This window comes from Chenopodium album, chromosome 3 (assembly GCF_948465745.1).
Source record: "Chenopodium album chromosome 3, dcCheAlbu1.1, whole genome shotgun sequence".
NCBI classification, from domain to species: Eukaryota; Viridiplantae; Streptophyta; class Magnoliopsida; order Caryophyllales; family Amaranthaceae; genus Chenopodium; species Chenopodium album.
Window position 1 is genome coordinate 75,932,851 of NC_137836.1, and position 144,179 is coordinate 76,077,029.

The window sequence follows — 144,179 nt, forward strand, 5'->3', positions numbered from 1 at the left end:
ATATGTATAGTAATAAATAATCAATAAATAATCAAAGATCACTAATCCGTAGTTAGAAATCACTAATTAATAAGTTCAGTTCAGTTCAGCTGAGTTCAGTCAATCGGAACAGACCCTTAATGTATACTTTCAATCATTTACTCCTTTAATTATCAATATGTAAAATTTATAAACATTTGATATTAGAATTGTGTAAATTGATATAAATCTAACAAGATCTCACGTGACTATATAAAGCTAGTCAAAGTGAAACACATAAACGTTATAAAAGTCAAACGGTTGCAACTATAATTTTACTTTTTTTTTAAAAAAAAAGAAGAACATGAGGAAGTAACTAATATGGATTATGTGGGTTAAACTTTATAAAAAATGATAAAAAAATTCCCGTGAATCTTAAGGGACAATTATGTGAGATTTTTTTGAATTCATTTCATAGTATATATTAGTCATATTAAGTTTTTATAATTTTTACTAATATAATGGAATTATATATATATATATATATATATATATATATATACACACACACGTTTTAAGAAGCGTCTCGGAGATCATTAAAAGGCAAATAGAAAAAATGAACTGAACAAAAATGAAATGAATTGTTTATGAGAGAAAGAAATTAGGATGTGAACTGAAATTATTAAAACTAACTGAATTGAAATTAAACTGAACAGAACAGGTCCTAACTAGTAAGCATATTATGAACAAAATGTTTTTTTTAATTGTACAGCTAGGGGCCTTGCCACACCCCCTAGAACTTTATTCTCTTTATCTTATTTTAAAAATATAAATTCTGACACATTTAATAAGATTTTCATATGATTATATATTTCAAAGCTTATCAATATGGTAAAATTAGGATAAGTAACCCTTATTAACACTACACATTTGAGCTTATATATGAACTTATAATCCATCATTACAACTTTATTAAATAAATTTATTCCTAAAGTGAGTGAAATTAAGGTGAATATAATAATGATAAATTCATTTCCATTGTTCAAACAAATACCCCCAAGAACATCTTTACTCTAGTTACATATTGACTAAACTAGCTGCATAGAATGATAAAAAATTAAAAATGCATGATTCCGTTACTAGGCAACTTTAATTCACGTAGTTTGTTTAGCTACTTAACTACCAAGTACTACATAATATTTACTCTAGCCAATTATTTCTTATCTAAGCAAGCCCTCTACAAAAGTGCAAATGCTATATATAATAATATATGCTATACAAGTGTATTGGAGAAAGGAATATAATTTACAATTACTCTTTAGTCTTTACCATATACTTGTAGGAGTTGTAAGTTGTAGTAAGTTTGCTATTTAGGGAAGTATTCGTTATGTTGTGTAACAAGTTATAAAGTGAGATTTGACTTTAGAATGTGTAAAGAACAAAATAAAGACTAAAAATAAAAAGGTTTGAGGGTTAGGTGTTAGGATTTAGGAAGGGGAGAGGAAGTTGCACTTGCACATACACAATGTGTGAAGCAAGCTTTTTGAAATCAAGGACAACGGTGGGTTTAGGATTCCATCATGTGGACTCCTTTAATGACCTCCTTTTTATTAGCTCAACAATTATTTGGTGTATTGTCAATATTCCTAAACCTTTAAAGCTAAGAGTTTTAGATTTGCATTGCTTTCATACATTGTAGCTTCATCCACACATGTTGGGACTTTCAATTGATAGAATTAGAAGGACTAGAGACCGGGTAGTTCGACCTAAAAGTCACATGTTACAAAAATTTCAATTTTTGGGATTGAAGTTGCTTTTTGTGAGATCCGTAAATATATGTTTGTTTTGTTATTAAAAGGTGGATATTCCTTATGAGCTATGAGAATCACTACTTATTATTAGGAATTACAAGATTTACAACTCTTATTAAAGAAAACCAAATCAATCAATTTATTACTTTTAAAGGATTGAAATGTTTCATAGTTATGTAGTTTTATGATAGAATATAAAATATATTCCTGAGACTCAACCATCAGTTTAAGCTTTTGGTTGAGTTGGTCCTCTAACATGGTATCAAGAGCCAGCATGACACAAAGGTCACGGGTTCGAATCTCATCTCATCCACCCCTCCTTTAAAGTAGAATTAATTCGCACTAGATTAATTTTTAAATTTTATTGTTTGTATCATCTATCATATCATTAAAAATCTATTAAGATCATGTTGTGGACACCGTAGAGTTTCAAACTCTCAATCCAATTTTAGCAACTTAATGGGCTAATCCAAAACAAATTAATGGGCCAATCCAAAAAAAATTAATGGGCCACACATCTCTTTCAAAACTTATCTTTCATTTAAAAAAAGACAAAATTCGCAACAAAAAAACTCCAAAAATTCTACAATTATCGATTCAATTACATTCCTTAATCGCGGGAGTTCGATTCCTCAGTATATACTTTTTCTCATTCCCCCTTTTCATATCTAATCCACAAAATTTTCTCACAACAAATTATATCTTCTTCAAATTACCAATTCAATTTCAAACTGAAAATTAGGGTTAGGGATTTCTACCAAACAATCGAAATTTTTCAATGATCAGCGATGAATGTAGAAGGATTACAACGCAAATTAGAGGGTTGGATCAAAGATCAAACTTCAAAGTTCCCGAAGCTTCAACTTCCGCCATTGCCGCAGTTTCGAGGTTGGGTTGGAGTGAAGTGGCCGCCATGGTCGACTGATCGAGAACAACGTAGGAAGCTTCAAGAAGAGTATGAGAGAAGGAAGAAGCAACTTCAAGATCTTTGTCGTGCTGTTAAGGCTGAATCTGTTTCTGATTTGCAGGATATTCTTTGTTGCATGGTTCTTTCTGAGTGTGTTTACAAGGTTAATTCTGAATTTTGAAGTTTTTGATTGTTTTTGTTTTGTGTTTAATTGATTGGTTTGTGTTTGAATTCGGAAAATTGCTGGAATTTCTGGAAATTTGTTTGTTTTCTGATGATTGAACTCATTAGTGCAATTGTTATTAAGAAGGATGAGATTCTTATATAAAATTGAATGCTGTGTAATTTCAATGAGTTTGTTAATACCATGAGCTGAATTTGTTAATAATGCGGGTGATTTTTATTTTATTTTATTTTATTTTTTTTTTTTTAATAATGTATGATATGATGATTGCGGAGAGGTATAAAAGGCACTTATAGCTTTATGTTGTGTTGTACGAATGTCGTCGTGTATATTATGTATTTTGAATCAGGAGATTTCGGTGTGGTATTGCTATAATTCGTGCTGAGTTGAGATGAGAGATTTAGGCTTTTAAGTACACTTAGCTAGTACAATCAAATAGTGTGTATCAGTAGTGTATGTGCTTATTTTTTTGCATTTAGCTCAGATATTAAATGCTTGTTGCTATTTTTGATCATATAGAGGCCTGCAACGGAGCTAATTCGAGCAGTAAACAAGTTCAAAGCTGACTTTGGAGGGGAAGTCATTTGTTTGGAGCGTGTTCAACCGTCTCTTGATCATGTTCCTCATAGGTATCTTTTGTATGGCTGAAGTTTTTAACGTGTCTTCGTTATTCAATTATGGAATTTATTGGTACATGAATGCAAAACTTACTTGCTTATGTTACTTTTGATTTTTGCATTACTTTTTCCTAAATTATTTAAGCTTCAGGCAATAGCAGCTTGTTAGTCTCTTTGTCTTAATTAACCTCTGGTTTCTGGACTAACAATAGAGAACATTTCTTCAAAAATAAATGTGATTTTACTTGATGAACGTAGATGGTCTGTCATGCTTTATATGCCTTGACATCCCACCATTGACATCTGAATTGGTTTTGCATTCATTTGCTTCTTTTAAAGGTAACAATTACTCCCTCTATTTTTCTGACCGACACATTCGCTTCCACGCTGAGTTTGAGGAGAAATATATAGGGTGTACAATAGGGTGGTTTTTTTGGAGAATTAAATCCTAGAATGTGGGATGAGTGAAATAATAATGTAATAGCGGGACCATGAGGAAAGAAAAATTAATTTGAACTTTCTCCGTGCTTTTTACTTGCAAGACTTTACACATTCACATATCTCACTTTGACTAGTTTTGGTGATTTATAGGTTAGAAAAGATCAAAAGATATTGTCATGTAGAATATTGTCTCGATTTATTCTTTCATAATATTAAACTTTTATAATTTTTACACATTGGTAATTTAAGATATTAACGATTTAAAAAGATAATTGGCAAGCGTGAAAAAAGAATTGTTGCAAGTATTAAAAAAAAGAGAAGTATGTAATATGGAGACCAAAAGAGAGAGTAATAATTAAAAATAGTTGTATTTCGACTGTTTCTAAAAAGGGAAAGTTTGCTACTTACAGAAATGGAGGTTTAAGAAAAATGTGTCACTTAAAAAAAGCGAAGGGATTATTATGTCAAGGCTTCTCTGCAATCTGCAAGTCTGGTTTTTTAGTACCTAATTTTTGTCATTTGATTTTGTGGAGAAGCAATCATTCTAATTTGCCTACAAAGGTGTAGGGCATGTCATTGTACATAATATTTCACTTCTTGATTGACCATTGTAGCATGTCAAATTTGTTTCCTTGGCATCACATTGTGAAGTTATACGGCAAATAGTTACGCTAGCTAAGATCATTAGTCAGCATATCCAGTATATAAGGCATGCCTAGGCACTAGGCGATTAGGGTAGAGCGCCTTTTTCGCTCTAGGCAAGGCACATCAATGAGCCGCGCCTAAGGCGCTTGAGGAGCACATAATCAAGGTTTATATTGTGCACCTCACTCCAAAGAGGCGCACCAAAGCGCACCTAGGCGCAGCAGGACCTTCATCGCATCAGCGCCTTGGGCTGTTTTATACATTGATCACAACTGGGTTAAGCTATTCTTATCTGCTCAGCTCTAAATTTTTTAAATTTCCTGGATAGTATGTCCTTGAAGTCTTATCTGCTGGACTCATCTGCGTGCTGGCTAGAATTGGGAATGATCATATCTTAAATTTAGGAGTTCAAATTTACTGTCTTATCTTGTTAGTGTCTGTTACGGATCCTTATTAGTTTAAATTATCTGTTCTGGACTTGAATTACCACATAACGGCTTATCTTACCTGTTTAGTTTTTGTTATGTTGGAAAAGCATATAGTAATTTTTTATTTTTTTAAATCAAACTATAACATGGATAATGTTGTAAAGTACGAAGTATTTATGTCTTTTGATACTTTTTTTTATCTCTAGCGATGCTTATACTCTCTATTTTTCAATAGTTTCAATGAAGTAAAGTTTGAATTTTGGCTTATCTCACCTACACTCTGTTCATCATGAAAGTTCTGATCAAGTTCCGATGTATTTGGCTGTATAGAAATGAATTGAGGTTGTGGTTGCGGTTACTATTGTGACATCATAATAGCTTTGTTTTAATTTTATGTTCAATGGGCATGAAAGTTTTCATCCTTTACATGTTAAGATTGTTTGCCAAAGGAACATAGTCCTCATTTTTAGTTGTGCATTTTTTTTTTTTTTTTTTTTTTTTATATTAAGGTTCCTTGGTACACGCAAATTATTCATTATGTTCCTAAATAATGGGGACCGTTATTTTCCTAATACTGTAGAATAGGACTTGTTTAAGGATATGTGTAATCCAGTGAGCTATTTGTTTTCTCATGGGTTCTTTTTTATTTGATTTGATTTGATTTTTTTTTTTTTTAATAAAAAATACAGATACCTGTTGGCAGAAGCAGGTGACACTTTATTTGCTTCTTTCGTTGGGACAAGGGAGTACAAGTATGTCATGTAGACTCTTTATTTAAATTTATTTTGCATGCTTCTTCCACAATTTTCTGATTCACATGATGTCCTTGAACAATAGAGATGTGATGGCCGATGCTAATATATTTCAAGGAGCTTTATTTCACGAGAATGACATGGAGGTTATGGAAGAAACTGATATTGCTGAGTCAGATATGTCCAATGGACGAAAAGGAAATGTAGATTCTCATGCAAAGACGGAAACTAAACCTAAGCAATTGAAACACAAGCTGAGACCTGCCGCTCATAGAGTACGACGACAGTGTATAGCTTTGTTGTTTGATTAGAGTTCATAGTCTTGAATGCCTAAATCTTGTTATAGTGCATGTGAAATTGTTTTTTATGCTTTCATTATCAATTATCTTTTGAAATAATTTAATTACAGGGTTTCATGTCTCGGGCTAAAGGGATACCGGCCTTTGAGTTGTACAGGCTCGCTCAGAAGAAGAAGCGCAAACTTGTCTTGTGTGGGCATTCTCTTGGTGGAGCTGTGAGTGTACTCGGAAATTTTGCTTCATCTTGTTTGTTTTCCTTGCCGAGTGCAAATCATTGCATTTATCAATTGTGCTGTCTTGCTTTGATCATAGGTTGCAGCACTGGCCACACTAGCCATTTTGAGAGCTATTGCCGTGTCTTCTCCATTGAAAGACAATGAAAAGTTTCAAGTCAGATGTATTACATTCTCCCAGCCCCCTGTTGGGAATGCAGCTCTCAGAGAGTTAGTCTTGCTATTTAGTTGATCACTCATCATTATTTACATATTAAAATGGATTTTCTATGACACGATTTTACGTGACAATATGCTTTTTTTTTTTTTTTGGTTCATTATCCAGTTTTGTTGATCGAAAAGGATGGCACCATTATTTTAAGACTTATTGTATTCCAGAAGACTTGATACCTCGATTTTTATCCCCAGCGTATTTTGATCATTATAATAATGTGCAGACTCCATCAGTTGATGGTGGTGGTGCTGCTGCTTCATCGTCAACTGGTGATCAAGGGAATGGTGGGGTGATATTAGAATTTGGAAAGATGAGAGAGAAGCAAGGCGAAAAACAAAAAGAGAATGAAGGAGAGCAGTTGGTTCTTGGTGTTGGTCCTGTTCAGACCCCATTTTGGAGATTGTCTCGCCTTGTTCCTTTAGAGGGTATTAGAAGACATTTAACTGGAAAAAAAGGTGCAGAAGCTTCTGATAAAGCACCCACTGTGGCTAATTATGATCCTACAACATCTGATAATGTAGCTACACCACAATCATTAGAGATTGAAGAAGGTTGTGATGGTGTTTCTCTTAAGCCAATATCTGAAAATGATTTGAAGGTGACAGCTTCAGATGCTGTCAGAAAGGTACCTGAGAAAAGTGGCAACAATGAAGGAGATGGAAGAGCATGGGGCAGAATGCCTTCTTTACCATCATATGTGCCTTTCGGCGAGGTAACTGCTTAAGTTTATCTGGTTTATTCTTCATTTGAATGCGAGAAGAAAGTGTTCAACACTTCGACATGTCTTTTTTGAAACAGCTGTACTTGTTGGGGGCATCATCAGCGGAATCTCTATCAGATGCAGAGTACTCAAAGTTGACATCGGTATGGTTTAGTTTTATTATTTTAAATATATGATATCATCTGAAGATTTTGTTGAAAAAATTGTTTCAAAGTTCTATAAATTATATTAAATTATCCACTTTGTGCTACTATCCTGGGCTTCGAGTATAGTATTTTTTAAGTATGATTGTAGGCGTAAGTGGGTGAGCACCAATTCTGGATACCCAGAATTGGAACCAAAACCAGAATTGAATCCGGTGGTTCCGATTCCGGGAAATCAATTAACGAACTGGTTGCCACAAGTTCTATTTTTATTTCTATTTCTCAATTCTTTGGAGCCAAAAGCGGTTGGGTTCCCTGTTGCCTAACATAAACCATTAAAAACAAAAAATTGAAATAGCCTAATGCATATAAAAGTGTAAGTATTAGTCGCTAAAAAATGAAAATAAACCGGAATAATATTAATTTTAGGGAAATTCTACATTATAACCCTGAAGATTTCGAAATTCTACACTGTGTCCATGATTTTTGAAAAGTCTGCACTATAACCCCAAGGTCCACTTAATGACTTTGGTGTACCCTTGACACTAAATCTCCGTTAGTATGTTCTGTTATTTTTAACGAAGCAACGTATGATTGGCTTACAGAAATAAAAAAAATAATATAAAATAAATAAAATTAAATAATAAAAAAAAAACACCAAAACCACCCAGCCCGCTGCCACCATGCCCAGCCTGCTGCCACCACCAGCCCATCCCCATTCCCCCCGGAGCGTCGGCCACCGCCCAGACTCCTTCCCCTCCCCCGATGTCAGTGCTGCCTCGACCACCTCCTCTTACCCCTTCGAACACCATGAAATCCAGCGAATTCCAATTCCTAAATCCTAGGAGCCGGTTCAACTAGTTTCAATTCTGGTTTCGAATTTTGGGATCTAGTCCCTAACCAATTTTGGGTCCGGTTTCTAAAATTTTGACTGGATACCCAGTTTGCTCACCCCTTGCGTACTGTGAGTATAAGCCATAAGCCAACCTGGTTCCATACACTTGATTACGTGGTCTATATTACATGAGAAAATCTTTGGAAGTTATGGTCTAGATTTGTAAATCTTTTGTCATCATTTTCTATGCACAAAATTACTGTACGGGCATATGCTATGATATTGCAATGGCGTGATGATGTGTTTTATTTGATGGGGCAATAATGTGAATTTTTTTTTTTTATAATTTGTGGAAGGTGTTGATTATTATAAATAATGGCACTTTTGTCTGTATTTCAAAACTTCTCAGTTTCTTGCTTTTTTCTGGCAAAGACATTTTCAGGTCAAATCTATGATTGCTGAATTGAAGGATCTTTTACAATCGCATTCAATGAGATCTTATAGATCAAGATTTCAGAGGTATGTTGTGCATTCTTTGTTGGTGCCCTTTACTGCTATCATAGCTTTGCTATAGGCTCATTTCTGGTCTCATCCGTGCTCTGTATTTTATTGTACTAACCTTGTGTTCCCTTTCTCTAGTGCTCTTTGTTCCCCTCTCTTTATTTTGAATGAAAGTCTTAGAGAAGAGAGGGGGGGGGGGGGGTCTCTTTCTTCCATGCACTTTTCAATTAGCTTTTAGCCTCCCAAAGGTGTAACCCTTTGCCAAGAATTCATTTGTTTTATACTTCTCTTTCCCTTCTTTGTTTCAACCAGTGCAGATGGATATGCATTTTATTTTCCATATCTTGCATTACTGGTTGTTACTTGATAAACTTTTAAAAAGTGATGATGGACAGTTTCTTACTTTCAATTACTTGAGATCTCATTGGAGATGCTTACTTGGAATTTTTTTTTTCATAAACTAATGATTAATGACATTAAATACATGGTATATTACATTAGTTTGGAAACCCAAAAGGAAACTTACCACTCATGTAATCACTCTTCTACTGTAATACGAGTACTGTTTTAGTGTTTTCTCTTAAACAGTTATCTCCCTTATTCACTTCATGTTCTTCATTTGAAATCTTCTTCAAAATTGGGATCTAATATGTTACCGCCTCTTATTATGAGCTCTAATTTAATCACAATGTTTTCTCATTTCAAGCTAAGTTGAACCTTTTCCTGTCATGCACTTCTCTCTTTTGTTATCGCCTCTTATTATGAGCTCTAATTTAATCACAATGTTTTCTTATTTCAAGCTAAGTTGAACCTTTTCCTGTCATGCACTTCTCTCTTTTGTTTTAGGCTTGCAATATATGGGCTTGCATTTTTCCTAGCTTGCCTAGTTACTCTTATTCATCGGTAAGGGGTTGAATATCAAGTAGGAGGGGCTTGAGGAGACTGAGGTGGCATTTATGTTGGAAAGTGGAGAAGTTGTAGGAATTCTTGGAGCGTCTCATGTGTAATTTTAGGCCCATGGCCATCATTGGACTGTTAGAAATAGAATTAGAAGTATCAAGTTTAATGATTGCAAAATGCAAAGAGCTCAAAGCTTGTACTATTCAAGGCAAATTTCAAAATTGCTGGTCCTTGTGCGAATTGCTAGATGAATTCTTTTGTGGTGGTATTTTAAATAAATACTACTTACCTCCGTGTTTTATTAATTGACACATGTTCCTTTTTAGGAAGTTTTTTTTTAGTTGACACGTTTCCTTTTTGGGTAAGTTTTATGCCTTGCTTTTTAAGTGTACCTCATTTGCTTTATCATTCTCTCTCACTCTCTCTCCTCTCCTTAATATGTGTGCCTAAATTGAATGTGTCAACTAAATAGAAACGGAGGAAGTGTTTCATAGTTTTGAATGAACTATTGGAAATCTTAATCTAGAAGAAAGTGCTCATTGAATTGTTTGAATGTGAAATATGTTGAGGTAAATGCTGAAGCATTTTTTTTAATTTTTTTTTTTAATTTTTTTTTGCTAAAGAAGGTGCTGAAGCATTTTCTTACTCTTATTTATTTATTACTATTCCTAAGCTTTTGCTTGATTACATTTTTTTAATACTTATTTTCTAACTATTTCTACACTACCTCCGTTTTTTTTAGTTGATACCTTTTAACTTTAACACTATCCACACTCTTTCGCATGACTGTGTTTTGTGATTTATATGTAATGAAATATAGTCATGTAGGATTTTATTAGATTCGTTACGATATAAATTTTCAAAATATAATTTTTTTATAATTATTGCTTATCGGTAATTAAATACAATAATGGTTGTTTGTGCATTGACAAACGTGACTAAAGAAACGTGTCAACTAAATAGAAGTAGAGGAAGTATTTTCCAAGCTTTTGCTTACTTATCACTCAGCTTTCATGTAATGACATTTTTTTAAAAAAAAAAAAATTTATTTTTTTATAAATTGACGTCATTGCTACTTGTTCTAAAGTCAAGCTGGATTTTCTTTTCTAGAATCTTGCATTTATTTTAGGTGTTTGGGCACCCTTCACTCCTCACCATCACTTTCCTTCCCTTCCTCACTGCCCATATCACCATCATTCCTCTTTGGCTGTCACTGCCTTTTTTTTTTTTTTCGATTCTTCTTTGTCCTTTTTTTCCTCCTCTGCTACACCTCACTCATTCTCTTTAATATGAGTGAAAATTGAACCTATATTCCATGTTACGCTATAACCTCTCCTTTTGCACAAGAAAGAACAAATATGTAAACTTAGATATTTATATATTATCAACTGTGTTTGATCTCTGGCAGTAGTGTATAATTTTAATCATTAAAATTTTAGATCTTAAGTTGTTTTATTGTCAAAACATCCTCCAAAGGTTGTCGTCCTGACGTGCAAAATGTATGAGGGAGAGGAAGAGTGATGGAGGGAGGTGGAGCTCAGAGAGTGGCAGGGCTTGTGTAAGGGAGGCTGGTAGGGAGGGTGGATGAGGTCAGAGAGAGGATTTTAGGAGGGAAGGAAAACAGGGGAATGGGATAGGAAACAGAGGAGTTTTTGGGTTTTATTTTTTGAGGTTGGGTTTCTTGTATCAGTTATTCTAATTCGTATACATGAACTAAATATGAATCAAACATCTTTTTAGTGCTGTTGCAATCTTTATATCTCCATTTTCTGTGTTACTTCTGTGAAATAAGGACGGACCACATGTCTCTGGCAGTGGCAGGATGATGAGTCAATGAATGCAAACCATTGGCTCTACCAAACTATTTATGATGCTTCTTAATTAGGAAGTTGCTAAACATGTTCATCATGGATTCTCAGTAATCTGTATCTCCCCTAACAGGATCTATGATTTGTGCATGAGTGACGGTCCTGCATCTTTTCTGGGGATTGAGCAGCTTCAGCAGTTTCCTCATCTACACCAATGGCTTGGGCTATCAATTGCTGGAACAGTTGAGCTTGGGCATATTGTTGAGTCTCCATCAATTCGTACTGCTACTTCAATTGTTCCACTTGGATGGACTGGCACTCCTGGAGAAAAAAATTCAGATCCCTTAAAAGTTGACATCTCGGGTTCTGGGCTCCATTTGTGTAAAGTTCAGGCACAAATAAATGGTAACTGGTATATTCTCTTCTTTGCTTTGCTTGCCTTCTGATTAGTGTTTGATTTACCACTATTTGGAGGCTTTTTAATCATCACAAGATGGATCCTTTAGTTGAAAATATTTATCAACTGCATAAGGTGGTGTACATTTTATCTGAGGAATTGAGATTTATCATATTAAATTTTTTTATGTATGCTGGAAAGTGAACAAATGGTGCTGCTGGTACCTTAACAACAGTTGCTGTGTATCATGTTTGTGCTGGTTTTTATATTTCTGTTTCATTTTCTAGGTGTTTTACAACAGTTGATACTCATCCTCCTTCACCAACTTACTCAGATGAAACACAGCCTGAATTGGATAAGATGAGAGTGCTTGTTGGAGCTCCATTAAAAAGTCCTCCAAAGCATCAGATTGTTCCAGATGCGTTCACAGTTTTCCCTTCCATTGATTCCGAATCCATTAATCTAAAGGCACAACAAATGTTAGGAGCATTATCTAAAAGTAAATCTTCCCATTCTCCTGGGTTAAATAATTTTTATATATACTGTACCACCGACTTCACCACTGTTTCCAAAGAGGTTGATGTTAGGACTCGCAGAGTGCGATTAGTTGGTCTTGAGGTACTTGGTGAAATATTCCTTAATTAACATAGCTTGATATTTTGAAATTAGGTTGTTTCCTTACATGTAGCATGATTTGTGATGTCAGGGTGCTGGTAAAACATCTCTTTTCAAGGCTATTTTGAATAAAGGTAGACAATCAACTTCAACTGATGGTGAGAGTATGCAGCCCGAAGCAGATATTCAAGAAGGAATTGCTGGTGGTTTGTATTACATGGACTCAGCCGGAATAAATTTACAGGTGCGCTTCTCTAGGAAGTCAGTTTCACAATCTCATAATGCAAATTTCTGAAATTAGTTTGTTTGAGACTTTTAAGTGTGTACCTAGGGACTTATTAGCTTGCTTTTTAGAAGTTTTTGATTTTTTTTTTTTTAAATAATTTGTAACTTTGTTGTTGGTTACGATTAATACGAAGTATATTGTTAAAATATACTACAGTATTTGTTCTTATATATATGATTGTATTCGGGCTGTTTTCAATCTCTTCAATATTTCTACCTTTACTTTTATCTGCTTACCTCTCTCTCTCATAATTTTTTTGGGTGAAATTTAATCTAGCCTGTGTTTCCCAGTAGGAGCTGTTTTATAATAAAATTTTCTTTCCTTCTTTAGGAGTTGAGTACTGAGGCTTCTCGTTTTAGAGATGAATTATGGACGGGTATTCGAGATCTTAGCAGGAAGATTGATTTGCTTGTGCTTGTTCATAACCTTGCTCATCAAATACCTAGATACAGTGATTCCAATGTGTTGCAACGACGACCTGCCCTCTGTTTTTTACTGGATGAGGCTAAAGCCCTTGGTATACCTTGGGTTCTTGCGATAACTAATAAATTTTCTGTGAGTGCACACCAGCAAAGAGAGGCAATTGATGCTGTGTTGAAGGCATATCAGGCATCTCCTGGCAACACAGAGATATTAAACTCTTGCCCCTATGTTATTCACACAGCAGGCAGTTCTTATGCCTCTTTGTCCAGTGTTGTTGCTAGAGAAGACACTAATAGAGGAATGGTTCCACAAGGTCTTGTTCTTGGCCCATTAAATTTTGTGCGGAAACCTTTCCAGCGGAAAGCCACTATTCTTCCTGTGGAGGGTGTGGATTCCTTTTGTCAGCTTGTTCATCGTGAGCTCCGAAGAAAAGAGGAGTTATCCTTTGAGGTACGAATTTAAAAGTCATTTTGTGATCATCCATTTTCTAAAAACTCAATAAATATACAAGAGTTGGAATTTATATATGTCATAATGTTTTGTTGAGTATAGATTCAAACACTGATTAACAAACAAAACAAAATGAAATAAAATTTCATTCTCATGGAAATCTTTCTCCTGTGAAATTTGTCTTCTGTTGGGGGCACAATAATTTATATTTGTCGTAGCAGACGTGACTGAAATTATAAATACCAGCTTGTAAAAGTCAGATTTTCTTATCTGTCATACGAAGTATGTTATTGAGGTCTAATCCTATTATTTATGCCTTTATGGTTGAAGGAATTTGCTAAGGATAAACTCTTAGAAGAGCTCTCACAAGATAAGGGGATTGCTGGGAAGAAAGATATGCAGGACAAGGCCAACTCAATGTCTGCAGCAACCGTTGGTGCATCTCTGGGTGCTGGTCTTGGGGTCGTAATGGCTGTTGTGATGGGCGCTGCATCTGCTTTGAGAAAACCATGACATCTTTCTGAGCAATACCCAACCTAATAAATATTGATATATGTATGTAACATTATTGTACATAGTTGATTTATTGCTAAATTAGTAAGTCTGTATTAGTGTGGTTCCGTATATACATTGCCTCCCATTTATTCATTGGTTTTAGCGTTTAATGCCTTAAATCAGATAGGTCTTACATAATCTACCGCAAAAACTCACCAGCTCCTTTGTAGGCACCATTTGTGTGACTATGAAGCTAAAGAGCAGAGCTTGGTGCCTCTCACGTCTAATGTTTGGGGACCAACATGTCCTGGCCTCAGCTCAAAATCATGACTATAACTTGTATTATTGTAAAATGAAAATCATGACTATAACTTGTATTATTGTAAAATGAAAGACCCAAACGAGCTTACTCAAAACAGGCTGACTAACCCAAAACCAAATCAAATGATTCATCATCCATTCATCCTTATACTGACTCACCCAAGCCAAATGCAATCTGAACTATCTATCATATTCCTCAAGTCTTTTTAACATCCATGCACGTAATGTGAATTGTAAAACCTGTCAGGTGCAAACTAGTGGAAGTGGAAGTGGAACTACCATTCTAAATCTTTTTCTTCCATGGTCTAGTTGTGTAGGGGTCTGGTTTGATCTTGTTCCCTTATTCATTCGGATTCTACTCACTCGGCCAGTTCTCAAAGATGCACCGGTTCTCCTAATTTTCACAGTCTACTTGCACCAGAGTTGCAGAGATATCCACTTTCAGAAAATTAGGTCACTTTTTTTATGTTAAGATTAATTGTAATACTAGTACTTTTCTAGCAGGTAAAAGAATTTTGAACAGTGACATAATTATACCAAATAATCTCAACAAACAATAATGGTGAATAGATTTATGTTTAATGCAGCTGAAAGTTCATAACCTAAAGGTAACAGATTTCGATAGTTTTAAATAGCTCTAAGCAGAGGGTTTCTGTGCAATTGTATTAAATCTCATAATTCTTAGATAGTCAATAGGCTTGTTGATGCCCTTTGACACAACTTGAAAATCCAACCAGACAATTAAAAATTCATTGAACATCACCGCAAAATTTGGCAAATCTCAACTAGAACAGCAAGAGCCCAGACGACTTCGGTTTGAATCTGCACCATCTTTGGTTAGGCTTACTCGATTGACCGACAACTCAGCCTTGTATGAATCTGAATTTAATAGTTTCCTGCTGATATTGTTGTAGATTTCTTTGATTGCTATCTCAAAAGCCGTTCTGACATTAGTTGAATCCAGAGCTGACGTCTCTATAAAAAATAATCCTTCAGACTCAGCAACACTTTTGGCTTCATCCACACTCACTTCTCGAATATTTTCTAAATCACACTTGTTACCAACCAATAATCTTGCCACTGCAGTATCACAATGAGCTGCAAGAAAAGTAAACCAATAATAATTCAGTTAAACATCACGTAAAAGCATAAGATCCATTTCCTCTTACTACAGAAAATGCTTGATGTCTCATCTTTGGATAGTCGTGTCCATACTCATATCTCAATCAAATCTTCTAAAACTCAAGTGAGTGTACTATAAAAGACTTAAGTCCCACAATCCAACACAAAGGAAAGGGGCACCAGCAAATCAGTTTTACAGGAAGCTAAGCATATGTCAACTCAAAGAAACTAAGTCACAAAGTGACTATCTCATACAAAGAAACAAGGCATAAAGACAAGAATTTCAAAAGGGTTAGCATAAGCAATAGGCAAAGGAAGTGAAATCTCCTGGTTCTATTGTTTCAACAAGCCAAGTGAAGAAGATTACATGACAAAATCCATTTTCTATGCATGGCGAATTTCCTTTCAAAAGTTTCTTAAAAAAACTTAATTATCCCAACCTTCAAAATATATAGTATAGGTAAGCAGAGAGTGAAATATACATCTATATGTGAGGATTTCCAAACAAGATACCGAGTTTGTAAAATTCTAACTACAACTAGTTGAATTATAGAGGTACAAATTGCAACTTCTTGATTTGTTACTGTCAATTGCTCTTCTGTTGCTTAGCACCTTGTCGTCAGAATGTCATAATACAATCCACTCGTCTCTAAAATAGAGGGAAGAGAGTAGCCATGTAGCATGGTGGTTGTACAATAGAAATTGTAACTCAACGTCATGGCAGACAGACTAATTCAGGAGGTTGGAGACTCAGAGTTGAAAATGATTTCACTGTTGTAAATGTTCGTGAGGAAGTGAGGACTGTACTTATACTTAGACAATTTGGCATAGTGTATTAGTCAAGAAAAAAAAAATCTTCTTCCTTCGTTAAATACTAATTGCAACAAAGGGGTATTATCTATGAGATATAAAATATTCCTTTGTTGCAACTAATATTTACCGAAGTATAATTATTGTAACTTCATAAGCAACATCACCCCAAAAGACAATAATACCAATTTCTGACCAAGACACCTTTTTTGCTGTTTTAAGACACCTAATACTTCATATTTTTGAACAGTGTTAGTATAGAGGTCATAACAAACTTACCTAGAAATCACATATGACACTCAAACACCTAAATTCAGAATAACTCCAATGTAGCACACTATGCTACATAAAGTCAAATAAGCTTTTACTAAGAATCAAATTCTTAACTTCCAAGGACACAAAATCCGGTACAATAACCGCAGCATCTTACAGCATTATACATGCACAAATTACACTAACAACATTGAATCAAGGAAGACCATAAAGATCCAAAATTTCCATTTTTAGCAACTTTTAACATCCAATTCTGAAAAGGAAAAGCATAATTCCATCACTCCAAAATTCAATTATTAACGAAAGCGTGAAATGAACAAGAAATGAACAAACCTAAGACTCAATGCCTAATTCATCAAATGAGTCTCGGGCACTAGGCTACACCCATCAATGTAGGAGAGTCGGACCACATACAAGCACCACACACAAGGTCCGTCCTAAAACCAATTGGTAATACTAGGAGTAACTCGAATACGAACAATAAAATTAATCAAAACAAAACAACTTAAAAGATAAACATTAAACAAAACCCAATTGACAAAAAGAAGCAAAACAAGTAACAAGCTTAAAAAAAATTAAAAGGAAGCAAGATAAGTGGGGCATACTATTGAGTTCATCAAGCCAACGACTAACACTCTCAAAAGTAGTTTTGCGGCTGATATCATACACAACAAGAGCACCAACAGCACCTCTATAATAAGCAGAAGTAACAGCTCTAAATCTTTCTTGACCAGCAGTATCCCAGATCTGAGCTTTTACTTCTTTCCCATTAATTTCAACACAAACTGTCTGAAATTCAACCCCAATTGTTGCTTTTGTGTTATGATCAAATTCATTTCTTGCAAATCTTGATAATAAATTAGATTTTCCAACTGCTGAATCCCCAATTACTACTATTTTGAATAGGTATTCTTCCCCTGTTCCTTCTTCTTCTTCCCCCATTTGATTGATTGAGAGAGATTGGAGAAAAGGGTGTGTTGGGATTTGAGGGAATTGAAGGAGAAGAAAAGGGGGGAAAAGGGAGGAGGGTTTTAGCTTTGGAGTGAGGCAAAGTGGTGGCAGAGAAGACTGCGCAATTAGCGGGTGGAAGTAGTGAATGTTAGAGTGTAAGGCTTAGACAATAATCAAAGGGGATAGGTATGGTCATATGGCCACAACTTTGTGTCCTAATTCTTGCATTAGACTAGGGAGCAAAGGGGGACATTGGGACGTGGGGGTGGCTCTTATGATTAGGTTGTAGTCGAATACGACAGTGCTAAATGGTTGACTAATGTGGTTGATTAAATTATAGCTAAAGATGTTACAGAATATAAAGCTAGTTGGTGGCAGCCGTGTCACAATATGAACAATTGTGTAAAAAAAAACATGACATGTCACATTGTCACGACACGAGCACGGCATAATGTGGCTAGATGTGATCAGGCTAAACTAAGTTAAAATTGACTTAGGTAAAGCAAGCACGACATGACATGACACATCATGTCATGGGCTTAGGTCATGTTTGGATAGTACTTTTGAAGATTTTGGCATGACATGTAGCTTCCATGAGATCAATCATGAATTAGGCCTACTCAGGCGAAGGCATACAAGCTCAACACGAAGACGCATCTCACATAACCCACAACTATTTTTGTGTGTGGATTGGAAAGTAACGAAAGGGATGGAAATAGGTGAATTTCAATTCGATTTTGAACCAACCGATATTTCCTTCAATAATGAAGTATGTATGTATATGCTCTTTTTTTTCTTTTGTTTTTTTTTTTCTCTTTCCAGTCAAAGAGGATTTCTCAAGTAGATGGTGGAAGAGCCAAAATCATTTTTTTTTTTCTCTCTTTCCAATCAAAGAGGATTTCTGAAGTAGATGGTGGAAGAGCCAAAACAAATAACGCCTACCCCTATTATGTTAAATCTCTAACCCTACAAAGAGTGGCTTAAAGTCAAAAACCATTAAATTTGGGATGACACTCTTATTCAAGCCTTCAAGGTGTTTACTTGATTGTGTCTTTTTCTTATTTATTTATTATATATTTTTATATTTTATATTTTATATTTTATATTTTATTTTTTATATGAATAAAGATCTCTTTTATTTTACCTAAGCTAAAACTCGAGATCAAAGATTAGCTGGGTAGCCATTACAAATCAAGAATCATGATTATACATTAAACACTATCATATATTTATATACTTGTACAGAGTAGGTATTATTGTACAATAGTAGTATCCATCTTTAGAATCAACTAGAACATTTTTTTTTTTTTTTTTTAACTTCAGTCCATGTACAATAGACAAAAAAAAAAAAAAAAAAAAAAAAAAAAAAAAAAAAAACACTTATAACTTATTCAAAAACGTATATTTACTAGTGCTGTCAAATTTCAAACCGAAATCGTTTAACTATCCGAAACATACCGACCCAAATGAGAACCAAACCGATTAAAAACCGTTTTTTTGAAACCAAAAACCGACCCGAACCGTGTGTGAATGAACCCGAAACCGAACCGATCCGAATAACGTTACACCGTATAAGAACCGAACCCGTTAATAAGCCAAATCAGTTCTAAACCGAACTGAAATCAAACCGAACCGAAAAAGAACCGAACTGTTTCTAACCCGAAACCGCTTTCAACCCGACACCGTTTAAACCGAGATAAAAACCGTTTACACCGAACCGTTAACAAACCGCGATCCATTTGCACCAAACTGTATATAAACCGAGCTGTTTATTAAGCGAACCGCTTGTAAACCGAATCGCTTTATGAACCGGACAGCTTATAAACGAATCGGCTACAAACTAGTAAGATTGGTATGGCTAAACTTGAAACAGAACATGATATGTATTTATAAAATCAATGAGAATTTGTATATAATTTGATGCCTATTTATGAAATGATGAAGTCTTGACTTGATATAAAACTTGTTAACCAACAAAAGGTTAGCAAGTACTACCAAATTTCAAACCAAAAGCATTTAACTACCTGAATCCAAACGACTCGATAAACAATCGATTTTTTGAAACCGAAAACCGACTCGAACTGTAAATTAGTAAACTCGAAATGGAACCGATTCGAATAACATTAAACCGTAGAAGAACCGAACCAGTTATAAACTGAACCGAAAAAGAACCGAACTAGTTATAAACTGAACCGAAAAAAAACCGAACTGTTTCTAACCCGAAACCGTTTCCAACCCGAAACTGTTTGAACCGGGATAAAAACCGTTTACACCGAACCGTTCACTTACCGCGACCCGTCTGCACCGAACCGTTTATTACCCGGATTGTTTACAACCCGAACCAAATTAAAACCGCTCAAGAATAAACCGAAACCGAATCGAACCGATAACTATTTAAATCGAACTGAAACCGACCCGCGAGACACTTAAACCGATTTCAAACCGACTTGATTTAATACCGAACCGAACCCGAACTGTCAAAAGTACTAATATTTACAATGTTTATACATTGTATTTTTTTTAATTATTACTTTGACTTCACTTTTAGATGTATATGTATAAAATGATTAACATCTTCGTCCAAACCCTTATATACATATCCATTTGACCATTTCAAAACAATCTAGATTTTCGGCTACCTTAATCTTCTAGACTATATATTGAATAATAAATACTTCAGGACATAGAAAAAATCATAATTGTCTTAGTCGTTGTGGTAATGTGGTCAACTTAAATATAAAATCAATAGCCAACACTTTTTAAAGATATCCTAATATGTTGATTGTTAGCTTGTAAGTTATCATATGTATTGTAATGTTAATTTAAGCTTCCATTTTCAACAAATTTAGAATATTCTTTCAATCACAATAAAATAGATCAAAATTTGCGTCTGAATTGATGTGACTAATTACGTAACCCTTCTTATTATCTAGTTAGGCTGCAATCAATTAATGCATGTATTATAAACTTAAAATGTATATGGTTCTATATTTATCCGTAATTAATTAAATTGGTTTATTAATCAAGTATAGGTCTAATGGACAAATGGTAAAGAGCGGGGTTTGTAATGTCTTTGTCGAGCCAAAAGGAGGGGTGAAAATCGATCCCAAGATCTCTTTGGAATCGGGAGGGAAGCTTGCCAAAAGGCGGGGTGAGAATCGATCCCAACATCTATTTGGAATTGGGAGGGAAGCTTTAACCACTTGATCTATTCTCCACTTTCTGTGTAATGCCTTTGTGACTAAATAAATGAAATTGGTTTCACAGCTATTGTTTTCTGATACATAAATACATTGATGCAATATTAGCAATTCAATAACATTATTAGTCAACCTTTTGATTTGGTTAAAATTTTAATTGGTCAGCTACATGCTTTATATAGTACGTACTAGCATTTGATTATTTAGGCACCATTAATAAGTGGGCAATATGTACCAGAATTGCATCCAATGTGGACTGCATTACTTACATTTTTTAATAGTACTTCGCACATTATTATATTAGGAAGCTAAGGTGTGTGTTTTGACGTTAGACAACATTAATTTTTGCTAAAATATGAAATATAACGATCATTATAGGTTTGAATAGTTAATATGAGGTTACATCTATAAGCTTAAGTTAAAAAAAAAAAACTCGTTAAAGGAATTAAAATACGAATTTGTACAAATGTACAAAAATTTACAAAGTCACAAAGGACTGCAAATTAAAGTGGTTAATATTTGTTTACGTATTACTACATTACGATTTGTCTTTGTCTCTTTGAGGAATATAACATTATAACTAATTAAGAATCAAATCACATATAAATTGAAACGTCCTAAACTCGTAATATTGCTAAATTTTTTTTTTTTTTATTTTTTTTTTTCGACTTTAGTGTAAGATAAAGATTTTTGAATCCAAAATCCAGTTGCCTTAAAGTTGGGGGGTTTCCCCTAAAATTATAGGATATTCTAGTTCAATGTCAAGAATGTCTGCTGCAATTTACCCCCACATACATCATCAATAAGCTAGCTACCCTCTACTCCTCTACTATATAAACACACCAATTTTGCAAGAAACTATCCAAATTACTTAACATTATTATAACATGGCTTCATTTTTCCATATAGTTGTGTTACTTTTATTGTCAATCACATATTCTTCAGCTGATAATCCCACAGAATACTGCAATCCAAACACTGTCATAAGCAGTAGTAGCCAAACATCAGCTAACATAGACCACTTATTAGCTGATATAGTCACCAAATTCCTGCAAGGTGCCACCTTTGTCGAGGCCTCGTATGGCAACAACAAGGACACAATCTATGGCCTAGCTCAATGCAGGGGTGATTTAAGTTCAAAGGACTGTTTGGACTGCATCCAAGACGCAGCCAAACAGGTTCGAAAACTCTGTCCTACCCAATCTGATGCCCGAATTTGGTATGACTATTGCTTCCTAAGGCATAGTCAGGATAAATTCTTTGGTAATGTAGATACCTTTCCAGGCATATTATATAAAAACACAGAAAATGTAACAAATCCTGTTATGTTCAACAAAGAGTTAGGGAACATATTCGATAAGATTGATTCAAAGGCGGTCAAGCCTTCGAGTGAAGGGCTAGGGAAAGATCAGAAGAAGTTGACAAATTTTGAGACCTTATATGCTTTGGTTCAGTGCACAAGGGACTTATCTCCTCTGTCTTGTGGACAATGTTTGGCTCAAGCAATTCAGAATTTTGAGGGATTCTGCAGTAATAGTATTGGTTGCAGAGTTTTGTATAGTAGTTGTTATGTTAGATATGAACTCTACCCCTTTTTCTTTCCTTTAGAAGGTCAAAATTCTAAAAATAAGGGTCATTATACAAGGAAATTAGTCCCTAATCATCATTAAGGTGCCCCTAATTGTTACAGTAGTACTGTGGAATTACAGAAGGAAATAAGCAGACAATAAAAATGGTTTTTTTTTTTTTTTTTTTTTTTTTTTAAATAAATTGTGATTGAATTGAAAGTAATTAAGGGTTTTTCAGGGTATACAAGATGTGTTATGTATAATGTATTGATTATTGAATTATAATAATAAAATTTCCTTCGGTTGAATTTTTGTGTATCGAATTATGATAGAAGATTAAGATATGCTTTCATCAAACATTGTCACGTGGAATCTTCTTACATTTGTATTATTGTGAATTTAAAATTTATGGCATTATATATCATTATTTTGTAATATACTTCGATTTCATAATATTATTGTAACATGAAGAGAGTGCACAATTTATTTTAAGAAAATAGGTATTAGATGGGAGATCGAGGACCACAAACATATGTAATTCATCCTCAAAGAAAATCAGTTAGGGTATATTGATTTGCACCATGCATGTAGATGCGAAATTTCTCTTTTGATTTAATTTGTTAGATTAAAGTTGTCTCATTTCCTTTGTACTTATTTATATATGGTTAAGTTATGTAATATATATATTTCGATTTACGTTCTTTATTTCCTACCTTACATACTAGAAGAGTAAAAGACAAAACTACTCATCAATTCAATACAAGTCTTACAAAAACTAAGAGTTAAATTTAATTATATATAGTGTAAATATTAAATTAAAGGATACAATAATGCAGGGAGGATGTGTTAGCATTTAGCAATTCATTCAAAATTTGGGATGGCAATCTATTTGAAGTTGTGGATCATCGACTAAATAATGTATCTATTCAAAATTAAAATATTTTTCACCATATTAACGATCTTGCCGAAATTCGGTGCTCGGTCACATGTTGCAGAGGCGTAGCCACATATTTGAAGCACATGAGTTCAATAAAACACATCCACTTATTATGAATATAATATTTTAAAACATATTCAACTCTGACTAATTTAAATTTGAGCCGAGTCTTCAATTACTATTCAATCACTTGTCTATCTTCTAGACCATTTGATTAAAACAATTGAGAATCATTGGACATTGAAAGGGAGATGCATGTTGTATCTTAATCGGTGTGGTCAACCTTTAGACTTAACAAACACTTTAATTATAATATTCTTAAGTCTAAACTATTGATTTGTTAGACTGTCACTCCGTATGATATTGTAATGTATAACCTCCATTTTCAACAAAAAGTAAATCTTCTTCCGATCACAAAACTACATTAAAATAAATCAACATTTGGGTACAATTTGAAGTGGCGTATACGTAGCTCTTTTAAATAGATGGCTGCTAATTTCATGGTTATTGTTTCTAGATGTTACACCATAATACAATGGTGCAAAATCATTCGTGAACATCTTAAATTTGGTAAAAATTCAATTGGCCAACTCCATGTTTTATATTATACCAGCATTATTTGTAATGTAGGCGCCGTTAATAAGTGGGCAATTAGGCCATTTACCCATATTGATCGCATCCGATGTGGACTGCATCACTTATTTTTTTTATTCTTTTCTTTTTTAATTACATCATCTCCTCTTGTATTACCTCCAATTTTTAATTTTAGTTGCAAGTTTGAAATATTTTATATCTCACAAATAATAATCCAAAGTTGCAACTAAAAAAAATCGAAGGTAGTAAATTTTTTATTTTTATGAATAATCAACTTCAGTTGACTAATTTTATGTTTTGAATAATCATTTTTCGAATAATCAACTCCTTGCACTTTTTTTTTTTTTTTTTTTTTTTGAATAATCATCTCCTTGTACTTAGCTTCTAAACATTCCTATCAATATTAGTATTCAAACAATGTTTGGTTAATTATGAAAATTAATAGATCTAGTGAAAATCGGGAATAAAAAGGCCGAATTCTAGAGTCACGCCCAACTAGTTCTAGGTGAACATATATAATATAAGAGTAAAAGAGACTATGAAACTGAATAAAAAAAAAAGATTGTACATCTAGTATTATACGTATTATAATTGAACAATTAGTTGTAAATAAAAATGAACATATAATATTATTGCTTATTCATCAACATATTTTTAAACTTCAAGTGAAATACTTGATTTTCCTCTTGATTGGATATCTCGCAATTCGCTGAACTATATAATACCAATTAAAAAAAAAACAATTTTTTTTTTTAATAATGAACAAATTAAAATGCTATTGTCTATCATTATTAATACTAATGTTAAATTAATTGAACATCCTTTACTATAAAAACGAACATTTTATACAACTGAACAAACACAAAAATTTGTATTAATTAAAAAAGAAAATGAACATTTATTCTATTAGAATGAATGTTATACGACATGAACATTTAACTTATAAGAATGAACATTATACGACATGAAAATGATTTTTTTTTTATAAGAATAAACATCATACGACATGAAAATAATCGTTGGATTATTGTAAAATACAATATTATTGTAAAACATGTTCAATTAAAAAATATTCATATTTATTATAGGTAATTAAATGTTCATTTTGATAGCGACTTCATAAATACGTAGCTGGGCTCGACCTCAGCTATTAACGATTATTTATATAACGAGACAAATACGAGTATACAGGTATGTGTACATTATATAAGAGTATGTACATATTGGAATTGTAACTAATAACTTGTACGTCAAGAATGTCTGCTACCATATACCCCACATCCAACACCAATATCTTACTAACCTTTACTATATAAACCCACCAATGTTTCAAGAAATTAACCAAATTAATTACTTCAATTCAATTCATACAAATCATTAGAGAATTATCATCATATGGCTTCTTTTTTCCATATAGTTGTGTTACTATTATTGTCCCTTACATATTCCTTAGCTGAAAATTCTCAACTAGGAGAATACTGCAACAAAAAAACCATCATAAGCAGTAGCAGCCAAGTATCAGCCAACATAGACCATTTGTTAGCTGATATAGTCACCAAATCTCTTCAAGGTGCCACCTTTGTCGAGGCCTCGTATGGCAATGGCAAGGACACTGTCTACGGCCTGGCTCAATGCCGAGGTGATGTAGACTCAAAAGACTGTATGGAGTGCATCCATGATGCAGCCAAACAAGTCCGAAAACTCTGCCCTAACCAATCTGATGCCCGAATTTGGTATGACTATTGCTTCTTAAGGCATAGCCAAAATAAATTTTTTGGTAATGTGGATTTATCATATGGAATATTATATAAAAACATAGCTAATGTCACAAATCCTGATGTTTTCAACCAAGAGTTGGGAAATATGTTCGATAGGATTGATTCAAAGGCGGTTAAGCCTTCGAGTGGAGGGCTTGGGAAAGATAAGGAAAAAGTGACTGATTTTGAGACCTTATACGCCTTGGTCCAGTGCACAAGGGACTTGTCTCCTATGTCTTGTGCTCAATGTTTGGCTCAAGCCATTCGAAATTTCGAAGGTTATTGCAGTAATAGTAAGGGATGCAGGGTGTTGTATAGCAATTGTTATGTTAGATATGAGCTCTACCCCTTTTTCTTTCCTTTAGAGGGTCAGTTTCCAAATAACAAGGGTCATTCTCTAGGAAAATCTGTCACTATACATCATTAAGGTGCCCTAAAAGACTAGTAATAAGGCATTAAAGTTTGCTAAGTTGTTATTTGAAAGTTATTAGTTAAAGTTACATAAGATGTGCTACGAATCTACGATGCAGCAAAAGTTGTAACTATTGTAATGTGTGCATGGATTATGCATGTGCTATTGTGCTTACTCCTTTCTAATTAAAGTTTAATACAAGTGCATTTTATATGGTAGAACAATGATGCAAAAGTGCAAATGGAAAGATTCAATTTTATGTCTTAGATTCCATTGCATAATTATTTCATCGCATATTAAGTAATCACTCTGTCCCTTATTTTTTAGTCCATAGAGGTAATGTTACTTCATTAATTTTTTATGGGAAAAAATGATGAGATCAGATAAAAATGGTGGGGTTAATGGAATGGTTTAAGAGTAAAGGTGTGGTTGCATTACTTGCATATGCCAAAAATAGAATGAGGTAAGATTAAAAGAACAGACTAAAAATTTGGCAACATTAAAGGATTACTTGTTACTCTGATATCCTAAATTAGTGTACTAGGATACTAGCACCCTTTAATTGTGAACTAGTGTTTAGCCCGGGCAATGCCCCGGATCTATACGCTAAATATTTTTTAGTTCAAATTGTAGTTTTCTTGTATTATAATAATCTTAAATACTTTTATTATAGATTTAGATTAAGAAAATAATTTGTATAAAACAAAAATCTCATGCCATACATTAACTATATTCAAGAAGAATAAATAAACAAAGTATTAGATAGCAAAGATGGTATGACTTCCATTTTCTAATGAACTCGAGTTCAATTCTTGACATAAACACTTTTTAAGTTGATATGTTCCAATTTCTCCTTAGTGACATGGCACGTTCTTAGTATAAGAGACGTGTGCCACGTGGTGTGTGTCCTTGATTAAGAACGTCTTTTAATATATAGTATAGATAGATTATAGGTCAGCTCTCTCCACCTAGATTGAACATGTATCACATGGCACTGTATTATTGGCTTCTAAAATGAGAAGTTAAATGTTTAATGAGAAATATAACAAATCATGGCTTGAATCCTCAACTATTTGGGAAGAAAAATAAAAAATATAATGCCATCTATTATCGAAAAATTAGCTCTAAATATTCTCAACTATTGCTCATGTGCACAAAATAATACGACTTAAGGGTATAGATTCTCAACATCACCACTACCTATTCAAGTATTTGTGCAAAATATTATGCCGATGATCAGAATGGGCATCTTAGGGAATATTCTGCTCAAAATAGTGCGGCGATTTGTGTTCTTCATTTCCGACTCGCAAAATTTGCATGCTCCGTTAAAGTTTGCGTGCAAGAAAATGCCTTGGTTACATGCTTGAAAACCGAGGCATTTTTATGCCAATTTCAAACTCAAGTTTGTTTCTTAAGGGTCAAAATAACCTCTTAAATCCTTAATCGAGCGATTTATGCGGTTAAAAATAAAGCACACAACACAAGGCGTTTTCTTATAAAGAGTTGTCAATTCGGGTAAACAGTGAAGGATTTATATCTTCGTCGTGTGCAATTACTAAATATATAAATTGATCAAATTATGGAGATAATTAAGTTCGTACATTTGGGTCGTCGTTTTATCATAGCTAGAGGTACTAATGATCTTTGGGCTAGTAAAATAGCCCAAAACCCAATTGGACGGATCCTATAAGGTCACACAAAGGGGCTAGATCGAGCATTAGAGGACGAGGCCCATCATGGGCCTCATCTCTCTAGATGGCCGGCCATGTAAGGGAATTAAGAGGGTTTTGGGCCTCGTGCCCTAGTCTAATTATAATGAGATTATATATAGACTAGGTTCCTAGGTTTGCAAGTAAGCAATTGACTCCAAACCCTAATTAACAAACACGAAGCCTAACCCTCTCATACTCCTCTCTCTCTCTCACGGCTCTGTCCTCCTCCTCGGCGCCGGTGGTGTTTCGTGGTGGTGGTGGCTCGTGCAGTGGTCGGTTGTCCATAAAGGTGGTGATCGCGGTTTTCCTCGATCACTCGACCAATCTAGTATTGGTGGACGGCTCGTTCAAATCTCGTCGACTAAGTAGAGGAGAAACATTTGGGGCTCTATTCTCTCCCTGATTTGCCTGTCAAATAGCTACATGGAATTCACGCTTCAAAGGTATGATTATGTGTCTTGTGTGTTATGCATGTGATTCTTGGGATTAGGTGCTTAATTGAATATGATTTATATTATTTCCACTGCTTAGTAACTATATACTCCTACAAATAGGTCAGGTTTGGGTCGGGTAAGAGTGGATCGGGTCAACTCGGGTCGGGTCAATTTGGATTAATTCCATAACCTATGCGGGTCGGGTTTGGGTTAGGTCATGCTTTAGTCAAGTCACATCGGTCATACTTCTTATCGGGTTTAGGTCGGGTTAATAACATGTCAGGTTACATTCGGGTCGGATGAACAATAGGTCGGGTTTAATTCGAGTTTTCACGGGTTAGGTAATTCTCAGGTTCGAGTCGGGTTCAGTTCAAGTCAATAATTTACGGGTTAGAATCAGGTCTGGTCATTCTCGGGTTTGAGTCAGGTTCGGTTCAAGTCAATAATTTGTGGATTATAATCAGGTCGGGTCATTTTCAAGTCAAGTCATTCTCGGGTTCAAGTTGGGTTCGGTTCAAGTCAATAATTTGCGGATTGTAATCAGGTTGGCTCATTTTCAAGTCGGGTCATTCTCTTATTCAAGTCGGGTTATGTTTAAGTCAATAATTAACAGGTTACAATCAGGTCGGGTCAATCATTTAAAAATCAGTTCATATTCGGGTTCAACTAACTATAAATAGATAATTATCATATTTATCAAGCTAATTATTTCCTTTAACTATAAATAGGTTTTGACGGGTTAAAATAGGTTAGGGTCAATTTCAATTCAAGTCGGGTTCGGTGCAAGTTAATTAAATTGGCCGTTGTAAATCGGTAAATCGGTGCAAGTTGTAAACCGGTAAATTGGCCGTTTGACAACAAATTGGATGGTTCCACACACCCAATTGGACTCCCGTAGGGTATTAAGGACCATGGTAAACATTCGGAAATTTTTATTTCCGGGCAAAAAAGAGTAAAAAAATTCCAAAATTGAAGGCTTGTATCCACGTTTTTTGAGTAATTTTGGAGGTTTCGAGGTCCGGTGTCGAAAAGTCTTGAAGTTCTATGGGATACATCTTGGGGTCATATAATGCCGTCCGGAACCATATATGATCATTATTTGTTGTCATAAATATTCATGGTAGATCTGAATTAATGAAATCGGTGCAAGTTGTAAACCGGTAAATTGGACGTTTAACAGCAAATTGGATGGTTCTACACACCCAATTGGACTCCCGGAGTGTATTAGGGACCATGGTAAACATTTTGGCAATTTTTATTTCCGGGCGAAAAAAAGTTGAAAAATTCCAAAATTGAAGGCTAATATCCACGCTTTTTTTAGAAATTTTTGGGGTTTCGGGGCCCGGTGTCGAAAAGTCTTAAAATTCTAGAGGATACATTCCAGGGTCATATAATTCCTTTTGGAGCCATTTATAATCATTAAATGTTGTCATAAATGTTTGTGGTGGGCTTGATCTAATGAAATCGATGCAAGTTGTAAACCGGTAAATTGGTCGTTTAAAGGCAAATTGGATAGTTCAACCCACCCAATTGGACTCCCGGAGGGTAATATGTACCATGGTAAAAATTTCGGCAATTTTTAATTATGGGCGAAAAAAATTCAAAATATTCCAAAATTGAAGGCTAATATCCACACTTTTTGAGAAAATTTGGAGGTTTCGGGTCATGGTTTCTCAAAGCCTTGAGATTTTAGGGAATACATCTCGGGGTCATATAATGATGTTTGGAACCATATATGATCATTATATGTTGTCATAAATGTTCGTGGTAGGCTTGAGTTAATGAAATCGGTGTAAGTTGTAAATTTGTAAATTGGTCGTTTAAAGGCAAATTGGATGGTTCCACCCACCAAATTGGAATCACGGAGGTATTTCTAGGGAATATTTCAAGAATTACCCCAAACTTGAACCCCACTGTGATCGTACACTAAAGCATGGTGGCGTCCAAAGGGAAGGAAGCTAGAGCAAAAGAGTCGCCAACAAGTTTTAGGAACTTGTAAACCGTTCACGAGGTGAAGGTTACACCCCTTAACGATCCCGCAGATCGTCAATTACTATAGGTCTGGAACCAGGACTGATAGTTCGGGGATGAAGGTACAAATCCAACCTAAAAGAGATTGAACCTTCCCTAATAATAAGCCTCTACTTTATTCTGATCGTATTCATGTGCGCTTTCTGACTAACATGCAATCAATAGGATTAACTTTAAACCTGTTTATCTATGTTGGTTGAATATTAATGTATAAACAAAACTATTATTGGCGATCACTTAAATTATAATCAAATTAACCCTAAACAAGATTATTAATTATCTTATTAAGCGTGATTACAAGTACAAATTCACTTTAAACATGCATAAAAGGCCTGATCAAGCAATAACAATCTAATATATATATATATAAAGGGGAGTTTTTTCCCGAGTTTTTAGAGAGCTACATAGGATCTAATTTTCTTAGTGTTCCGTGTAGGATTATAAATTTTAGTAGTAACCAATTAAATAGTTGATTATTAAAATCTTTTATAATTAAATAATTCAAATGCCACGTAAGCAAAATTGGCGAATGAGATTTTCCAATTTAAATTAATTAAATATAAAATATTATCTTTTGATATTAGGAATTTTATCTAAATATATAACAAATTTTAGCACATAAATATATGTATAAAAATAATTATTTTTGAAAATTCAAACAAACCGTGCATCGCACGGGTTTCATCTAGTAATATAATATCAAGCAACATAATAATAATCATAAAAATAATGATAATTATGACAATTATAAAAATAATCATGAATCATCATCATAACAATTTATAATCATAATATTCATGTTAAAGCATAATAATAGCAAGATCCTAGGCATGATACTAACAAGATTAATAACAAGCCCTAGCATTTCACTAAACAATAAAAATAAAAGCTTTAACCCTAACATGATACTAACATAATATTAGGAAAGAAAATAGGAAGCATCGCAGGAATCATAATAAGCATATTTGATATAATAACTTTTTCCCTAAATATAATACTAGGAATCATTATTGTCATTCAAAACATCAAGCATCCTAACATGATACTAGGAATCATAATAACAACCTAAACATGATTTCTATATCATAATATCAATGCAAACAATTAAAACACTTACTTGAATGCCTCGTATTTCTTTCTAATAACAAAATACACGCGTTAGTAAATTCAAGGAAAATAATAAAATCAAACAATCAAATTAAATAATTGAAAGAGAGATTTGGGACCAAACCCTCAGAAATCAAAACCTTTAACGTCTAGGGCGAAGGCAAATTCAAACTTGGCTAGGTGTTTCTAGATCTTGTAAATGCGGAATTTTGTATGCAAAGACTAGTTTAGAAAAGAGAGAGAGAGAGAATAAGCTTTAGCTTAGAGAGAGAAGAGAATTAGAGAGTTGTTGATTATTGATGAGAATTAATGATTGAAAAACAGAATTTTAGGAGGCTATTTATAGAGAAAATCAGCCGGATATGATAAAAAAAATAATCAGAGTTTCGAAGAGAATAAAACACTATTGGCGCCAGACGCCAGACATTAACGCCAGACGTCGGGCATTAGCGCCAGACGTTAAGGTTAGCGCCAGACGCCAAGCCTTAGCGCCAGATGCTAATCCTGTCGTCAGGCGCTAAAAATCAGTTTCACGCGTTTTCTTAATTTAGATAAAATTTAGCCGTACAGAAGGGCAAAATCATATTTTCCTTGAAAACACTTCTTTTATTCTGATTAAAACTCTAAAAAGTCAACCAAAGTCAATTTATCAATGCTAATTAAATTAGGAATGAAAAGAACCTTCTAGAAGAATCTAGAAGACTAAAATCAATTTTAATTGAATTAGGAATGATAAACCAATATTAGGCCCTCCTCTATATCATTGGGCCGCACATAAAAATCAAACCGGGCCCAATTTAGTAATTTGGCCATAATTTCCTCATTATTCATCGGAATTGAACTTATAATATATCGTTGGAAAGATCTTTTCACTACTACAAAAAACCCCTATCGAGTCGCCTATAAATGACCGAACGAGTCGCTTTAAAGGCGACTCCACAGCCACCGACACAATAGCTTCCAACTTTAGAAGTCGCCTCTGAGGCGACTTGATAGCTTTTATATAAGTCGCCTATTAGTTGTTAGGCGACTCTATTTGTTAAGTTATTGTGTTGCATGTGTTGAAAGATGCGACTCCATAGGTTAATCTATTGTGTCGCTTGTGTTGAAAGAGGCGACACGTAAAAAAAATCAAAATTTTTTTCCAACTTTTTTAATTAGCTCATATAATGTCAACTTTTATGACACTTAGCATGCTTGATCTCTGGTTCTTTGCCTAGAAGGTTGAAGTTCTTGCCAATATACCAAAGTTACTTTTCATATATATATATATTGTAACTATTTTATATACATTTTTAGAATTAACCTATCGAGTCGCGTCTTACGTATTAGGCGACTTATTAGATAGTTCTCATATAATAAAGCACCTAATGAGTTGGACTTTTAGAGTCACCTATATATAAGGTGCGACTTGTAAACATATCGAGTCGCCTCATACTTATTAGGCGACTTGTTATGTTGGGGTTAAAATCAACAAAGCACCTAATGAGTCGCCTAATATACATGAGGTGACTTGATAGGTTTACAAGTCGCACAATATATGCATGTGACTCTATAACCCGACTTATTAGGTGGCTGAAATTAGATTTTTAAAGTCACCTGTATATAAGGTGCGACTTTTTAACCTATCGAGCCGCCTTATAAATATCAAACGACTCATTAGGTAAGAGTCATAGATAAGAAAACTAACCTATTGAGTCGCCTAATATGTATAAGGCGACTCGACAAGCTTTTGAGTCGCATCTTATGTACATGTGACTTTGAAAATCTAATTTAAACCACCAAAAAAAGTCGGGTTATAGAGTCGCATGCATATATGGGGCGACTTGTTAACTTATCAAGTCACCTCATATCTATTAGGCGACTCGTTAGGTGTTTTGTTGATTTTAACCCCAACTTAACAAGTCGCCTAATAAATATGAGGCGACTCGATAGGTTTATAAGTCGCACCTTATGTACAGGTGACTCTAAAAGTCCGACTTATTAGGGGTTTTTTGTAGTAGTGTTTCAAACCCCATCCAACTACACCATTATTAGACCCTTGCCATGGACCAAACCAAACTAGATTGGCTGTTTTCTTAAAATAGGTTTTCAAAAACAGAGAGAAAGAAAAGAATTAAAAACTAACCGCAACACTAGACTTTCCACACTTTCACTTCATTCGATTATGATTCGACGAGAAAGGTACTCATCACCGGGTTTGGTTTTGGGGAGACACAAATGGGTGTCTACAGTATTAGTCACCATGGTAAACATTTTGGCAATTTTTATTTCTGGGCGAAAAAAGTCGAAAAATTCCAAAATTGCAGGCTAATATCCACGTTTTTTGAGAAATTTTGGAGATTTTAAGGCCTGAATTCAAAAAGCCTCGAAAATTAAAGGGATACATCTCAGGGTCATATAATGCCGTTTGAAATCATATATAATCATTATATTATTATCATAAATGTTCGTGGTAGACTTGAGTTAATGAAATTGGTACAATTCAAGTCGTATATCGGTAAATTGGTCTTTAATTTTAAAGGCAAATTGGATGGTTTCATCCACCCAATTGGACTCCAAGAGGGTATTAGGGATCATGGTAAACAATTTGGCAATTTTTATTTTCGGGCGAAAAAAAGTCAAAAAAGAATCCAAAATTGAAGGCTAATATCCACATTTTTTTGAGAAATTTTGGAGGTTTCGGGGCCCGGTGTCGAAAAGTCTTGAAATTCTAGGGGATATATCTCATGGTCATATAATGCCGTTTGGATCCATATATGATCATTATTTGTTGTCATAAATGTTCGTGCTAGGCTTGAGTTAATTAATGAATTGGTGCAAGTTGTAAACCATTAAATTGGACGTTTAAAGGCAAATTGGATGGTTCCATCCAACCAATTGGACTTTCGGAGGGTATTAGAGACTATGGTAAACATTTCGTCAAATTTTATTTCCGGGCGAAATAAAGTCAAATAATTCCAAAATTGAAGTCTAATATCTACGCTTTTTGAGAAATTTTGAAAATATTTATTTCTGGGTTTGGGTCGGGTTAATAACAAGTAGGGTTACATTCGGTTCAGGTGAACAATAGGTCGGGTTTAATTCGGGTTTTCACGGGTTAAAACGGGTTAGGGTAATTCTCGGGTTTGAGTCGAGTTCGGTTCAAGTCAATAAAGTGCGGGTTATATTCAGGTCAGGTCATTCTTGGGTTTGGGTCGGGTTCGGTTCAAGTTAATAATTTGCGGATTATAATCAGGTCGGGTCATTTTCAAGTCGAGTCATTCTTGGGTTCAATTCGGGTTCAGTTCAAGTCAATAATTTGGGGTTATATCAGGTTGGGTCATTTTCAATCGGGTCATTCTTAGATTCAAGTCGGATTATGTTCAAGTCAATAATTTGCAGGTTATAATCAGGTCGAGTCATTTCGCAATGAGGTCATATTCGGGTTCAATTAACTATAAATAGATATTTATCATTTTTATCAAGCTAATTATTTTCTTTGACTATAATATATATGACAATATACTAGGGAACTATAGTGTATAATTTAGGAAGATAATTAACTCCTTTAACCATACAACAAATATATACTATATTTAACTCTTAAATTTGAGGATGATGCTCCTTTATTTTGCTAGCCTGGACCGACTTGGTCTCCCTAGACAAAATGCTTTGATCAACAATAATAAGCTGGTCTAAATTGCATTTAAGGTGATTTGATCTGAAATCGGGTCAAGAACAGTTTGGGTTGAATTTAGGTCGGTTCAATAACAAGTCGTGTTGATTTCGAGTCGGATTAGTAACAGATCATGTTGAACTTTTGGGTCGGGTTAGTAATAGGTCTGGTAAACTCAAGTCGGGTCAATAACAAGTCGGGTTGAATTTGGGTCAGGTCATTAACAAGTCGGGTTGATTTCGGGTCAGGTTTGTAACAGGTTATTGGGTTAAATTCGGGTCGAGTTAGGAACGGGTAGGGTTGAATTCAGGTCAGGTTAGTAACAAGTCGAGTTAAATTTGGATTTTGACGGGTTAAAACAGGTTTGGATCAATTTTGGTTCCAGTCGGTTCGATTCAGGTCAATAATTTACGGGTTACATTCGGGTCGGGTCATCTCCATGTCAGTTCATGTTTGGGTTCGAGTCTCACATATATACTCGGGTCTAGGGTTGGTTACAGGTTGGGTCTGGTCGGGTTTGGGTCACCATTTTTTCGGGTTCAGATGGGTCGGTTTATAATCGGGTTTGAGTCGGTATTTCGGATCGAATTAACTTTTAACAGCTCTATTCTTACATGTAAAACAAGGCGTTTACAATTTTTTGGTGGTAAAAAAAAAATAAAAAAAAAGTTTGTTGGTGGTATTGTAAAAAATGGCTACAACAGGTGGTATTTTACAAATTTTCTTTACTTTTCTTCTATATTGGAAGATTTTTTTTTTCAAACAAAGTCTATTAACTCAACTAAATAATATGAAAAATTAATATAAATAAATCTAGAAACAAAAATATAAAATTTGAATATAGCATATCATATAAACAAGATTGAACATTTAATAGTACAAAATTGAACATTTAAGGAATTTACCTATATAAAAGTGAGCATTTTATTTATGATTCGAAACTGAAAAAATATAGAATGAGGCCATTAAGAAGGATAGAGGGTGTAGGTAGTGCTACCTATACAAGGATGTAGGCAAAATTTGTAAGCATGAGCTAATTATTTGAAATTGAGTAGAGTATAATTTGGGCTTAGTTCAACCAGCACCCTATTACAGACATATTCACTTCAACTTATTTTATGTAGTTATTACTTAGGCTCGATTTTTTTTTTAACCTTAAAAAGTAATATTCATAATTTCATGTTCTTAAAGTAATTTTTAATCAATAAAACTAAAGAGCATTTATTAGAGAATCGGCAAAAATAATTTTTGCTAAGTAAAAGTCAATTCAGTTCAGAAAAAAAATAAGGTGAAAAGAAAGGGTACTCTTAATATAATCAGACCTTATTTGTAACTTTAAATTATTGTTTATTTATTTTTTAATATTTATAATACTAATGAGACCCATCTTTTCAAATCCAATTTGATGATATTTTTAGTTATATACTACCTTCGTTTTTTTCTTTATTGATAACATTTAATTTTAACATCATTCCCAAACTACTGTGTTTGTGATTTATAGCTATGATAAAACAAAATCAAGTGGAGTGTTGTTTAGATCGACTCAATATATTTTATTAATATCTAATTTTTATAATTTTAGAATGTTGGGAACTAGTGATATTAACCATTAAAATAAAAACGGAGGTAATATTACTCAGTAGTATAAAGATACGGTAAAGCTTTAATAAAATCAATAATCGTATTAGGCAGCCCGTTCACTTCACCTTATTTTTGCTGAACTTAAATTTTTTTATTGAAACAAAATTATATTTGCTGAACTTAATTTTTTTTTTTTTTACTTAACTTAAATTAATTTTACTGAACTGAAATTATTTTTGCTGAACTGAAATTATTTTTACTGATTTTCTATTATGATTCTTCTTTAAGATAACTGAATTTTACTAAACTGGACTTATTTTTAATGAACTGGAATTATTTTTACTTAATAATTTTTTTTTAAGGTGACGTGAATAGGGTCATACTACTATAAGGCCTTGTTGTATGCGTGAAATAAAAAAAAGACCTTGGAATAAAATGATATGAGGTCACTTAAACAGTAGAGGCGTGGAGAGTAAGTATAAAAGCACTAGTTCACTGATACTAAGGTCGTGTTTGGTTCACCTTATTTGTGTTTATCTGACCTAATCTGATCAGGTCTGATCTAATCTGATTAGGTTTGATTTGATCTGATCTAATCTAATCCGAATGTCAAATTTGACCAAACTTTGACCTTAAATTTACAATAATTTATACAAAAAAAGTATATCAAATGCGGTCTTGTTAGATTCGTAATAATGTGTATTTTATTAATATTTAATGTTAATAATTTTTTTCATAACGAAAATAAAAATATTTAGCGATAAAAAATTGCACATAAAATGATGATCTGATCTGAAATTATTTTTTCTGATCTGATATGAACTTATTTTTTCTAATCTGATATGACCTAAACTTATTTTTTTCTGAATAAGTAAAAATAAGGTGAACTAAACAAGCCTAAGGGCCTATTCTGATTGATTAAAGTGAGCTCAACAAAACTGAACTGAACTGAAATGAACTTATTATTGGAGCTGAATAGAACTTAACTGAACTGAACTGAACTGAACATTTTATGAGAGAAAGAAATTAAGAACTGAGCTGTACTTATTGGAGCTAAACTGAACTGAAAATAAGGTGAAGAGAATAGGCCCTGAACCTAAATGATTTGACTACTCATGCTCGGAAATTTTACGCCGTCAATTTGAAAAATGGCTGAACATTTTGTTTTGAATAGGCAAATGCATGAACATAAACCTATGCATAAAGTGGTAATTGTGGGTGAACCAAGGACGGGTAAAACCTCTTTACTGAACTGGGTAGTTAATAATGAATGCAATATGGAGTACATCTATAAGTAACTTACTCTCTTTTCATATTTGATTTCATTTTCACATTTTTAATACTCCCGTTTTATTTATGGATTTTGTGGATTTTATTTATGGTAATAGGAGAGAGAATATGTTATTCAATATTCTTTTTTTTTGTTTAATGATTCATTTATGGTTATTTATTTGATAGGAGAGTGAATCTATCTAATAATGGGATAAATTTAAAAAAACAAATCCCATGGTGGGGTCAGGTTTGATGTGATGGATTTTAGAGGTTTAGGGTTTTGAATTGTGGTAATGGGAAAAGGAAGCATGACAAATTAGAGAGGAAATAAAGTAGAATAAAATGACTTTTATTATTGATTAATAGGTAGAGTATTTATACAAAAATTAAGCCCTTAAGAAAGAAAACAATCTTCTTAAAAATATACAACTAATCATTTTTTTTTCTGATATCTCGTCATGATATCACATCTCTAGCAAATCATATTTGACAACACCAACGACGAAAGAGGAAATATCGGAGGTCGCATGAATTTAACCATTCGAAAAAGGGTTCGTTTTCGCTGTTAAAGTTTGATGGGATGGTGTTGGTGGTAAGAGGAGTCTTCATTTCTGTCATTCAAATTAGAATTTGTGGCCGGTGGTCTTCATTTATGTTAATATGGTTTTCCTTAATATTTAAATCTATTCGTAATTATTATAATTGATTTATTTTTATTCTTATTCTCAGTGACTATCAAGCCAAATTGTTACACTATAGATGTCAATTTATTTTGTTGGGATTTATCTAAAAGAGTTTTAAAATACCAATATTAGTGGTATTGGATGTTGCAATTATTATGTATGATACTTCAAATCAGAGCATTACAATTGGATTCAGATCATTAGGAATAAGTTTTTCATTAAACTCAGCTCTTATATAATTTCATTGCATATTTATAATATAATTATATTAATTATACTCATTAATTTACAGTTATAACAGAGAAACTTCGTTTTTGTGTTTGAAAACAAGAATAATAGGCTCGCCTATGCATTAAATCAACCATCTCAAATCTTTCCAATTTTTTTCCCATCGAACAACCTATTTTATTATTCTCAACAAAAGTATTTATATATAATAGTTTCATGTAATTTGTTAATATATAATTAATACTTATATAATTTGTTTTATGTTGATTGAATGCGCTTATAAAAAAATATTAGATTCAAGAGTAAATGACATGTGTTTATGCTTAGATGATCCATGCCGACAAATTCGAATAATCAAACATCTGCTACTTTTATGATCATAAATTTGTAATCCTAGGTGAGTCAGGAATAAAAACTACCCAACTCAAGCGATTAGATTGAAAAGAAATTAAGTATGAAATAAGTTAATTTAATTTATACATTTCTTATTTGATTTCATTTATTATATTTTTAATACTGTTTTATTTATGTTATTTTTTTGGAATCTATTTATTTTTTTAACACACACCAAAGATAAGATATATTAAAGCCTAAAGGCCAATAATCAACTTATATCTAATAGTTACAAGGACATAGTTCAGAATCTTAAAAAAAAATAGGGAAATTCTCAATGGTACTCATCAACTTTTCTTTTTTCTCAATGGTAAACACTAAAATATCAAATTATCTTTGGTAATCAATAATTTGTAAAACTAATCAAGTGGTAACATTAGTTAAGTATTTTAAGAAAATATTAACTACTATGGTTAATGTTTTAAAATGGAGAGAAGTGAAATGCCTAAAATACCCCTATTTTTTTTAAATAAACCACCACACTTCTTCCCCCTCCCCCAACCCAGCCCAGCCCCTGCCTACCCACGACCCCGGCGCCGACACTGACCTCACCGATCGATCATTCCCTCTCTCTTTTGCGGCGTCGGCGTCTCTATCACCACCCTCCCTGCTCGGCCGAAACCACCACCCAATTCCCTTGAACTCGACTGAAACCCTATAAACCCCTCAGCCTAAATTGAATTAAAAAGAGATTTGATCGAGCTAAAAAGAGTTAGAATCTGAATTTATGTGCCAAATTTGAAGGTAATCAGAGGAAGTAGTCAAGTAGCGAGATTTGATCGGGTTTTGGGATTGGGAGTGTTCGAGGAGGGAGGCGATTGCGAGATGGTTTTGGGTAGGGGGTTGTGGGTTTTCGCATTAGCCGGTTTTAATCAGCGAGGGATTGGCCAGATATTGGAGTGCAAAAGGAGGGGAATGAGAAGGGGAAGATGGTCAGGGGGAAGAGGATTGGGCGGTTGGGTCGGGCGACAGGGGAAGGGGGATTGGGATCGGTGGGCAGCACCAGCGTGGGCTATTTTAAGGGGTTTCGTGGTTCATGGGGAGGGAGAGACGCGACATGGGAGGAGAGTTTTCGCCGTCGCCGGAGCAGGGTGGTCAATCACGACCGGCCACCGGGGGGGCAGGGTGGTTGGGCTGCGGTGGTAGGGGCTGCCAGAGTGGCAGGGGAGTGGTTGTGGATGTTGGGGTGATTTTTTTTCAATTTATTTTAAATTAATTAATTAATAAAAAAATACAAAATACTAACCATGGTTAATAAATGATTAAATTGATTAGTTAATATCACCATTGAATTAATAACAAAAATACATGAGTACTAAAGATAATTGAAATTTTTGTTGTTTACCAAAGAGAAAATTAAAAAACTTGTGAGCACCATTGAGAATTTCCCAAAAAAATAACTATAAAAACACATAGGAGCTATTTTCCAATTACAACAACTATTAAGAACAAAGTACTTAGAAATTAAACATAGAGATTAAGGATCATGGAATATTTCAAACAGAGAATTATTAAGCATGAGTCCAGAAGCTTGAAATATGTCCAAATGGCGCAGTAGATCATAACCTTCTCTTGCGATCAACCTCATAAACATTTAAAACTGACTCAGGAGAAAAATAGTGGAATTTGAGGGGATCATTCATCTGGATTCCCATTTTTGCTAATTTTATTACGAAATTTAGCATTGGAGATCAAAATCACCTTCTTGAAATGTTCTTGATGGAGGATATGTATATGATACAACCTAAGAGTTTTAAAATCCAGAAATCCTAGAGAGTTTTGCAAAATTCAGAAATTCATTTATGGATTGAAGTAAACATCAGGGAGTTGGAATATTTGTTTCAATTAATCAAATAGTTTGATTTCCTTAACATAACTAAAAGGATTCTTGTAAAGACAAGAGGTTTAGTGGGAGCAATTGATCTTCTCAGTCTTGTATGTAGTTGACATGCAGTTCATGTAAAATGACATATCAATGCTTGAATCAGCCAATCAGTGGTTAAGAAGTTATTTCTGTATGAAAGACTTAGGAGATGTTGAATACATATTGGGAATTAAGATCCATGAAATGAATCTTGAAGAATGATTGGATTTAATCAAGAGACTTATGTTGATAAGATGCTTGATAAGTTTAAGATGCAAGACTCTAAGAGATGATCTCTTCCCATGTCTCATGGAATTACACTCAGTAAAACTCAATGCCTTCAAAAAGCTAGTAGAGTTGAGTTGTATGGATAGTGTACCTTATGCTTTTTCAAAAGGGTCCATTATATGTGCCATGAAGTGTACAAAGCAAGTTGTTACATGTGACTTGTGCATATGTAGCAGGTTTCAAACAAATACAGAATAAGCATACTGAAAGTTACCAAGAACAAATACTTGAGTACTTGAGAAGCACTAAATAAAAGTTTTCTAATTTATTGTGTTAAAGGTAAACAAGTTGTCATAAAGGTTATACGGATGCAAGTTTTCCAAACAGACAAGATGATTCTAGATGTTGATCTAGATGCATATTTATGTCTGGATGGAGAAGCACAGTGAGCTTGAAGAGTTCAAAGCAGAGCACTATTGCATACTCAATGTCAGAATATGTGTATTTAGCTACAGTAAGATAGTTAAAGAGGGAGTTTGGATCAAATTTTCATGTGACTAAGAGGATGCCTTTGCCAAAACAAAGGAGCCAGGGTCACATCACAAATCCAAACTAACAAATATGAGATATCACCTTAGTTATGAGATCAATGACAAGCGGGATGTCGTGATCTGCAAAGTTTTATCATGAGTGAGAAATCACTAAACCCCTTCCATGGACTGAGGTATGAAAGTCATATTAAAGTCTTGGATTGAAGCAAGTTATATAATTTAAGTTGTGTATGTTTTGAGAAAACATATTACATAAGGAATGCATCAATATGAAGAATTATGTTTAAATAGAAATTATTATTTCTCTTATTTAATTATGGTTTTGGAAATTAAGTAAAATGTCCAAAATAATTATGAGTTGATGGGCTCATCGGGTTAATGACCTGGTGAATGAAACCCCACAGGTGAACAAAATTCATATATTATTAAGTTCCGAGTTCGAAAACATTAAAGTGGACATAAATGATTTCAATAAATGGACTAGCATGTAAGATTAATTGGATAGCGCAGTTTCATGGGCTATAGAGGCATAGTGATGCTCGATCAATCACTTGGATATGCATGAATGATGCATGATCGAACTATTGACCTACTTTGAAGTTCAAGTATAAAGCTTCCGGATATATTAGTGGATTCCTTTGACATGAGTGGTACATTGAGTTCATTCAATGGATTTTATGACTGTGGAACACTCAAACATCTGGCCGTAACTCGAGATTATAAAGAGTGTTTCCTGTTTATTTCAAAAGTTGAGTAGGAGCCTTGTTGTCACAAGATTGATTAGAGTCTACCTTTAAAATTAGGAAATGTGTCATGGCCGCTTGAAGAGGGAGAATTTAGAAAATACGTGGCCGCGTTCAAATGCATTATTCAATAATCATTTGGTTTTGTAATTCTTACTCCGATTTCAAGAAACGATTTGTAGATTAATATGATCTCGACATGAGATGCAATCATATTATAAAATCAACACATATTGACTTAAGGAATTTAAATATTGCACACTTGTCTCAGACAAGTGGGAGATTGAAGGATTTATGTCTTCGTCGTGTGCAATTACTAGATATATAAATTGATCAAATTATGGAGATAATTAAGTTCGTACATTTGGGTCGTCGTTTTATCATATCTAGAGGTACTAATGATCTTTGGGCTAGTAAAATAGCCCAAAGCCCAATTGGACGGATCCTATAAGGTCACATAAAGGGGCTAGATCGAGCATTAGAGGATGAGGCCCATCATGGGCCTCATCTCTCTAGGTGGCCGGCCATGTAGGGGAATTAAGAGGGTTTTGGGCCTCGTGCCCTAGTCTAATTATAATGAGATTATAAATAGACTAGGTTCCTAGGTTTGCAAGTAAGCAATTGACTCCAAACCCTAATTAGCAAACATGAATCCTAACCCTCTCATACTCCCCTCTCTCTCATGGATCTGTCCTCCTCCTCGGCGCCGGTGGTGTCTCGTGGTGGTGGTGGCTCGTGCGGTGGTCGGTTGTCCATAAAGGTGGTGATCGCGGTTTTCCTCAATCACTCGACCTATCTAGTATTGGTGGACGACTCGTTCGAATCTCGTGGACTAAGTAGAGGAGAAACATTTGGGGCTCTATTCTCTCCCTGATTTGCCTGTCAAATAGCTACGTGGAATTCACACTTCAAAGGTATGATTATGTGTCTTGTGTGTTATGCATGTGATTCTTGGAATTAGGTGCTTAACTGAATATGATTCATAGTATTTCCGCTGCGTAGTACCTATATACTCCTACAAACAGGTAAGGTTTGGGTCGGGTAGGAGTGGGTTGGGTCAATTTGGATTAATTCCATAACGTATGTGAGTCGGGTTTAGGTTAGGTCATGCTTTAGTCAGGTTACATCGGGTCATACTTCTTATCTGGTTTAGGTTGGGTTAATAACAGGTCAGGTTACATTCAGGTCGGATGAACAATAGGTCGGGTTTAATTCGGGTTTTCACGGGTTAGGTAATTCTCAGGTTCGAGTCGGGTTCGGTTCGAGTCGGGTTCGGTTCAAGTCAATAATTTACGGGTTAGAATCAGGTCGGGTCATTCTCGGGTTTGATTCGGGTTCGGTTCAAGTCAATAATTTGCGGATTATAATTAGGTCGGGTCATTCTCGGGTTCAAGTTAGGTTCGGTTCAAGTCATTAATTTGCGGATTGTAATCAGGTTGGCTCATTTCCAAGTCGGGTCATTCTTGGATTCAAGTCGGGTTATGTTCAAGTCAATAAATAGCAGGTTACAATCAGGTCGGGTCATTTCCAGGTCAATTCATATTCGGGTTCAACTAACTATAAATAGATAATTATCATTTTTATCAAGCTAATTACTTCCTTTGACTATAACATATATGACAATATACTAGGGAACTATAGTCTATAGTTTAGGAAGATAATTATCTCCTTTGACCATACAACAGATATATACTATATTTAACTCGTAAATTTGAGGATGATGCTCCTTTCTTTTGCTGGCCTGGACCGACTTGGTCTCCCTAGACAAAATGCTTTGATCAACAATAATAAGGTGGTCTAAATTGCATTTAAAATGATTTAAAATCGGGTCAGGAACAATTTGGGTTGAATTTAGGTCGGGTCAATAACAAGTCGTGTTAGTTTCGATTCAGGTTAGTAACAGATCGGGTTGAATTTTTGGGTCGGGTAAGTAATAGGTCTGGTAAAATTTAGGTCGGGTCAATAATAAGTTGGGTTGAATTTGGTCAGGTCAATAACAAGTCGGGTTGATTTCGGGTCAGGTTTGTAATAGGTTGGGTTACATTCGGGTCGGGTTAAGAACGGGTCAGGATGAATTTAGGTCAGGTTAGTAACAAGTCTGATAAAATTCGGGTTTTGACAGGTTAAAACGGGTTAGGGTCAATTTCGGTTCAATCGGGTTCGGTGCAAGTTAATTAAATTGGCCGTTGTAAACCGGTAAATCGGTGCAAGTTGTAAACCGGTAAATCGGTGCAAGTTGTAAACCGGTAAATTGGCCGTTTGACAACGAATTGGATGGTTCCACACACCTAATTGGACTCCCGTAGGATATTAAGGACCATGGTAAACATTTCAGCAATTTTTATTTCCGGGCAAAAAAGAGTCAAAAAATTCAAAAATTAAAGGCTAATATCCACGCTTTTTGAGTAATTTTGGAGGTTTCGGGGCCCGGTGTTGAAATGTATTGATATTCTATGGGATACATCTCGGGGTCATATAATGTCGTCTGGAACCATATATGATCATTATTTGTTGTCATAAATGTTCATGGTAGGCCTGAATTAATGAAATCGGTGCAAGTTGTAAACCGGTAAATTGGACGTTTAACAGCAAATTGGATGGTTCCACACACCCAATTGGACTCTCAGAATGTATTAGGGACCATGGTAAACATTTCGGCAATTTTTAATTCCGAGCGAAAAAAGTTGAAAATTTCCAAAATTGAAGGCTAATATATCCACGTTTTTTTTAGAAATTTTTGAGGTTTCGGGGCCCGGGTGTCGAAAAGTCTTGAAATTCTAGAGGATACATCCCAGGGTCATATAATTCATTTTGGAGCCATTTATAATCATTATATGTTGTCATAAATGTTTGTGGTGGGCTTGATCTAATGAAATCGATGCAAGTTATAAACCGGCAAATTGGTCGTTTAAAGGCAAATTGGATAGTTCAACCCACCCAATTGGACTCTCGGAGATTATTGGGTACCATTGTAAAAATTTCGGCAATTTTCATTTACGGGCGAAAAAAGTCAAAAAATTCCAAAATTGAAGGCTAATATCCACACTTTTTGAGAAAAATTGGAGGTTTCGGGTCATGGTTTCTGAAAGCCTTGAGATTTTAGGGAATACGTCTTGGGGTCTTATAATGACGTTTGGAACCATATATGATCATTATATGTTGTCATAAATGTTTGTGGTAGGCTTGAGTTAATGAAATCGGTGTAAGTTGTAAATCTGTAAATTGGCCGTTTAAAGGCAAATTGGATGGTTCCACCCACCCAATTGAACTCACGGAGGTATTAGTCACCATGGTAATCATTTTCGCAATTTTTATTTCCGGGCTAAAAAAAGTCGAAAAATTCCAAAATTGAAGGCTAATATCTACGTTTTTGAGAAATTTTGGAGATTTCAAGGCCTTGTGTCGAAAAGCCTCGAAAATTTAAGGGATACATCTCGGGGTCATATAATGCCGTTTGAAATCATATACAATCATTATATGTTGTCATAAATGTTCATGGTAGACTTGAGTTAATGAAATTGGTACAAGTTGTATATCGGTAAATAAGCCTTTAATTTTAAAGGCAAATTGGATGGTTCCATCCACCCAATTTGACTCCCGGAGGATATTAGGGATCATGGTAAACAATTCGGCAATTTTTATTTCCGGGCGAAAAAAAGTAAAAAAAAAATCCAAAATTGAAGGCTAATATCCACACTTTTTGAGAAATTTTGGAGGTTTCGGGGCCCGGTGTCGAAAAATCTTGAAATTCTAGGGGATATATCTCATAGTAATATAATGCCGTTTGGATCCATATATGATCATTTTTGTTGTCATAAATGTTCGTGATAGGCTTGAGTTAATAAATGAATCGGTGCAAGTTGTGAACCATTAAATTGGACGTTTAAAGGAAAATTGGATGGTTCCATCCACCCAATTGGACTCTCGGAGGGTATTAGAGACTATGATAAACATTTTGTCAAATTTTATTTCCGGGCGAAAAAAAAGTCAAATAATTCCAAAATTGAAGTCTAATATCCACGCTTTTTGAGAAATTTTAAAAAAATTTATTTCCGGGTTTGGGTCGGGTTAATAACAGGTCGGGTTACATTCGGTTCGGGTGAACAATAGGTCGGGTTTAATCGGTTTTTCACGGGTTAAAACGGGTTAGGGTAATTCTCGGGTTCGAGTCGAGTTCGGTTCAAGTCAATAAAGTGCGGGTTATAATCAGGTCAGGTCATTCTTGGGTTTGAGTCGGGTTCAGTTCAAGTTAATAATTTGCGGATTATAATCAGGTCGGGTCATTCTCGGGTTCAATTCGGGTTCGGTTTAAGTCAATAATTTGCGGGTTATATCAGGTTGGGTCATTTTCAATCGGGTCATTCTCGGATTCAAGTCGAGTTATGTTCAAGTCAATAATTTTGCAGGTTACAATCAGGTCGGGTCATTTCCCAATGAGGTCATATTCGGGTTCAATTAATTATAAATTGATATTTATCATTTTTATCAAGCTAATTATTTTCTTTGACTATAATATATATGACAATATACTAGGGAACTATAGTTTATAATTTAGGAAGATAATTATCTCCTTTGACCATACAACAAATATATACTATATTTAACTCTTAAATTTGAGGATGATGCTCCTTTCTTTTGCTGGCGTGGACCGACTTGGTCTCCCTAGACAAAATGCTTTGATCAACAATAATAAGCTGGTCTAAATTGCATTTAAGGTGATTTGATCTGAAATCGGGTCAAGAACAGTTTGGGTTGAATTTAGGTCGGTTCAATAACAAGGCGTGTTGATTTCGAGTAGGATTAGTAACAGATCATGTTGAATTTTTGGGTCGGGTTAGTAATAGGTCTGGTAAACTTGGGTCGGGTCAATAACAAGTCGGGTTGAATTTGGGTCAGGTCATTAATAAGTCTGGTTGATTTCGGGTCAGGTTTGTAACAAGTTATTGGGTTAAATTCGGGTCGGGTTAGGAACGGGTAGGGTTGAATTCAGGTCAGGTTAGTAACAAGCCGAGTTAAATTTGGATTTTGACGGGTTAAAACGGGTTTGGGTCAATTTCGGTTCAAGTCGGTTCGGTTCAGGTCAATAATTTACGGGTTACATTCGGGTCGGGTCATCTCCATGTCAGTTCATGTTTGGGTTCGAGTCTCACATATATACTCGGGTCAACTCGGGTCTAGGGTTGGTTACAGGTTGGGTCTGGTCGGGTTTGGGTCACCATTTTTTCGGGTTCAGATGGATCGATTTATAATCGGGTTTGAGTCGGTATTTCGGTCATACATATTAACTTTTAACAGCTCTATTCTTACATGTAAAACAAGGCGTTTATAAATTATTAAAATAATAACAAATTTGAATGGATTTTTATTAAGACTCCTATTGTGGTAATATTAGAGCACAAGAACACCAAAAGGAATGCAGATCAAACGGTTGACATACTTTAAGTGTTAAAACTCAAGTAGGCCTCTCAAATCATCAGTAACTCACTAACTCAGTATGCAACCCCACTTGGCTGCTTTTGTGAATGCAATTTAATGGTTGACCAAATCACGGTTGACTTTGAACATCCTTCTATTCAAACCCTGAGGCCCTCCACAAACACACCACTGTCTACACGACCACACCCCTCCAAAAATGGCCCGTGCAATACATAGCCACATTTCTTTTCATGTCAAAGAATGCTGCTGAGTGCTGACTAACCCCACAAGCTCAAAGTTGACTTCTAGTCTTTCACCATACAAAATTTTTAAGGTAACCACCCAAAAAAAAATGGACTCACAATGATGTACAATTTTAAATTAAAAAAAGAACTATCTGTGTTATTCATTTTTAAAATATGAAGTACAATGCGTGTTGAGTATTGAAAAATATGCTCCCAAAATTAAGTATGAAGTATTATAATTGTTTTACGCAATAACATAATTGTATCAATTAAGGGAAAAAAAAAAACTACAACTTAGTATTCATAGACATCATAGTATATTGCAATATGTACGTGCATGGATTGTGTGGTTGCTACTTTGGTGCCTTAATATAGTGTACCGCACTTAGTATTTGTAATAATCATCATTGTTTTGATTTGAAACATTTAAGTCTTAATCAGTTACAAAAAATAATGCATATACCTTTCCAAATTATAATTAGCTTTTTGGCCCGTTCAATGCACGGGTTGTTACTTGAGTTAATTATTTTCATATGTAGGAAGATTGTTTCATTTCTATAAATTAAAAGAAAAAAGAGAGAGGGAGGAACCGTGAAAGAAGATGAAGGAATTTAGTTAGATATATACATGTGAAGATTGTGGGATATAAAATGACATATTATTTTAAATTATATTTTAATTTAGGAGATGAAAAGATAATTTTTATTATAATTTATATGTTTATGTAATGTGTATTAATTAAAACATTATTTTATCATGGTGAAATGAAACACTTCATTTTCGTACTTGAATTTGCAAGTTGTATGATGTATAAAGACTTAAACATAAATAGTAAGATAACTGACATGTGGCATATGGGGTGATGAGTGACTTGTGTATTGTGATAACATGTCTCATATAAAAAATTTATGATTTGTGTTTTCAAAAATACTAAAGTATGGAGTATAGATTGAGCATGAAAGGATACCATTGTATAAGATTCTATAAGTTTCATGGTGGACCAAAGTTGACTTTAAGGACTAAAGCTAGCATGTAGACATGTAGTGTCTCTTTTTATGTCAAACTATGCTGCTATGAAGTCTATTATATAACCCTACCAGCCTTTCTGAGCAACCCCCTGGGATTTTCTTATGGAATCCGGATTCCGGTCGGAAAAGTTAGCAAGCTTACAAAATTTCTACAAAGTATCAAGAGGAAACAACCCTGTTTTTATAGTATTCACTAATCACTATTATCATGAACAAGTTCGAAAAAAGTTGTCACATTTTTTAACAGAAAGATTGTATTATTTGTACTTCTTCCGTTCTTTTATTATTGCACCACTTGCTTTTTAAGGAAATTTCACAAATATTGCACCATTTCTATTTAAAGAAACAAAATATGTGTGTTCACACTGTAAATATCCAATATACCATTACTTTTAACACTTGATTCTTTACTTTATGTTTACATCACATGGCCTTATTTGTACTTTTACCCTTCTCTCTCCTCATTTTCCCCACTACCAAAAAATGTGAGCTCAACATGTATGGTGCAATAATAAAAAAACGGAGGAAGTATATTAATTGAATATTCTATACTTCATACATATTACACCCTTCGTCCCTTACTTCTAAATAAAGTTATGGTAAGTAGTAGTGAAAGCGTATATACCAAGTATGTATCTTTGTAGTTTCATGTCAAAGGTTGGAATAATGTGATGATGAAGTTTTTTATTTTCTGGTTAGAAACTTGAACTTTGACCAAGTTTGCTTCATGTCACATGAGTATTTGACAGAACAAAAAGTTTAACTTTTAATTAAGGTTGTTACTCTGTTCTTTAGAGCTAAAAATGTATAAAAAATCAATAGATACTTGTATAACATAATTACATAAGTAATAACAGGTATACAGCATTTTACATTTCATTTACATCACTATACTTTTGTTATGAATCTTGTGATATTTACATACATAAATGATTATATTTTAAAATCGTTGTAGTAAACATTACATAATTATAAACTACTCATGTACATATTCCTGGTCTTTGTTCTGTTTCAGACCCTGTAGAATTGTTACAGTAAGCTTCAGAAAATAAAGTTGCAGAGATTAGTTGCTAATTTTTCCATAGCTCCTTGGAAATGGGACAACATCACGAATATCCGAGATTCCAGTAGCCAAAAGAACAATTAGATCAAAAGTGAGACTAAATCCAGCATGTTTGGCTGTCCCATTTCGACGAAGATCCAAGTACCATTCATATTGTTCACTTGACAGGCCTAGTTCCTTGATTCTGTTACATTTCATCAAGAAAAATCAACTCTTAGAAACTCTTCGTTTGCTCAAAGTTGTATGTATAATGTAGAGTGAAAATAAGAACAACGATTACCTTGTACTTAGCACTTTAACGCGTTCTTCATTCTGACTTCCTCTTATCACAGCTCCTACCTTAGGCACAATAACATCAAACGCGGCAACTGTCTTTCCATCATCATTTTGGCGAACATAGAAGGGCTTAACTTCCTTAGGATAATCATAAATGATAACTGGCTTTTTGAAGATTTCATCAGCCAAATAGCTTCATTGAGTCAGATCAAAAGATAAAGATGGTTAGATTTTTAGCTTAATTGCTACAATAACAGGAAACAAATTAAAGACAGCTAGAATTATAAGTACATTACCTTTCATGTTCTTCAGTAAGAGGAACACCCCATTCGATATCCATGTCGAACTTCTGCTCTTTAGCCTGTTTCAGAATATCAATGGCCTTACAGTAAGGTAGTTTCTCAAAGTTTGTCGATACAACGGATTGTAGACGGCCAACAATGCTTTGATCCACCCGTTTTAGGACAAACTTCATGTCTTCATTACACTTTTCTAGCACCCATTTGCACAAGTGCTTCAAAAGATCAGTAGCGCAGCACATGGCTTCCTGCACAAAGAATGTAAATGCAATAACTATTACTCCTTGTTCAATGAAAATTTCCAAAATCGGAACAATTTAGAAGATTGTCAATGAATTCGGATACCTCCAGTTCAGCAAAAGCCATTTCAGCTTCGACCATCCACATCTCAGAAACATGCCTAGTAGAGTGAGATGTTTGAGCCTTAAATCTTGGACCAAAGGAGTACACATTACCAAGTGCACAAGCATAACTTTCGAGATGAAGCCGCCCTGAAACTGTTAGAAAAGCTTGACAGGAAAAGAAATCGTCTGTAAAATCGAGTCTATCAGGCTTAACCAAAGCAGTAGCCTTAGCTTTCTCTTTTTTCTCCTTGGCCTCCAACTGCGAAGCAAGCTCGTTTGTCTTCTTAAGATCCTGAATCGCGGCAAGTAATGCTTCCCTATTGCTATCTGTCCTCTTTAGCTCCTCTACTTGGTTACTCTTCTCCTTAAGAGAAGCCTTAATGGATTCAAGGCTAACACCACTAACTTGTTTGGTTACTACACTTGGCTTATTCGATGGTTCCTCTGTTGTCTTACCAAGAAGTGTTGTAACATTGAATTTATTACTCAAACCCTCAGAATCCGTGGTTGTGATAACAGGCACTTGCACGTAAAGGAACCCATTGTTCTGAAAGAAGTTGTGTGTCGCGTGTGTAAGGGAATGTCGAATTCTTGTAATGGAAGCGACCTACAAACAAAGAAATCGAATGACATGATGAGAATATACTTGTATATATTAGTTGCATAAGATAATGTAAATTGGAATCAATTCTTTTAAGTAAGGAATTTTACTGTAGTTGTCCTAGGACGAAAATGAGCCCAATCCCTTAAAGTGTGCAAAGGGAGTCTTTTCTTAGATAAGGGATACTTTTCATGATCTTCTACTACACCAAGATGTAACACCTTTTCGGCTTTCACCTCGATGCTATGCTTTCCTCCCGTCGAAGGCGGCTGTATAACACCTTCCACCAGAATACAAGTACCACTTAGCAATATTTGTCCAGGAGGAGCCAGAGTTGAGTCCACCACAACCTGAAGAATTGTTATGTTAATTAAAAATCATCTTTACACACTCAAAAGTTACATTTATATTCCATGTATCACTAAGCTCTCGAAATTTTAATAGTCACTTTTGGTTCATGCAGTCGACTCCACTTATAAGTTCTCGAAGTTTTACAATATAATCAATGTATAGCTAGCAAAACCACATTTGAAAAATCAAAATGAAATAAAAAAAATTAGCAAAAGCAGTAAAACATTATATACCTGAAGACTGTCAATGCAAGAACCATCACTGATTTGCAAAAACACAGTGGACATAACAGGATGTTGCACTCTGTATGTTAAGCCTCCGGCCGAATCTTTCTCATTATGAGTGCCAACCCCAAAGAGCTTCAAGAATGTACGAAAAATCGGCATTCGATTCTGCAAAAGTTCAGTACAAGTCACATCCTTCTGCCCGGCTTTCGCCCCCGGTTGAGGTTGAGTAGTATCAGGTTGAGGTAAAGGTGGTTGTATCCTCACCTCTTTAGAAGACTTAACCCAACCTCCAATCACAATTCTTTCTCCGGACAATCCGATACCGCGATCTTCCCTGCTAAACAAGGTTTTTAACACTACCCTCTTAGAATACTTGGATGTTGGAATGTGGGTTTTAACAGGGGCAGCTTCTTGTTGTTGTTGGGGTGCCATTTTTGGTGCTTCGGTTGCCGCTGCGGCGGGTGCTTCTTCTTTAGGTGACATTGTTGTAGGAAAACAGGGTATATTGGTGTTGATAAATGATAATTAGTTGGGTTGAAATGTTTGATTTTATGATGAAAGAAATGAAGGGTTTTTAATGAGATTGAAAAATGCTTTGCTTGGGAAAGTTGTTGATGAAGGAATTAATTAATTAAGAATTAATTAGTAGTTTAATTGGAGGGTTTTTTTGTTAGGAAGGAGAAGTAATGAAAGAAGAATAGGAATGTAGAAGTGTACAAGCTTCTTTAACAAAGAAGAGGGTTTTAGTATTTCTTTGGTTTTGGTTTTGGTTTTGGTTTTGGTTTTTTGCGGTTTGTACTTTGTTTCAAGTGTACAAGCTTCTTCAACAAAGAAGAGTAGTATTATCACACATTAACACCCCCTCACATGAACTTGAAATGTAGAAGCAACAGGCCCGTCCATACCTGACGTGAATTAATTCCACTTTGAAAGAAGGTGGATGAGATTCGAACTTTTGACTTCTATTTCACGTTGACTCCGAACCATGTTAAAGGATCAACTCAATCAAAAACTTTAGCCCCAGGAATATTTTTATACTCTATCACAATTGAATACTACTCCGTATTTGTTTATGAGATTCTTATATCACCCAACCAGCGGTACACATAAAATTAGGTGAATTCATGGTTTTTATTTTTTTTTTGGGTTTTTCTACATGGTACCCTCGAGTTATTGCGTTTTTTATGTTGTGTCCTCCTAAATCAAAACTTCTATACAGGGTGCACATAAGTTATGTGTATTGTTTTATATATGCCCTTCATAAGTTGTTTTGATGACGGTAATTAACATGTGGTTAAGTTACATGTGGTTAAGTTAACCACCCACCTTAGTTAATTGCTACATAAATTAAAAGACAAAACTAAAATTAAAATAGAAAATTAAAACCCCTTCTGATTAAAACCTTCACATTATTCTATCTCTCGCCCCTGTTTTATTGAAAACGTTTATCTCATTTGTTGAAATTCATTATATCAAGGAAAATTTGTCTAGAAGGGACTTATATGTTCACTATTTTGTCTGAAATGACCTTATATCCTGAAAGTTGTCTAAAAGGACCTTATAAGTATGTTTTGTTGTTTGGAAGGACCTCGACAATAGAATTCGGCGTTTTGACTTTGATTTTCCGACATTGACCCCCTCACGTGCATGTCACATGGCATTAAAAAAATACCCTCTCACATTTTTCCCCTTAACATTGGAATCCGGTGTTTGACTTTGCTAATGTTTTGAAGGCTAGGGTTGGAGGGAAAAGGGGAAAAAAAGGGAGAGGGTAATTTTTTTAATGTCACGTGACATGCACGTGGGGGTTAACGCCGAAAAATCAAAGTTAAACGCCGAATTCCGATGTCAAGGTCTTTATAAACAACAAAACATACTTATAAGGTCCTTTTAAACAACTTTCGACATAAAAGGTCCTTCTTAACAAAATGGTGAATATATTAGTCCCTTCCAGATAAATTTTCCTTTATCAATGTTTATTCTAGAGAAGAAGAAAGAAGTACTAAGAATGGTGGAGGAGCGTGAGTTTGGAGGGAATATAACCACATTAATCTTATAATAACATATGCTAACCACTTTTTTAAAAAATAAAGGAAAAAATATATACTTGTATATTGCTAAACATAGTTAATAGTCAATTAATAGTGTTTCTCATTAACTTAACAAAGGGTTAAAAGTGATGAAGTTAATAAACTTATGGGTATCGTGTAGAAGTTTGGATTTAAGAAGACACAACATAGAAAACACAATAATTTAGGGAGGCCATATAAAAAAATCCTTTTATTTTTTATTTTCAACTTTAGGTATACTATATCTAGGTACACCCAAGTGCTTATATAAGAATATTTCACTAATTATTGTTTGCTAAAATAGTTCACACCAATCACACATGAAATCTTGTGTATCAAGAAGAGAATAGAGCGACAATGCAAATTGGTTGGTCAACCGCTGAGTCATTCATCTGTCAACTTGAGAATTTTAATGTTATTCCGGTAGAGTTAAGTCGTATTTGAGAGGAGGGTACTAGAGGTGTGGCTTTACTACGCTAAGTCCTTTCATGTTGAAATATATCCTGCCATATAACACATCTAAGTGTCTCACATTAGTTAATAAGAGAGAGTTAATCACTTTATAAGGCCAATGGGCTAAACCTCCTATTGCCATATGGTTTTGGGATGGAAATTCCTTTAATTTTGTGAACTTGACTCTCTCTCTTAGTTATCGAGTGTGTGACCTAAATCCGTATTTAACATGGTATCAGAGCCAGGCCCACGGTTTGGGGTCTCTAATGGTTTGAGTGTATTACTATGCCCATTGTTTGGGACCTTTAATTTAATGGCATTAAGTATTTTGAGCCAAATTTAACTGGTCATGTGATCCTTGAGTTAAAGGAACCTTACATGTTGAGTAAATAACTTAATAAGGCCAAGGGGCTAAACCTCCTATTGCCATATGATTTTGAGATGGACCTTCCTTTGGTCTTGTGAACTTGACTCTCTCCCTTGGTTTGCGGGTGCGATCCAGACCCGTATTTAAGATTCCATAGGTAGTATTATGTAGATTTATTTTTTGTCTTTTTTGCTCTTTGCTTCTGTTTGAAATTTTTTTCCTCATTCGAATCAAAAAAGAATAAAAATAAATGTCTAAAATGAAATCTTGCGTGCATCGAGTGTATTATGTATAAATTTCTCTTTTTGCAAAGTACACTTTGAATGATTAAAAATAATTATTAAAAAATTTGTAGCTTAAAGCATTAGAATATTGAGTATAAGACTATAAGCGGCATAACAATAGAATGGACAACTCGTGCAAAAACTAATTTGGTTAGAGTTGGGCTTGGACACCAATTGAATAGATCTGATATGACACAAATGGCACATTGCTGAGATGTGACTCATGTGAGTATCGTATGGACATTGTTTTCAAATTAAGGGCTCATCGACATGCTGGGCCCATAGACATGCATAGCTCGTCCCAATCTAAGGCTGAAAGCGCAATTAGTACCAAATGTACTTTGATAACCTATTTTGAAACATGTATCATAATAATTGCAACATGTGGAGGGTTGACAAAAGATTTTCCTACTACAATTGGATTGCGTCAAGGGTATGCATTAAGTCCTTTTCTTTTTACAACGGTTCTAGAAGAGGTAACTAAGCTAATTCAAGATGAAATTCCATGGTATATGTTGTTTGATGATGATATCGTTTTGGTGGATGAAATTAAAAATAGGGTTAATGCCAAATTGGAGTAATGGAGGCAAAGGTTGGAATTTAAAGAGTTTAATCTAAGTTGGAGTAAGACTGAATATATAGTATGTCACTTTGGTATACAAAGGGGGCAATTGAAAGGACTTGGCCACGAATGAATGTGTTTAAATACCTTGGATCGATCATCTTGAAAAATGGTAATTTTTAAGGATTTGAAAAAAAAAATGGTGGTAAAATAAAATTAAAAAAAAATGAATAAATAAATTGTTGGTGGTATTGTAAAAAATGGGTACAACAGTAGGTGGTATTTTAAAAAATTTCCTTACTTTTATTCTATATTGGAAGATTTTTTTTTTATCAAACAAAGTCTATTAACTCAACTAAATAATAAGAAAAATTAATAAAAAAATCCAAAAACAAAAATATAATAATTTGAATATAGCAGGTCATATAAACAAGATTGAACATTTAATGGTACAAATTTGAACATTTACGGGATTTACCTATATAAAAGTGAGCATTTTATTAATGATTCGAATCTGAAAAAATCTAGAATGACGCCATTAAGAAGGATAGGGGGTGTAGGTAGTGCTACCTATACAAGGATGTAGGCAAAATTTGTAAGCATGAACTAATTATTTGAAATTGAGTAGAGTATAATTTGGACTTAATTCAACTAGCACCCTATTATAGACATATTCACTTCAACTTTTTTTTTTTTATATAGTTATTACTTAGGCTCGATTTTTTTAACCTTAAAAAATAATATTCATATTTTCATGCTCTTAAAGTAATTTTTAATTAATAAAACTAAAGAGCATTTATTAGAGAATTGGCAAAAATAATTTTAGCTAAGTAAAAGTCAATTCAGTTCAGAAAAAAATAAGGTGAAAAGAATTGATACTCTTAATATAATCAGACCTTATTTACAACTTTTAATTATTGTTTATTTATTTCTGAAATATTTATAATACTAATGAGACCAATCTTTTAAAATCCAATTTAATGATATTTTTAGCTATATACTACCTCCGTTTTTTTTGTTCTTTATTGACAACAGTTAATTTTAACACCATTCCCAAACTACAGTGTTTGTGATTTATAGCTATGATAAAACATAATCAAGTGGAATGTTGTTTAGATTGACTCAATATATTTTATTAATATCTAATTTTTATAATTTTAGAATGTTGGGAACTAGTGATATTAACCGTTAAAATAAAAACGGAGGTAATATTACTCAGTAGTATAAAGACACGGTAAAGCTTTAATAAAACCAATAGTTGTATTAGGCAGCCCCGTTCACTTCACCTTATTTTTGCTGAACTTAAATTTTTTTACTATTTGCTGAACTTAAATTATTTTTACTAAACTTAAATTAATTTTATTGAACTGAAATTATTTTTACTGAACTGAATTTATTTTTACTGATTTTCTATTATATTTCTGAAGGAAAAGTGTCCTCGACTTTAGTGCAATTACTTAATATAATCATGGATCGTATTATGGAGATAGTAATTCGTTTATTGGGGTCGTCTATACATCTTGCTAGAGAATGCTATAGAACTTTGGGTTAGTAAGTAACAAACCCGAAGCCCGCCTAAACGGATCCTACAAGGTCACACATTAGGATTGGATCAATAAAGAAACCCGAAGCCCAAAGTGGGCCTTAGGGTGACCGGCCAAAAAGGGAAAGGAGAGAGAAAACCCTAACCTAATTAATAATAATATGATTATATATTAATTAATCAGGGATAATTAAGATACACATTATTCAGTCTTCTGAAAACAACGTAAGTTTTCTCTCAATATTTTCTCTTTAAAACTGGTTCTCAACTCTAAGAAAGGTGAAAGGTTTTTCCCGTCCAACTAGCATTAGTGGAGTGTATATTCAATCCGGTGGACCAAATAGAGGAGTTGCAATTGAGGCTCTTTATCTCCGGTAGAGAAGAAGATTGCTAAGAGGATTCACGCTTCAAAGGTTAATTCTAAACTATTATGTGATCTTTATTTGTATATGCATGAGATCCTGTTTTAGGTGCGTATGAATATGATTCATGAAATTCCTCTTAGAGTACCTAAAACCCTACAGTGGTATCAATTAGCCCCTTGCATATAATTTACTGGTCACAATAATATGATTATTTTGATGTGTGAATTAGGCTAATTTTAATTTGATTAAGGGGAGGAATTGAATTATGGATTAAAATAACCTTATTAGAATATGATTTTAATTGATTGGAATTGATTAAATTGTGAATTGAATTGCTCAATAGCCTCTAACCATATTTTTTAAGAACCCTAAAGCCCCAAAAATTTCGAATTTAATGGTTATGAACCCTAATTTTCGATTTTAATTATTAAATTTATATAATATAATCTATTTTTCATATTGAAAATTGTTTTGATATGATTAATTAATTCATGAAAAAATTGGTTTTATATGAATTGAGGATTATTTTATATGAAAAGCCCTAAATTAATTAAAATGGAGATTTTGATTAAAAAAATTTCTGAAATTATGCATAAAGGAGTTTGTGTTTAATTATAATTAGATAACCAAAATTAATTTTGCAAAAGTTGTGAAATTAATTTAAATAAAAAAAAAAAAGTAAAGCTTGAAGGGAGCAGCCACGGCTGGGTGGCAGAACAGCCACGGTGGCTGCTCCGGTGGTCGTCAGGGGCGGAGGGTAGCAGGGGACGGTGTGGGCAGGAGCAGAGCTGGCAGCTGACTGGCGTGCTGTGCTCTGCTCGAGCTGGTTGGCGTGCTGGGCTGCTGCCTGGTGCGCCAGCCAGCGCTGCTGTGGCTGGGCGGTTACCTGGCTGCGGCGGCCAGCTGCTGCCGTGGCTGGGCTCCGGCCTGGATGCTGCAGCAACTGTGACGTGGCTGGGCAGCAGCTCAGTCACGCAGCCCTGTTTTTCATTTTAAAAAAAATAATAAAAAAAAATCTGATTTATTTATTTTGGATAATATTGAAAAACTGATTTTAAGGGGATATTGAGCAATTCCAATTAAGGTTGTTTTGAATTGATTATAAGATAATTACATAATTTGATTTTTTAATCTAATTAAAATTAGTTGGTTAGCTCATATTTAATTTTGCATTTTATTATTATTCTTAAAATGCTTATAAGTTTATTGTATGTATGTTATCAATGCGCTAGAGTTCACTAATTAATAACGACATAATAAACTTAGGTCCCGCAAATATTGAGGTTTGCTTTTCCAAATATAAAGTACTTATTAACCCTTAATTAATAGTAATAGGTCATGCCTCCGCAGGGTATTGTTATTAATTTTGGGAGGTGAGGTGAAATTGCGAATTTTGCACACTTAATTTGGTTAACCTCAACAAAATCATCAAAAGCGTTTTGGATTTTGAAGCAAAGGGACAGTTAAGCATGAGATGTTTTTCTGTCTAACCAAGAATTACAAATGTTGTAATTAGTAAAGAGTTTACTTACCTTGAAAATGTAATTTTAAGAAAAGGCCTCCGTCTGCTTAACGTTGCATGTTGATGGGATCTTGGAATCACTTATTCAAATAGGGACATTAAAATTGAATAGAGTGCTAAGTAACCTAGAAACTATTGCATGTTTTAGGTGCTTTTATAAACATAAATTGAACTTTGCCCTTTTTCTGTCTGTAGATATCATGTCTAACAACAACAACTACTACTCCTCTATTCCAAGCAAGTTGGACATAAAATTGAATTTGGGAAATTTTCTTGATTGGGAAAGGAACCTAAGAACTGTTCTAAGGTATCGCAATATGGAATATCCTTTGGAACGCCCTTACCCTTGTGAACATGACAAAGACATGACTCCTGAGCTAGTTTCAAAATATGTTTCGGACGCTAAGATTGTTCTTAAGCTCATGCTTAACTCGATTCCAAGTAGTTGGAGTGCGAGATTTGTAACATATGAACCCTACATGTTGCTTAAGCACCTTTGTGACATTTGTAGAGGAAAGGTTAGAACTTATAAAAATGGTAGCCAAGATGAAAATGTTGTTGATATCGTTAATTCGATTGTGAGGATCAACAACCCATGGAGAATAGGCTTCAGAAGTGATTCTTATAATACTTGAACTCAGCTACTTAATGCCAAACTCGCCCCAGGTGGATCAATGAAAGCCCATTTGCGAACAATGATGCGATTATTTGAACGCTTGGACTTGTTGGGAGCACCACTTGGTGAGGCTATCTCCCATGATGTCATGTTACACTCTCTCCACGATGGTTTCGATAAGGACAAACTTGTGCTGGACAGTGATGATTCCTTGAGTAAGCTATTTGAGTTACTTGAACAAGCTGAACAGAATGGAGATTATATCAAGAAAGATATTATGGCTAACATAGAGAGCGGTAAGGAGTTACCAGGTATTTATGTTATAGAAGTTAATTTGACTTCTACTTCTTTATGGGTATTTGGTACTGACTGTGGTTCTCACATAGTTAATGATGTGCAGGGACTAAAAAGAAGTAGAAAACTAGCAAAAGGCGAGGTGGAGCTTCGCGTCGGAAATAGATCAAGAGTTGCTGCACTTGCCGTCGGAAGTTATAGTCTACATTTACCGAATGGATTAATTTTAGAACTTAATAATTGTTATTTCGTTCTGTCAATTGCTAAGAACATTATTTCTGTTTCTGTTTTGGATCATGAAGGTTTTTGTTTTGAGATTAAGAACAAATGTTGTTCCATTTCTTACAATAACATGTTCTATGCTAGTGAAAAATTGATTTATGGCTTATATGTACTTGATAGGACAGTACAAGTCTATAACATAAATATCAAGAAACAAAATTTGAATGATTTAAACCCAACATATCTATGGCATTGCCGGATGGGTCATATAAACCAAAAGTGCATCCAAAAGTTACAAAAGGATGGAATCCTTACATCATTCGATTATGAATCATTTGATGTATGTGAATCATTCTTGTTGGGGAAAATGACAAAGTCACCTTTTATTGGAAAGGGTGAAAAAGCCAATGATCTCTTGGCACTTACATACAGATGTTTGTGGGCCTATGAGTTCAAAGGCAAGAGGTGGGTTTAGATATGGGTATATCTACTTAATGAAGCATAAGTCGGAATCATTTGAAAAGTTCAAAGAATTCCAAAATGAAGTACAGAATCAACTTGGTAAAACAATAAAAGCATTACGATCTGATCGTGGTGGCGAATATTTGACCCAAGAATTCGATGATCATCTAAAGGATTGTGGAATAGTTTCACAGTTGACTCCACTAGGGACGCCACAGTTAAACGGTGTGTCTGAAAGGAGGAATCGAACTTTACTGGATATGGTTCGATCAATGATGAGTCTTGATGTTCTTCCAATTTCTTTTTGGGGATATGCTCTAGAAATAGCTGCACACACACTAAATAGAAGTCCGTCAAAGGCTATAGAAAAGACTCCATATGAGATGTGGAATGGAAAAGTTCTAAACTTATCTTTTCTTAAAATCTGGGGTTGTGAGGTCTTTGTAAAACGTTTACTATCAGACAAACTTGCACCCAAATCAGATAAATGTCTCTTTGTGGGATACCCAAAGGAGACAAGGGGTTACTACTTCTATAACCGTCAACAAAACAAAGTGTTTGTTGCTCGTGATGGTGTCTTTCTTGAAAAGGAGTTTATTTCTAGAAAGACAAGTGGGAGTAAAATAGTTCTCGAAGAAATTCGAGATGAGCAACAAATGGATGTGGATCAAACCACGTCAGAGGCAAGGGCGCATGACTCTGCTATGACAGGTCGGGTGTCGGAGCAAGCTAATTCATTAAGCGATACTCTTGTCGTCCCACTTGAATCTAATTCATGCGAAAATCTTCAGGATGTTGAAGAGAATATTTCTATTGATGCTCAAGCCCCACGTAGGTCGAGTAGAAAAAGGATCCCAAACAAGGAGTTGGTTGATTTCCTGTTAACAAAAGACTCTAAAATATTGATTTTGGAAAATTCTAATGTAATACCCCGTATTTTTAAACTCGTTTTATAAAATATTAATTATGTTTTGACTTGAATATGTCATAATTTATTAATAATACATATTATTATGTTTTAAAGTGAAACAAATTAAAAGAATTTTATTTAGTTTTATTTACGAAAATCATTTGGTTAAAATTATGTTTTATATAAGATTTTGATATGCAAGCCGGGAATTTAGTAGCCGAAAATAACATTTTTTCTACCTTGAGTATTTCTTTGCCAAAGGACCTAAGTCCATTTCTTACTCCTAAAGCATGATCAAAGTCACAAACTTCTCTTACAATTTTGAATACTTGGCCCCCAAGTTGTTGACATCATACATGTTGTCAATAACATGACCTCATAAACTTCCTTGACCCCCAAGTTGTTGACATCATACATGATGTCAATAGGACTCTCAAACTCTATAAATAAGACCCAAAGTTCAGCCTGAATCGGCCATTTTAAGCCAAAAGTCTCTTGCCCTTAAAATTTCATCCTTCTTTCTTCTCTCTTCCTCCCATTTTCGTACTTCTTCATCCCGTATATGTTCCAAGCCATTTTTCAGAAATTTTTGTTCATTTTTAGCCTTTTGCTGTTTTAGACAAAGTTGTTCTTCTAAAAAAAAATCCTTGAGTTTAGGCTCAAGAATCACCTAATTCGGAGTTATATACTATGAGATATGGCCTCTGCAAGATCTGACTCCCCCTTTTCAACGTGAACTTTCCCGTGAGCTTTGCTAGTTTATATTGTTTTGCGGTTAGTCTTTCAAAACTAATATCTATTTTCAATTTATGATTTTTTTAAGGTTTCATATTTGATTCTTATTTAAAATACTCCATATAATGTTTATTTAGGAGATAGTTCGTGGTTGTAAATCTAGGTGGAATAGTTGTAAAGATCAAGGTACGTACTCGTGGCTAGATCTTTAAATATGTGATTTTATACAAATGTGTTTTGTGTTTTGAATGATGAAATATGTTTGAATGTAGAACAAGGATTTATGAATGTTTATGAAATGAATATTGTGAAATGTTTTACTGTTTGATCTTTGGAAATAATTTCAATGTTCTGAAAGCTGTTTATGCACATACTTGACTTCAAATTCATTTTAAAGAGCAAATGTTGTTGAAATCCCATACATGGGAATTGAAAGGTTGATATATCAAAGATATATATTCGATTTTTATGACTCCCACTATGTGGAGATAAAATTGAAGACTATGGACTATGTATGACCTAGTCTTTCCCCTTGATAACACTATGTAAGGAGTTACTAGCTTGGGGGGTGTGCACACTTAGGTGGAAAAATGGTTTACAAAAATATTGATCTTCCATTTCTATTGGAATCTATTTTGGGAAAGTCGTTGGTTTTGAAATGTTGATAATTTTTGGAATGTTTCTAAACGTTTTTTAATGTGAAGTTTCTATTTATGGAAGGTTTGAATAAATGCTATTTATAAATGCTAATCTTACGAAAGCATGTGTAATTAAATAACTTGATTTTACGTATCTAGCATTGGTATGTACTTAGCGTTTTGCTAATACGTATTTCTCTTTTGTTTTGGCTTGGCCCTACTTATCATTATGATAAGTAGATAGGTGATGATGACTCGACGTGATCTAATATGGCATTGGGGATGAAGGGCGATAATCATGTAGTCTAGGTCTCATGGTTGACGTTTTGTATGAAAAATTCTCATATGGTTCAATTTTGAAATCTACTATTACTATTATTATCAATATAAAGGTTAAGTATGTATTTTCTCCGCTGCAAGTCTCTGTTTTTGAAAAGCCTTACGTAATCACGTGGCGGTAATGCTCTCAAGTTACTCTCTTAATCAGGCTTTGTAATCATTATTATTGGAGAGTAATTTGGGGGTGTTACATCAAAGCCTACTACCTACAGACAAGCTTTGACGAGCCCAGACTCTGAGAAATGGCTTGAGGCCATGAAATCTGAAATGGACTCCATGTCTGAGAACAAAGTTTGGACCCTAGTCGACTTGCCTGATGGGGTTAAACCTATTGGATGCAAGTGGGTGTTCAAAATAAAAACAGACAAGAATGGAAATGTCTATATCTATAAAGCAAGACTGGTTGCAAAAGGATTAAAACAAGTACATGGTATAGACTATGATGAAACATTTTCTCCAATTGCAAAGATTAAGTCAATTCGGATACCTTTGGCGATTGCTGCACATTACAATTATGAAATTTGGCAGATGGATGTCAAAACCGCCTTCTTGAATGGGTTCTTGATGGAGGATGTGTACATGACACAACCTGAGGGTTTTGAGGATCCAGAAAATCCCAAAAGAGTTTGCAAGCTTCAGAGATCAATTTATGGATTGAAGCAAGCGTCTCGGAGCTGGAATCTTCGATTTGATGAGGCAATCAAACAGTTTGGTTTTCTCAAGAGTGAAGAAGAATCTTGTGTCTACAAGAAATTTAGTGGGAGTAGTTTAGTCTTCTTGGTTTTGTATGTAGATGGAATACTACTCATAGGAAATGACATACCAATGCTTGAGTCAGTTAGGGAATGGTTGAGAAGTTGTTTTTCCATGAAAGACCTTGGAGAAGCTGAGTACATTTTGGGAATCAAAATCCATAGAGATAGGTCTCGAAGGATGCTTGGACTGAGCCAAGAGACTTGATAAGGTTCTTGCAAGGTTCAATATGGAAAACTCTAAGAGAGGATTCATTCCCATGTCACATGGCATTTCTCTTAGCAAGAGTCAGTGCCCATCGGAGCCTGATGAGTTGAAGCAAATGAGTAGCATACCTTACGCCTCGTCTATAGGTTCTATTATGTATGTCATGATATGCACTCAACCGGACGTTGCATTTGCTCTGAGCTTATGTAGCAGATTCCAAGCAAATCCAGGTGAAGCACACTGGACTGCGGCTAAGAACATCCTAAAGTACTTGAGAAGGACTAAAGGAATGTTTTTGGTCTATGGAGGAGTAGATGAGTTGGTTGTTAAAGGTTATATTGATGTAAGTTTCTAGACCGATAGAGATGATTATCGCTCGCAATCAGGGTACATCTTTTGTCTGAATGGAGAAGCAGTGAGCTGGAAGAGTTCAAAGCAAGGCACTGTAGCAGACTCTACGACAGAATCAGAATATTTAGCGGCGGTAGAAGCAGCTAAGGAAGCTGTTTGGATAAAGAAGTTCCTAACAGAGCTAGGGATCGTACCTAGTGTTCTAGAAGGAATTGAGTTGTTTTGTGATAATAATGGAGCTTATTACGCAAGCAAAAGAACCAAGATCAAACGACAAATCCAAGCATGTGATGAGGAAATATTACCTCACTCGCGAGATTGTAGACAGGAATGATGTCAAGATCTGCAAAGTTCACACGGATGAGAATGTTGCTGATCCACTCACTTAACCTCTCCCTCAACCCAAGCATGAACGTCACGCTAGGGCTGTAGGGTTGAAGCAAGTGTTAGAATGGTTGTTTTTGTTTAGAGAAACTTGTTACAAGTTAAAGACATGATTTCATGTTTTATGTTTATATAGTATGAATTTTTCATCTTATTTAATTTTGGTTTAGTATTAAATAAAATGTCCAACGTATTTATTGAATTTAATGGGCTTGTCAAATGCGTGATTTGATGAATGAAACCTCATAAGTGAACTGAATTCATAAAATATTTAAGTTCCTAATCTGAGTTGTTAATTTGGACATAAATGACTCAATAAAAGGATTAGCATATAAGATTGATTGATGGTGTCGTTTCATGCGCTATGGAAACATGGAGATGTTTAGTCAATCATATGGATATGTATAGTCGATACATGATCGAACAGACCTACTTAGAAGTTCTAAAACTTCGCAAATTATATTAGCGGATTCCTTAGACATGAGTGGAACACTACTCAATTCAATGATTAGTGTAACCTTGATGTTGTCAACCGTCATGCCGTAAAAGGGGACTATAAAGGCGACACTCGGGTTGTGCTAAAAGTTGAGTGGGAGTTTTGGTTGCCACAAGATTGAATAGGTCCTCCTATGTTAAATAAGATGGGTGTCTTGGCCTCTTGAAGAGTAAGAATTGAAAATGCATGGCCGTGCTCAAATGGATCATAAGATGATCATTTGTTTAGCAATTCAAACTCGGATTTCAAGAAATAATTTGAAAGCTGGTATGGATAACATAGAGATGTGATCATACTATCAAATTAGACACTAAGAGACTTAAGGAATTTGAATATTGCATACTTGTCTCGGACAAGTGGGAGATTGAAGGAAATGTGTCCTCGACTTTAGTGCAGTTACTTAATATAATCATGGATCGTATTATGGAGATAGTAATTCGTTTATTTGGGTCGTCTATACATCTTGCTAGAGAATGCTATAGAACTTTGGGTTAGTAAGTAACAAACCCGAAGCCCGCCTAAACGGATCCTACAAGGTCACACATTAGGATTGGATCAATAAAGAAACCAGAAGCCCAAAGTGGGCCTTAGGGTGACCGGCCAAAAAGGGAAAGGAGAGAGAAAACCCTAACCTAATTAATAATAATATGATTATATATTAGTTAGGGATAATTAAAATACACAGTATTCAGTCTTCTGAAAACAACGTAAGTTTTCTCTCAATATTTTCTCTCTAAAATTGGTTCTCAACTCCAAGAAAGGTGAAAGGTTTTTCCCGTCCAACTAGCATTGGTGGAGTGTTGATTCAATCCGGTGGACCAAATAGAGGAGTTGCAATTGAGGCTCTTTATCTCCGGTAGAGAAGAAGATTGCTAAGAGGATTCACACTTCAAAGGTTAATTCTAAACTATTATGTGATCTTTATTTGTATATGCATGAGATCCTGTTTTAGGTGCGTATGAATATGATTCATGAAATTCCGCTTAGAGTACCTAAAACCCTACAATTTCTTCTTTAAGATAACTGAATTTTACTGAACTGGACTTATTTTTAATGAACTGATATTGTTTTTACTTAATATTTTTTTTTTTAGGGTGAAGTGAACAGGATCATACTACTATACCCAACAATAAAAACTCTCCTTAAAGTAAGACCTTGTTGTATGCGTGAAATAAAAAAAAAGACCTTGTAATAAAATGATATGAGATCACTTAAACGGTAGAGGCGTGGAGCTAGAGTAACTATAAAAGCACTAGTCCACTTATACTAAGGCCTTGTTTGGTTCACCTTATTTGTGCTTATCTGATCTAATTTGATCTGGTCTGAGCTGATCTGGTTTGATTTGATCTAATATGATCTGAATGTCAAATTTAACCAAACTTTGACCTTAAATTTACGATAATTTATATGGAAAAAATATATCAAATGGGGTCTTGTTAGATTCGTAATAATGTGTATTTTATTAATATGTAATTTTAATAATTTTTTTCATAACGAAATTAAAAATGTTTAGCGATAAAAAACTCCACATAAAATGATGATCTGATCTGAACTTATTTTTTCTGATCCAATCTGAACTTATTTTTTCTAATCTGATCTGACCTGAACTTCTTTTTTTTTCTGAAATAAGTAAAAATAAGTTAAATTAAACAAGGCTTAAGGGCCTATTCTGATTGACTGAAGTGAACTGAACTAAACTGCACTGAACTGAATTGAACTTATTGGAGCTGAATAAAACTGAACTGATGAACTGAACTGAATATTTTTTGAGAGAAAGAAATTAAGAACTGAACTGAACTTATTGGAGTTAAACTACTGAACTGAAAATAAGCCGAAAAGAGTAGGCCTGAACCTAAATGATTTGACTACTCATACTCAGACATTTCACGCGCGTCAATTTATAAATGGCTGAACATTTTGTTTTGAATAGACAAATGCATAAACATTAACCTATGTATAAAGTGGTAATTTTGGGTGAACTAAGGACCGGGAAAACCTCTTTACTAAACCGGATAGTTAACAATGAATGCAATATGGAATACATCCGTGTGTAATTTACTCCTTTTTCTTATTTGATTTCATTTTTACATTTTTAATACTTCCGTTTTATTATGTATGATATTTCAAATCACAACATTACAATTGGATTTGGGTCATTAGGATGTAAGGTTTTTCTTAAACTTATCGCTTATATAATTTAATTGCATATTTATATTTTAGTTATATTAATTATACTCGTTAATTTACAGGTATAAGAGAGAAACTCCGTTTTTGTGTGAGAACAAGATTAATATACTCGTCAATGCCTTAAATCAAGCATCTCAAATCTTTCCAATTTTTTTCCCGTCATAATTTTTCAGTCAATAATATCTTTTTATGAAAATTGTGAATATAAAATTGTGAATATATATATATATATATATATTAGTTTCACGTAATTTTTTAGTATAATAATTAATAATTATATAATTTGTTTTATGTTGATTGAATGTGATTATAAAAAACCATCAAATTCCAGTAAATGTGTAGAAATCAAATAGTAAACCACTAATAACTAAATTACACGTGTTCATGTTTAGATGATCCACGTTGACAACTTCAAATAATCACGTGCTCCTTTTATTATCATAAAGTTGTAATCGTAGATTAGATGGAAAAGGTAAAACTATTATATTCAAGCGATTAGATTGGAAAGAAATTCAGTATTAATTAAATTAATTTATTTTATGCATTTCTTATTTGATTCCATTTATTACATTTTTAATATTGTTTTATTTATGTTATTTTTTTAGAATTTATTTATGATCATTCATTTAACAGAAAAAGAATATAATATTATGATGATGTAATAAATTAATTCCCTGTGGTTATCCAAAAAAAAAAATAACAAAAATATCATAGTTTATGGTTTTATATTGAGAAAATTGTCAAAAATAATACAATCAAAATCAATATTTTGATTATTTCAAAATAATACAATTTTTGGGTTATCCGCTTATAACAAATTATAATAAATTAGTAACCTAATTAACAGATTATATAGAACATGTGTCATTATCTTATTGATTTGACAATTTTTTTTTTTGAAAGATTATTATTATTATTATTATTATTTATTATTATTATTATTATTATTATTTTTTTTTATTATTATTATTATTATTATTATTATTATTATTTAAAAAAAAAAAAAGCTCCCTCCTATCTCATATCTTATAAAAGATTAGGAAACTAATGCGTAAGCAGTTATGGAATATTTAATAGTTCATAAATATACAAAACTCCTTAGTCCATCCTCTATAAATATACATAACTCCTTAGTCCATCCTCTATAAATATATACATAACTCCTTTATATTTCTTCTCGTGAAAAATATAAACCTTAGAGAGCTTCATCTAAGATGGCCACAAAACCCAACATATCCCTTGAATTGGCAATTTCCGAAGACATAATTCCCTATATCCTCCTAAAACTACCTATTAAATCACTCCTCCGTTTAAAGTGTGTATCTAAATATTTCAAAACCCTAATATCAAGTCCACAATTCATCAACTTTCATCTCCATACCCTAAAATTATCTTCCCATGATGAAAAACTTTTACATTCTCTATTTGTATGATCATAGTCTTTACTCTTTAGATTCAGCTTCTCTATCATCTCCTTCACCTGTCCAACGACTCGAACTTCGTTATCCTGATAAAAGTAGTGTTGAAAGCACTTTAGTAGGATCTTGCAATGGCTTGCATTGTATACAATGCCAATGCCAGGTCAACTCTCACTTAGATTACGTGATATTCAATCCATCTATTGGAGTTTACAAGGAAATAGATTTTACTTTCTAGATAACAATGGAAGTTTTTCAGTAAAATCTGGATTTAGTTTCGATGGTGTTAATAACGACTACAAGATTGTTATGTTAATATCAACATGTGTTGGTGTTGGATTTTCGTGTCAAATGTTTCTATATAGCTTGATGACCAATTCTTGGAGATCTTTGAACATCCACTTTCATGTGATGCAATCAACTTATTTTTCGGCTGCAGTTGTTGATGGACATCGACTTCATTTCCTATTCGGTGATGGTGTAATTGGTTGTTTTGATATTCAAACTGAACAATGGAGCAAATTTGTGATGCCTACTTCTATTACACATGATAATACTTTATATTAGCTAAGGGTTTTTGATGATTGCTTGTATATAATTACACGTGAATCGAAAACTTCTTTAAGGGAAGAAATTGGTAAGCTCGTGTATATGGATAAAGAATATCAAGTTTGTGGGTGATGAAAGATTACAAGGTAAAAGACTCATGGACAAAAATTACAATCCTTTGGAGTCCAGAATTGTGGCCGCTAAACAGGGGTTTTTGTCGCGGTACCATTTCACTTCTTAGCAAATTAAGAGATGCCCAAATTTTGTTATGGGATCAATATAATTCCACCATCATATTTCACAATATCGAATCTAAATCATCAAAGATACTTAAATCAAATAGTGTGGTTTCTAGATTTTCTACTACTTCTAAAGCTTATTTTTGTCACGAAACCCTTGTTACCATTACCGGTTGTAAACAATTTTGAGGAAATTCTGAAAAAATAAGGAACGAAAAGTAATAGGCTGCAAGTTTGAATGCTCTTCTCCCACTTGTAATTTTTATGCTTTCTCTAAAAAATAATAATATTTTTTTGAGGAAATATAATATCTAGTCACATTTGTTTCTAAAGTCGTTATATCATGGAGTTATTCTTTATTTGATTTAGTGCTATATGTATTTATCAAATTAATTTGTTGCTTTATACTCTGTAATTATTTGTTTTGTATAACTTTGCTGATATTCCTACATGCCATACTCGGTTTATTGAAGCTTGATATAAAAAAAGTATAGTTATTCTGAAAACTAAGATTTGATGTACAACTTTACCTATCCCATTTTTATTGGACTTATTATTATTTTTTGAAATAAACCGTCCTAACTGTTACCATTCCATAAAAATAATCACATCTATAATCCTTGATTGAGCCAAACTTAAACTTTGAGATGTATTTGATTGTAGTGGGCCAAATCAAAATGACGCATTTAAAAAATACAGAGAACATTACTTATTAAGGTCATTATAGTAGGTAAACAAGTCATTAGGCCCAATATCATCAAAAGAATCTCAAAGTTTGGCCCAACCTAAGATAAACATTTGGTGGGACTGTTTGTAGCAGAACAACAATGGTTAGAATCATGTATTTCAATTTTCTTTCATGTTACGTTTATTTTAATCACTAGTGTTTATCAGTAGAAATTCAACAAAAGCTCTAATTTGCTATATAGACACGGCACAAATGCACAATAGCACATAACCCATCATTTATACAAACCCAATTTACCCATAACAAAAAGTTCAATAAAAAAGATGCATAACTCCAACCATTCCTAAAAACGACGTTACTAACACCTATACAGTTACGATAACAAGAGCAACAAACTACGCTATTTATCTGCAATATATCCAAAGTTATCTTAGAAGACGGCTGACTGAACTACACCACATGATTTAGCTAGGTAAGGTGAGGAGTGTCAAAAGTGGCACATGAAAATCAAGATGTGTGCTTCTCTAGAGGGCAGATTAAACCAACCAAAAAACTACTTTGACTCCTGCTCAGCTTGAAGGAGCCACTCTCTTTCCAATTCTTCAATCCATAACTGCTGGAATAGATATGCCAAACCTCCGATGAGGATTATCACACTGCCAACAACTCCAACCCACACATACGCATTAGTATCCTGCACAAAGATTACACAACAACGAATAAGTTAAAACAGATAGATTTTAATAACAAACATTGTATTTGTTTCCTACATGTTATAAACCAGCATCTGTTGTGTTTTTTTTTCTTTCTAAAATCTACGAACGAAAATTGTAAGCAACGCAATGGCACAATGCAGTAAACCAGAATAAGATTAGTATGTATACCAAGGTTGCAAGTGAAATGACACCGAGCATAGAAAGAAGTGAGCCAATATTCTTAACTACAGAAATAGTAAGGTCATAAAGGCTTCGTTCCTTGTTGTGCACCAAGATGCATTTATAAACGAGAGCAAACAGCATCAAGTTATAACCAATACTAAGAACACTCGTCCCAGCTATCGCGTACGACGAATATTGGGCCAGAAAACCCCCTAATATTATAGCAGGGCTCACCACAAATAGTAGATTTCTGATCAAACATCCTGCTCAATTTCTGATCAAACATCCTGCTCAAATTAAACAGTGGGAACAAATTGGTCTATGAATTTCTCACCAAACCACTTTCTCAATTAAACAAATAATCGAATAAAACCCTAATTCATCAGTCCAATTGTCAATCCTAGGTGTTTTGTCCATAATTAATCTCGTTTTTTGCAAAACCCTAAGAATTGAAGTTGAATTAAAACAAAAGCAAGCATCCTGAAAATTTTCTGATGATTCTTGAAAAATTAGGGTTCTTTAAGGGCATTACTGATGAAATTGGGAGTAAAATTCAATATTCTTGATGCAATTGGATGTACATTCAACAATATTTCAGTAATTTCTGATTCAAGTACAATCAAAATACTAGAAATTACACGAAAATAAGCAAATTATGGAAATTACAGTGAAGATAGAGAAATCGTACCTGAAGATTGATGAGTGAACTGAGAAACAAATTCGAAGTTTGGGAAGGGTGAAATTTGTCAATTTTGGGTTTCAGAAGGATGAAATTCTCAATTCTGTATCTAAACTTCTCAAGTTAATCAAAGGTGAAAGTAAAAACGTTAAGTAGAAAGGATTGATTGTGTTATTTAATATTTACTGCCAAATTTCTAATTGAATAATGTTGGTTCAACATTTAAGGGTTCGGCCCATTAAGGACTTTACGGGTGAACTTATTTGAGTTGGAAAAATTAAAGCACACGACATAACAATATTCAAGTACTGCGTACAAAAATTCTTCAACCACCTTACTAGAGATTTGAGATAAAATCAATAATGGAAAAGATACGTGTGATATGATATATTTTTGGAAAGATTATTTTTTATCTTATGAAGTTTTGTATAAATACTCTTAATTATAATTAAGTCATAATATTAACTCGTCTTAAATTTGTCATAAATTTATTACTATTATACTTGTATTATTAAAGAATTCTTAGTTTTTTCTCGTAAAAAACACTGAATATGGCTCAACCTGGTTTATTGGACATTTCTGAAGATATTGTAGATCCCCATGTCCTGAAACTTCCAGTTAGCTCACTCCTACGTTTAAGTGTGTATCAAAATACTTTAAGAACCTAATATCATGTTCAGAATTCATGGATTTCATCGATTTGCATGTCGAAAAATGTTCACTTAAGGTTTTAGCAGCCATTTTTAACCTTATGGGCCCAAATTGAGATTAAAATTAGCGAAAATTAATGTAAGTACCTCATTTTTATAGGAAAAAATAGTTGCCCAAAATCGATACATTTTTGTTACGCAAAACGAGACACTTATGTTAGTTTTTGCTAATTCCAAACTCAATTCAAAACCTTTAGAGATAAAATGGCCCCCAAAACCTTAACTGAATATTTTTCGACACGCAAATAAACCGATAAAAAAGTTTAGGGTTTTGTCTAAGCTATGCCCTCCAAGTTATTCGGTTTCTAAGCTATACCCATGTTTTTTTTTCAAAGTTATAAGTTGTGCCCTCCACCTCACGATCTTTTATCAACAATACCCTTTGATAGCCATATCCGTTAATGAAAGTTAAGTTTTTTTATCAACAATGGTGTCGTGGCGTTATTAATTTGACACATGTCCCGTTCTAATTGGTTTAACACTTTAAAAAATCAAAAAATAAAATAATATAAAAAAAAAATTATTGTTAACGTCAAAGGTTATTGTTAATAATAAATTAGTGAGGTTGAGGGCACAACTTAGACGTTTAAAAAGAATGGGCACAATTTAGAAACCAAAAGTTTAATTGGGTTGCAATTTACAATTTATAACAACTATTGGGCTGCAATTTGCAATTTTGAATTTAAATGACTGTAATTTACAAAATATAAATTTTAAATGGCTAGCATTCCTTAGTTTTCTATAGAGAGTATTAGTTTCTTCCAGTGAAAAATCTAAACCTTAGAGCTTCATCTAAGATGGCTATAAAACCCAACTTATCCCTTGAGTTGGCAATTCCCGAAGACATAATTCTCTATATCCTCCTAAAACTACCAGTTAGATCGATCACTCCTCCGTTTAAAGTGTATATCCAAATATTTCAAAACCCTAATATCAAGTCCAGAATTCATCAACTTTCATCTCCATACCCTAAAATTATCTTCCCATGATGAAAAACTTTATGTTCTCCAGTTGTATCATCTTCGTCTCTACTCTTTGGATTCCGCCTCCCTATCAACATCTTCTTCGCCCATCCAACAACTCGAACTCCGTTATCCTCCAAAACAAGGGGAACGTATTGTTGGGTACACTTTCATAGGATCTTGCAATGGCTTGCATTGTATTCAATGGGTTGACAGATTTTACTTAGATTATGTGGTATTCAATCCATCTATTGGAGTTTACAACGATTACAAGATTGTTATGCTAATATCATGTTATGGTGCCGAATCATTGTCACGTCAAATAATCTTGGTATACAGCTTGATGGTCAATTCTTGGAGATATTTGAACATCCACTTTAATGTGATGAAATTAACAAGGTATTTACCCGCTGCAGTTGTTGATGAGCATCGATTTCATTTCCTATTCGGTGAAGGTGTAATTGGTTGTTTTGATATTAAGACCGAACAATGGAGCCAATTTGCGTTGCCTACTTCTCTTAGACAAGATAATTTTTTGTGGGAGCTAGGGGCATTTGATGGTTGCTTGTATATAATGACACATGATTTGAAGACGATTTTTCGAGAGGAAGATCAAATGCTCGTGATTACAGGTGCAATATATCAAGTTTGGGTGATGAAAGACTACAAGGTGAAAGACTCATGGAGAAAAATTACAACCATTTGGAGTCCAGAATTGTGGCCTCTGGAAAGGGAATTATTTAGCGTTGCAATTTCATCTCTTAAATACTCTAACAAATTAAGAGATGACCAAATTTTGTTCTGGAACGAGTACAATTCCACCATCATTTTTTACAATATCAAATCTAAATTATCAAAGATATTTAAAATCAATGGTATGGTTTCTACTGCTTCCAGAGCTTATTTTTGTCGCGAAACCCTTATTACCATTCCCGGTGGTAAACAACTTCCGAGGGAATACCTATTGTAGGCAATATACCTACAATAGGTTGCAAGTTTGAATGTTCTTCTTCATTTGTAGTTTTTAAAGCTTTCCCTAAAATATATAGTCGTATCCGTTTCTGGAAGGTAGATTGGTAAAGAAAGGTTGATATCAACGAAGTACGAACTGATGTCAAACCTTATACGTAGTACATATATTTGTACCGTTTTACCTTTCCCATATGCGGATATGGCAAACATTTGAGAAAGTCAATTTTTTAAAACTTTCATTATTGCCTTTTCTTTCTGTTTTTTTCCCTATTCCTTCTTTCCATCCATTAACTTTTCATTCAATAACAACTACGGAGTAACAGAACACCATGAAGTAATTATTATTTTCATGAAACAAATATCAAATTAAAAAGAAGGAATGAGATAATTGTAAGATGACACTAACAAATCTATGGCAACTTTTTTTTTTTTTTTCCAAATAAACGGTAGAATTTGACTTCTATTGTTCCCATCACTCACTCAAAATCAAGACATGGACAATTGGACACCAAAAAATTCGAAGGAAAATCAAATAATAAAATGCTAATTTCTATGCATGTGAACCAAAATCTCACTTAACAAATTTTACCTTTACCAAATTTTTTTTCAATACATTTTTTTAAAAAATTTAGTTATTTTTGTTTCATTTGTGCAGGGTACAATTGGTTCATCAGATAAATTTCGATCACTGTAAAATCGCAAAGTTTGGCCCAACCTAAGATAACCATTAGGTGGGACTGTTTGTAGGGAAACAGCAATAGCTAGGACCATTCATTTCAATTTTTCCTTAGAACTAATTATTGACATCGCTTAATACTTTCATGTTACTTAAATCACGAGATTTTATCAGTAGAAAGTCAACAAGACCTCAAGTTCTCTAATTTGCTATATAGAGACAACACATAATCAACTACGCTGTTTATCTGCAATATATCCCAAAGTCATCCTAGAAGACGGTTAATTGAACTACACCACATGATTTAGCAAGGTAAGGTGAGGAGTGTCAAAAGTGGCACATGAAAATCAAGATATGTGATACTCTAGAGGGCAGATTAAACCAACCAAAAAATTATTTTGACTCCTGCTCGGCTTGAAGAAGCCACTCTCTTTCCAATTGCTCAATCCATAACTGCTTGAATAGATATGCCAAACCTCCGATGAACGTAATGAAACTCCCTACAACTCCAACCCACACATATGCACTAGTTTCCTGCACGAAGATCACAGGATAATGAATACCTTAAAACAGATGGACTTAAATAGCAAACATTGTATCTTGTTTCCTACATGTTGTAAGCCAGCATCTGATTTTTCTTTTAATCTACAAACGAAAATTATAAGCAATGCAATGGCACAATGCGGTAAACCAGAGTAAGATTAGTATGTATACCATGATTGAGATGACACCGAGCATAGAAAGAAGTGAGCCAAAAGCCTTAACTAGAGAAATACCGAGGTCATAAAGGCTTCGTTCCTTGAACTTGGGAACACGATCAGCACCACTGTGCAGCAAAATGAATTTACACAGAGTCCCCAGCAGCATCCAGATAAAACCAACCATAAGAACCCTCACCCCAGCTAACGGGTACGACGTATATTGGGCCAGAAAACCCCCTAATATTACAACAGGGCTCACCAGAAATAGCACCGCGGCAGATTTCTGATCAAACATCCTGCTCAAATTAAACAGTGGGAACAAATTGGTCTATGAATTTCTCACCAAACCACTTTCTCAATTAAACAAACAATCGAATAAAACCCTAATTCATCAGTTGAATTGTCAATCCTAGGTGTTTTGTCCATAATTAATCTCGTTTTTTGCATAAGTTGCAGCACAGTTATATAAACCCTAAAAATTGAAGTTGAATTGAAAACAAAACCAAGCATCCTGAAGATTTCTGATGAAACTTGAAAAACTAGGGTTCTTTAAGGGCATTAATCATGAAATTGGAAGTAAAATTCAAGACTCTTGATGCAATTGGATGTAAATTCAACAATATTTCAGTAATTTCTGATTCAAGTACAATCAAAATACTAGAAATTATACGAAAATGAGCAAATTATGGAAATTACAGTGAAGAGAGAGAAATCGTACCTGAAGATTGATGAGTGAACTGAGAAGCAATTTCGATATTTCGGAAGGGTGAAATTTGTCAATTTTGGAAGCAAATTCGAAGTTTCTATTGGAAGTCTGAATAATGTTGCGTGGTAACTAATGTCGATTATTTTAGGGCCTCCAAGCTACTCTGCATTCCGCAACAACACAACATTTAAGGGCTTGGCCTGGACTTTAGGGTGTTTATAATACTATCTCCGTTAACCATTATTTGCAACTTTTACCATTTTTAGCCGCTTAACATTATGTGCAACCAATTTTTTTGTTTCCTTTTTTAGTAAAAAAAAAGATGAAAATGACCAAAATGCCCCTGATTAAAAATATAAGACAACAATCATGTTTACTAATCTGAATTGCTTAGGTTAATCAGATTTTTAGATTTCCTTAACCATTCCCACCAAATTTTCCATGTATTCCCAACTAACAACATTAATTGAGATCCCCAACTACTAACATTAAATGGAAGAAATTTCTAGGGTTCTTGTTCTTCATTTAAACCTGTTCATCTTCTCAACAACTCACTCTGTTCTTCTACTTTCTGGTTCTTCTCTCTCTCCTCTTTTCTGGGTTTCGTCACTCTCTCTCCTCTTTTCTGGGTTCATCTCCCAGATCTGTCACTTGTGCTCTCTATTTGATTCTGACAAATTGAGGGTTGATTCCTTTTTTAAAAACGAGTCCCTTTAGCAATGGTTAACCTAGATCCACTTGATGCCTTCTTTGCGACTGATGTTGAAGAGGAAGGTGATATTATTCAAAAGTTGATTCACTCCTTCAACACCGATTCTCCTTGGCCTCGTAGAATGTACGAAGCTGGGGATAGGGGTCCTTTTATTAGCGATTACACCTGGAATGCTCTTGGTGAAGTCCCCAATCCATTGATGACATTGAGGAAGGTAGGAGGGAGGAAATCAGGCGTCGGGGCAAGAGGGCGCTTGATTTCAGCAAGGAAGTCGCTTCTGGTAAGGCTGAGGGTTCTTCTGGTCTGAAGAAGCCCAGATCTGAGGTTGCTAAGGCACCCCCTACCATAATCAGATCTAGGCGTCGCGCTGCCTTGGTAGCTCGAAGAAGAATTATTCGTGGGGCTAAGCTCTCTGAAGTAATTGAGATTTCTGATGATGAAAACCCTATTCAACTTGCTGTTGGGGTAATTCCTCCTACTGGTGTGGTGGCCAGGATGTGGTTGGTGTTCCTGAGCACCGTAACGTGGCTGGTGTTGGTGGGGTTGAAGCCGCTGCAGATCCAAATGATGGAGGCCCTGATGATAATGCTACAGAGGATTCATTGGGAGTTGTTCTTCCCCCAACTACTTGAAGCACTCAGTAACGCCCTCTAACCCTTAATTTTTTTTACCATTGAATTGCTTTGTTTATGAGTCCCTAAGTTGCTATTAACTGATGTTGGTTCTGGTGTGTTTTGAAAGTTAAGTTGTGTTGTGGTGATCATTTGTTATTCAGTCCCTGTTTTCATCTAATGGCTTGTTGTGTGTTGTTGATTTGTGTCCCTTATTTGAACTTATGGATTGTTGCCTACTGCTTACTCGTGTCTCTCATTTATCTGATGAAATTAATACTGCCCTGCTACTGAGTTGTGTCCTTCCTTGATGTTATGGGTTGGTGGTTGATGCTGGTTTCTGTTTGGGTTATTTTGTTGATGTTGTTGTTCTGTATTTTAGGGGAAATGTGATTGATGAATGATGATACATGTTTGAGGCATTTATTCTGTAATTCATGCCTTTTTTTTTTGTTCTCAATGACCTGTGTATGAGAGAACTGATGAGTCCCTTCCTTGATGTTATGGGTTGGTGGTTGATGTTGGTTTCTGTTTGGGTTATTTTGTTGATGTTGTTGTTCTGTATTTTAGGGGAATTGTGATTGATGAATGATGATACATGTTTGAGGCATTTATTCTGTGATTCATGTCTTCTTTGTTCTCAATGACCTTTGTATGAGAGAACTGATGAGTCCCTTCCTTGATGATATGGGTTGGTGGTTGATGCTGGTTTTTGTTTGGGTCCCTTTGTTGATGTTGTTGTCCTAGATTGATGTTGTTGTGTGTATGTCATTTCCAAATGATGAAGGGACTCATTTGATCCACTATTGTAAAGTGTATTTAGCTCCAACTTTTCTTTAATGAGAATTGTTGTTGAGGAAAACACTTGAACATATGGTGTTGTTGAAAAAAAAAAAAATTAAATTCCTTCTGATGGAAATATGGGTGCCTATATTAACTTTTAGGGAATGTAACACTTGGCTAAGATAAGACATGAGTCCCATATGTTAAACAAAAGGTTCATGTTCATTCATTTAGTTCCATTACAAAATTTAATACCACACACAAATCTTGTTCTTACATGGCTGCTGTAGGGAATAATTTCAAGCCTTTAAAATCCCACTAGCTTGAACCCCACTGTGATCATACAATAAAGTACGGTGGCGTCCAAAAGGGAAGAAGATAGAGCAAAAGAGTCGCCAACAAGTTTTTAAGGAACTTGTAAACCGTTCACGAGGTGAAGGTTACACCCCTTAACGATCCAAGAGATCGTCAACTCCATAAGGTCATGAACCAAATAAGGGTTCGGGGATGAAGGTACAAATCCAACCTAAAAGAAATTGAACCTGCCCTAATAATAGGCCTCTACTTTATTCTGATCGTATTCATGTGCGCTTTCTGACTAACATGCAATCAATAAGATTAACCCTAAACCTGTTTAATCTATGTTGGTTGAATTTAATGCACAAATAAACTATTATTGGCGATCACTTGAATTATAATCATAATTAACCTAACAAGATTATTAATTATCTTATTAAGCATGATTGCAAGTACCAAATTCCCTTTAAGCATGCATAAAAGGTGATCAAGCAATAACAATATAAAATATAATACATATCAAGCAACATAATAAATAATATCATGAATAATAAATCATTATAATAATAATAATAATCATAATTAATAATAATCAAGTTCATGTTAATATTAAAGCATAATAAACATAGCAAGATCCTAGGCATGATACTAACAAGATTAATAACAAACCCTAGCATGTCACTAAGCGATAAAAATCAAATTTTTAGCCCTAACATGATACTAACATGAATAAATTTTAGGAAGAACATAGGAAGCATCGTAACAATCATATTTAATATTAAAAATACCCTAGACATGATACTAGGAATATCATAATAACAATATAAACATGATGTCTACATCATAAAATCAATTAATCAATTAAAGTACTTACTTTGATGCCTCGTACCTCTTTCTTTCACGTCTAGGGCGAAGGCAACTTCGAATATGGCTAGGTGTTTCTAGATCTTGTGAATGCGAAATTTTGTATGAAAAAGCAAGAAAGAATAGAATGCTAAAGAATACTTGACTGTTGATGAAAGCTAATTAAAACTAATTGTTGATGAGAATTCGTGAATGAAAACTTGCGAATGAAGAGAGTTGATGAAAACTTAAGAGTGAGGAGAATTGGTGAATGTTGGTGAATCAAAACGGAGTTTTTAATATGATATTTATAGAGAAAATCAGCCAAAAAAGATAATTTAACAAAACAGAGTCTGAAGATCAAAAAACAATATTGGCGCCAACCCTGGCTAGCTGGCGCCAGCACCAGTGGCTAGCGCCAGGCTCCAATGGCTAGCGTCTGGCGCCAAGCCTGGTTCCAGGCGCCAAGGCCTAGGGTTGGACGCCAGTCTTAATTCCAACGCGTTTTCGAAAATCTGATAAGTTTACCGTACTGGAAGATAAAATAATATAATTTCTTCGAAAATGCTATTTGATCTTAATTAAAACTCTGAAAAGTCCTAATTGAATTAGGAATGAAAAGAACCTTCTAGAATATTCTAGAAGACCAAAACCATTCCTAATTGCATTAGGAATGATAAATCATATTAGGCCCTCCCCTAGATCATTGGGCCATACATAAAGCTCAAACCGGGCTCAGTTTAGTAAATTGGCCATAACTTCCTCAATATTCATCGGAATTGGGCTTATAATATGTCGTTGGAAAGGTCTTTGCAAGCCCCATCCAACTACACCACTATTGGACCTATATCATGGACCAACCAAACTGGATTGGCTGTTTTCTTAAAATAAAGTTTTCAAAAACAGGGAGAAGAGAAAAGAAATAAAACTTTCCGCAACACTAGACCTTTCCACACTTTCGTTTCATTCGATTATGATTCGACGTGAAAGGCACTCATCACTGGGTTTGGTTTTGGGGAGACACAAATGGGTGTCTACAACTGCCTTACAAATTCTTCCCTTCCTACTAACCAAAATACACATAACCACCCAAAAGATAAGCAAAGAAATAAATCTACAACCAAAAGGATACTTAGGTTTGCTTACACAAAATAATGTGGTTAGGTGTGGCAGTCCATGTGTTCATCTTTTGTTGTACCTATTTTTCCTTCTAATCAGCATCAACCTGCATTTGTGTGTCTTCATCTTCTGCTGAGTTGACTGGCCTGAACATAGTGTTGAGATGTTCCACTGCTTGATGAATAATATCCCTGCTGACCTCTATCTGTTCTGGAAGAATTCCTTGGTTCTCTAACCTGTTTTTGCCCATATGTGGTGGTGGGGGGGGGGGGGTAGTTATTGCCTCCATTTTTTTTTTCATTATCTTAACCATGCATTGTTACAATGTGATCCAAGTATTCCTATTAACTTTAGGGTCAAACTGAACATAAGCCTCATTCACCTTTTCAATCAATTCATCCAAATTCTTTGGAAAATATTGATATTGGATGGATTATATATTGAGGTAAACAGTCCTAGATCAAGCACATTCAGACTGGGCTGGTTGAAAAACCATCTGAATATTGAACCCATCTGATGTGCATGCTTTTTGAAACTCTAGATCTGCTGGGATCTGGTGTGGCCTTGCATTATCCCACTGTATGTACACATTCTTTGGTAAGCTAGGATGCCACTTGCTTTTGATTGCTGGGATAACATGTTCCAGCAACATTTTCCTTGTCACTTCCTTTGTGACACTCTCTACTGCGTGCCTTGGTCTCCATTGTCCCTACAACTCTATTCTTACTTGACTTAACTGCTCTTTTTTTAATTACAAAAGGGAAAATGCCATATTTACCATCATGCAACAAGTCTTTGTTAGCATCATACAAGGGTTTACCAACCATTGCCATGAACATGGCTTTAATTTTGAACCTTCTAGACTGTTGACACCTGTATGGGTTTTCCTCTTTTGGCAGCAAATAAAACTTCCTTGTTTCTGGATTTAACTAGAACCACTTCTCATCAATATGAATAGAATATTGCATGTTCACAAATTTTGGGTCCCCTTGTGCTGGAATAGGGTTAACATGAGCTAAAGCCCATTTTAACCTTGCAACCTTATGGTTTGAAGTAAGTGATGGTCTGTTGGTGCTTGTGTGAGTTCTGAGTCTGCCCCTTTTCTTCAAATTGTGTATAGTGACATGTGAAATTTTTAGAGCTGATGCATAGCTTCTCTTTGTTGTCCTCTTGTACAGAGGCACTAATTGGAGGAATTCATCTGAGTATTCCATTGGTTTGCGACCTACTTTCCCCAACTTATTGTTTCTGACATCAATCACATTTCCCTCAGACATCTGCTTGGTTAGATCATCAAATACTCTAGTGATTGTTGACTTGTGCACTTGAAATGTTACTGCCATTTGAGCCCTGACTCCCCTAGGCAACTGCCCATCTTGCATTTGCAATAACATTGCATCAATGATTTCTTTTTTTTTTTTTTTTTCCATACTCAGCTGTTTTCTTGATGTTGTGTCTGCCTGTTGAGATGCAGTTGAACCTTCATTGCTGTCTGTATGTTGTTGCTGGCTATGTTCTTCCTCATTTTCAGAGTCAATTTCTGGAAACTCAAATGCATTATCTTCTTCTTCCATAAGAATTTGACCAATTCCATAGAATTAGTCATCATAACCATATGTATCATTCATTTTTTTTGTTGGAACACTGACTGCTTTTTTTTTTTTTTTTTTTTTTTTTTCAGAGTGAAAGAGAGAAGAGAAGGTGGTAGCTGAAGTCTTTTTTTGGTGCTGGTGAAGCTGCCACGATTTTGTACAAAGGGTTGAAAAAAGAAGATGAAGATCACTTAATGTAGGTAGCACTAATTTAGATTAGGGGTAGTTTTTTGGGTAAATATGGGTGACTGATGTGTTATTACTAATTAGTGCTAACTTAATTTTTGGGAAACATTGTTACATGGTGGTATGTATTAATGGTGAAGTATGACAATGGTGGTGAACATTAAATGTTATGGCTGCTATTTATAAGCCAATGAAACTGAATGGAAAAGTTGAAGTATCCCGTGGAGGGAAAAAATTTGGAAAAAGTTTTAAATTTTGTCCAAAAAGTTAGGAGGGAAAATCGTTCCCCACCAAAAATTGGTTTTCCAGCCAAAATACCCATGTGGGCATGTCCCACTTTCTCTCTCCTCTTTGTTTTAATTAATCTCTCTTACATTTGTTAAACAAGATTACCAAATTCTGCCTAGGAGTCCGTGAAGGCCTCCAAAGTTCGTTGCAGATAATGGTTAACGGAGGTAGTAATTTTTTTTTTTGGTGTTCTTTCATGTTCACCCTCTGGGTTAATTCAGATTCAGGGATCAGTTCTAGATGGTCTGATAACTTAGATTCCAGTTCCCTTTCAATTATTGTTACAGAGGATCGAACATTAGAATAACTAATTTGAGTTGGAAAAACTAGAGTTGACAGTCTTGGACACGACACAACAATATACTACGTTAAGAATTCCTCAACCTCCTTGCTAGAGATTTGAGATAAAATCGTCTTAAAAAAAAATACTCTCTCTGTCCCCTTTTGATAGTCCCTTATGAGTGATTTTCACGGGAATTAATAAACACAAATAAGAATATTTAAAGTATATTGAAAAAGTAAATTGACATTGGGTATGCAAAAAAGTAGAGAGAGAAAGTAATAAAAATACATGGGAAAACAAAATTTACATGGAAATTTTAAATTTGCACAAGTATTGTTGTAAATTGGCATTTTAAAACTAAAACTAGATTAATTCCCGTGCGATGCACGGATATAATAAATTATAATTGTGTAAACTTCAATGACATACAGTAATATGTAAAATCTTTGTATTACATACGATATTATTAACATAAATAAAACTACAAAAATTAAAATAATATAAACAAAAGAAAATTCATGTCTACAATAAAATTTTGCGAACTTTGTAATTAGATGGAGTAATCACATGTATAAAAGGTTGATATTTGTTTTCCTTAAGTTTAAAAGAATAAGTATTGAAAATAAAAAGTCTAATGTATTGTATTAAACTACTTTTCAATTAGTATTTAGATTTTTTTTTTAAAAACAAAAAAAAAAAGGAAAAAAAAAATGTTTAGGCGGGAAAAAAATGAATAAAAAGCTGACACGTGTACAATTTGAAAAAAGTGATGACGTCAGTGGTTGTTACTTTAGTAATATTTATTAGTATTTAGATTTTTTTTTAAAAACAAAAAAAAAAAGAAAAAAAAAATGTTTAGGCGGGAAAAAAATGAATAAAAAGCTGACACGTGTACAATTTGAAAAAAGTGATGACGTCAGTGGTTGTTACTTTAGTAATATTTATATTTATATATTTGTCCATAAGAAAATATCAAAAGGGGACGGAGGGAGTATGAGATAAAATCAATAATGGAAAAGATATGTGTGATATGTAATATGATATATTTTTCATATTGATATTATTGAATATTATATATGAAGTATGTGGTATTTAGGATCATGAATTATGATAGTATATGTTTTAGAAAGATTATTTTTTATCTTATGATTATAGATTTTGTATAAATACTCTTAATATAATTGAGTCATACTATTAACTCGCCCCAAATTTGTCACTCCTATAAATTTATTATTGCTTGTATTATCAAAGAACTCTTAAGCTTTTTCTCGTGAAATGACTCCAAATATGGCTCAACCTGGTTTATTGGACATTCCCGAAGATATCATAGTTCCTCATGTCCTCTTGAAACTTCCAGTTTACTCACTCCTATGGTTAAAGTGTGTATCAAAATACTTTAAAAACCTAATATCAAGTTCAGAATTCATGGACCTTCATCTCCGTACCCTAATATTATCGTCCGACACTGAATTACTACATAGTCTCCAAGAACCTCATGATCAAGCTCCGTTATCGTCTTTTTGTCGTCTCTACTCTTTTTATCCAGCCTCCCTACCATCTTTTTCAAGCGTCCAAGTCGAAGTCGAACAACTCCAACTCCGTTATCTTCAAAAACTATATGGACGCGTTTTACATGGTAAAGTATTAGAAAACTTAAATGAGGCAGCAGCATTTTAGGTCAAGAATTGTGGTTGCATATTGTGTCCGATAGAAAATAGATTAGGTAGCATTTCAACTCTTATTAGTAGTATATACATGAAGAGATGACGAAATTTTGTTTTGTAACTAGTTTAATTAACATTCATATTTTACCATATCCGATCCAAATTACCACATTTACTTAAAATTGATTATAGGGTTTCATTTCTGGATATTAATTATTTCATATAATTATTATTTTAAAGCTTATTTTTGTCATGAAACCTTGTTACCATTTCCGAGGGCAAACATGCAAGTTAAAGGGATTGCAACAAATTAATGATAAGTAACGGAGTAACCCTGATGTTTTAATTCATATTCACCAAATTTATTATTATTATTATTAGTATTATTTTTAACAATCGTTTTGTCGTCAAGTTAGTCGTTTCTGGATTGATTTATTGCTACATATACGAAGTAGAAGTATTATCAAATCTTCCAATACGATAATTTAAGTTACGATTTAATCGAGTTGGGTTGAGATGATCTAATTTTATCATAATAATAAAAATAAACTATTGAGAATACTATTGATTGCATATAATATTAAGTGAAATCATGATAATATTTTTCGTGATTTATACAGTTTTAAAAAAAAATATTCGTATTACAAATCACATTAGGATATATATTATTATATATTTTCTAATATGATAGAATCAATTTGAAACAAAAATTAGATAAACTTAAAAAAAAAAAAAAAAAAAAAAAAAAAAAAAAACTGAAAAGTGAAAATATCTTCTTTTTTTTTTTTTTTTTTTTTTTTTTTTTTTTGCGTAAAATCATGTTTTTCAACTTCAAATGTGTGCAATTGTGCATAGACAGTACATACATTTTTCTTCAAAAAAAAAAAAAAAAAAAAAACAGTACATACATTCTTCAATTATTGTCCTTTGTCCACCTATCACAATTCTAATTATTTGATAAAATGAGGAAATGTGCTCATAATAATCAGTTGTCCATATCAGCTATGCATCATCAGCCTGATCTTTAAAAGGTTATCAAATTGATTTCAAACTAATCATATTAATTAATTCAATTAGCATATTCCTAGCTGACGCATGTGTATGTATTATTAATTATACGTACATCTAACGTTCATAATAATGTTATTATATAATATGACATCATAACTCCCCCTTGTTTCTTTTTTGGGGTTGACTTTTGTGCTGTTTGACTTACTAACATTGCAACTATCAGCTAAACTAAATAACTACGAGTATCATTTCAAGTGGTTCATATGGTGACCCAAGCTTTATGAAAACTAAGAAGACATTTAATTTGACTAACCTTAGCTTGTAGAATAATATTGATACATAGCCTTCTCAAACAAAACATGAATTATTTCTAATGATGTATGCATGACTCAAGGTTAGTTTAGTGATAAGATTGTCATTTTCCAACCTTGAGATTGGGGTTCAATCTCCACTAGAGACACTTTGAGGGTGGGGATCCCTTACCCTTTCCCCTCGCTCTCAAAGTATCTGACCTATAAATACCTACGGTTATCAGGGTCTTTCTTCTTACCATACAAAAAAAAAAGAAAAAAAAAAAAAGAAGCATGATTTGAACACCATTAGCCCTAAACTACTAGACCTTAACCTTACCAACTAAACTAGCTACTAGTAGTTGACCTCTACAAGTTATAATGTTCATATATTGGCCATATAGTATCGTATATGTGAGACTTCAAGCCTCGTTATTAATTAAAGAGAAAATGTTAAATACGAGTTTAGGTTGCTGCACTCGTCACCATACTTCCTAAGAGAGAGAGAGTTCACTTCACAAGTCTAGGAAGGTTCTATCCCAAAACCATACGACAATAGGAGAAGTAATCTCATAGTCTTATAAATTGTTTAACTCTCTCTTATTTTCTTTATGTAGGACACTTACATGTGTTGTTTGGGAAGCTTAATTATTACTACCTCCGATTATTTTTAGTTGCAACTTTAGAATATTTTATATCTCTCAAATAATACCCCAAAGTTGCAACAAATAAATAAATAAATAAATAAAATCGGAGGTATTTTTTTTTAAAAAAAAAAAAAAAAAAAAAAAAAGAAACATATTTTGTGGGGCAAATAATCAAATTTTACCAAGAATGATGATCTTGTATTTTAATTAATTAATACAGTACAAATACAAGTTGGGTATAGAACTTCAAGGAAGCAAGGGCTAAGGTAGTTGGATTTTAGAGCCAAAGCAAAGATGTTGACTAAATCGATTTTCGACAAACCTCCCTTAAGATATTCCAAAAGATAGCTTACGAAAGACTTTTTATGCTAAATGACAGATGATACTCCGTAGTTTATTACATGACATTAGCAAAACAAAGTAAAGTTGCTCAAGTATAAGTTGATATATTTTTTTTCTTTGTGTTGTTTATGAGAGCATAAACAAATGGGAGATTGACTATGTAATATTTTAGCCCTAAATTTACTACACAAAGTCCAATAATAGAAGTTAAGTTGGACAGTTTATATTTGTTTTTTCCACTATGTCAATTTGATTCTTTTAGTAGAAATAAATGTTCATGATCGAATATTTCGTCTTAGTTTTCAACTTGTTGCCAAAGAAAAATAAAGCTTTCTTCATCAAAAGCCTCTTCAAATTAATTTATTTTTTCCTTTGAAATTTAGTCAATTTGTATAATAATTAAGAGAAGAGATGTCTTTAGTTTTTACTCTCGTATACATTATTTTTACTTCAAAGATAAAATATACGGAGTATATGAGTGTTTCGTTCTTACACACTCTATTCTCCTGATAATCTAGCTTTCAAAATCAATTTCAGTTAATTTTTTTTTTTGTTGATTTAAACAAGTGAATCATTTTAATTGATATGCATGATCAATATACAACTTTGATCATTTATATCTTTAATTTTATATTAATTTAGTTTATAAATTTAAATATTACGGAGTATAAAAATGTAATCCTTAGTCCTTACATTATACTCAATTAAGATGGAGTAATAAAACTTAGTCTAGTGATAAGATTGTCACCTTGGGGGTTCAATCCCCACTAGAAGTACTTTAGAGTGGAGATTCCTTATCCTTTCCTCTCACTCTTAAAGTGTCTGATCCGTAAATACCGAATTAAAAAAGCTGTGAGAGTTGATGTAAAAAAAAAATAATGTATGGTTGGTGCACCCGGGTGCACCATCACCATGCGCATGGTGCACCCGGAAAGAACATAAGGTATATTTAAAAGAACATGGGCAAAAAAAGAACATTATATATATTTATAAAGAACATGAGCATAATATGTTCTTTAAGTTTGATGATTATGTTCTTTGAGTTTGAACTATATGTTCTTTATATTATACAATATATATATTCTTTAATGCATGTACTTTAAAAAAAAAAAAAAAAAAAAAAAACCAATCACTCGAGTAACCAAAAAAAAGAACATGTTCTTTAATGTATTATCATGTTCTTTTTGTAAAGACTTTATGTTCTTTGGTTAGAGGTGATCAAAGTTAGAACAGCCCGACCCGATTTTGCACGGGTTTTGGGCAGAATTTTTTTCGCCCCCAAAATCAGGTCGGACCTGACCCTTAAATTTAATTTTTTGGGCGGGTTTGGGAATGCGTTTTATGCATTTTAGTTGATTTTTTTACTCGACCCGAAAAGCCCGCACTGCCGGACAATTTTGGGCACAAAAACTTCGCCCCAAAATTTGGCCCGACCCGAGAAGTGAGCTGATTTTTTAACCTTGGCCCGGCCCTCCCAATGATCACCTACATCTTTGTCAAACACGAACATGTTCTTTTTTGTCAAATATAATGTTCTTTTTCAAACACGGCTTTTTTGTCAAATATAATGTTCTTTTTCAAACACGTTCAACACCTAAATAACCATGAAAAATAATATGTTCTTTTTGTAAAGACTTTATGTTCTTTGTATTGTCATGTTCTTGTCAAACACAAACATGTTCTTTTTCTAACACTAGCATGTTCTTTTTTTTTTCCCCATGTTCTTTAAAATATGTCTAATGTTCTTTCCGGGTGCACCATGCGCATGGTGCACCCGGATGCACTATACTATTTTCAAAAAAAAAAATTAAGATGGAGTAATAAAATGAAATAAAAAAATAAAAAAAAAAAAAAGTGAAAAAAAAGGTGAAAAATGGTTGAAAATCTAGCTCGATTTAGGGAAGTACGATATAGTCGTACAACTTTAGATGTACCTAACTTTGAGGTGACAAGATTTGATCAAACTGCTTTTTCTGACAAAGAAAGGGGGAATATCGATGTACGGTAGAAGACGACAAAACCGCCTAAGCCTTCTGCTTTTATCTTCAATTGTCATAAACAATCACACAAATGCCTCAACCTCCAAGTAGCGTTTTTCCAATGGCTTATAGCTGTTTGGCTTTAACTCTAAAATTAGCGTTTTCCAAATAAATTACAACCAACTCGATTATCCTCAAATGTATGATATGGGTATTATATATTCATATATTACTTTTGAGCCCAAAGGCCATTTCAATTATAATCTCGCCTTTTAGGTATATTATAGAATACTGCACATGAAATATATTTTTGACGTATTATTGTTTTATATAGTGGTCAAGGTCAACCTTGTTTAGCTTAATTTCAATTCAGCTCCAACCAGTTCAATTCGGTTCAAGTAAACAGGAACAAACCCAATTGTATTAGAAGAATCATATCATTTACAAATTACTCTGTACAGATAAACAATTTGTATTTGTTATATTAAGGGTATCATTTGTCAATTACTCAAAATTTGTGGAATATTATACTTATATCATAACAAAATCTGTAAGGCGACCAATTGACAGTGTGGAATACTAGCTTCTTTGCCCTAATACAAATTGCAATGTACACAAAGTAACAAATTGCTATGAAATTTCAAATTTGGAGTGATTTGATTTTCAACATTTGACTTAAAGGCACCAAAATATAATACTCATATCAATCAAATAAGTAAAATAATCTAAAAGTCACATCAATTAAACCATAAACTATAATTCTCTTCAAAAAAATGGTAGATATTATGAACAATAAATGTTATAGAACGAAAGGATTACTATATTTACTTGTCCCCAAGTCGTGTAACAGCTACAAATTGGCTGGATGAAGACCCTATCATATAACAACCAAATATGTTTCAAAAAAAAAATATACGACAACCAAATAAACCCTTTTAGATGATTCGAATAATTCATTTGGAATTTAAATGAAGATTCTGTAGATTCATGTACTTCCACTTGGATCCAAGCATATTACAAGAATAGTCAGATAATTAAAATATCAACCAATGGCATATAATTACAATATCTTATCAACATTTAATTAATAATTCAACCCACCTCTTCATTTTACTTTGGGCCAATTCTTCATTAAATTTAATAAAATCCTTATTATAAATTAACTAATATTCTGTTCTTTTCTGCTTCTCCAAGAGTTACAAGTTTTACAGTTGACTTGCTCGTTTTTAAAATAATAGTACAAAATTATATTTTAACAGTTAATTAATTATTATAATTATAATCTTAAGGTAAATTGTTAGAGTATCCTTCAAAGTGGGGTCTCTTCAAGTACACAATATATATAGAAGTACCAACTACAGAAAGAATCATAATCAAAATCACAAAAAAAAACTAAAAAGTATCAAAAAAAATTTGGAAGATTTTTAGCTTTTAATTTTTTTTCTCTTTGTTCATCAGCTAGAAGCCTAAAAAAAAAGAAAAAAAAAATTAAATTATGGCGGTTCGAGGTTTAATAATCTTTTCTGTGCTTTTATCAAGCTTGGTTGCATCTTGCTATGGATCAGGCTTGTTCAAAGATCTTGCTAACACTCTCACCGTCTCTACCACCCCTACAGGCAAAGGTAACATCATTTATAATTTCTGAAATTAATTATTTGATCATAATTTTTATTTGAGTTATATTCACTTATTTCTTCTTCTAAATGAGGCATTAAAAAAAGTCAATTACTAGCATGATATACCATTGATTATCAATTTCATTGTTATTGTTTTGTTTTTGTTGAAAAATTTCATTGTTATTGTAATTATGTCTTTTTGAAGATCCATCTATTTAAAGTACACTCGGGTTTATCATGAGAATCATAATCTATGCTTACATCAAATTTACTTGTAATACATTTCTAAATTATATGATTGAGTTTGAAGAGAGAGAGAAAAAAAAAAAACTAAATTAAATACTCCGTACGTATGTATTTTTATAGAAAACAATGATAAGGGTGATGTTCATTTCAAAAAGATTGTGTATGAGCTTAACCGCTTTGAGTTGGATGAGAAACTTCATCAATCACAAGAATACACGCACTTTGTAGATTTGATTCAATCAAAGAGTTGACTCTCTAAATATATTAAGAAAAGTTGATTATATTACATAAACTTACTTAAATGATTGAATTCCTTATCTCTTCCTTTTATTAGTAAGACCTTAAAACATCCAAAATATATAGGGTACTTATATATTTTAGCAAATTTATAGAGGTCCAATAATTATATAATGGTCTTTAATAATATAATAAATGTACCACCATGATACACAAAAGTTAAAATATATATCATAGTTATAAATTTGTCTAACCTTTTTCTGCTAAATCACTACACGTCATTTCTTTATTATTGACACAATCTTTACTTGATACAGTATTTCTAAGGGCGGGAAAAGACCAAATAACAGTGACATGGGGGCTAAACCGAAACGTATCAAAACTCGACTCTTCAGCCTACAAGCAAGTAGAGGTGAAGTTGTGCTTCTTAGCCGAGAGCCAAGTAGACAGGCCATGGAGGAAGACCGAAGATGAATTGGCTAGAGACAAAACATGCCAATTTCTAGTAGTTAAAAAAGACTTCACTTCATCAAGTGACTCATTTACCTACACTGTTAAAAAGGACGTACCAACTGCACATTACTTCGTCCGTGCGTACGTACGTGACGGCCCCGACGGCAAACAACTTGCCTACGGACAAACCACCGGTCTAGACTTGTCCGTTAAGAGTATTAGTGGCCGTAGCGCCTCGATCGACATTGCGGCTTCTATCTTCTCCGCCTTCTCCGTGCTTTCTCTAGCGTTTTTCTTCTACTTGGAGAAGAAAAAGGCTAAGAGGGCTACCTAAGGGAAAAAAACGTTACACCAAGGGTTTGGTGTTTCTTTTATTTTTCATTAATTTGTGAGGAAATTATGTGGTATTTTTCTTATGTATACTTTAATTTGATGAATTTGTGTGTTAGGCTTCTGGCTTTAACTACATACACCATCATCTTTTAATTATATAAATATGTGTAATCTATATTTGGTTGTTTGCTAATTATGTCAAATTTTAAGAGTTTTGGAGAAAGGTTATAAGAAGAACAATTTTTAACCAATAAATTTTAATTTCTAAGTAAATTTTTTTATATATATTCTATGACTTTTTGATTAATTATACTTATAATTTTATTGCTTGCATTGTCAATTCTTCGATTCACTGATGCACGTGAAAGAGGATGTGGAATGATATTTTTGATGTAAAAGAGTGAAAAAAAATGTAAATTTATAATTAGAAAAAGGGAATATTTCGAGGCATAAAAAAATAAAGAGACAAACGTGACAATCACAACAATGTCATAATAGAATTGGAAGGTTCAATGTTTTAATAATGCTTAGAAACGTCTAGCAATTTTTTTGGCCGTATTCCACGCGTCCGTATTTACGTACTTGTTTTGGCCGTATTGTACGCGTTCATATTTTACGTATTTGCGAAATTTCCAAGAAGCAGATGGCAGTATATTAATTCATTAAGCTTTGGCAATGTTATGTATAGCATCATAATTTCATATACTTCGTAAATACTCCAATAAAATATAGTCTATATTGTTTTTAATTTTCTTTATATAAATAATGTTAGTTATATTACCTCACGCAAAGCTAGTATAACTTGAATGGGCATCTTTATATTTGACTTTTTCCATTTTATTGAGTTAGTAGTTTACATATTTATAACTTGACTTAAACATATTAATCGGAGTGAAAATTTTACATTAGGGTCTGTTCATATTTATTGAACTGAACTGAACTGATTGGAGCTGAACTGAACTGATTGGAGCTGAACTGAACTGAATTAAGCTGAAATGAATATTTTATGAGAGAGGGAAATTAAGAGCTAAACTAAACTGAACTGATTGGAGCTGAACTGATTAGAGTTGAACTGAACTGAAAATAAGTAAATATGAACAGGCCCTTAGTCATTTGAAATATGACTAGCATAAAGCATAATGTTTTAATGATGATATAGTTCATAAGTGACATATTTTTTTTTCTAAGTAATTAATTATAGGAAAAATGGTATGAAATAGTATTATCAACATTATTTTGATTTATCAAATTTTTAGTTTCATTTATGTCATTTTTATTTTCTTATTTATAGTTTCTCAAAAAAATATTTATTTTATGTAGGATTAAAATTTTCAAAATTTATATTTACATTGTAGATATTATAAGACTAATTGTGGCCATTTTATAACGTGAAAAAAAATAAACTAAGCACATTATATATCATTAAAATAATATGGTAGTCATATTTCAAATGACCGCAATAAAATCATCCTAATCAAAGTTACACGTTATCTACTTGCGTGAGAGTCAAAGTATTAATTGAAGTTGTAAGTTAGAGTATGAATGTTTATGGTTTTGGACTTTTGGTACACTAAATAGAAGGTGATATACTGATAGTCTGATACTCCCTCCGTTTTTAAATATTTGTTCCACTTTCCATTTGCGGCCGTTTTTAAATACTTGCTCCATTTTCTTTTTTTGGAAAGCTCTTACAATATTTAATTAATTTCTCTCATCTAGTGGACCCCACATGTATTCTCTCTCCTCCAATTATCTCCACTCCTTTTGTCTTTTATATTTTTTAATTTTTCCACCAATCCCACTATTTCCACATTTTATTACTTTTTCCAATTTCTCTTAAAACTCCGCGCATAGAGAAATGAAGCAAGTATTTTAAAACGGAGGGAGTATCACATATCTTAGTATCTTACTAGTGCTAAAGATCTACATTGAAATTTATCGACATTACTACCCTCTAAAGCTTTGTACATATATGAAGGATAGAGAAAATGGATCTTTTTAATGGCAACACTTTAACTTTTGATTATACCAGTAACTACTAATTCGAATATTTTTATAGTAGCTAAAATCAACATTTTGAATGAATAGTAAACCTCTTTTCCCTCTTTGACTACTAACTTTAAACACACTCTCTAGTAGTCTCTACTACTTGAGAGATATCTACCCATGTAATTGAATTATTTGGTCTTCATTGTAAATAGGATTGATTCTTATACCTAACAATCCAAGCCCAAATCAGTGAGAAGTCCGAGAACTCAGCAACATAAGTATTAAAGGCAACACCTTATAGTCTTCAGAATGCGAGTGCATGCATCACAATGGATTGAACTATCGAAGGATAAACAAACAAAGAATTTACGCGAGACTCTTCTAATATAACATCATATATTCAGTACAATATACTCCATATCATTTAGGGAATGGAAATGAGCAAGGGATCATGCAAAACAAGCAAGCATTCTTAAAAGTGAAATGTCATTATATTTCTGAAAGCTACTCACAAGTTACAACTATTTCGTAACAATTAAGTAGGATAAGACAGTAGCATTGTTTGCCTGAAGTTCTGCATAACAAATACCAAGTAAGTAAGATAAGACTGTAGCATTGTTAGTCTGAAATACCGCAAAATTTCATACCAAGAAATTAAGGGTGAGCAAAAAAAAAAAAAAAAAAAAAAAATTCAAGCAAGAAAGCAGGAGACACTAAAATAGCAGTATAATTTTTATTCCTTATAATCAGACCTACATTTTGCAGTAGGTAATACCATCAACGGAACTCGTTTACAAAAGAGCTGATCCATGGACCATAAGGCACCAGCTATCGAATCTAACAATAACGTAACAATATTGAATTGGAAGAAGAGGAAGAGGAAGAGGAAGAGGAATAATTTGTTAGATAAAGAATACATTACCAAACAGCAAGAGGTCACGAATCAAACACCATATCTGTGCTCTTCATCCTGTCGGTTCCAACAAGTGATATTCTATCATCATACACATCAACATACCCAAATGCATCCAAATTGGGAGGACACTCAAGGGCTGCTTCGAAAACACGGTGATGGACCCCGTGGGAATCAACTGAGTAACCCCCTCTATGTTCGTGGCCACCAAAGCAGACTTTTACACACTTGTATTTGTGTATAACATCCATCACTTCATTGTAATTCCATAGAATTGCTTCAGGTGTCGTTGCGCCAGGATCTAGAGGCAGGTGACAGCAGATGATCACCTTCTGTTTCAGATCAGTTGCATTCTGGAGGACTTGATCTAACCATTCCAGCTGTTCCCTTCCAATTGCTCCGTTGAACATCAGAAACCTTCTTTCAAGACCATTGAGTCCAACAGGACTATTTTTATCTAAGTTCGGGTTCTTTTCCTTGAGAATACTCACAGCTTCCATTGATTTTGGATGATCTTCAGGCCAACCTATGACACTAATATCATAGCCATCAAGAACAACTAATCGGTAATCATGTGTTGGTGAAAAATCATAATAAGCACTGCAATCATGACTTGGAATCTTCAATAATGGGAGTAGCGTTTCACGAGAAAGATTATAGAGGCAGTGGTTGCCAATCATGTGGTATACAGGGCCATTGAATTCTTCAAATTTGGAAGCAACCATCTTTACAGCATTTAGAGACTGGTCCTTTGGGCAGAATCCATCAACAATGTCGCCAAAATTGACAGCAAAACTAAGATGTTGGAGGCTATTCCAATTCTGGACTGCCCTTTCCAACACAAGTACACTGTGTCTATAATATCGAGGCACACCAAGAAAGGAACGACCGTCAGGAATATCAGCATATTGAACATCTGATATAATTCCAAAGGAGAAGAGCGGCTGTTTACCCTGAGCAGTGATTAACCCCATTCAATCAAAAGCTAATTGACCTAACAAATGACGAAAGCCAAAATTAGAACTGCTACTCTGTAAATATCAAAAAGAGGAAAAGAAAGGGAGTGGGAAGAAAGAGATAACAAATACAAAGTACTTGATATACAAGTATACATGCTGAATATGTAAGCTATTACACAAACATGATACAAAGACAAAAATAGCATCCAAATGACATAAACTATTGAGATATGGGGAAGGAAAGGCAATGGGGTGGCAGGGGAGGACCCTGGAGTGAATGGAGGTTGGGGTATCAAAGTTTATAGGTAATTTGAACTGAAATTGGTCAGTATGAGAACATAAAACAAGATTTGATAAGAAAATCTTAACAGGAAATAGGACGGTCGATGTAGAACACAGAAGAACTGCCAAACTCAATACAAGTATAACAAAATAATCAATTTTTGCCTTCACCTAATCTTAAGTGTAACATCATAGTGCTTATGCTTGATACAAGCTTTCCCCAAAAGTCCAGTCCTTAGTGAACAATACTGTAGACATAAAGCAAAATTTAAGCACTGACATTGAGACGTGCACAAAATTGTCTCCCCCAATATCTGATATTATAACGCATACTGTGCCTATTTCAGCTTGAACTCTAATGGACAAAATGAACTGTTTCAATAAGCTGTCAACAGCTTCTCAGTTGCTCCAAATAATAAACTATTCTATATTTTTTGAATCATAGACACATGCAAACCACCTCACTCCACTTATAAAAGAAAATTTTTGGAAATATTTGAACCTCTGATAAGGAATGATATATTGTGGTATACCATATGATACTTCTAAAGACTTGGAAAACTTTCAACATAGGCTCAGTTCATTTTGATGGAAAACAGTTTTCATGGAAAATCATTTTCTAAAGAAAACAGTTTTCAATGTAGTAAATAGAGTTTTTCTTTGTTTGTTTGATTATATGGAAAGCTTATGAGAAAAAGAAAATTGGAAATAAAAGAGAGGGAGAGGATAGAGGAGAGGAAATAGAGAAGTGAGGAGTAAAGAAGAAAATGTGGCATAACGTCTCTGCAAATCTTTAAAGTAAAACTTTCCACATATGAGAAAATTGTTTTCCACCCTTTTAAAAAACAAAGGAAAATGGAAAAATGGATGAAAATCATTTTCCAAGATAATGCTTTCCACTAAAATAAACGGAGCCATAGATACAAAAAATTCTAGCAATTCTAACAGCAAACCATCAACTGAGATTCTTTAGTAAAGCTAACTTGACAAACACCTGATAAACATGTCACATAACATGAATATTTAACTCTTCATGAGTTCCAGCTCAAACACTTGCATATTCACAATTTATTTCAGTATAAGACAGATTATAGTCCCCTAACATAGTTTTATAAACAAACATAAGAAGTAAGGAAGATGGAAGTGTGTAACCAGAAAAGCTCTTGGTAACCAACAGAACTCAGGCAATGGTGTTCAGAGGACAAAAGGCATAAAAGTGTTTCATACTTTCACACTGGCAAACAAAAACTCCATTTAGTTCTGTTCCTCAACTGTTTTTGTGTTGCTCATAACCTATAATCATCACACCTAAAATTTACATGTAGAGTCTCTTCAAAAACTCAAGACTAAAAGAACTAAAACGGTGCTCCTTCTTTCACATTAAAGGCTGCCATTTGATTTGTTTGGTGAAGGAAAAGACCCAAAGGTCAAAAACAGCAACATTGATTATAAGAAGGAAAGATTGGTAAGATTCCTTATTCAATAGCACAGTGTAATCAATTTGTCTCCTCTTCCCCCTTTTCAAACAATGTAATCAATTAGCATGATCAAGCTACTTCATCCTTCGAAAGTGTTGTTAAAATTCACCATCCTAACTTCTCACTGTTCTATTGGTTTGTTCATACGAAAAAGTCTAGAAGCCGAAAACACCAAAATAAGCTCATATCTATGTACTTCCCTAAAACTCTAAAAGCTCCTCAATCCATGGTACATTATATCTTCTCCCAACTAAAAACAACTAGATTAATTGATTTCTATTCTTCGAATCATCGGTCCAAAGCATTCACATCATAACTAAAATATCCCATAAATTATTCTTGCTAGGGTCAGTGAAATATTACATGTTAGCAACAAACAAGATATCACCTTGATTACACAATTTTACAAATTTGGCAGGTAAAGCTTCATACTGAAGCTGATAATAATGTAATCTCGTTATAAATTTAGCAAAAAAAACTTCAATTTCTCCAACAATTAAGCCTAATCGCAAAAATATCATAACCCAAATTGGATCAAGACACATTAATCTTTTGGGAAGTAGCAAAAAAAAAAAACCCAATTGATTAAAGCCCTAGGAAATCACTTGATCCCAAAAATTAAAGCTTCTATTGATAAAAATTGCCTCAAAATTTAAAATTTTCACAAAATAAATGCTAATTGTGATAAACCCATTATAAATATTGCAAATGTAACAGTGAATCAAACAAAACAAAGACAGAAATTGGGAAATAAAAAGGTAAAAAATCAATACGCCCAAAAAATAATTCGGGGAAATTAAATGATGAACAAAGGTGAAGAATTTACCTGCGTCTTTGTAATGCTTAAAATTTGTGACAGGCAATGCTAGAGAGAGATCAATCGATCACCTTTGAAGTAAGAAGTTATGAAATAGGATATAGAACGATATGATCATAGTAGTATATTCATATGATCGTCTTACGCAACTTTTGGACTTTTTTAGAGAGTTCACGGGGCCTATGGCAGAAGTAACAACTGTGGAGTTTTATACTAGTATACATACAATCGGCCACGTTTGGTTGTACCTTGTTCCTCGGCGTATATGTATCAATGTATCCCTCCAATAATACGAGGCGTTCTTAGAGCAAGTTTAGCCCCAAGTCTTAAGGCGTGGATGTGACATCATTTTTGGTGGTCCCCATTGAAAATGATGTCATCAAATTCTTGTTAAGACTCACTAAGATTTACACAAATTTATCACTTTAGCCCTAAGACTTAAATATTTGACATATTATATGTAGAAAAGTGTAAAAAAAAAAAGGATGATAAAAATAAAAATGAAGTGGGTGAAGTGGGTCCCAATCTCAAGTCTTAAGTTGAGTCTTGAAATTTCAAGACTCAACTTGAGACTTGCTTGAGATTTTTGAAGAAAAATGGGAAAAGTCTTAAGTACAAATCTTAAGACTCAAAATGATGATGTCACCCCAAGTCTTAAGACTTGGGGCTAAACTTGCTCTTAGAATAGTCGAGTTTGATTTCGGTCGACTTAATTTTTGGCTTATTTTTTGTTTTTAGGGTGTGGGGAGAGTAAACAAGATAACAATTAGCTAAGCTACAACATGGGTAAGAGTATATGATGAATTAAAACCCTAGCCTCCTTTTCTCTCTTCTCTCTCCTAAACCTAGTCTCCATTGTCAATTTTAAAGGGGCTTCCATCGGATTTCACCGGTGGAAAGCCCCAATCTTTATTTTCCTTTAAGCCTTTTGTTTTAGGTTACAATAATGTCTCCCTCGAAAGAAAGGGTTTATCTCCTTCGAAAAACAAGATTTTTTCGATCTCCTTCAAAAGACAAGGTTTTTTCGATCTCCTTCAAAAGACAAAGTTTTTCGTACTCCTTCGAAAGACAAAGTTTTATTTGTGCTTAATTTGGTCTTCGGTTGTGCGGGGCTACTATTGATTGTGGCTCGGATTCGGGTTACGGAATCAGCTCAAGAATTGACTTTCTCACAAAATTGCGAATCGACGACGGATCCACTCAAAAAGTTGTATGAGACAACGAATCGAGAATATGTCGAATTGTTATATTTATGTATTTGGATTCTTAGCCCTTCCCCGATTAATTCTTGTTTGATTTTGTTAAATTCGTTTTCATTATCGTTCATTGTCAATTGTAGATGCCGTATGACTTATATTAATGAAATTTAGTGTCCTTTAGGACTTTTTTCAAAAAAAAAAAAAAAAAAAAGCTACAACATGGGTAGCACACATTGTGCTTAAGTTATGAATTTATGAATTCTAAATTTCCAACACATTACTTAAGTTACAATTAGAAAGAGTGACAGTAAAACATTGAAAATTAATAACTTTAACCCAATCAAAGGCTAAGAAGTACCAAGTACCTTCTTTTTATGCTAGTTGTTATGGCGGTACCTGTATTTAAAAAAATGGTTAGAAGGGGAGGAACAAACTCCTTTACGTGTGATGAGCTTATTTAGGAATACTATTTCGTACAAGTTTGACAATTATATTTGTTATTAGAGACTAAGATAATTTACGTACATTCTCCGATACCTTTAGGATCATCAAATGGTTTATGTGACATATCTTTTTATTTAATTAAATTTAACACCTTAAATTGACAAAATTTCAATGTCTACAATATAAGCAAATTGTTATTCAAAAAGTTTTAGTAATACATTTTATAGGTTAATTTGTAAATTACCACCAAAAAGGGACCTGTTTTGAAATTATCACCCGTTAAAATTTTTATTTTAAATTACCATCTCTTAAATTAAAAAAAAAAAAAAAAAAATCAGATTACCACCTTTTTAGAATATCCGGTGGAATTTCCGTTTGAAGGCCCCACCTAATCAACTTCCCTCCTTTTTTTTCTTCCTTCCCCTCGACCTAACCCTCTCACTGTTGTATTAAACTCAAAAAAGAACTTCCCTCATCAATTCCTTCAATTAATTTGTTCAAACATCATCAATCTTTTCCCTCTTTTTTCCTTTAACTACCCAAATGTTAAATCAAAACCCTAACTTTTGTTTTTCCTGCAAATTGAATGATGTACTGTACTTGCCCAATTCAATTGTCCCAAGAACCCTAATTATAAAAAACGCCCAATTCTATTGCCCCAAGAACTCTAATTCCTAAATATAACCATTTACCCCAATTTTTGTTGGTGAAAAACCCTAAATTAAGAACATGTGGATTCATACTTTGGTTGCGAATTGAGTGTCTGCACTTGTGAGGATAAATTCTTCAAACACTAACATGCGAAATTTGAGAAAATTTGGTTGAAATTGGGGAATAAATTGTGAATTGAAGTTTGAAACTTTATAAACAAAAAAAATCGGGGAGGGAGACAGCAAAAAGAGTCAAAGTAGTCGTTACTAGCCGTTGGGTGGGACCCTCAAACGGAAATTCCACCGGATTTTCTAAAAAGGTGGCAATCTGAATATTTTTTTTATTTAAGGGGTGGTAATTTAAAATAAAATTTTTAACGGGTGGTAATTTCAAAATAGGTCATCATCTTTTTAGGTGGTAATTTACAAATTTTCCTATATAGTATACTTTTTAAGATAAGAGGACATAGGAGATGGAGGGGTGTCCTCTCCAAGTGGTTGGGGGTTCGATCCTCAACCCCCCCCACCCCACCCCTTCCTGTGATAGGGTGGGGGATCCCCCTATCTTACCGTTTTTTTTTTTTTTTTTTAAAAAAACCTCCTCAAGACAAGACAATGAGGCTTTATTTTACTACTACGTAACTACTACGAGCAGCAATGTGTAGTGGAACAGTCTCCACCAGCCGGAGTGCAACTCGATCAGCGTATCGTCGACAGCAACACCAGTACCAGCTCCCTCTAGCATGATATTTAATTGGACAAACTATCATCGGTTTCACGACGGGCAACTGCCCTACTGCGTGCTTACCAAAACAATCATGCTAATTATATGTAGCAAATAACCAAATTTCTTCATTAGTTTATTTCTTCCATAGAAAATCACTAAATAAATTTTGGAAAAATACACTTTAATAATCCCAACTATTGTCGATTTACTTGTAAAAATCCCAACTAAGGTTTATTTTTTAACAATCCTAACTATTACATGAGTTTGCTTCTAGACCCAACTGGTCAACATCAAGTCAATGACTTGTTGTAATAGGTTACTAATACACGTGTCAGCACGTGATTGGTCTATAATTAAAAAAAATTAAAACCCTAATAGCCACCACCTCCTCCCCTCCCGCCACCCCTCCCGCCACAGCCAACCCTCAGCTAGTCGGAAAACGACCAACCGTCTCTCTTAACCCCCGAAAACGGTCAGTTGTCCCCTCCCAACCCCAAAAACCACCCTAGTCGTCCTACTCCCACCCCCAAACCACCCATCCTCCCTCGAAAAGCAACCTCCACCCACCGCAATGGCGCAGCCAAAGTAGCGGTTGCCACCACCAAAGTAGCAGGGCCAGCAGCAGCCACCGCTATGGCGTAACCAAAGCAGCGACGAACCGCACCCCTCAATTATAGCAGCCCCAAAACCGTCCTGCCACCACCGCTCACAACCCTTTGCTTCCTTATCCCTCCCCTCAGCCACCACAACCCCTCAATCTCTCACCTCAACTTATTGCACCTCAATTGCAGCACAAAGATGGAAGATTGGGAAAAATTAAGAGCAACAAACCAATCACATCGCTACAATTTTTCGCCCTATACATCGGCGCTGCCATTAAGCACCACCAATCACCTCCTTATCCACCATTCACCACCCCGCAACATTCACCTCCAAACATAACAACACCAGCAGGTTAAAACCCATATTCGCACCAATTTCAACCTTGATTTGCAGCAATTTCGCAAAACAACCACCATAAATTAAACCCAGATTTGGTTCGGCCGTTTTCGGAAGGTTAGGGAGGTGGCCGCCGGCTTTCAATTGGCTGTGGTGGCTGAGAGTTCACGGTGGGGTTGCTGGGTTGACTGGGGATAGATTTCTGTTTTTTTAGTTTTTTTTTTTGTTATTTATTTATTTGTTTATTTATAAATATTAGGCCACTCATGTGCTGACATGTGGCATTTAAAAACCAAAAAAAAAAAGTTTACCCTTTTAGCAGGTAACCGGTTTTTGGTACTACTGGAGGAAAAATCATATAATAGTTAGCTAGGATTGTTAAGAAATAAACCTTAGTTGGGATTTTTAGAAGTAAATCGGCAATAGTTGGGATTAATAAAGTGTATTTTTTTCATAAATTTTTTGTTTCTTTTTAATTACTTGCAACCCTTCTCACCTTCACACTTATGCCAATGTATTATTTTAATCTATAATTATCAAGTAATAAAAATTAAAAAAATAAAATATTAAAAAAGTATAAATTGATCCGACTCTAACAAAATCCCACGTGACTGTATTTTTTTTAAACATGAAAAAAGAAACGAAGAAAGTACAGTGATATGTGTGTGTGTTTTTTTAGTTTTTAGTTTTCCTTTAGTTTTTAGCCCTTAGCTTTTATAGAAATAAGAAGATAGGAAATTAATAAATACAGTAAACTTCATTAACGACGACTGTTACAACAATATCTTTGGTGTGATGAAAAAATTCAATTACATCGTAATTCATGATATTTTTTTTGAGTGGACAAATTGTTCAATACTAAGTTAAAAAACATCCTTAATTATGGAAATATATCCTCGTTGTCCCAAGAATAGTATTTTTCATGATGGAGTATATATTTTCATTACGTACCGTTGAACATCACCCCTAAAGTGGTAATATACTCAGGGTCCAATTGTTACTATATTTGTACAGTTACTCAATTAGGTAATGAAATTTACATCTTACTATGCATATCTTTCTATGTTTAGAAATAGTTTTCGTTTGAAAGTCCATCAACCACATTATTCATAGTATTATCTCCGTCCTCCTAACAATTGCATTGCAATCTCAAACGCATGCTAAATTAAAACAAATGTAATTCAAATACACAAAGACACAGCATATATTTATAAATTAAGTACTTAAAACAGAAGTAGTCTTGTGTAGTAACTAGTATATTCCACAAGACAAGACAAGACAATCCAGGCTTATAAGCTAGGAGTTTATTTTACTACTCCAATATGGTACGAGTAGTAATTTAGTACACAATAAACACACATATACATAGTCATGCATATTTAATTTTTTAGGCGCGGCGGCAAGTACCAGACCAACCACTGCTGCACTTCAGTCCTGGACAACAACCCCAAGTTAGACCGCACTCATCACCAACTCCTGGACACCATTCGCACCTGTTAAAGACACGGCGGCATGCTTGGTGTTCGCAGCACTCATTTCTACCAGGTGTACAGGCTCCATAAGCCGGTGTGCAACTCAGTGTATTGTCGACAGCAGCTACAGCTCCAGCTCCCTCTAGCATGATGTTTGAAACAAGTGAGAACAAAGGCTGCTGATCATGGTTATCGCGATAATTGGACAAACCATCACGGCTGGCAGTACAAGTTGTGCTCATCACAATCATGCTAATAAGTAGCAGATAACCCCATTTCTTCATCTTTTTCATGGATGATTAGGTAATACTTTAATTTGTGTGTGTAGTTTTATTTTTAACTTGTCCCTCGGTTTTTATAGGAAACGCTACTACTCATCAGCTTTTCCATGCTACTATGATTTGTTGCAACTGTATCCACCCATGTGATTTAATTTAATTGATCATCAATACTAATATTTAATGGATATTTCTATAGTGGTCCTTTTTATTTGGACTACCACTATACTTAATTGTCATTGGATGATTTTTTTTTTTTTTTTTTTTTTTTTTTTTTTTTTTTTAAGCTTGGTCAAACCTTAATTTTAGTATTTTTTCATTTTTAATTCTTTTTATATTTTCCAAAATTTAATTATTGTATTTCCAAAATACATTTTATAATTTTCAAAATTTATTTATTATAATCAGCTTTTAATTAAATCAAAAAATAAGATTAAATTAAAAAAAAAATCAAAAAAAATTTCATCAACGTTCTTCGAAGTTCATCATTGTTCATCAACAATCTTCAACGTCCTTCAAATTTGTTCAACAATCGATGAATTTCTCTATAAATTAAGATCTACAGTCGTGCATCGATGAAGAAACCGATAGAGAAGATTTATATTCGTGCGTGGATGGAGAAAACAAAATAATTAAGATCTACAGTCCCGATTCATATTGGCGTTAATTGTAGAAAATCATATTTCACTTGTACAATATCAATGCAAAAACATTGAATTTATGTATTCGATCACAAAAAAATTTGATTTATTTTGGTGATCTAGGTTATTCAAGAAAACAAGTTAAGAAACCGTATCATTATTCTTCGAAACGCTGTTTGATCCAAAAAATTTGGAGACCGAATTACAAATCGTGTTTGTGTGTAAGGAATTTACCTACTTACGTATAAGACATTACCTATTATATACATCTTAAATATTAAACGGTTATGCCCCTACGTTATGTTGGACATTACTAATTAATTAAAATTAATGTGCGACCAATACAAAATAATTTTAGTTAAACATGTACAAAAATTAAATTCAATTAAAAAAAAATGGAATCAATATCTTTTAAGATATCTTTTAACATTAGATTTGATAAGAAACTATATCATTGTTTCTTCGAAACCCTGTTTGACCCAAAAAATAGTGACCAGAATACAAATCTTGTTTGTGTTTAAGGAATTTACCTAAATACAAATAAGACATTACCTATTAGAAACATTTTACTTTAATGCAATGTACAACCATTGCAAAATATTTTATGCTAAACATGTACAAAGTTATAAATGAATCTAATTTATATATATATATATATATATATATATATATATATATATATATATATATATATATATATATATATATATATATATATATATATATATATTTAAATTTGAAAAGATTATATTCAAATGTTAAAAAGTATTTATGCGTATATTCAAAGTATTTTACACGGCACATCTTTGTCTTTCTATTTTAGTAAATTCCTTGTACATAAATAAGGTTTAAATTTCAATCTAAAGAATTGCTCTTATGTGACTAAGGCCCTGTTTGATTCACCTTAATTTTGCTGAGCTGAACTTATTTTTACTGAACTGAACTTAATTTTACTGAACTGAAATTATTTTACTGAATTTAAATTATTTTTACTGAACTGAAATTATTTTTACTGATTTTCTATTATAATTCTTCTTTAAGAAAACTGAATTTTACTGCACTCCACTTATTTTTACTGAACTGAAATTATTTTTACTGATTTTCTATTATAATTCTTCTTTAAGAAAACTGAATTTTACTGCACTCCACTTATTTTTACTGAACTGAAATTATTTTTACTGAACTGAAATTAATTTTACTGAACTGAACTTGTTTTTACTGAACTGAAATTATTTTACTTAATATTATTTTTTTAAGGTGAAAAGAACAGGACCTAATTTGTATTGCTTAGATTTGATATGAAAACACTTATTGTTAGAATATGTTATATTTTGCCTTAAATAATATTTTTTGAATATATATTCTATTTTATATTGTATCTTTGTATTTATAGCTAGTATGTATTTAGGCTCCTTTTTGTTAGCTTTTAGTTTCAATATTTGTAAAACTGATCTCCTAATTCCTAGAATCCTAGCAGTCAGTAGTTACACTCACGCATATGATTAGCAAAATATTTGGCTAACTAATAGCTTGTATTTTGTTATGATAATAGAGGCAAAGTTTCATGAAAAGACTCGAAAAGTAAATTCCTTCACTTTTACTCATATGTTATGGTCATAAGATTATTGATTAGAATATATTTTGAATATATTTTTATTAGAGTGTATATATCATATTTGTTAAGCTATAAATATATATACCAAATAATACACGAGTATAATAAGATAAGCTTAAGGCTCGTGCCATGCACGGTAAGTTAAATTTTTGTAAGAATAATATCTAACTAATAAAATTTGATAAAACATACATATCAAATATAAAAATTATAATGTCATAATCTATATTAATAGGCAAGCAAAATATTAAACAAAAATGAAATTTTGGGCTACCTAAACCCGAGAATTTTTCAGGCGGGGCTTGGTTTGATCAGGTCTAGTGGCCATATCAGTAAATACTTATTTATAAATAAATATTTAATAAACATCAAAAATTAATCAAACAATAGACTATACCTTTTCCTAGAATTAGACATATGATACAATAGCTTCAATAAAGAAAAAAAAAAAACAGACATATGATATAATTGTCAAACACAACATTTATTTCATAGTTATACTATACTTTATAAGTCCTTAATTTGTAATAATATATACGTAGTAGTAAAATTTCAGGAAAAAAAAATATAATTAATTTGAATATATAATCATATTGAAATTGATATTGAAATATAATATTATCCGGAGGAATTGGAAAAAAAAAATCAAGTGTTTTTTTTATAGTAATTTACTTTAACACCTTATATGTATGAATCAATTTATTATTACGGCTTGTTCACATTTATTGAATTGAGCTGAATTGAACTGAACTGATTGGAGCTGAACTGAACTGAACTAATAAGCTGAAATGAATATTTTATGAAAGAGGAAAATTAGGAGCTGAACTGAACTGAACTGATTGGAGCTGAACTGAACTGAACTGAACTGATTGGAGCTGAACTGAACTGAACTGAATTGATTGGAGCAGAACTGAACTGAACTGAAATTAAGTAAATGTGAACAAGCCCTTACTCTTTTTAGCAAAATTTAATAACGCTCCATTTGAAAATAAAGACAATATAAAAGATTTGGAATTATATTATTATAGAATCAAAATCAAATATTAACAAAAACAATTGTCATAAAGATAACATAAAATATTTAGAATGATATTATTATAGAATTAAATGTTAATTAAAAAAAAATTTAAAAAGGGAAGGGGGGTTTTGGAGGAAAAATACAGCACCAGGATGTGACACGTGTTTAGCTGAAAAAAACAAGTTCATTTCAATAACAACCAAGCAACTAACCATTTGGGCAAATTATAATGTAAAAATTGATGATGTCCTAAGTAGGGAATAGAATACTGGACTTATTTCAATTTGGAACTAACACATGAACTTTATTACAAATATAGCAATATAGTAACAAATTATAATCTAAGAATTGGTAATGTCCAAAACATTTTATGACCATATCCAATAATTATTTAATTTGTTTTCGGAGGTAAATCCTTATTTGATGTTTGGTGAATTCCTTTTTCATAAATAAGGTTTAAATTTCAATCTACGTTTTTTGGGATCAAACAAGGGAGTACAATTAATAATTTTAAAACAAAAATTGTCAGTTTCACTAAAAGTATTTAATCTAATATTGAAGTATATGCATACATAAAGTAAACCACAATAATAAATATATATAAGTTACCGTACCATTTATACCAAACTTGGTTAACATGATATTGTGGTTGTCCAGTGAAGGCCACATTCATATTTACTACTCCGTACCAATAAAGAACATAACAAAATGTTAGTGAATTATAAATCAGTAATTGGTAATGTCCAAAAGAACCTAATGTCATATGTTGTTAATAATTACAATTTAAAAAAAAAGGTAATGTCCTATCTTTTTTTGGGTTAAACATTTACACAAACAAGATTTTAAATTCGTTTTATGTGTTTTTTTGGATCAAACAAGGTTTCGACCAAAGAATGATGGGGTTTCTTTTTCAGTTGTTCATGACAAACCCCGATTGCCGTAAAACTTAAAAATTATGACTTCGATTACATAAAATCATCGTTTTGGCAAACTTCGACTAACATTGTACAATCTAAACCTATTATTTAAGGATTTCAATCGCTGCCCAAAATCGCCAAATTTTTTGTAAATTAAAATTTCGCATTTGCTTTTTAGATCGAGCCATATTGTAAATCGCTTTTCGATGCGCGAGTGAATGGTAATGGACATAGATCATGTGTTCATGTTTAATCTCTCCATGGATGAAAAAAGTTGAAGAACATTGATGAACTATGAAGAACATGATGAACAATTTTTTGATTTTGATTTTTTTGATTTAATCTTATTTTTTTATTTGATTAAAATCTGATTTTAATAAATAAATTTTGAAAATATAATAAAATGATTTTTGTAAATTTAGTAATTATATTTTGTAAAATAAAAACTGAATTAAAAAAGGAAAAATACCAAATTTAAGGTTTGACCAAGGAAAGAAATAAAATAAAAAATCAACCAATGATAATTAAGAATAGTGGTGGTCCAAATAAAAGGGACCATAGTAGAATCTATATCTATACTAAGTATTTAAAAAGTATAACCAAGAAACTAAGAAAGACACATGTCCCATCCATTCTATTACACTTCTCTAACCATAGTGCCACATGTCATCTTACACTATTAATTTTTTTTATTACACTATTTTTTTTAATTCTTTCATTAAACTTATACTTCATCTTTCATACACACTTCATCTCTCCCCTTTAATTCAACCTTTTCCTATTCTGTCTTTAATTTTAGCCCTTCCACCTTCTATTTAAGCCTCTTTTTTCTATTAAAGTTTCAAAATTTTAATTTCTTTAATCATGTTTCCGATTATATATTATATCCTATAATGACTTGCTGATATTTCCTCACTTATCTCTTAATAAAAAATTTCCGATTACATATTATACCCTATATATAATGACTTACTGATATTTCCTAACCCGTGCATTGCACGGGCCAGAAGGCTAGTTTTATATAACACACATGTCATATTTTGGCATTTCTTCTTCTTCTTCTTCTTTTTTTTTTTTTTTCATTTTTTTTTTTTTTATAATGAGTATATGTATGAGTAGACCAATTAATTGATTCAATCGATCGTCGATCAATACTACTAGTATTTAATAACCCACATGTTATGTTTTGGCATTTATTCTTCTCTTTTCTTTTTCAAACGCTTTAATTTTCACTTTTTAAAAATAATAAAATGATACGGAGTAAGATTTTATTTGTGTCACTTAAGCTTCAAAATGTCATTATTATAACGTCCTTTAGCTACACAAAAAAAAATCATTTTACACACACTCACTATTCTTCTATTTCTTTCTTCATTCAAAATGCAAAATTTGCGCAACACCACTCATTGAAGAGGGAAAGTAGATAACATCCACACCACTTCCAAGCTCCATCAATCATAAATATAGACAAGTTGATACTTGATAGAGTAAGTACGGCATTATGATTTATGAATGGGTATGAAGAATTTGTCATTTATTTCAGGAAAGATATTTGGCTGCCTATTTCATGTCTAAACTTGTGATCTCTATTATTGCTAGATCCAAGGACTATATTGTAATATTCTCCTTATAATATAATATTGTACATAAACATTACTCATATTAAAATATTTTCTTTCAAATTTACAAGCTTGAAAAATATTTTAAAAAATTAATAATGACAAAAGACATTTTCTTAGCAATTTATATCTATCTATATCTATACTTTTTTTTTTTTTTTTTTTTTTTTCTTACCATTTGAATTGTCTTTACTCCGTATTTTAACTCTCTCAATCCCATAGTAATATAATATAGCTTTATTTTGGCAAAATTTGCTACAACCTTCTGTTACTAAAAGAGGGTTACGTTTAACGGTTTTAGCGTTTCCTTTTATCATATACTTCGTATGTTTCAATTATTTTCTAGATTAATGTAAAAAAGAAAAAAAAAAAGTTCAAGGAAACTGCTCCCATTAATCTTAACTTTGCCTCATTCGCCCAAATTAATCCATACTTTCGATTATTATCTATCACTCCCAACTTTAGGGGGTATTAATTTCTATTACACCCAAATGACTTGGAACCGGTTGGAGAGTTAAATTTTGCTGACTTGTGATTAGTTGCACACATGTCGCAACCGGATTGGTCAAAAAGTAAAAAAAAAAAAAATCAAAAAATAAAAATAAAATAAAATAAAAAAAACTAAACCACCCAATACCCAACGGCAACCCGCACTCCGCAGCCACCCACTACCAGCCATTCCCCTTCCCTTGGAGCACCGGCCACCCAAAGTAGCAGCCCCATGCCCCCATCCATCTCTCTTCTCTCGCGCACCAAAGCAGGGGAAAGGAAAGGGGCGCCCACGGTGGCAGAGGCTGCACTCGCGACGAACGCGGGCTGCTATGTTCGAATTGCCGAACACTTATTGAGGGCGACTTTGAGTCATGGTGAAGCTATGGGTTGTTAATTGGGGCCGCTGCGATCGATTTGTGGTGATTTTGGTGACGGTGGCTGGGAGCAGAGGTGGTGCGGTGGCCATGAGAAGGGTTGGTTGCGGTGGTGATTGCTAATGATAGGTGCAACTGGAACAGGTCTGGGGAAGATTGAGTGGGTTTTCAGGGCGGAGGAGTGGTCGACGCTGTTTTCCGGAAGTGGTGGAGGGCTTTTCGGGGGTGGGGGCGATTTTCCAGCGGGCGGGGTGGGGGTGGGGTGTTTACCGGGATAGGGGTGGGGGTTGGACTGGGTTTGGTAATTTTTTTATAATAAAAAAATTGTTTTTATTTTTTAAAATTTTTGTTTTTATTATTATTATTTTTTTCTTTTTTTTTTGGACCTATCACGTGTTGACACGTGTCTGGTGACTTGCTATATCAGGTTAGATGACCGGTTGGGTGCAATAGAAATTAATACCCCCTAAAGTTGGGAGTGATGGAGAATAATCCAAAGTAGGGATTAATTTATTGGGCAGACGAGGCAAAGTTAAGTATTTTCCAATAAGTATTTTGCTTGTTATATACACCTAGGTGTACCATACATCTATAAGTATTTTTCTCTCATTTTGATGGTGGTTTTTTTTATTTATTTAATCATCAAATGAATGAAGAGCAAAACTAACATTGGGTTAGTTGGGTGTACGATACACCCGAATGTATATAACAAATTCTAACTTTAGTGATGTTGGCATACTTTTCCGATATTTTTTTCTTTCCTCAATATAAAGGATTTTTTTGCTGCTACTCGAACTCGAGTCGATACTTGACCCGATTCATACCCAAAATCGAACTGACCCGGCTCGACCTGCTGCTGACTCAATTGTTAGCTGACCTGAAAGTGACTCGACCCAAACTTGTCCCGAATGACCGGTTTGCGAGATCTAACATAATGTATAATGTATATGTGGATTTATAATTAATTTTCAAAATAATGATGATGCCATCTAGCTTAAATGTTAAGAAAAGACTAAAGAATGGTATCTTAAACTATACCTTATATTCTAGTCAATTTAATTTCAAAAGTTTTAAATTTTCATAGTAACACAATCATCCAATAAGGAAATAAATTCTAAACACACAAGATTATACTAATTTTAACTTTCCACTGTTTGATTATGTTTAATAAGTGATATCAATAGTTGTGTGTACCTCATTGAGTCGCTGCTCTTTGATTTAAAACCATAGTGACCTAGGTTATTATATATATATATTGGCAAAAGGATAACATTGTGAAAATCCCTTAACCTTCGACACAAATGGTGTGTATAAGAACATCATGTTGTCTTTGGTCTCGAGTTCAAATTTGTTATCCTTTAGTGATGTTGGCATAATTTTCCAATATTTTTTTCTCTTTTCTTAATATAATTTTCTCCACAAATAATTGACAATTTTCAAGTAACATACCTTATTATTTTACTTGTCATGTGTTTTAAATCCTTTATTTTGACAACATTGAAATAAACTTCGGTAACGAAAATTTCAAAACCACATCAACAATTTTTTAGAAAAGATGATGAATTTATGTCATTTACTTAATTATTGTATTATAACCCTCTAATATTTTACTATAGCCCTCCCTTTTTTTAACCCTATTTTTTTTTTTAATAAAAAAAACAATGGGATGAAGATAAAGAAAAACCACAAAACTATATTAAGGTTAAAACCGTCCAACTATATAACATTTTTGAAAGTATGTTGATATGGATGTCTATTGATAGAGCATAAAAAGAGAATTTTATTATTTTGGTTATAATTATTTTTTGATTACTAGTTCATGAAATATTGTCAAATGAAATATTTATACTTTATTTTGTAGGATAAATAAATAAATACTTGTACACTTACTTAATTTAGCACTAGATTAGCCCTGTGCGATGCATGGTTTTAACAAATAAAATTGTACTCCGTAGTGTTGAACTCGCATATACTCTACAAATAATCTTCTCGGGTGAGGCGTTAGATAACTAGTTAATATATTGCTTATAATAGTACTCCGTATTAAGTTTGTAATGCATGACAAAATCACACATCAATCGGATAATTAATGTTAATTTTACTTTAATATTTCCACATTTCTGCCATAGATAAAGGGGGGTGTTAAATACCGCCATCCAAAATTATCAAAACCGCCAACATGTAGTGTGAATGGACAATCATGTCCTTAGTACTTCACTACTATCTTCCCTCTTGCCATCAATCATTAACACCTTGACACCACCACCCTAATTGATGACTAACACCACCACCATCCCCACCACACTGACTGGCGACAATCACCATCGCACTAGAACCCACCACCTTCCCTCCTTTTTTTTTTAAAAAAAAAAAATTAGATTTTCAGGTAATTGCGGTAACCAAAGCCCAAAATCGGTTACCGTGCATGGTAACCGGAGCCCAAAATCGGTTACCGTGCATGTTAACTGGAGCCCAAAACCGGTTACCGTGCATGGTAACCGGTTTTGGGCTCCGATTACCATAGAATCGATTAAGGTGCACGGTAACCGGTTTTGGGTTCCGGTTACCACGCACGGTTACCGGTTTTGGGCTTCGGTTACCACGGTTGCCTAAAATAAAAAAAAACCACCACCTTCTCGCCGACCAGGGAAGGTGGTAGTTTGTCATAGAGGGGGGTGTGGTGGGTCGTTGGTCAAAAGGGGTTGTGATCGCTGGTTGGAAGGGGTTGTGGGTTGCCGGAAGGATGAAGGGATGGTGAAGTAGTAAGGGTATGATTGTCCATTCACACCACATGTTGGCGGTGGTGATCATTTTTGTTGGCGGTGTTTAGCAATCCACTAGATAAAATCATAAGTCTATGTTGTTAAGTGATATATTACTAATAATACAATCAACTCTTTCAATATAATTGACCTGTAGTGGCCAACTTAAAATTAAATGAAACAACACCCAATTTATCAAATACAGAGAAATACTACAAAGTTCAATTCATCAATCTTTGAAAGAAAAAAAAAAGTATCATCAACAACATGTTCAATAGTATGTCAAAATATTAATGTGGATGATTTCTAAAAAAAAACACAAACACACAAACAAAATTTTTGTATTAAGTGTTAAAAAAAATTGTATTAAGAAAATATTCTGATTTGAAAAAAAAAAAAAATTCAAAATTCTTGTATTAATAAGAAGCAACCCAGCAATATGACTAATCATTATTTAAAAGCAAACCAATCATTAATATGAATTCAAAGTAGAAAAACAACTATCCGTTAATATCCCTACATACCTTTTAGGAAAATAGTAGTCAATTTATTTTATTACTTGTAATTTAAATTATTGATTTATGTAAAATGTATAGTAACTTGGGATAAATACAAAAACAACTATACCAATTCAAATTCCATTTTTTTTAGGAAATAATAGTTTACTGCTGTAACTTTAATAATAATATATTTTTTTTCTAAAATAAGCCATACAATTGGGCAGGAAATTTTTTCATAATAAGTCGACACGTGTACAGGTTTGGGGGGAAAGATGACGTCAGCGGTTGCTACTTTAGTTAATATTAATTAGTATATAGATTGCACAGGAGTCTAACTATTTTTTAAAACAAAAATACTATGGAGTAGTACTTGCGCTATAATAGTATAAAATACGTACTAAATACTTGCTAGTATAAAGATAAGAAAGCACTTGTATTTTTTTTAGGGCTCCAAATAAGCATTAAATATCTTTCCTTATTTGTTACTCCGTATTAATTTCGGAATGCATGATAAAATCACGCGTAAATTAATGTATTTAATGAATATGTTTCACTAATACCTTCCTCTTTTAGCTTTTTATTCATAACCCTTAATTAGGACTATGTATAGCATTTTGTTTTTATTTTTTTATATCACAGATTATACTAAATACTTGTATTTATTATTTTTAATTTTTTAAACAATAATTGTATCCTGTACATCTTCCATATCCCCAAAAAAATGTCAATAATTTAAATATCACACTCATCCACCTTGGCGAATTTTTCAATGGTCGTTTTTAATAATGGCCAAGGCCACATATTAAACAATACGGAGTAAAGATCTTTGTATGTGTTTTTTTTTTTTTTTTTTTTTTTTTTTTTTTTAAAAAAAAAAAAGATTTTTGTGTATGAAAATTAAACATTGTATGGTTCTAAAAAAAAATGCCGGTATTGTTTATTTGTTGTTAACTTTACAAATTCAATTGGATTAAGATGTTTGCATGGGTTCAGGCATTGTAGGCTTGTGGGGACCATCATAATTGCTACCCCCCAATTCCCTTCCTACCCACAAAAAGATAAGGAGAGCAATAGAGCATATATAGCAAGATGAATAGATATCATTCAGCCTTGAACTTGTGGTACAGTTTCAAATTATATGTCTCCAGGATAAGATGTGAAAATAATTTGTAATATTTTTATACAAACTTCTTGATATTTCAATACTTGTATGAATCAAACAACAACTAAAAATAGTTAAATCATGTTAAAAATTTTCAAAAAAGTAATAAAATACGGAATGTTCTATGTAGCCCTTAGGCTCCATATAAACATTAAATATCTTTCCTTAGTTGGTACTCCGTATTAGTTTCAAAATGCCTGATAAAATCACGCGTAAAATCAGTGTATTTAATGAATATATTTCTCTAATACCTTCCTCTTAGCTTTTTATTCATGTATAGCATTTTCTTTATTTTTTATACCACTAATTATACTAAATACTTGTATTTATTTATTTTTTAACAATAATTGTATCATGTACGTTTTCCGTATCCCCAAAAAAATGTCAATAATTTATAAACACATTATATTGTTCAAGTTTTTTTTTAAGGATAAATAGATACTTGTACTTAATTAGAAAATTGCCAGGAATAATTCCAACTTTGGGTTGTCCGCTACAAATAATCCTACCTTTGGGTTATTTACTTAAATTTAAATAATCCCACCTTTACCCCTAATCTGCTCCAAACGGTCCAAGGTGACCGGTTACCTGTTAAAAAGGTTAAAAAAAAATGAGTTTGAAGTACACGTGTCACAATACAATTTGTCCAGAGTTTTTTTATAAAAAAATGGAAAAAACAAAAAGTCAGCCAGCCATCCCGACCACTAGCCCTAGCCAGCGCACTAGAGCTGTTAAAAGCTGATCCGACCCGAACACAATTATTAATTAACAGATGTCCGAACCCGAAAAAATGGTGATCCGAACCCGATATGACCCGACCTGAAACCAACCCTAGACCGGAGTTAACCCGATGTTGAAACCCATTGTAGCCCACTTATGAGTGTCCCACATTAGAGAAATAGAAGAGATGGTTTCACTTTATAAGGTAGAGGAGTAGCTCCTACTATTGCCAATTGGTTTTAGTATGGAAGCTCCAAAGCCTTGTTTGTGGTCAAACTCTCCACCTCCTTGTTCGGGTTACCCAGACCCATCATATTGTTTCAAAATTAACATGGTATCAAAGCTCAGGTTGTGGGTCTCTTCTAAACTGGGTATTTAATCACTACTGGATAAGGATTTACCTCGACAGGATGTCCAGCCCCTAAGAGGATTATTGATTTGGCCTTATCTAGTTAGCTCTGAAGTTTTAAGGACACTCATAAGTGAGGGGGAGTGTTGAAATCCATTGTAGTCGACTTTATGAGTGTCCCACATTGGAGAAAGAGAAGAGATGGTTTCACTTTATAAAGTAGAGAAGTAGCTCCTACTATTTCCAATTGGTTTTAGTATGGAAGCTCCAAAGGCTTGTTTGTGGACTAAACTCTCCTTCTCCTTGTTCGGGTTACCCAGACCGATTTCATATTGTTTCGAAATTTAACACCCGAGTATTTAATACTAAAATCCGAACATGAACCGACCAGAATATAACCCGTAAATTATAGACCTGAACCGAAATTGACCTAAACCTATTTTAACTCATTAGTACCCGAACTTAACCCGACCTGTTACTAACCCGACCTGAATTCAACCAGATTTGTTTCTTACCCGACCCGTTACTAACTTGACTCAAAATTCAACCCAATCTGTTACAAACCGTCCTAAAAAATGTACCCGAACTCAATATGACCCGACCTGAAATCAATCTGAAGCCCTGTTTAACTCAATATTGAACTTGCGAATGACCAGACTTGGAAATGACCCAACCTGATTATAACTTGCAAATTATAGACTTGAATCTAACCCGACTCAAACCTTGAGAATGACTCACCCGACTCAAACCCGAGAATTACCCTAACTCATTTTAACCCGTGAAAACCCGAATTAAACCCGACCTATTATTCACCCGACCCAAATGTAATTCGACTTGTTATTAACCTGACCTAAACCCGATCCAAACCTGATAAGATGTATGACCAGACGTGACACAACTCAAGCATGACCCAACCCGAACCCGATCCGCATAGGTTACAACATTAACCCGAATTGACCCGACCCAAGTTGACCTGACCTGTTTACCCGAATTGACAGCTCTGGTAAATGCTAAATACTTGTATTTTTTATGTCATACAAGTATTTCGTATTTATTGTATGTACAAGAATAATCCAGTACTTAATGTGATTTTAATATACTAAATTCTTGCATTTTTAAAGGATTTTTTTGACTTGTATCGGCCACCAAAAAAAATCAACAAATTGTTTTTATCACCAAAACTTTTAAAATTTTTATTTTAACAAAAAAAAATTTAATACTCCCTCCGTATTTTTTTAAGTGTTGCAGTTTGACCAACATATAAGTTTAGGCAATTTAATTGACTTAAATAAAATAAGAGGTAAGTGGGGTAATTGGAGTATTAAAAATTGTAAAAATAAAAATAAAATAGTGGGGTTAATAATTTATTTAAAAGTATATCATAAAGTATTCTATGTCTCTAGACTCTCTATCATATACTCCCACTTGCTTGCATATAGGAATATAGGATTGAATTTGATTAGCAGATATTTATTTTCTTTGTTGTGCTAAGGATTTGCCTACCGTTGCAAAAGTAGTTAAGTTAGCTATAAGTGGTTTTATTCTATTAGCGGTTTAAGGCAGGTTGTCATAACTTAGTCTTCTATTGGAACTCATTTCTATTCTAAAAGCTACCTCTAAGGGCCTGTTCCGATTTGCCAAATTGAACTGAATAGAGTTGAAATGAATTGTTTATCGAGTAGTGGGTTAAAATAGATCAGTTCATAAACATATTGGGTTACGGGTTTTAAACAGTTCAATCATTATAGATTATGGGTTGTAAACGGTTCGGTCTCAACGGGTTACAGGTTGTAAACGGTTCGATCTCAATGGGTTACAGATTGAAAAGGTTCGGTCAATAACGTGTTACAAGTTATAAACGGTTCGGTGACAACAGGTTACAGATTGGAACGGTTCAAGTTTATCGGATTTTTGACGGGTTTTAAACAATTTTCGGTATAAAATGGGTCGAGTAACTATTAGGTCGGATGTAATCGGTTCGGGTTGCTTTTGGTTTCGGGTTGTAATGGTTTGGTTTGATAACAGGTGGGGTCATTAACGGTTTGCACAAATTCGGCTCAGTTCAGTTTTGGGTTGGAAAAATTGGGTCGGGCCGGTTTTTGGATTTCAAAAAATGGGTTTTTAATGGTTCAGTTCCTTTTTGGATCGGTTCGAAACAATCGGGTTTATGATTTGGGTAAGAAACTGACAACTCTAAACCTAGTACAGTTTTATACTCGTAGGATTAAGTCAAATAATTGTGTCAATATCTATGAACATTACCGCTACGGCGCTACGTAATACCCGCTCTCAAATCCTTTTTTAATAAATTCTGCCATTACAGTTTGTGAAGTGTCTTCTCATGGATGCATTGAAACCTACAATTCTATGCATTCTCTCTATCTTCTTTATGCTCAATTGCGCGCATCCTGGAAGATTCATGGGATTACGAGGTTTGTTTTTGTGCATACCAACTGTTTGATAAAATGCCTCACTGAAGTTGGTTTGGTTTCTGAAGGTATACTCTTCTTAATGGATTTAGTTCCTACATATTCTGTGTGAGTAACTAGATGAACTTAATGAAGGCAGATATATACTTGGACTTACTCACATTTGTATGATGTGTTACCTCTTATTAGGGGTGAGCATGGGACGGGTACCCGTACCGTTAGTACTAACGGTTCGGGTACCCGATAACCAAAATCACTAAAAGTGATACCCATAACCGGAACCGATAAGTTCGGGTACCCGGACTTCGGGTATCCGGAATTTCGGATCGGTTATCGGGTACCCAATAAGATATCCAATAATTATGATTAAACTTGATTATGTAGTTATTATGATATAATTTACAACTAATTAACAACAATACCATATGATCTTGACCAAATTATTAATAATATTACTAATCATTGATATTATAAAGTGATTATGAAGTAAAGTAAAAGTTTAGATTTATATTAATAGATTTAAGTAGGGAAAAAAAGCAAAAAAAAATGCTTATCGGATCGGATCGGGTAACCGTTAATTTTATAATGATACCCATAACCATACCCGATAACAAATTATCGGAACGGGTACCCGAACCGTTATGGTTATCGGATCGGGTACCCTAATTTTCGGAACGGTTACGGATCGGTTTTTCGGGTTTTCGGTTTTTCGGGTACTTTTGCTCAGCCCTACCTCTTATCGGACCGATCTCGAAACATAGTTGATCACACTGACTGTTGTGATGAGCCAGTGAGTGTGAAACTGTGAATGTATTTGATGTGCATTGTGCTCTGACTTTGGTTTGTGAAACTGTGACAACTTAGTTGAATTTATTATAAATCGGGGTTTTTGATTCGTATGATACATTTAAATGAAAAGACTACCAAAGATGCAAAAATACAACATGTGATTATTGTTAAAGGACCAACTCAACCAAAAGCTTAAACTGATGGTTGATGCTCAGGAATATGTTTTATACTCTATCACTCCCCCTCACATGAAAGGCCCTTTGGGCTTGAAATGTGGATGCAACACAGGTCCACCCATACCTGGTGCAAATTAATTCCACTTTGAAGAAGGGGCGGATGAGATTCGAACCCGTGACCTTTGTGTCACGCTGGCTCTGATACCATGTTAAAGGACCAACTCAACCAAAAGCTTAAGCTTATGGTTGATGCCCAGGAATATGTTTTATACTCTATCAATTATGTTTGAAGTGCATAACCCATGAAGCATTTTCGAGTTGCTAGTTATTGCTGTTTTATGTTGGAAAGTAAAGCATCAATAAGACCTTCAGTTACCTGCAGTCGTGGGTATTGCTGTTGCAAGTAGAGGAATCTCTCGATGGGAGGTTAGGCCGATGCATTCAGTCATATCTAATGTATCACCATCTGCTCCACCAGGCAGCATCTAGTCGAACTTATGGATGAGGTTTGCTAATACAAGCTCATTATTTGCAATGGCAAATGTAATTCCTGGGCAGTTCCTTCTTCCTGATCCGAATGAGATCAATTCGAAGTCTTGTCCTTCGAAGTCTGTAGGCTTATTTATGAACCTCTCAGTATTGAACTTTTCTGGTTCATCCCACGAAGCAGGATCTCTGTGGATTGCCCAAGCATTGGTCATGACTGTGATACCTGCTGGAATATCATACCCGTTAATCTTGATGTCTTGTATTGATTTTCCTGGAACCAGCAAGGGAATTGGAGGATGTAGTCGAAGGGTCTCCGTGATCACTGCTTTCAAGTACTTCATCTGCTCCAAGTCATCTTCATTGACATATAATTTTTCTCCGGTAATTCCTCTGACTTCTTGTAGACACCCATTTGTGTCTCCCCAAAACCAAACCTAGTGATGAGTAACTTTCGCGTCGAATCATAATCGAATGAAGCGAAAGTGTGGAAAGTTTAGTGTTGCGGATAGTTTTTAATTTCTTTTCTCTTCTCTCTATTTTTGAAAACTTATTTTAAGAAAACAGTCAATCTAGTTTGGTTGGTCCATGATATGGTTCCAATAATAGTGTAGTTGGATGGGGCTTGACAAGACCTTTCCAACGATATATTATAAGCCCAATTCCGATGAATATTGAGGAAGTTATGGCCAATTTATTAAACTGGGCCCGTTTTGAACCTTATATGCGGCCCAATGATCTAGGGGAGGGCCTAATATGATTTATCATTCCTAATTCAATTAGCATTGATAAATTGACTTTTTTTTACTTTTCAGAGTTTTAATTAAAATCAAAAAGCATTTTCGAGGAAAAGATACGATTTTATCCTCCAGTACGGCAAATTTTATCTAATTTTCGAAAACGCGTCAAAAACAGGTCTGGCGCCTGACTCCAGGCATTGGCGCCTGGAGCTAGGCCTGGCGCCAGTCATTGGCGCCTGGCGCTAGTGTTGGCGCCTGGCTCCAGTTAGCCAGGGTTGGCGCCAGCTCTGTTTTAGGTGCGCCAAGTGCTCTGTTTTTATATTTTATCTTTTTGGCTGATTTTCTCTATAAATAACGTATTAAAAACTCCGTTTTCATTCATTAACAACCAACTTTTCATCAATATTCACCTACAATCAGTTTTCAATTCTCATTCTCTTCTAATTCAATCATTCATCTCCCTCTCTCTTTTTTTTTTCCTAACCTTGCTTTTACATACAAAATTCCGCATTCACAAGATCTAGAAACACCTAGCATTGTTCGAAGTTGCCTTCGCCCTAGACGTGAAAGGTTTAATTTCTGAGAGTTTGGTCCCAAATCTCTCTTTCAATTATTTAATTTAATTGTTGTTTATTATTTTCCTTGAAGTTACTAACGTGTGTATTTTGTTATTAGAAAGAGGTACGAGGCATCAAAGTAAGTACTTTAAATGATTTATTGATTTATGATGTAGAAATCATGTTTAAATTGTTATTATGATATTCCTAGTATCCTGTCTAGGGTAACTTTAATATTAAATATGATTGTTATGATGCCTTTTATTCTCTTCCGGTTAGTATCATGTTAGGGCTAAAGCTTTGATTTTTGATGTTTAGTGACATGCTAGGGTTTGTTATTAATCTTGTTAGTATCATTCCTAGGATCTTGCTACTATTATTATGCTTTAATATTAACATGAATATGATTATAATTTATAATGATTATGAATATTGTTATTATTATTTTTATTATTATGTTGCTTGATATTTATTGTTATTGCTTGATCACACCTTTTATGCATGTTTAAAAGGGAATTTTGGTACTTGTAATCACGCTTAATAAGATAATTAATAATCTTGTTTAGGGTTAATTTGATTATAATTCAAGTGATCGCCAATAATAGTTTATTTGTGCATTAATATTCAACCAACATAGATAAACAGGTTTAGGGTTAATCCTATTGATTGCATGTTAATTAAAAAGCGCACATGAATACGATCAGAATAAAGTAGAGGCCTATTATTAGGACAGGTTCAATCTCTTTTAGGTTGGATTTTTACCTTCATCCCCGAACCCTTATTTGGTTCTAGACCTTATGGAGTTGACGATCTCTTGGATCGTTAAGGGGTGTAACCTTCACCCTGTGAACGGTTTACACGTTCCTAAAACTTGTTGGCGACTCTTTTTCTCTATCTTCTTCCCTTTTGGACGCCACCGTACTTAAGTGTATGATCACAGTGGGGGTTCAAGCAAGGGGTTTTAACGCTTGAAATCTATTCCCTACACTTCTCTTTGTAGATTACTCATTTTTAAGGGATGCCTTAATAGCTGTCATTTCCCATTCTAAGACTGTGTATGTTGTATCAGACAATCTATCAGTCCCACCAGAATAAATTATGTTTAAATAAATGCCACAAGAACATATCTGCATCAGTCAACATAATGTGCTTCATTTTCACATTCTTCTCTTTTTGAAGTGGGTGATATCTAACTGAATTCACAAAATACTGATAATTGGTATATTGTGCTAAATTATGAATTGTTATGTACGTTTACTATTTGGAAAAAAAATGTTTAAATAAATGCCATTTAGGCATGATGTCGATCAAAGGAGAAAAATTCTTGAACTCTAATGCTTTAAATCTTTCAGCGCTTCTAGTTATCTTATGGAATTATGCTCTGCTATTGCAAAGTTTGAAGGTGACATTTGTTCCATGCTTAACAAAATTATTATGGTTTGCATTTTGTCATTATCCTGGCAATATATAACACTGATAACTTGTTATTTGATACGATTTTAGAGGGATTTCGAACCTTGTTTACTTGGTATATTGGCATTTTGGTTCACTTTTACTCTATTTTTGTTCAACTTTTGTGTATCCCTTGCTTCACGGGTTGTTAGTGTTTTTGTTGGGTTTTTAGGTTCAAAGACGACCATTTGAGGCATTTGGATGATAAACCGAGGTTAGAAGCCGAAACAATGGAGCAAAACCAAAGAAAAGTGAAGATAAAGGCTTTAAAGAGTCTGCACGGACGTGCAAAGTATGGCACGTCCGTGCAGAAGTGTTCCAGCACGACTAGAAGCTACTGCCTACTGCTTTCAAGGCCTGCACGTCCGTGCATAGCTCAGCACGTCCGTGCAGGTTATTCAGCACGTTCGTGCAGGTTGCTCAGCCCAAATCAGTTTTAAAATTGATTCTACTGAACAAGGCCTGTACGTTCGTGCCATATTTGGCACGTCCGTGCAGGATGTCCTGGCCAAAACAGTACCTTCTGCCTCCCAGGTGCACGTCCGTGCCAACCTCAGCACGTCCGTGCAGGTATAGCTGCACGTCCGTGCCAACCTCAGCACGTCCGTGCTGACCTGTAGCCGTGCCCGACTCTTATTTTCTCCGTCCTTTTTATTTGGGGGTCTTTATAAATAACCCCTTGAGCTCATTTGTACGGAATCCAAGTTTTTAGTGCTTCCTCTTAGTTTGCAACTGTAGAAACACAAATATTCTCAAATCATTAGTTAGATTATAATTATTAGCTTGGAAATTTCATTCTCAATCATTGTAGAAGACAAGTTCCACCATTGATATTCAAGTTGAAGCTTCTAGTAACATTTTCTCACTCTTCTCTTCCATTTTAATTGCTTTGATTGTTAATTATCTTGCTTAGTTCTTGTATGCTTAGATTGTTATTTAGCTTAATCTTTAGTTAATTCTTGTTCATGAGTTACTTGAAATCCTTAATTGCTTTAATCTCCATGGATTGTGAGTAGTCTAATTTTCTAGGGTTTGGGTAAAACCCTCAATGTAGTCACTAATTACTTGTTGCATGGGTTAATTTGGTAATTGTTGGGTGTTAATTAGTTGAGCTTAAGTGGTTTAATTGCTTAGTTCTTGTATATGGCCATTGCTAGAACTATTATCTAAGCTTTCTCAACGAAGGATCGAGACATGAACTTGAGTTAGCTCCCTTATGCTTAATTGACTTGAAATGCCATGAGAATAGGAATTTCCAGTCAAGGGAATGTTTTTGTCATCGTGATTATGCTTTAATACTTGTTTTATGCTTTGTAACCACGAGAGTAGGTTGTATTCATAATTCGAGTAATCCCTCTAGCTTGAGAGAGTAGTTGGATGCTTTAGATGACTTCCCCTATATTATCCCCTCAAATTACCATTGTTTGCTACTTGCTAATCGTGATTTGTGACGAAATTGAGTGGTATATCCCAAGCCCTAGAACTCTCTAAATATTGTTAATCCCCCTAGCTTTAGTTGACTTGAACTAGCACTTGTTACATAAAACCAAACCAATTTCGACTTCATTTAGCTTATTTATGCGGTAGTATTTCGGTGGTTGATTCAACGCCTCTCTTGGGTTCGACCCTTTCTTACCCTTGCTATTAGCTAGTGAGACCAAGATAGGACTTTATCTTTGGTAGGCTCGACGACGGCCTATCAAATTTTGGCGTCGTTGCCGGGGAGGTTGCTTGAAAAATCATAATTTTTTCTTATTAGTGTTTTTATACTTGATTTCACTAATCTGGATTCCCGGTGATAGTTACAAAATGCTTTACCTAGGAATAAAATTCTAGGGTAATTAGCAAGGCTACATAACATACATTTGTTGTAAGACACCAATTCCATAGTATTATTTTATACGAGTACATGCTTTGATGAATTAATGTCAGTTTATAGGATAGCTATCGAAGTCAAACATGGCTTATTATTTTAAAACAGAGAAATCAGAGCGACAAGGAAAAGCAAGAGCAAGGATTAGGAATATGAGAATCTGACTACGTAGAACATGTAGGAATTGTAAGATTCCTTCCATGCATATATACTTGATGTTTGTATTGTTTGTTGCTCATCAAATTGCTTCCAACAACTGAGGTAATCGTATGGGTGCAGAGCCTTCAGTTTCCTGCAGATGCGATATAAGATTTTGCTACAACAATAAGTGGAGTATTTTTGTGCATATTGATCCCAAAGCTCTTAGTCATCTGCATCACCAGGCAACATCCAATCAAACTTACGCATGAGATTTGCCAATAAAAGCTGACTGCTGGCCATGGCAAATGATATTCCAGGGCACATCCTTCTACCAGCTCCAAATGGAATGAACTGCAGTTCATTCCCTCTGAAATCCGTTAAGGAATTCAAGAACCTTTCTGGATTGAACTTCTCTGGTAATTGCCTTCACCTCTTCTTGCAGTTTTTTCATAATTCTAGGATGCCTCAGTAGTTCTGTCATTGTCCATTCTAATAGGGTGGAAGTTGTATCAGTTCCAGCGGAAAACATATCCTATTACACAATAACTTTATACAGTTAGGTAAGGTGGTAACTCAAGTACTAAGAGAGAATTTAAGGTACTAAAGATTATTATTGTTTGTTTATCACTATATTTTCTACAATCAACCTAAATTATTATCGAGACATGTACAGTCTTCACAATCAGTGCACACCTTCAACAGTCACAGTCTTGGTTTAGAAAAATTAAAACAAATAGAATATTCACCTGACTGTTGGTAGAGTCTGTTGTAAGGTTTTGATGATTGTGAACAAATGATGATTATCTAACTAATATATGTATTGAGATGTGCATGAACAAGTCATGAAGCATGAAGATGATTGAGTACAGGTTAGATCATCATTGAAGATGGTTCCTTACATACAATGTATGGATCGTGCTTGAGTTCCTCAAGGGGAACATAAAGAGAAGAAGTCTAAAAGTACAAACATTTTGTTAGACTTTACATGCAGTTCCTAAGAAGAATGAGAAGATGTTCTTTGCAAGGAATGAGCAGCAGTTCCTCAGGGGGAACAAGTAAAGAGAAGTTCCTTCGCGGGAGTAGAAGCTTCGAAGTAGAAGTTTCATCAGAGAAGAGAAGTTCCTTTGCAGGAACGGAAGCATCGGAGTAGAAGCTTCATCAGAGAAACATGAAGACAGAAAAATAGGAGTATATTTTTCTAGGAATCATGTAAGTATGTTGGACAAGAGAAATTGTCTGGAACAAGCCTAAGGAACTACATTGGAACTTCAGTCGGTAAGGAACTTAGTGTTGATGACCAGTAAGTTCCTTACTAGTCTGTCTAGAATTCATTTATAGAAGGAACACGAGTTTGCACAGCACTTGTAGTCAGTTTTCCACGTTAAATAGTCATTGCATTATGTTTGCCTACTTTATAGGAAGTTAGTTTTGACTTGGTATTAATATTTATTATTAGATTTTATTTTATAAAAGATAAGTTTTTGAAAATAAAATCTGATTTTCTCTTAGTAAAAAAGATAACTTATTTTCCTAGTTTCTAGGGATTTAGTTTTCAAATAAACTAATTTATAAAATGATTTTATTTTATAAAACAAAGTTTTACAATCAAAATCTGATTTTATTGTAGTCAAAGTCGTGGGAAAAAGATTTTCAAAGTGGTTACCTTAAAAGTAGGAGTTCAGTTGAGATTTTGTTTGTTAAGGAACAAAATGAATCTGGTCTATATGTGAAGTTAAATTAATGAACGAGTGTGTTATTTTAACTTATCTTCTTAAAGAAGTCAGTTTTAAACTCCTATTTTTTAGCACAAGGACTTGGTCCCCAAGGAACTTGTGGCTGGTATTTGCAAAACGTGCTGATTGCTTTCTTAACAAAAAGGAAGTTATTGAGCAAGTCGTGGAGCAACTAATTGACCCATTATTGTTGCTTATAATCAGAAGTTTTCTATTCGTGGGCCTAAAGATTCGGACCACTTATGATCATAAGGAACATGGGCAATTAGTGGGTTTTCTATTCTTCTATAAATAGAACATTTTTAATTCTTTCAAAACTGTCTGACTTTAGAGAGTCATTCCATATAGTGTCTCACTTAAGTGGAATTGTTTTTCATGCGAAATATATTATGTCTTCCACGTTGGTGAGTCAGTTCCTTTAGGTTCCAAGTTCCTTACATGTCTCAAAGTGTCCAACATATTAGTTTCGTACATCTATCTTTCATATGTATTTGAGAAATGTTTAAGGGTTTGAGTGAACTCTTGCATTAGGGAATTTGTAAGGGTTTGAGTGAACTCTTGTATTAGGGAATTTGTAAGGGTTTGAGTGAACTCTTGTATTGGGGAGTTGGGAAGTTTGAGTGAACTTCTATTTGTGAGAAAGAGAAGAGAAAGAGAAGTGAGAAGTGAAAGAGAAAGAGAAGTGAGAAGAGAAAGAGAAGTGAGAAGAGAGAAAGAGAAGAAAAGAGTAACAAGTTGGGTGACTTGTTCCTCGGGGCTTTGAGTTCATTGAGGAACTTGAAGTTAGAATCTTTAGTTTGTAATGAGTCATTGCCCTATTCTAGTGAAAATTCTTTTCCTAAAATCCCTTGTGGTCGTGGTTTTCCTCCTTGATTAGGGCCAAGGAGTTTTCCACGTAAAAATCTCTCTTGCACTTTTAGTTCCTTTAGCTATCTTTCAGTTCCTTTAGCTTACTTAGTTTTATTTCCGCAAAAAGTTTGGCTAAACTTTCATACTACAATTCAACCCCCCCTTCTTGTAGTATTCATTGAAACAACAGAGTCCAACTTGTAATCTGATTCTGTTTGTCCTGTAGGGCTGTAGTCTTAACTTTTGTCATAGGTGTCTTTTGCTGTTCTGTCTACACCTTAAACCCAATCTTGTCAAGACTCGAGAGTCAAAACTAGCCTATAATCAAGAGTGAGTGATAGTCACAATTCGAAAGATATTCCTTAGTTGCAAGATGTCGAAGAATTGATGAATATAGAATATATGAATAGGTTTAACTGAACACACTATGCTTATCTAATACTTGGCTCCATGTTAAGGAATTTAATGTTACTGAGAATGGAGTATATTACATTGGGAAAATTTTGCTGTTGGAGTATATTACAAGTTCTACCGTTCTGTTTTTATTTAGACATTATAGAAATGTGTATGAGAAATGAAAATAAATTTTAGCAGTTAGTAATTTCGGAACTTATTGAGTAAACACTTACCAATATGAGAGCTTTTATACTGTCTCGGTAAAGTTAGGTGTTTGATCCTTTTGAACGTCAAGCAAAACATCGACAATGTCCTTAACTTTTTCACCACTATCACTCTCTTCGTTTTTCCTGCAATCATCTAAACGATCCTGGTGCTCTTGAACTACATTTTCAAGAAATCGATCAAATTCTTTGGCAATTTTATCAACTTTTGCATCCCATCCATTAAGTTTATCAATCCAAGCAAGCCAGGGAATCAAATCTCCAACATTAAATTCAGCTAGCAACTTGTTACAAGTGTTAAAGGTTGCAAGTAGATATACTTTAGTTGATTTTGCAGCAACTGCAGAATTGTGGAATTCATATGTAAGATTTTGCTGTAGTCTTTGATGATTGATGAATTTCGTGGATATGATGCGCAAGATAGAAGTAACCAAGAGATAACCCCACAATTTATGATTTGTAGGGAGTAGGGACTACAATTTAATTTATTTATCTGTTTAGTTAGTTAGTCACAACCATTTTTTGTTTTAGGTACCCTATATCCCTACTTGAAGTATACCAATTTATTTTCTTTGTTTCAATTTTAGAAACTTTTTTCTCTATTTTTTTTCTTTTCTTTTGATACGGGTATTAGCATACTACACTCACTAATTCAATTATAAGTGTTAAAAACTAATCCAATCTGAAAAATCCGATTCAGATTTTGATTCTTAATTTCTTATACATATAATAATTTATCATGACCCAAATTTGATAAAAACCCGACTTAAATGAACCCAGCCAAGTTACCTATATTGATACCTCTAGATTTAATGCTCAAAAATGCTAAAGGACTAACATGATAAGTTAGAACTAAAGTCCTCTTATCTGTAAGACTAGCTGTAAAATTTTATAAGAAAGGAGAAATGGGAATGTCAACTTCTAATTACTCCTTAGGGACTCCGATCCACAGATTTTGGGCTATCTTATAGGAAGCCAAGAAAACCTTAACTTAAATTAATTGCTCCTTTCTATTCAAAAAAAAAAAAAAAAAAAAAAGAAAAAAAAAGAGAGAGAGAGAGAGAGAGAGAGAAATGGGAATATTTTGAGGGGAAAAGAGAAATGGGAATATGGAATAGAGAGGATAAATTATCTGCGAAGGGGAATAAGTGTTGCCTTTTACCAATTGGGCCTAGCTTAGCAACTAGCCCATTAAACGATTTTGGTCCAACGAGTTGCATCCAAGTAATGTCATGCCACATTGCCACTACTTGAATTAGGGCTGTCAAAAGCTGACACGATACGAACCCAACACGAAATGAGCGGGTTTGGGTCAGGAATTTTCGACCCGTTTAAATAATTGGGACGACATGAACACGACACGTAATTAAACGGGTTACGTTAGGTTTGGGTTGAAATTTTCAACCCGAAACCGACACGTATAACCTGATTATGTAAATGGGTTGAACAATAACCCGTTAACACGAACCCGACACGCTCAACCCGATTATTAAGTAGAAAAAGAAACCTGAATTTTTTATTCTAAACTTTTCTTTTGAAGCATTATTCTAAACTTTTACTGTACTAGTTGTAGAAAGCATTGGCGCTATACTTAAATTTTGGGGATTGTTTGGCGGTTTAATTTTTCGTACTTTATTTTTTTTTATTTTTTTTTATTTTTTTTTTATAACTTTTTTACATTTCACTTTTACACTTTAGAGGATTCTAGATTATACTTAGTTATTCTTTATTTAAGATTTAATCATATATGTAATCCATGAAATTAAGTACTGATGCATGTTTTAGAAGTTGTCATTTTGAAAGTTGGGACTTGGGACAACTCTTATGTATTGGTTGGGTTGGCTAAAACCACTATCTTTATGTTCATGTAGTATTTTTTGCCAAAATCAATAGCTTTAATCTCTTGTAATATCGTTAATGATGTATGTCTTTTTAATTATTATGTTGAATATTATTTAGTTTATTACATATTATGTGGGTTAAAAGGTTACCCGGGTAACCCGTTTAATAAATAGGTTAGGTTTGGGTCAAGGATTTTCAACTCGTTTAATAAATGGGTTAGGTTTGGGTCAAGGGTTTTTCAACCCGTTTAATATTGACACGAACACGACACGACACGACTCGTTTGACAGCCCTAGCAATTAGTATTATGTGCACCATGGTGCACCTAGAAATAGGTGCATTGGTCCAATTCCCGGCCAACAGGGGAAGCCCACGAAGTTTAGGTGTTTTTATTTATTATTTTTTTTAAAGAATAAAGTTCTTCCTCTCTCCAATTGTCATATCAATTTACGTTCAAAAAATAAATGTAATATTTTTTTTTTATTTCATTTTAAAAATTTTCTCTCTCCTCTTATAAATTAAAAACCTTCCTCAATTAATCTTTTGTATTTTCTCTCTCCTCTTACCATTTTTCTCTCCCTAAAAACTGCAATCTACCATAGCAAAATACAAAAAAACACACAAAAACACCTTCAAAAAGATAAACATCACTTAAACATTTCTGATTTTTCTACATTTATGTTAAATTTGGTAATATAATTCAACAAATTGTAAAATTGAAACTACATTGTCTTTTGACTTTTTTTAAATTAATTTTTTTTTTTGGTAGAAAATCAAAATTATTTGCTCCTACTGATGAGGATGAAGATGTGTAAGTAATTTATTGTTTAAATTCGCAATTTGATTTTAAATTGTTAATTTTTAGAATTGAATACTAACTTGAACCCTAAAATTTTTGAACAATACAATTAGTCAAATGTTCAACGCCAGAACACCAAAAAAAGAAGAAATTAGATGATGTATCTAAGAAAAAAACAATTGTTAAAAACTTCTAAACCCCAAAAAACTTCTGAACCCCTACAAAAACCTCCGAACCCCAACCATAAAATACTGAACACCCTACAAAAATCTCTGAACCCCCCCTACAAAATCTTCTGAATCACAACCACAAACCACTGAACACTAGGGGTGTTCAAATCCGGGTGCTTGTTAATTTGTCCTATGTCCCGACCCAAATATCTCGGGTACCCGGGTTCCGGGTACCCGAATTATTCGGGTCAGGACATAGGGTGCCCGGATTTTTTTATTTTTCTTTTTGAAAAAGGTTTATTTATCTTTTTGAAAATTAATGTTTATTTGTCTTATATATATACCTATATAAAATATCTCATATAATTATACTAGTATTTCTTGTAAAAAAAAAACAACAATATACTGTATAAAATAAATTAAAAAAAAAAGCAAATAACAAAACAACTTTCTTATCAGTAATTCAGTATAATATAATATGAACAAGTTATACAACCCCAAAAAAAACCCAATTAAAAGAGTACTTTCACGCTATTAATATCAAATCCATGAATGAATAAACTAATCCAAACACAATTAAAAATTAATTTAGTAATAATTAAATTGTAAAACACTAAAACCCACAATAAAATGGGTATACATATTCATCCCTAATTAATTAACAAACATACACCATTATTAATATTGGAAACTTGTAATCTTCTTGTAGATCTGAGCATGAATGATGAAAGTGGAGCCGCCACCATATCGAAGCAAGCACATACACCACCGCACCTCCCCTTCGGTGTTGTTGTTGCGGTTGTTGTTGCTTCGATTCGCCGAAAGTTGTTGCGATTGTTGCTTCGATTCGTAGAACAAAAATAGGGGCGGAGAGAGAGAGGAGAGAGAGAGAGAGAGAGAGGGAGATGAAGGCGAAGGAAGAAGAAGGTAGGAAGAGGGAGAGTCAGAGAAAACTCAAGAAAGCGGCGTGAAAACTTAAGGAAGAGAGAGGTCAGGAACCCTAAGTTCCCTAACTGAACTTAACTAGTTAAATATAAGTGGGCTGAGCTCATTTTGAGGGAGGGTAAAAAAAAAAAAAAAAGTTATTATCGGGTAACGGGTACCGGTATTTAAAAAATTTGCCCCATGTCCCGACCCGGGTAAGAGACAATTTTCCCGGGTCGGGTACCCGTCCCGGAAAAACAGATTTTTCCCCAAATTTCTCATCGGGTACTTACCGGGTCATCGTGAAATCGGGTCGGGTTTTTTTGAACACCCTACAAAAACCTCTGAACCCCCTACAAAAATTTCTGAACCCCGACCACAAACCACTAAACACCCTTCAAAAACCTTTGAACCCCCTACAAAAACTTATGAACCCCAACCACAAACCACTGAACACCCTTCAAAAACCTCTGAACCCCCTACAAAAACTTCTGAACCCCAACCACAAACCACTGAGCACCTTTCAAAAACCTCCCAACCACAAACTACTGAACACCTTACAAAAACCTCTAAACCCCCTACAAAACTTCTAAACCCCAACACCACGTACAAACCACTGAGCACCCTTCAAAAACTTCTAAATCCTTACAAAAAGCTCTAAACCCCAATCATAAACCATTAAACACCCTACAAAAACCTCTGAACTCCCTACAAAAACTTCAGAACCCCAACCAAAAACCACTAAACACCCTAAAAAAAACCTCTGAACCCCTACAAAAACTTCTGAACCCCAACCACAAACCAATGAACAACCTTCAAAAACTTCTGCACTTAAAGACACTGCTCAGAATGCCAAATATTCAGATATATAAATTATAATGTAAGAATGCCAAATTTTTAATAAAATTAAAAATACATAGATCTAAAACAAAAATAAGGTCATAAGTAATGTATCGCATGTTCAGAATTATTATAAAGATGTTCGTAATTCCAAAAATACATGTTATGTATTTACAGAAAATTAAATGTATCATGCGTTCATATTTTTAACTTAAAATGTTCAAAAATACTAAAATATAATCAAATACAGAACTGGTCATAACCAAATACACAATTATCACTAAAAATAATAATAAAAAAAATATAAATGCTACATATTTTGAAACTCAAAGCTAGCCATGGTGATTTAGATAACGAAATCTCATCGGAAAATAATCACACCATCGTCTTAACAACCTTCTATTCGACTACGACATCATTTTTATCTTCACTACTTCATTGTAAAAACTCCATTAACAAAGCTTCAAATCGAAGGTTGAAGAAAACAAAATTTGAATTTAATCTATTGTAATGAAGGAATTCACTCTATGGTGATCAACAATATGAAGGAATTCAATTGAAAGGATGATGAACGATTTAAGAGAAAGAAAAATAAAAAAGAGAGAAAAATAGAGGAGAGAGAAAATAGAGGAGAGAGAAAAATCAGAAATTAGGAAAGTAGAAGAAGAAAGAGAAGAGAGAGTATATTTTAATTGGTGGTTCACCTAGAACTTATATGCACCATGGTGCATCTTATATTTTGCCGTCAATATAGACATTAAGAGCCCAGCTTTCATAACTCTTTTTTGTTGTTTTCAATAGTTGGCTCCAATGCCTTTTTCTATATTTCTTTTTTTAAAATAAAATAATAATAATAATTTATTTGAGGGGTTCAAATTTCATATATATTACCACAAATTCTTCATCAATCTAAAAAAATATTAGGAATGATCTTATAATAATGTAATCAACAATGATCTTATACATGTGTAGTATATTCTACAAGGCAAGACAATGAGGGCTTAGTTTTACTACTCCAATAAAAATATAGTAATTTAGTAGACGATAAACAGTTAAACACACATACATAGTCATGCATTTTTCTTAGAAGCAATAACCAGACCAACTACTGTTGCACGTTAGTCCTGGACAACAATTCCAAGTTAGACCGCACTCATCACCAATTCTTGGGCACCATTCACACACGTTATAGATACGCCGGCATGCCTGAAATGTTGCCTGAAAACCGCCTGAAAACTGAACAATACGTTCCCAATAAAGTTGCCTGAAATACGCCGATAAATGCACCAAATCTGCTCCAAAATCGTACTAAAACTGCTCCAAAATCGTACTAAAAACTGCTCAAAAAACGCAACCAAAATATGCCTGAAAACTCACTAGAACCTTAAGATGCCGTCGTAAACCCTACGCCGGATCTATGTGCGCCAAAAAGCCACCGGGTTCTGCACCCTTATCGTTGCTCCCTAATAGCCTCTAAATCTATAATCACACAGTCACACAAGAGAGACAAACAACCTGATTTTTTTACATAAATTATTACTAAAGAAGCAGATTTGAAAAAAAAAAAAAAAAAAAAATCCGATCTTTGGATGACTTGTTGGTCGGAATTTCGATTTGAGTTCCGACTGAGTACAAGATTTTTGGGGACGATGATGATGAATTATATATTAAGAATGTATATAACTATTTGATTTTCTAAATTTTGATTATATAATTTAATTTTCTAAATGATTTTTAAAATAAAAAATGGATTTTCAAATACTATAATTATGTAATCTTAACAAAAAAATACATATATTTCATGTATTTCCAATTATACATTTATGTATAATACATTTTAACTTTTAAAAAATAAAGGAAAAATTGACCAACCATAACACGCTACGTTAGCATGTTATGGTGTCTTGTTTTGAAGAAGGACACAATAGACTAATGGAATAACATGATGTAAAAATTTACCAAGAAAAATAGATTTTTAAGGGTGAATTATCATTAACATGGACAGAACCAGACTTTCTTTACAAATTTTTCTCATTATCACCTAGATACTGAACAGAATCAACAGATTGCCAAGGTATTTATGAAAAAAAGGGGAAAATATTAAGCTAAAATGATAATTTGGGCCATTTAGATAAAATTAGATAAGAATGATTATTCCAAATTGGAAGAGCTTTATTGACCTTAGCACCATAGTAGATAAACCGTAGTATTAAGGGATCCAAAGTGAAAATTTCCTGTTTCAATAATTGGGTGATAACTTCCCTTAGCATTAGAACCTTGAGGAATTTTAATTATTGGGGAAAATGCCCAGAATTGTGTATTTGATAATTCAGACATGAGGTTAATCATATGTACAACACATTGCCCGACATATCTCTCATTCTATTCCTAGAATTCTAAAATTGAAACTTGTACAAATTCTACGAGTAATTAAACCTGAAAGTGCCTCATGTGAAGAATGGGTTCACATCCAACATCAGCTATTGATCTTCCATTCACTGTCTGAGAACTAAATCTTCCAGCTTCATAAGCAGAAAGAACATGCCTATCATTTGGCAGGTTTTGGCAAACTTTAAGAAGAGCGCTGAGAGAATTCATCTGGCAAAGCAAGGAAATGACCAGATCAGTTTAGAAATTGTTGGTTCTGTAAGCTTATGATGGAACAAATCTCAAGTAAACTACCCCAGAAGAAAATGAATCACAGAAAGGTCTTAGTCAAAATAATCACAAATTTTATCTTACACACTTGACCTCCATAAATATGCGTATCTGAAATACCACCAGCTTGCGCAGAAAATAACAGTTCAAAGAAAATTTAGGGTAGTATTGCAAACAAAAAACATCAGTGAAAGGATTGATATACTAACCTTCATGTATGGACAAGATGCACATCCCCCGTGGATGGAGCACTCTTCACCGCTTGTAACTCCAGGTACAACAGTGACAAATTATTTATGAGAGAATAACTTGAATTGTATTGATGATCTTGGCTAATATTTATAGCTGTTACTTGTATGTTGACGCGTCGTTGCTTGGTGTACATTTGCCTGCTCTCTCTTTATTCACTTTCTCTCTCCTCAATTGAATCCTGATCGTGATTGAGTTTTGATCATCAGGGTTTCAATTAATTGTGAAATTCGGATTTATTTCTTAGTTTTGAGGATAGATCATTGTGAATTTAGGGTTTTCTTGGGAATTTGGGTGAAAATTTGAGAGGATTTTGTTGAGTGAAGAAGGATGGGGAGTACAGAAGATTGGTGAAGCAACTTGGAGTGACGAAGCCGATTTCTATGGCGGGACCTTCTACTGTTGATTTGCGGAAGACTCTGGAATTGAAGAAGGTTTGTTGATTTGATTCTTGAATTTTTAGTTTTAATTAGGGATTCTTGTTTATCGTAATTGATTGTTGTTGATCGCTCAATTTGGAATTTCAGTTTTTGGTTGATTCTGGTTTGTATGAAAGCGATGACGAGGAGGCAAAGAGGGAAGCGTAACTCATTCTCTCTCTTTCGTTCCTGGTTAGCTGAGTCTTGTTTGTTTTTTTTTTTTTTTTTTTTTTTTTTTTTTTTTTTGTGTTCATTTTAATTTTTTCCCTTCTTTTTCTTTTTTCTTTCTTAATCGGTCCTTTATGATTTTGTACGGGTGTTGCAGCGGTTAGTTCAATTGGGTCGTTTCATGGAGTTTGTGGTGCTGTAGCTTTGGGTCTGGTTGTTGCATGCTGTAAGGTGTGTGGATTTAAATTTGTAATTTTCTCTGGTTTAATTGGTGTTAAATTCAATATTTTTTTATTTTAATTGATTATCTATGAAGATTGATTTTTTTTTTCAATATAGTTTTGTTCATGGAGCACAGAACATTTTTTTTGTTCTTTATTGATTGTTATTATTTTCAGTTTGTTGTTATAACCTAACTCTTGGGATTCTGGGTTCCCCTAATTTTGTGAACCCTTTTGTAGGATTTGAAGTTTTTTTGCTTCTGATTGTTGGGGATTCCAAGCTTGGGGTGTTTTTGCGTCCATTGAAATTTGTTTCAGCAGAATTTCTGATTTTGGGTGTAAAGGATAATAACTTTCTGGATTTTAAGTGTTAAAGATCAAATTTATTATTATTATTATTATTATTATTATTATTATTATTATTATTATATATAAAATCTTAATTTGATTGATAATCACGTGTAGGATTCAACCTGCAGATGATTACCATGAAGTCGGATCTGAAATTACAGATGCTCCAGAAACCAAGTTTAGGATTAAGGTTTGTTGGTTTTTTTTTTTTTTTTTTTTTTTTTTATTTCTTTTATTTTTTTTGGCTTTCAGTTGTTAGTAATTGAGATTGCTAATTGAATGTTGATTTCTTTCAATGAACATTGCTTTGTGCTGAAAATACATGATTTTGCCAATTGCAATATATGGTGTTTTAAATTTCTGGGTTATTTTGTTTTGTTTTTTTTTTTTTTTTTTTTGATAATTTTGATGGTTTTGCTTTGATTTTCATGATAATTTGCTGGGCCATTTTTGTTTCACGGTAATTTTGATGGGTTTTTGCATTGTGCTGGGGTTTTAGCATTGTACTACATTATAATTTCCTTTTTCCATCTAGGGCTTGTGCTCAGGGGAGATTCTCTTTTTGAAGTTGCAATTTATCTTTACGTACTAAAAGTAGTTGGAGTCCTGCAGGAGAACCAATGTTTGTTGTGACAATGTGATGAATGGGAGTCTTTATTCATATTGGATTCGGTAGAAATCTAAATTTACAAATCATCTCTGTAAGCACATAATTTTAAAGCATAAAATTGCATGTAATACTGTAAATCTATTTTCTAAATTAATGAAAAGATATGGAGTTGCTCATGAGTTTCTTGAGTCGTGTTTGAGGTCAACTCAATTTGCCTCTCTAAGGTTTCAAGACCAAGTGGAACTTGTTTTAGTTAGTTGCCGATCAAGATTTGATACTATGTAGATCAAGTAGCTTTTAGTGATTTTGTCTGATTCTTTATAGGTTCATAGAGGGACTGGAAAGGCTGATATATACGATCTTGCCTTCTTTCAAAACATTCAATGGGTAATTGTATCAAGTGATGGAGGCACTATCCATATATTCACTTTTAGAGTCCGTGTATTTGGTGATGTTGAGTAGCTCGACCTTATTCTACTCCCGAATTGCAGCATCAGAATTCTTCATCTTCTCTTGATTCCCTCGATCCTCAGAATGTTAGTGTCGGTGCTAATCCGAGTTTATCTCTTCCTCTTGAAAAAAGTATGATTAATAGTATACCTGCTATATTATGTGGTAGATATTAATAGAAAAAATTATGTAGATTGTTTCTTGGGAGGGGGGAGTGGGGGGTGGGGGTAGGGGTAGGTTGGGGAGGGAGTATGGGTTTGTTGGCCAGTTGGTTGTGAACGCAATTGAGCATTCAAAGAAGGCGAATCCTTTATCCCTTTTGTAGAACTATGTACTGTTACAAAAGAACTAAATATAATTAAAGAAGATTCTAACGTTTGTCTAACTCTATCCACGCAACTATCTGAAAAGTTCTATAGTATCAAACTACTATAAGTATATTGATAATTTAGTACTCACTTGTTTTAAAATAGGAAAGAGTAATGTTATAGCAGAAATAGGGAGAAAAAAGCTTTCCATGATAGCAGTCTGTTTGTGTTTCAGAAGAGAGTTTTTAGTGCATCATGAATTAAGCTATTAAAGGATGTGCTTTAGTAAGTTGCCTTCATTGACCAACACTTTTATATCCCTTGTTTTTCTTTTGGCAGGAGTACTACCAAAATATATTAGTTCTGAATGATCATTTGCGCGTTTTCACTTACCTGAGAATGCCCGATGCATTGTTGCATTTGGATCCCACAACACTGTCATTGTGGTTGGCTTGGATGGAAGGTATATGGAATTTATACTCTATTTATGTTGATCTTATGATTGCCCCTAGACTTGGAGTGAATGATATAGTGACATGATAGAGTTTTTTTTTTTTATTATTTAAAAAATATATATATATATATATTTAAGTTATTTATCTTTTACGTGACAATGACAACTATGTTCTTGTTAATTTGCTATGACTTGATGAGTGAAGGTTAAATTACAATTTCTAAATGGATGATTTTATAACTTAGTGTAATATGAAGCAAAAGAAACAAACCAATATTTAGTGGGTTGATTTGAGTGAGGACGTTCAAAATAAATTTATGCAATAAGTGAGGAGTTTCGTGAAAAAAGTATGGAGTCGGTAGAGTGGTTAACTAAAGTAATAAGTCTGTATTGTCAGTCTGAAATGTCACAAGCAAGTAGCAATGGCAAGCTCCATTTTCTTTCTTTTTTTTTAGTTCATTTTGTTGCTCATTTTTCACAAATTATATGTTTTTTTTTTTATGTTAGTATTCTGATTTTTCCTTTTTAAAAGTATAATGTATACCTGCTTTGACTACCTGTCTTTAGTTCGCTTTCTCTCCTTTTTAATTGCTTTGATTTCTATGAATTTGCATTGTATGTGATTTATGTTCTCAGTTTTATTTATTGGTGTTAATTTACAAGATTGATTTAATTTTTCTGTTTTTTTTTTTAATTTTTATTTTTGTGTGTGTGTTTATTCTATTTTCTTTGTTTTGGTATTTATGAATTTGCATTTCTTGTGATTTATATTTTCAATTTATTAATTATTGTTAATTTTTAGGATCGATTTTGTATTAATCTTTAGGGACGTAAGACTATGATTACTAAAATTGGTAAAACCATTAAAGAGAGAGAGAGGGGTGGTAGAGAAGCATAAGAAGCAAGAGAAAGGGGAAAGGGGGTGAATGAAGGAATGAGAGGGGGATAAGGAAGAGATTGAGAGAGAAGGGTTACTAGGTGATGGCTAAGATGATATAGAAAGATTGAGGTCCTCAAGAATACAAGGCAAAGAAGAGTCAAGAAAATTACAGCTCTTTTAGGAGACCGTTACAAACATAATATCTTTTCAATGACATGACAGAAATATAAATTATTAAAAAGAGAATATCTTAATAACCATGACTATATAATTATAAGACAAATGAGAGGAGCAATAGAAAAAAAGGAGTGACGAAGACTGAGGGAGCAAGTAGGACAAACTGAATTATCAAGACCACAATAGAAGAATGAAAAGGAGAAAAGAATAAGAGCAAGAGGAGGTAAGAGAGGAGCTGATGATGAGGAAACAAAAGGGTTAGAGGGAGATAGGGAAAATGTGACAGTAACGATGCAAGGAAAGAAGGGAAAGAGAGAAGGAGCAATGTCAGTCTGAAATGTCACAAGCAAGTAGCAACGGCAAGCTCCATTTTCTTTCTTTTTTTTTTAGTTCATTTTGTTTCTCATTTTTCACAAATTATATGATTTTTTTAATGTTAGTATTCTGATTTTTCCAATGATTTCACGATACAAGGCATTAGTAAGGACTCGGTCTCCTAAGGTCAAAATGATTGACAATTTGTTCAAATATGTGTATAAGATGAAGGTATCATGAGGTATGTTTGAGGATGATGTTGTGTACATGTTGTCTTAAGCTTAAGCAGTTCTAATATGGGTCATTATATTTCATCAGGGAGGCTCTGCTTGATTTCTATGTCAGTTCTCGAAAAAAAAAAAAGAAAGAAGAAGCCCAAACATATTATCATATATAGGTACTTTGCCTAATTAGTATTTAGAAACTCTTCATTTTTTTTTTTTTTTTTTTTTTTTTGCAAAATCATTGAGGTTTGCCCGTGACTATTAAGCTACCATTAATCTTGCTTTCAATATTCAATCTGTTTATAGAATTATGCTTATAATTAGGGGTCATGCAAAATTTTTTTGTATAGATTGAAATTAGATCTCTTGGCAATAATGAAAGACTTGATTTCTGTTTTTTTTTTAGGGTGTTGATTTGCCTATTGCAATATTTGCAAAAGGTAACTTTTATTAATTTATTTATTTGTTTAGATCTTTATTTGATTGGATATGACATATGAGGTCTATTAATATGTTTATTCTGTAGTGTGTTTAGTTGTATATGTAACTTTGATTTGTGGTATTACCCCACTAAAAAAACTTGGTTGGTGGTAATTTATTGTAATGTATAAAATTTGATTTGGAATTTAAAGTAAAATTATACTATGAATGAAATTTTGTAATGGGAGGAATATTTAGCTATCGTTATTGATGGATTGATGTTGAATTAAGGTTTTAAGTTATTTGATGCTGAAAGATGTTATTTTCAAATTTTGAAAGTATGATTAGCAATATTTATTATGATTCCGATGTGATGAAATAATTTAGGTTATAGGGTGGTAAATTATATCTAGCAAGATGAGAGGGGATGTATTTGCAGCATAAGCTGCTACAATGGGTAGTTGCAAAGGTGGGACAGCGCAACTATTGCACGTACGTAAATATTCTTTCTTTTTTAGTTCTTTTGCTGATTTAAATTATAATTGAGAAGAATTATTTGTTGAATGTTTGTCTGATTTGTCATATTATTTGATTTTGGAATTGGAACAACATATTCTTGAATTATGAGAGTTAGAGATCATGTTTGATGTTGATGTAGGAGCTATTATATACATCAAGAGGGAATTCAGCCTTATAATTATATTCTTAGATTATACTATGTCCATAATAATAACATATATCTCAAAAAATAATGGAATTATGAGATTATGCTTGCATCTATAATCCTTATAATTCAGATTTATGCTGCTAAATTCATTTTAATTTGCCGTGTTTGATGTTCATTTTAAAGCACTTGGAGGACTATTTAGAGGCTAAATTTATGTTAAGTAGGAAAAGTTTCTTAGCTTTGTCTTCTTTCAGCAATAGTGAAATGATCTCCCACAAGCTTATCACTAGCTTATCAATGTGAAAGATGTCACTAAAATCAATACTTTGTGTGATTAGTCTTGAGTTTCTTTAAGGGAAATGGTAGTAATAAGAAGTATTTTAAGATGATTTATTACTCTCAAGTGTCAACACTAATTTTTTAGGTTAATTCCAGTGTGGGTACATGTGGCTTCAAACAATATCCGAGGATTTTGAGCTGCTACTTTATTTGCTTATGCTTTTCTGATTTTGTAGGATTTTTGCTACTTTATATTTTGATTAAAGATAGTTAATGTGGGCATTAAAATAAATAATATGTTCTGATTATGGGTTTCTCCTTTATAAAATTAGGTGGTGTATTGGAAAGATGAGTTTGGCTTCATGTTAGCTGACATTTTGAGACAAAATAAAGTAAATGATTCAGGCATGAGATTTGATCCCGGGGTAAGGACAGCTGATTTCGATAGGTTTATAGCCGAGTATGAGAATGATCATACTTCTTGTTCTTTGTCTACTTTGATTTATTTTACGGCAACTGTGGAGGAGATCGAGGAGGCTCTTTACCGAATTTAAGCTCAAAAAATTTCTGAATATATGAAAGAGTTCAGACTCTTCACTCTTTTGTAGGGTGTGCTGCTATCAAATCTTATAATTTACAGCTTAAGTAGCAATTACATTTGGACATGTGCAATTTTTCATGAATTTTCCCCTTTATTCCCTTTTGTATGGTTATAAGAAATTCGTTAACGTATTGAAATCGAAGTAGCATTCTTCATTATGAAAGGATTGCAGAATTAATACTTTTATTATGCAGGACTAATTGTTTAAAAAATATAGACAATGAAGTTTATGTCTACATAACTGTAATATATATATATATATATATATATATATATATATATATATATATATATATATATATATATATATATATATATATATATATATATATACACACACACTACCCCAAAGTTATGTGCAACTTCATATGCAACTTCATATATATATACACTACCTCCGTTAAATGTTATGTGCAACTTTGGAACATTTTATATCTCACAAATAATACCCCAAAGTTGCACATAACAATTAACGGAGGTAGTATATATATATATATATATATATATATATATACAAACACACACACATTGAATACCACTCACATTATCCAGAATTATATGTTCGATGATTAACATAAAATAAAGCTAATCAAACATAAAATAAAGCTAATCAAAATTGTCACACTTATAAATACACATAACTTTATTATAAGTAAACATATAAAATAATGTAACATAAAACATAAGCTAATTAAATAAAGATAATAACTCCCTAAAAAAAAAAAAGAAGTGATAATAATCAATTAGAGATCATCAAATTGTGGGATTGCGCGCCATTATTTATGATGATGCAAATTTGTTAACAAATACATCTTGTATTTATATAGTTTTCCATTTGAGTTAAAAGTATCCTTTTAACATTTGATGCCCCAAGTTATTTATTTAAATTCATTTAAAGCAAAGATCTTAAGTTCGATTCTAATTCATAGGGGTGCTTATGAGACGAGACAACTCGCGAGCTACTCGGGTTTGACTCGGTCAAAACTCGACTCGAACTCAAAATTGGCTCGATATGTTAACGGGGTCAAAACTCGACTCGAACTCGAGATTGACTCGAAATGTTAACGAGTCGAATTGCTCATTACTTGACTCGAAAGCTCATAAAAAGCTCGAAATCCTTCCTATAATTTGATATTTACAAAAAATGAAAATATTTTGATAAAAAAACTTTTATTATAGAT

General features: G+C 33.6%; 7 protein-coding genes, 2 long non-coding RNA genes and 3 pseudogenes across 16 annotated transcripts; 7 read left to right on the forward strand and 5 right to left on the reverse strand.

The window, feature by feature from the left end:
• The first annotated feature begins 2,377 nt into the window (after positions 1 to 2,377).
• LOC145624240 (uncharacterized) lies at positions 2,378 to 14,242 on the forward strand. The gene is made up of 14 exons (XM_081677248.1): positions 2,378 to 2,839; positions 3,380 to 3,489; positions 5,681 to 5,743; positions 5,829 to 6,018; positions 6,153 to 6,257; positions 6,355 to 6,485; positions 6,601 to 7,201; positions 7,288 to 7,353; positions 8,631 to 8,707; positions 11,531 to 11,809; positions 12,082 to 12,412; positions 12,501 to 12,653; positions 13,026 to 13,568; positions 13,899 to 14,242. Exons 1-14 carry the CDS (start codon positions 2,558 to 2,560, stop codon positions 14,079 to 14,081), a joined length of 3,114 nt encoding a protein of 1,037 aa, XP_081533374.1. The 5' UTR covers positions 2,378 to 2,557; the 3' UTR covers positions 14,082 to 14,242.
• Positions 14,243 to 15,044: 802 nt separating this feature from the next.
• Positions 15,045 to 17,737, reverse strand: LOC145624241 (ras-related protein RABA5e-like). Its single transcript, XM_081677249.1, has 2 exons — positions 17,195 to 17,737; positions 15,045 to 15,482 (listed from the first exon to the last, which is right to left on the reverse strand). The coding sequence occupies exons 1-2, from the start codon at positions 17,529 to 17,531 to the stop codon at positions 15,166 to 15,168; spliced, it is 654 nt and encodes a 217-aa protein (XP_081533375.1). The 5' UTR covers positions 17,532 to 17,737; the 3' UTR covers positions 15,045 to 15,165.
• A 3,842-nt stretch (positions 17,738 to 21,579) lies between these two features.
• LOC145617297 (cysteine-rich repeat secretory protein 55 pseudogene) lies at positions 21,580 to 22,616 on the forward strand (annotated as a pseudogene).
• A 2,618-nt stretch (positions 22,617 to 25,234) lies between these two features.
• LOC145617308 (cysteine-rich repeat secretory protein 55 pseudogene) lies at positions 25,235 to 26,226 on the forward strand (annotated as a pseudogene).
• Positions 26,227 to 50,045: 23,819 nt separating this feature from the next.
• On the reverse strand, positions 50,046 to 52,860 carry LOC145617316 (asparagine--tRNA ligase, cytoplasmic 2-like). Its single transcript, XM_081672011.1, has 6 exons — positions 52,349 to 52,860; positions 51,875 to 52,114; positions 51,165 to 51,770; positions 50,817 to 51,067; positions 50,525 to 50,713; positions 50,046 to 50,428 (listed from the first exon to the last, which is right to left on the reverse strand). The coding sequence occupies exons 1-6, from the start codon at positions 52,823 to 52,825 to the stop codon at positions 50,245 to 50,247; spliced, it is 1,947 nt and encodes a 648-aa protein (XP_081528137.1). The 5' UTR covers positions 52,826 to 52,860; the 3' UTR covers positions 50,046 to 50,244.
• Positions 52,861 to 62,650: 9,790 nt separating this feature from the next.
• LOC145617324 (uncharacterized) lies at positions 62,651 to 63,775 on the forward strand. The gene is made up of 3 exons (XR_014107707.1): positions 62,651 to 62,785; positions 62,884 to 62,932; positions 63,625 to 63,775. It is a non-coding gene; the product is annotated as an uncharacterized LOC145617324 (long non-coding RNA).
• A 9,328-nt stretch (positions 63,776 to 73,103) lies between these two features.
• LOC145625404 (F-box protein CPR1-like) lies at positions 73,104 to 75,194 on the forward strand. Its single transcript, XM_081678451.1, has 2 exons — positions 73,104 to 73,169; positions 74,274 to 75,194. The coding sequence occupies exons 1-2, from the start codon at positions 73,104 to 73,106 to the stop codon at positions 75,192 to 75,194; spliced, it is 987 nt and encodes a 328-aa protein (XP_081534577.1).
• A 668-nt stretch (positions 75,195 to 75,862) lies between these two features.
• On the reverse strand, positions 75,863 to 77,447 carry LOC145617331 (uncharacterized). The gene is made up of 3 exons (XM_081672022.1): positions 77,292 to 77,447; positions 76,587 to 76,869; positions 75,863 to 76,406 (listed from the first exon to the last, which is right to left on the reverse strand). The coding sequence occupies exons 2-3, from the start codon at positions 76,866 to 76,868 to the stop codon at positions 76,266 to 76,268; spliced, it is 423 nt and encodes a 140-aa protein (XP_081528148.1). The 5' UTR covers position 76,869; positions 77,292 to 77,447; the 3' UTR covers positions 75,863 to 76,265.
• Positions 77,448 to 91,285: 13,838 nt separating this feature from the next.
• Positions 91,286 to 92,988, forward strand: LOC145617342 (high-affinity nitrate transporter 3.2-like). The gene is made up of 2 exons (XM_081672033.1): positions 91,286 to 91,548; positions 92,343 to 92,988. Exons 1-2 carry the CDS (start codon positions 91,422 to 91,424, stop codon positions 92,810 to 92,812), a joined length of 597 nt encoding a protein of 198 aa, XP_081528159.1. The 5' UTR covers positions 91,286 to 91,421; the 3' UTR covers positions 92,813 to 92,988.
• A 2,519-nt stretch (positions 92,989 to 95,507) lies between these two features.
• LOC145617350 (manganese-dependent ADP-ribose/CDP-alcohol diphosphatase pseudogene) lies at positions 95,508 to 99,463 on the reverse strand (annotated as a pseudogene). Its single transcript, XR_014107716.1, has 2 exons — positions 99,259 to 99,463; positions 95,508 to 96,707 (listed from the first exon to the last, which is right to left on the reverse strand). The product of XR_014107716.1 is annotated as a manganese-dependent ADP-ribose/CDP-alcohol diphosphatase pseudogene (transcript).
• Positions 99,464 to 121,006: 21,543 nt separating this feature from the next.
• On the reverse strand, positions 121,007 to 121,351 carry LOC145625405 (cytochrome P450 71A8-like). The gene has a single exon (XM_081678452.1). It carries the CDS (start codon positions 121,349 to 121,351, stop codon positions 121,007 to 121,009), a length of 345 nt encoding a protein of 114 aa, XP_081534578.1.
• Positions 121,352 to 136,755: 15,404 nt separating this feature from the next.
• LOC145624242 (uncharacterized) lies at positions 136,756 to 143,187 on the forward strand. 7 transcript variants are annotated; one of them, XR_014110403.1, is made up of 8 exons: positions 136,756 to 136,888; positions 136,982 to 137,065; positions 137,199 to 137,803; positions 139,321 to 139,444; positions 140,967 to 141,048; positions 141,126 to 141,204; positions 141,839 to 141,943; positions 142,730 to 143,187. It is a non-coding gene; the product is annotated as an uncharacterized LOC145624242 (long non-coding RNA). The 7 variants fall into 7 exon arrangements; XR_014110399.1 differs by having other exon boundaries at positions 139,321 to 141,048; XR_014110400.1 differs by having other exon boundaries at positions 140,967 to 141,471.
• The last annotated feature ends 992 nt before the right edge of the window (positions 143,188 to 144,179 follow it).

What these genes read in the sequence shown, in the direction of transcription:
- LOC145624240 (XM_081677248.1), top strand. Translation starts at nt 2,558, where the DNA reads ATGAATGTAGAAGGATTACAACGCAAATTAGAGGGTTGGATCAAAGAT. An exon ending in TGAGACCTGCCGCTCATAGA is followed by an intron (nt 6,019 to 6,152) that starts GTACGACGACAG and finishes ATTTAATTACAG; the next exon opens with GGTTTCATGTCTCGGGCTAA. An exon ending in GCACAAATAAATGGTAACTG is followed by an intron (nt 11,810 to 12,081) that starts GTATATTCTCTT and finishes TTCATTTTCTAG; the next exon opens with GTGTTTTACAACAGTTGATA.
- LOC145624241 (XM_081677249.1), bottom strand. Translation starts at nt 17,531, where the DNA reads ATGGGGGAAGAAGAAGAAGGAACAGGGGAAGAATACCTATTCAAAATA. An exon ending in TTGGCTTGATGAACTCAATA is followed by an intron (nt 15,483 to 17,194) that starts GTATGCCCCACT and finishes CTTTTCTTGCAG; the next exon opens with CTCATTGTGATACTGCAGTG.
- LOC145617316 (XM_081672011.1), bottom strand. Translation starts at nt 52,825, where the DNA reads ATGTCACCTAAAGAAGAAGCACCCGCCGCAGCGGCAACCGAAGCACCA. An exon ending in TGGCTTTTGCTGAACTGGAG is followed by an intron (nt 51,068 to 51,164) that starts GTATCCGAATTC and finishes TTCTTTGTGCAG; the next exon opens with GAAGCCATGTGCTGCGCTAC. An exon ending in CTTACTGAAGAACATGAAAG is followed by an intron (nt 50,714 to 50,816) that starts GTAATGTACTTA and finishes GACTCAATGAAG; the next exon opens with CTATTTGGCTGATGAAATCT.
- LOC145625404 (XM_081678451.1), top strand. Translation starts at nt 73,104, where the DNA reads ATGGCTCAACCTGGTTTATTGGACATTTCTGAAGATATTGTAGATCCC. An exon ending in CCCATGTCCTGAAACTTCCA is followed by an intron (nt 73,170 to 74,273) that starts GTTAGCTCACTC and finishes TATGTTCTCCAG; the next exon opens with TTGTATCATCTTCGTCTCTA.
- LOC145617331 (XM_081672022.1), bottom strand. Translation starts at nt 76,868, where the DNA reads ATGTTTGATCAGAAATCTGCCGCGGTGCTATTTCTGGTGAGCCCTGTT. An exon ending in TCGGTGTCATCTCAATCATG is followed by an intron (nt 76,407 to 76,586) that starts GTATACATACTA and finishes ATCTTCGTGCAG; the next exon opens with GAAACTAGTGCATATGTGTG.
- LOC145617342 (XM_081672033.1), top strand. Translation starts at nt 91,422, where the DNA reads ATGGCGGTTCGAGGTTTAATAATCTTTTCTGTGCTTTTATCAAGCTTG. An exon ending in TACCACCCCTACAGGCAAAG is followed by an intron (nt 91,549 to 92,342) that starts GTAACATCATTT and finishes TACTTGATACAG; the next exon opens with TATTTCTAAGGGCGGGAAAA.
- LOC145625405 (XM_081678452.1), bottom strand. Translation starts at nt 121,351, where the DNA reads ATGAAGTACTTGAAAGCAGTGATCACGGAGACCCTTCGACTACATCCT.